The following is a 139,324-nucleotide window of genomic DNA, read 5'->3' on the forward strand; positions in this document are numbered from 1 at the left end:
AAAACCCTGCCTTGGCTAGGCCTACCAGATTCACCCCCAGCTATAAACAGACTACCTTCTGCTCAGACTAGAGGGGAATCATCAAAACAAACTTGAAACTAACTCTTCAATTATGGCTTAACAGTCCTGAATTATTGAAGTTGGAAAAGTTGACCATAGCTATAATTGCCTCTTTTGGGGGGGATGGCTATAGTTGAAATAAAAGAGAGAGAGCGAGCCTGAAGAACATCATAGACAAGTGAAATGAACACTTCTCCACCCCATGCTTTCTTCTTTCCTGCCTGCCAAGAATATGTCTGAGCATGGTTATACACACTTGTAACCCCAGTATGCAGGAGGCCAAAGTAGGAGAATTGCTGCAAGTTAAAGACCAACCTAAGTTGTTTCAAGAAAAAAATTAAATAAATGTAACTTAGGTCCTCTGAGTAAAGATCCCCAGACATAGCATTTTCCCAACAGGGGACATGTTTTCCAACACAAGATTAGGCTAAAGTCTGAAGTCCACAACACATCCTGTGCACAGGAATTCAGAGGCACCTAGGATTTCCAGGAAATGAGCCTAACTTCAGCAACCTGAAATGTGAGTTGTAAAACAGCCTAGCAGCACTGAGAGTGCCTGCAACCAAACCCCCTGCCCCAGGGGTTTGTTTCTGTATGAGGGTCTCAAGAGCATTCTGACTATATCAGCTCAGTAGTTTTTCCTTTCAAGGACACCTAGGGCTCTACTGGGTTTTATCCTACTCTGCTGAAAACAGATATAATGGGCCTGGGCATCTATCTACTTTATGTCATGCGAAGGAATTCTGGGACAGTAAATTAGGTGTTAAGTTCGAAGGGCCTGGCTGTGGATGTGGCTGGGGAACTAAATGCTCTAGACCTGGAGAGCTGGTCCCAGGGTTAAGTGCCTTAAGCTTGTCAGGCCTAAGCCCAGTTCTGCTGTCAAAGGAAAAAGCCTTTACCCTGTACTAGTGCACAGGTGCTGTAAGTGCCTTTGGACTTACATGGTTAGATACCATGCAGAGCCTCCAGGGTGAAGGAGGTCCTGCAGATTCCACACTCTTCATCCAGCTGGTCATTCTAGTCGCCAGCTTATCAGTCCCTTTTCTGACTTGAAACACAGGATTCACTGGAACTCTGGCTGCTTTGGGGGTCTGTGTTCTTAGAGCTTCATTTCCTATTTCCTGGTCCAGTTAGTGAACCTAGAAAAATGAGGACCCAGCACCTAAAAATGTGCCTCTATTCCCACTTCGTGAAAAAGGAAGGAATAGAAGATCACAGCATTCAGTATAGGCCTTTTATGTGTTTTTGTGATCCTCAGGAAGTCTGCTTCAGATAGGAGACTGATGTAAACTCCTCTAAACCTGTTTTCCAGAAGCACTTTGCTTACCAGGTGTGTATGAAACGTTTTCTAGCCAAGAAAGCATTCTTGATTCTTAGCTAATTTACCCTGAAGCTCCAAACTTGTGCTTACATGAAGAGTGGCCATTCTGAGCTGGCCTGTTGGAGCTGATGTGATGTTTCTCCAGGCATCCCTGAAATGCCTCTCGGGGCTGCGCCCTCAGCCTTACAGCTTAGCTGCATTGCTCTGCTGTTTTCTTTTGGGGTCCATGATTGTACTGCTCAGTTTATTTGGCAGACTGCTTCTAGAAGTCTGTTAGCCTGTTTCAAAACTCACAGACTATCAGAACTGCCCCATGTTGTGGCACAGTAGAAGCAGTGTGCCGTAGGCAGGACTTACAACAAACTGCTTCAGAATCAACACTCCTCTGAGGAAATACGATCTTGGCTGTCTTTTTTTGATGGGGGGAGGTGGGGGTAAGAGAGGTGGGGCCAGGTAGGATGGCACATGGCTGTAATTACAACATGTGGACGGAGATGAAAGGTTTGCCATCTTGCCAGGCATAGTGGCACATACCATTAATCGCAGCGCTTGGGAGGCAGAGGCAGGAAGGTCTCTGAGTTTGAGGCCACTTTGAGCTACATAGACCTTGTATCAAACAAAAAGTCTCATTTCTACTCTCTATGGGATATTTTTTCCCTTAGTTCTTAACTAGAATTAAGCTTGTACTTCACAGTTTTATAATTCCTGGGCCAGTGTTTATATCATGAGAGTGAGAGACTGAGAGGGGGAGGGAGAGCACACTGGTTTTGCAAGGGGCTTGTGCTATGCAATTGTAAGGGATAAAGCTGGAGTTGTGGCCCATTGACAACATGAAAGTCTTTGAAGAGTGTAGTGCACGAAGGGAAGAGAGAGAAGTGTACCTGATGAGAGTAGTGTATGTACTGGCTGCAGTCTAGCCAGCCAGTGGTGGGTCTAGTAGGAATGTGAAAGAACATTCCATTTCTGGTCATCTGGATGCACTGTCAACTAGAGATCAACCCAGATCGAACCCCTTTGGGGTGGTAAGTATTCCAATCTGCAGTGTGTTTGACAAGGTCTGTGAATGGCAGGTAGTGCTTCCTAGATAATTCAAATGAGACCTTTGTAAGGACAGATGACTTTCCTAACTGAGCCTTTTGGGAAAATCTCATGGAATGTTGACAGTTATTTGAAACCCAAGCTAACTCCTTTGGATTCCTAGCCTATCTCTGACAGCCCTAGGCATCCAGCCCAAATTTCCATAGGAGTTGGAGTGAAAACCTTCCTGGTCTCTTCCCAGAGCCAACAGAACAAGAGGCTGGGAATGGCGAACAGTTCAAGAGACTGAGACAGGAGGAGCACTGTCCATTCAAGAGCAGCCTAAATTAGATAGCAACACCTTATCTCAAAAAGTATCAGTGTACTGGCTATGTCGTGGTGCTAAATGTAGAAAAAGCCGTACATTCTCATTCCCAGTGTTTATGTATAAATAAAATGAATTATGCAAATTGTTTGAAAATCATGGAAGGTACTTTTTTAACCAATAAACTATTTTTACAGCACTGTTTTGTCCAGAGTTGCGAAATCACTTGTGTACTTGGGGAGGGAGGGTAAATACCTGCCCTAAAGTCACTCCACTACCGAATCAGCACTGGAAATCTCACCTCTTGCTGTGCTAACGATTTTAAGAGCTGTTCTGGTCAGAGTATAACAGTTAGATTCACGTAGCATAAAAGTTGAAACTTTTAAAGACTGCTGCCCCTTAGGCAGTTTCCTCCTTCAGGTGTCCATAAAGAACCTGATCTTCATCAGGACCTATGAGTAATTCTGTTTTAGGGATTATTCGAGCTGACATGTTAAACCTAAAAGTGCCTCCAGTGGTACAGCTCCAGAGTTTGGGTAACCTTAACACCATGTCAGAATAGTCTATTCTTGTGGACTCCTCCAAGATCCCCTGATGATGGGATAGAGACTCAAACCCAGCTTAATAGGATACAGTGAGTGTTAGAAGCCACAAAGCTAAATGCCATGGTCATATAGTCCTGTAACAACAGTACTGAGACAGAGGCAGGGTGATAATCAGAAGCTGGGCTTGGTAGAACATGCCTTTAATGCCGGCACTGGGGGCGGGGATATATGCAAAACTTGGGGGCTAGAGAAATGTCTCAGTGGTTAAAAGCACTTGCTGCTCTTCCAGAAGACAAGGGTTCAATTCTCAGAACACAGCTCCTGACCCCAGTCCCAGAAGATGCACGACAAGCTTGTGCACAGACTTACAGGCAAGCAAAACGCCATACATCAATGGGTGTTGGTGGCGCACGCCTTTAATCCCAGCACTCAGGAGGCAGAGGCAGGCGGATCTCTTGAGTTCAAAGCCAGCCTGGTCTTCAAAGAGTTCCAGGACAGTCTCTAAAAACTACAGAGAAATCCTGTCTCAAAAACAAAGTCCCAGCACTTGGGAGGCAGAGGCAGTCGGATCTCTCTTGAGTTCAAGACCAGCCTGGTCTACAGAGCTAGTTCCAGGACAGCCTCCAAAGCCACAGAGAAACCCTGTCTCGAAAAACCAAAAAAAAAGTAACGTCATACATATAAAGTAGTAAAATTAAATCTGTAATTCTTAAAGTTCACCAGCCAGATACAGGGAGTTCCAGCAGTGGGACTACATAGTCCCTACCTTAAGGGGAAGAAAAGAAGCTAATCAGGTGTGGTGCTACATACCTCCAATCCTAGCACTCTGGAGGCTAAAGCCAGAAAGACCATTAGTCAGACTAGTATGGATTACATAATAGGACACTAAGGGGGAGCAGCTTCCAATGATAGTTCTCGGTCCCATTTGAACATATAAGAAAAAGATGCCTGGTTAGGTTGGAATGTAGTGGGACAGGAAGATACTATATTTGTGCTACTCAGAGAAGCACCTTTGTCCCTACAGTCAGAAGCTGGGCGGGATTTTATACCCACCTCCACCCCTGTGAATTCAGCCAAACTAAGCTTGTCCAGTGATCATTGCATAGCCATATTTTTTGACCCTGTTTTCACTAAGTCCTGATGGGAAGAGGAAAAGGGACATCCAGTGGTTTCCTATACCATTTCTGTCCTCCATATGGATCCCCAAAAGGTTTCTCTTCTTGAAGCCCAATTCACAGCTTGTTCTGTTCTGTGTTCCTTCAGCACAGGGAACTTTGTCAAGCTAGTCTTGCTTTCACCAGTCTATCCCCCAGGGCTAGCAGTCCGGGATCATGCCCCCTTGGGATAATGAGCTGCCTAAGGGTGGTCTAATGAGGGCCCCCCGGCTGGGGCCGTCTTATAGGCAGAGACGGGCACGCCTGTGGTGGACGACCAGAAGTAACCATCCCCCTTCTATCATGAAAAGAATGTTGAGAGTACACTCTCAATTGAAGGGAGACTAAAGGATAATTTATTCCTACATAGTCCTGCTTCCTCTTCCCATATTCCACCCGAGTCCCTCACCTTCCCCTCTAGTTATAAGCATCTGGGGTGTGTTCATCATTACTAGCCCTAATTTAGAATGGACATCCTTTAATACCCTAATTTAAGTGTTGAGACGTTAGTCGGGAAACTTCTTGGACACGGTGACTTCTGGCCAGTACTCTGTGTTCTTGTATGTCCCTAAAATAAAAATAAAAGCAGCCCTCTTCCAGAGTTTGCTAATGGGGCTGGCCGGAGGGTAGGGGGTGGGGTGGGCAAAACCAAAACCAGCGTGCTTTGGGTTTCCTAAGCCAGGTCCAGGATTGGTGCTTGTCTTCTCATCCACCTGCCTCATGCCTGTCAAGACAGTGGCAGGCTTGGGGCACCTCACTGGAGTAGGGGAGAGCCTCCCCAAAGCCTTAATAGTCCACCGAGGCAGTGGAGGAAGGTTTCTTCCAGCCACGTGCATGATGACAGCCACAAGCAACAGTCACGGGCGGAGCTGCAGGGCTAGCCAGCCCGCACTCCAACCGCAGGAATGACAAACGCAACTGCCCTCTAGATCTCGGTGTCAGAGGTGTCCGGGCCATCGCCCCGGGCGCCCAGGTCCCCTGGACTTGGGGCACCGCCCACGTTTTCCCCGTGACATTGCCGCGGGGGCTCGGGAGTTGTAGTCTCGGGCGGGGCGCAGGCACCGGGGCCGGGGCTTCGCGAACTCCACGTCCCGGCGGGCGGCGCGGCGGGCCTGGGGCCGCCAGGGGCGGGGCCGCTCGGCCCTTTAAACCTTTCAGGGCTGCTCCGAGGGCCGAAGCTGGAGACGCAGCCACGAGGGGGCTGAGCTGGGAGCCGCGGCGGCGGGGCGCTCCGGGGAGGTGCGTACTGGACTTCTTTTCTCTCTTGGCTTCCAAGGGATCGCCTTGGGGAGCCGCACTCTGGAGGGAGGGGGAGTTGTCTTTGGCTGCGGACTCCTACCCAAGCTGGGGGTCCCTGTGCCCATGCGAGCGGGACCCGGTCGGGCTTCCCTCGAGAACCCGCCCCTTTGCCGGGGCGCGGTGGTCAGGTGGTTTGCCCGCACGCCAACGCCTCGCAGCCGCTCTCTCGGTCGGCTCACCCTCCCAGGCTTTCCTTGGCATGATCCCCTTGATTGTCCTAGCTCCAGCCTTCACCAAGCCGGGGTCCCTCAGGCCGGGGAGCGTGGCTCTCTTTCCAGATGTTACAGCCCTGCCTGAAGCTCTCAGCGCGCCGGTGGCATTTGAATAGATCGCAGAGGCCCCAGATGGATAGCCAGAGGGTGCCACGTTCCGGCTGGGGCTCAGCCCAAAGTCTGGACTCTCGAACGCCCAGGGGTAGCTCTGGATGAAGTGTTGCCCACCCTTCCCCCCCCACCCCCCACCCCCGCCCTGGCCAGTCACCAGACCCTGGACCTTGATCTCTCTCCCCAACCAGGCCAGGGCAGCTGATGATTGTGGTCGAAATATCTCAAGGTAGCTGGGCCTGCCCCCTCCTCCCTACCTACCTGTTGTCCTTACCCCCAAACTACCACCACCCTGGCTCCACTCCCTCATGACCGCCTGGATCCTCCTTCCTGTCAGCCTGTCAGCATTCTCCATCACGGGCATATGGACAGTGTGAGTAAGAGGGGTGTGGGTTGAGGGGGGCCTAACAGGAGCTTGGTGGCACACACAAAGTCTGTTGACCTGTTTGTAGGCTCCAGAATGGTAGGTACCCAGGGTCATTCTGCCTGCCTGTCTCCAAAGCTTGGCCTGATTCCTGGGCACACAGCCTCTTGAGACAAGCTGGCACTACTGCAGTCCAGCAAGACAGGTTCTGACAGGGCAACTTGCCGAGGGGCTTTGGTAGGAGGCAATTCTGCAAGGTCTACTATAGCATCGATACCTACCTCCTCACCCCACCTCGTGACATGGACAGTGAGGCTGAATTAGGCCAAAAGTCAAAGAGCCAGTAGGGGGTGGCTGGGCCTGAAGAGACATGGGGATGAAATGACAGTCTGCTTTCACAGGTATGCCATGGCCGTGATGAACCGCCACGTGTGTCCAGTGGAGAACTGGTATGGAGCTCTCTGCAGATGGCCTCGCTCTAAAGCTCCCTTCATCTCTGTCCCTCTCTGAGCCCACAAGCTACATGGAGACCATAGGCTTCACTGCTGTTATCTGACATTGGTCTCCAGCATGATGTCCTGTCCAACCACCCACTTCCCATCACCCCTTCATCCTCTTTGCTCCTGCTTCATGAAGGCCCTGGGGAGGTCTGAAAGATTTCTCTTTGAAGCCTAAGGCTACAGGCCAAGGTTTTGAGATCCTCCTTCCCCCAATCTACCCCATGTCCTACCTGCCAGGTCCTACAATGAGTCCTGCTCTCCTGACCCTGCTGAACAAGGGGGCCCCAAGACCTGCTGTACCCTCGATGATGTTCCTCTCATCAGGTAGGTCCTGGAAACTGGGTGGACCAGGTCCCTCCAGATTCCCAGAAACCCTCTCAAAGCAAAAGACTGTCCCTGAACCTCAAGAAGAAACATACTGAGCCAATTCATACTGCCAAGGCCAGTGGCAAAGGGCTATGATCCTAGCACTCGGGAAATAGAAGTAGGAAGATGAATTTAAGGTCTGCCTGCCTGAGGCCCTGTCTCAATGAAGAAAAGACGGGCACCTGGGCATTGGGCATGTAGCTCAGTTGGCAGAACACCTGCATGGTGCACACAAAACCCAGCAACACGTAAAACTAGATGTAGCACATGCTTGCAATCCCAGCACTCTGGAGATAGAGGAAAGAGGATCGGAAGTTCAAGGTCATCCCCAGCTAGTTCTGGCCGGCCTGAGCAATGTAAGACCTTGTTTCAAAGAAATAAAAATGCACTACTTGCTATTTCTAGGAGCTGGGCATCTTGCTGAGTTTTATATGCCAGTAGTGCCTTCAAATCCTTCCTTCAGGTTAACTTCTGTTCTTTTCACCACTTTTGATGTGGAAACAGGCTTGGAGATACTCAGGCCACACAGCTAGCCAGTGAAAGTACCCTGATTTAAAGTCAGCACTTCTGAGTGCCCAACACAAATTCAAGGAAATCCAGACCAGCTGCAGGCCTCTGCAAGGCGTCTCAGATCTGCCAGGCACTGTAGGGCACCTCTTTATCTCTCTTATACATGAGCTCTCTTTAAATCAGAGGCCTGCCTGCTGAAGGATCAAGCACAGATAAAGCCCCCCTTCCTGGGGAGAGGGGGCTGGAGGGGTTTGGAGGGTTACAGGTACTTCTGCCTCACTGTCCTCGCCCTTCCCCTCAGCAAGTGTGGAACATATCCCCCAGAGAGCTGCCTCTTCAGCCTCATTGGCAACATGGGTGCTTTTATGGGTGAGTGATACTCTCAGATCCTACCCTCATCTCCAGAAAAGCCCAGAAACGTTTGCCCTGCACAGCCTGCCCCTCACCAAGGGCTGGTGAGAGGGGCAGCTTCTCTCCAGTTCACTCAAGTGCAGATGCTAACTAATCTTCACACTGCTGCCCTGGGTTAACAGCCTGGGATTTCGGGAATGAGACAAAAAACAGTCCTGCCTGCTGTCCACAACCTTGTAGCTCTCAGCTCTCAGCAAGAGGCTGGAGTGCCTGAGCACGCAGGAAGCTGGAGGGCAGGCTGGGAAGGCAGAGAACTGGCCCCAGTGGGACTGTCTTCCCCTTAGTGGCCCTGATCTGCATTCTTCGGTATGGGCAACTCCTGGAGCAGAGCCGGCACTCCTGGATCAACACCACAGCACTCATCACAGGCTGCATCAATTCTGCCGGCCTTGTGGTGGTCGGCAACTTTCAGGTGCCTCCCGCCCACCCCCCCCCTTAACAGGGTCTGGCTGCCTGGAGGGGCAATACCTGGAGGCTGATCAAGGAAGGGAGGGCTGAGGGGGGGAGAGAGAAGTGATGGCTGGGGCAGAAAGGTGGAGCTACTTGATGCAATAGCCCCCGTCTGGGCCAGGTGGACCATGCCAAGTCTCTACACTACATCGGAGCTGGTGTGGCCTTCCCCGCTGGGCTGCTCTTTGTGTGCCTGCAGTGTGTTCTCTTCTACCACGGGGCCACCACAACCCTGGACCTGGCCATGGCCTACCTGCGGAGTGTGCTAGCTGTCATCGCCTTCATCACCCTGGTCCTTAGTATCCTTCTCTAACACGGTAGCCAGGAACTCATCCCCTAGCTCAGCCCTTCCCCCACCCCGGGTCGGGGTTAGGGGTGGGATCTTGAGCCCAGTGACCATTGCCCTCGTAGTCTTCTCCTTAGGGAGTCTGCTCCTTTACCTCAGCCTACTTAAATAGCTGGGATGGCCAAACAGCTGTTGCGGGTCCACACATCCTACTGAACCTTTCTTTAACCCTACTCCAGGTGGAGTCTTCTTCCTCCATGAGAGTTCTCAGCTACAGCACGGGGCTGCCCTGTGTGAATGGGTGTTTGTCCTCGATATCCTCATTTTCTACGGCACCTTCAGCTATGAGTTTGGGGCAGTCTCCTCAAACACACTGGTGGCTGCATTGCAGCCTGCCCCTGGTAGGGCCTGCAAGTCCTCTGGGAGCAGCAGCGCCTCGGCCCACCTCAACTGTGCTCCTGAGAGTATCGCCATGATCTGAGTCTGGAGGGTGGCTGGCCCAGCCTCCACAGCGCCCACACCCTCTACCTTCTTTGCATTTATTTTGTACCAAAAACAGTTTTTAAAGAGTATTGTTGGGATCTAGTAGTGGCCATCCAACAGCCACCTGTGCCATAGAGGAGGACGGTCTGGCCAGCTGCCTCTGCTCCGTGTCCTGTTCCCCATACCAGAGTAGTATTTTGTGTGTAAGGTCACCTGTCCTCACTTGCCTGCCAGCCCTTCAGGTGCCTTCTATTCCCAGTCAGAGCCAGACCACTGGGGTTTCCTGCTGCAGGAATTGGGGGCTGGGGCAGCAGGGACCCTTAAGTCTGGGTGATGGGAGGAGCATGCCTTAGCCTAAGGGGAGGCCCACCCAGCTGCATTTGGGTTCTTCACTCTGCCCCTCACTTCCTTTAGGGCAAATAACACAGCAGAACCACATGAGTATTTTAGTACTTTTTTATATCTATTAAAAGAATTCTAATTTGCATGTTTGCGTCTGTTCTGAAGAATCAGGGAGGGTCTGATCCAGTAGGTAGGGATGAAAAGAAGCCCTTTTGTCCAGGGAAGATTCTTGAGGGTTGACAGGTGCCATCAAAATACATCAAAAGGGTCTGGAAATGATGGTACATACCAGTAATCCCAGCACTGGGGAGGTACAGGCAGGGGGGGTTCTTAGTTTTGTAGTCTATTCAGCAAGTTCCAAGCCAGCCAGGGTCACATAGTGAAACCCACTCTCAAAACCCCCCACCAAGGCTTGGCTCCCTTTATGAGTCTAAAAAGGCTAATGAACTGGCTTGGCTTTGTAGTCTTATTTCTTTCCCCTACCCAGTCTGGCTTGAACTTTGATTCCTTGATATGGGGGCCGACAGAGACAGGACACAGAGAGCAACTTTGACAATGTTAAAAGTTTTCTCAGTGGAACTAAACACCCCCAGGATTCCAATGTTAACTAAAGGTTCCAAGGTTAACTAGAGCCTTCCGGAAGGGGGTGGTGCAAGTTAGTTTATCAGTTTTAAACAGCTACAAAGGGCCAGGCCAACACAGTCTCGTTTCTAACCGGGAATACTCTGACCCAAACCCTGGCTGCTCCCAGGGCCCCACCACGCAGAGTCTAGAGGCTGGCAGAGACACAGGCAGCCCGGCACCTTCTGCCATCTGACACCCTTGCCATCTTTCCACCAGCAGCAGGGTGGAGGGTGCAGAGCCCCTGCTCCAGTGTGTGCGCAGTGCAGCTGCAGGGCGGGTAAAGAAACCTTTAATGAAGAGCAAAGTGCAAATGGGAAGACGCCACAGAGGCTGAGCTCTCAGCCCTGACCGCTGCCTCACGTGTACATGGCTCCGTGGAGATTCTCCAGGCGGTGCTGCTGTTGCTGCTTCCGAGCCTAGAAGAAAGACAACAGGCTAGGCAGGGCCAGACCTGAATTCTCATGGATAGGGCCACTGAGAAGCTGCCATGGGGCCTGTTTTCAGGCTCTTAGCATCAACAATGCTAAGGCCTTTGCCCCTCACCAAACTAATCTGGAAGGGAGCCGAAGCCAGGAGGTCAAGAGACCTGTCCAAGTCTGCTGAAGTGGAGGGATGGGGTGTCCAGGCCCATCGTACCCACTCCACACAATCCCCAGCCCCTACCTTGTCTTTCTTGTGCTCTTCATAGCTGTCATCATCAGTGGGCAGCTCATGGCGGCACAGGGGGCACGAATTTGTCTAGGGAAATCAGAGCAGTATCCAGCCCTTTCCTGCTCCTGATTCCCACCCTACTCTCACCCTTTCTGGATTCCCATCTCAGTCCGCACCAAAACCGAAACAAACAAAACCAGACAGGAACTGGTGTGAAGGCAGGGTCAAGGCCGGAAAAAGTACCTTGCTTAGCCAGGGCAGAATACAGTTGGAATGGAAGAGGTGATGGCAGGGCATCTCAATGACAGTCTCCTCCTCCTCAAATTCCAAAAGGCACACGGGGCACTTGAGCTCTTGAAGAGGAAGTGCTGATCAGGAGAACTGTTAAGGCCCCACCCCAACCTCCCACTCAGACCCACACTTGGCCTAGAAAACTAACAGGCCAGATTGCGGTGGCTTGGGGGAGATGGCAGATCTGCTTATCTGCCCTAAACAGAAAAAAGGGACGTGTGTTCTCACCAGCCTTGGAGCTACCGATGACTGTTCTGGGGAGGCTCTCCACCACAGCCTTGGAAGCTGGTGGAGGCAGGTGGTGTTCCCAGTCTACCAATCCCAAGTCCTCAAAGTCCATCCTATTAAAGAGTGATCTGAGGAAGAGGGTGCAAAATCAGAACTAAGGAAACCACACATTCTTGGCCCCCAAAGTCTACTGGACACTTAACAGACAAAAACACCTGCCCTGGCTAATGGTAATAATGACTAGTACATAATAGCTACTCCGGGGGGGGGGTGGAGGCGGGACGAAGTGTCCCTCGCCCTTTTACTCACAATACTTGGGAGGCTGTGGGGTCGAGGCCAGCCTTGTCTACGTATTAAGTTCCAAGGCCAGTCAGGAATACATAATGAGACTGTCTCAAAACACAACACAAGAAAAACACTAGCACAGCGATGTGATCAGACAACCCTAGTTCGCTGTCCATTTCCATTTTGCATGAAGCAGCAGTCCTCAAGGAAGTCGCTCAGGAATGACTCTGCAAGCCAAGTTGATTCTAGGGCGGCAGTGAGCTTCTGTGCTAGTTTTTTGCTAGCAAAATACTATCCAATTTGCGCGCAAGAGCACAGGCCGAGTCTGCCCCCATGACAGTCGTCTCCGGTGCCTCCCTCTGCGACTCCCCCTCCCCTTTCCGGCTCAGTCCTTCCCACGATCCTCTGGCGGGCCTTGCTCATTAAATGGCTCAAATTAACGACTCCGAATAATCGCGTCGCTCAGAGTAACATTCCACATTATTCATCTCATCCCCTAGGTTACCCGCCCTCTCCGCCAAGCCCCAGCCCAGAAACCTGCTGCCCGGGGCCCAGCTCCAAGCCCCGCGCACTCTCCTCGCCAGCTCCAGCAACATATTGTTGCGGGCCTCGCGCTCAGGATTCAACGGCTCGCAGTCGTGCTCATCAAAATAGGACGCCATGGCTGCCGGGTTGCTAGGCTTGTCTGACACTGTTCTAGGTTGCCGCTGGGTAAGCCGGGTCTGCCCTGGCCAATAAACGAGCGAATGCCGAGGAGACGACCAATCAGAGGACTCGTGGGGTGGGCACAGTGGCTCGCTGACCTCACATAGAGGCGGAAGTACTGATTCAGCCGCCTCTGGTTGGTCGGATGAGTCAGGTGACCAAAGGCTACAGCCAATAGAGTTGGAGACCGAGGAAATTCCGGGGACTTTCCTGCATCACGCTCCGGGGTCCCTCGCAGTGCTTCAGAAGTGGAAGTGCAACCGGAAGTCCTTGTATTGAGTCTTGGTGGTTGAATTTACCTTCACGCCCCGCCTACTCTTCGGGAGGAAAATTCCCACGCATCTGTTTTATTTTAGGCATAAAAATAAGGGGTGGAGGGACTGGAAAGATAGCTTAGCTGACCCAAATTCTAGTCCCAGCACCCACCCACAGGGCGGCGCTCAACCGTCTGTAGCACAAGGTCCAAGGGATCCGACTCTCTTTGCGGTGGTACCAAGGTACCAGGCACACAAGCGACGACAGACACGCCGCGAAACACGCACATAGATGATAGATAGGTAGGTAGGTAGATAGATAGGTAGATAGATAGATAGATAGATAGATAGATAGATAGATAGATAGATAGATAGATAGATAGATAGATAGATAGATAGATAGTGTTTCATGCCTTTAATCCAAGAACTCAAGGAGGCAGGCAGGCAAATTTCTGTGAGCGGTAGGGCAACCAAGGCTACAAAGTGTGACCCTGTCTCAATCAATCAATGTAATAAAATATAAACAGGAGCTCAAGTCTGGCAGTTTATAACCTCCTTTAACTCCGTCTCCCCTTTCTCCCCACTACCTACATTCTACTGACAGAAACACAACATACACATAGCTATAAAAATAAGTCCTACCGGGCTTTGGTGGCTCACGCCTTTAATCTCAGCACTCGGGAGGCTGAGGCAGTCGGATCTCTGTGAGTTGGGGACCAGTCTGGTCTACAGAGCCAGAGCAAGTTCCAGGACAGCCTCCAACACAATACAGAGAAACCCTGTCTCGAAAGACAAAACAAAAGCAAAAAAGTAAAATAAAAAGGTGACAGTCAGAGGATTGCAAGTGTAAGGCCAGCATGGACTACATAGTAAGAGCCTGTCTTAAACAGGATAAAAAGAGACATGGAGAAAATGAAAAGCCTGCCAGGCCTTGGTTGTGCATGACTTTAATCCCAGCATTCAAGAGGCAGAGGCAGGCGGGTCTCTGTGAGTTTGAGGCCAGCGTGGTCTACAGAGCCAATGCCAGCTACACAGAGAAACCCTGTCTCGAAATGCAAAAAAGAAGAAAAAAAGAAAAGGCCCATATCTGATTGCTGTAACTGTGTCATACTGTAGGGAGGTACTTTTCTGCTTTTCTCTCTTCTCATGGGGCTTAGCCAGAGAGCCTTGAGTCCGTGCTAAGCACTGTTCTGCCTCTGAGCTGCACCCCTATTACTTCGGCGCCCTATTATATATGAAACCTGGGTCCCAGAAGTTTCTTGTCCAAAGTGAGTGTTGTTGACATACTTAACAGGGCAAAGTGCTATGCTCCATCTTTCTTTTTAAGATTTATTTATTTACTATGTACGTAGTGTTCTGCCTGCATGCATCCCTGCATGACAGAAGAGGGCACCAGATCTCATTACAGATGGTTGTGAGCCACCATGTGGTTGCTGGGAATTGAACTCAGGACCTCTGAAAGACCAGCCAGTGCTCTTAACCTCTGAGCCATCTCTCCAACCTTCCATCTTTCTCAGAAGAGAAAGGTGATAAGTCCGGAGAAGGAAACAAATTCCTAGAGCAGGCATGTTGGTCTACACCTGTAATCTAAGAATTTCAGGGGTCAGCTTGGGGGGGTTTTAGGGAGACACTGCCTCTGACAATGAGTAATAAGCCTGCATGACTCTTACTTGACATAAGCTAGGGTCATCTGGGAAGAAAGACCCTCAACTGAGAAAATTCCTCCATCACAGGAGCCTGTAGGCAAAGTGGTTTTCTTTTTTTTTTTTTTTTTTTTTCCGAGACAGGGTTTCTCTGTGGCTTTGGAGGCTGTCCTGGAACTAGCTCTTGTAGACCAGGCTGGCCTCGAACTCACAGAGATCCGCCTGCCTCTGCCTCCCGAGTGCTGGGATTAAAGGCGTGCGCCACCAACGCCCGGCCCAAAGTGGTTTTCTTGATTACTGATTGATGTGGATGGGCCCAGCCCACCACAGGCAGTGACAACTCAGCACTCTGTAAGAAATCCTGCTGAGAAAGGCAGTCAGCAGGGCTCCTCCATGGCCTCTGCCTCAGTTTCTCCCCCGATTTCCTTCCCTGACTTCCCCTCATAACGGACTACAATTATACGTTGAAATAAACCCTTTCCCCAACCAGTTGCTTTTGGTCATGGTGTTCCATCACAATAGAAAGCAAACAATGCCAGACAGTGGTGGCGCATGCCTTTAATCCTGGCACTCCGGAAGAAGCAGAGGCAGGTGGATCTCTTTGAGTTCCGGGACCAGCCTGGTCTACAGAGCCAGTTCCAGGACAGCCAGGGCTACTCAGAGAAACTGTGTCTAGAAAAACAAAAAAATAAAAATAAATAAAGCAAACAAGACAGAAGTTGGTGCTAGGCCTTGGGTATTTCTGTGACAGATCTGAACATATTATTCTGGGGGAGATTGGTAAGGATGTTGGAACACTGGGCTGGAAAAGTTATTAAAGTCTTAGAACTTAATGAACTTGTGGGAATTTGGAGGATAATGCTGTCAGCCATGCAGATGATGAAGGCCTGGCTTAATGGAGTTTCAGAGGGAATTTTGAGAATCTGTTAAAGACTCTGTTGGGGCTGTTTGTGAGACATATTTGAATTAAGAATCTGTAGCTTAGCCTGCTGGCAGTGGCGGTGGCAGCGGAGGGTGTCACTGCACACCTTTAATCCCAGCACTCCAGAGGCAGAGGCAACAGAGCAAGTTCCCAGACAGCCAGGAACAGAAAAAATAAAATAAAATAATAAAACAAAACAAAATGAGAATCTGTGGTTCTGGTCAGCTGGGGCTGCAGATTCAGCAGTGATTAACAAGAGACCAGAACCACTGTAGTGAAAGCTTAGCTCTGCTAGGACAATCCATGCTGGTTAGCTGGAGCCGAGAAACTAACAGTTACTAAGAAGAGACCAGCATTGCTATTATCATGCTTTGGTTTTTCAGGACAGGGTTTCTCTGTTTAACCCTGGCTGTCCTGGAACTGGCTCTGTAAACCAGGCTGGCCTTGAACTCACAGAGATCCACTTGCCTCTGCCTCTCGAGTGCTGGGATTCAAGACGTGTACCAGCATACCAGCCCAGCCCCAACTCCACACTCTTCTTTTTAAATATTTATTTATTTTTATGTGCATTGGTGTTTTGTCTGCATGTGTGTCTATGTGAAGGTATCAGATCTGAGAGTTACAAGACAGTTGTGAGCTGCCATGTGGGTGCTGGGAATTGTACCCCAGGTCCTCTGAAAGAACAACCAGTGCTCTTAACTGCTGAGCCATTTCTCCAGCCCCCAACTCCACAGTCTTTACTCACCAGTTTACATTGTTTTTTGAAACAGCATCTCTTATTGGCCTGGAGCTCACCAATTAGGCTAGGCTGATGACTAGTGATCCCCAGGGATCTGCCTATCTCTACTTTCCCAGCTCTGGATGTACAAGAAAGCTGGTTTTTGTTTATGTGTTTTATTGAGAGAGGGTCTCACAATGTAAACCAGGCTAACCTCAGTCTCACAGAGATTTGCCTGTCCCTACTTCCCCAGTGCTTAGATTAAGAGTAATGCTACCACATTGAACTGTACACCTGGCTCTTTAAAATAGGTCTTGGGAATGTAACTCAGGTCCCTGTGTTTTCAAGGCAGACAATTTGTGGAGTTATCTTTCTTCGTGTTTCTTGTTTGTTCATTTATTTTTTGAGATGGGTTTTTTTGTTTGTTTTAGTTTTTCCAGGCAGGATTTTTCTGTGTAACCCCGACTACCCTGGAACTCACTCTATAAACCAGGCTGGCCTTAAACTCATAAAGATCTGCCTGTCTCTGCCTCCCCAATACTGGGATTAAAGGCACCACCACCACCGCCCGACTTTTCTGTATGTTCTTGTTTTTCTTAAATGTTTTATAAAGTGTGTGTGTGTCCGCCCACAGAGGATGATCTCCCTGAAGATGGACTTATAGGTGGTTATTAAGTGCCTGACTTGAGAGATGGGGACTGAACTTGCAAATTTGGGTCCTCTGCAAGAGCAGTATGCCTTCTTAGCCACTGAGGCATCTCTCCAGACAACTTTTTGCTTTTGAGACCAGGTCTCATATAGCCCAGACTGGCTTCAAACTAACTGTAGCCAAGAATGATCTTGACCTCGTAATCCTCCTGCCTCTACCTCTTGAATGCTGGGACTAAAGATGTTATGTGCCACCATTAAACCCAGGACTTTGTTCAAACTGGGCAAGCACTCTGAAAACAGAGCTGGACTCCCAGCAAGCCCTTTCTTCTAGAGTCCCATTGGTCCTCTAGGAACCCTCAAAATGTCAGACATGATGAATTTCATTTTAATGGGAATAGGTGCAAAGGTCTGTTTTGTGGGCTGCTGCCCATGTTACATTAAGGTCTGTCTGTGCAGGACAAGATCAAGGAGGAAAAGGAAAGGAAGGGGCCATGTGCTGGAATATAGTCTTTTGGGCAACAAGTTTTCTTTTCTTTTTTAAATTACATTGATTTAGTGTATATAGTATGTAACATCTTTCTGTGTCTATGGGATGTGTGTGGTGTTTCTGTGTCTGACGTGTGTGTGTGTATGATATTTCTGTGTCTAGAGAGAGAGAGTGTGTGTGTGTGTGTGTGTATGGTATTTCTGTGTCTAGAGAGAGTGTGTGTGTGTGTGTGTGTGTGTGTATTTCCGTGTCTGGAGTGTGTGTGCACACATCTGTGTCTGTGGTGTGTGTGTGTGTCTAGTATATGTCTCTGTGGTGTGTGTGCGTGCATGCATGCATGTGTGCATGAGAGAGAGAGAGATAGAACGCACTTTTAACAAACATCAGCTTTTACTGAGCTCCAGCGGTGTCATCTAATAGGGCCAGTGCAGCAGGCTGCCCTCAAGGGCCAGTCTATGGCATGATGGGAGATGCAGACGTGCACATATCCAGGATGCCCTTTAGTGCTCACTCGGGTGGCCTAGGCAGAAGCAAACGCCAGGATTCTCTGGCAACAACAGGCCAGTGCAGTCATTCAGCCTCTCCTCCAGGCCTGGCTGGTTCAGTCCCCAGTCCCTAAGGCAGTGCTTGCTTCCTAGGCCTATGGTTTACCACTGTCCCCATCGCTCGTTGGAAGAAAGATGACCAGCAGCACAATCAGGATGATGAGCAGGCTACCAGCCACTGCCAGCCCCAAGTAGATGCGGCACCGAATATTCTCCCAGCGCTTCTTCTGGGCCAGAGTCTTGGTTGTCTTGCTGAAGGCTAAACTCTGTGGACACCCAGAGATACCGAGAGAAAGAGTTAATGGTCCCACAGCCAGCTCTCCATCCCTATCCTGTCTGCTGCCTCTCCGCTCACTGTACTCTCCGACCCTTCCAGCCTGGCTCCTGACCTCAAACACTACTGTAACACTTGACTCTCAACACCCACTTAGCCCATGACCGCTGGGGATGCACAGAGCTCCAAAGACTTCTTAGGTTTATTTGTTTGTTTTGTTTGTGAGATGGGGTCTCATAGAGCTCCTGCCGGGACTTACTGTGCGACCAAGAATGAGCTTCTGATGCTCTGGATTCCCTGAGTGCTAGCACTGCAGGTGGACCATCGATGTTTCCTGCTGTGGTGGGGCGTGAACCCAGGGCCATGCGCACTAGGTAAGCATTCTATCAGCTGAGCTACAGCCCCAACCCTAGTGTATCTTTGTGAAATCTACCAGTAGGAAACCAGAAGTCCCACACTGGTAAGCAGGCAGGCCCCAGGCCCCACCTTCAACCTCTCCACCAAAGCCTGAGAGCTCCCTCTAAGGTTAAACTTGTCCAGTCCCTCCACGTCCCCGGTGGCCACGCACCATGTTCAGGAGCTGGTCTGAGCGCTGCTCCAGCTCAAGCAGCTTGCCGTCACGCTCCAAGACCTTGTCGAAATTGTTGCGCATGATTTCCGTCACTTCGTCCGCCTGCTGCTGGCATAGTTCCAATTCTTGCCCTGCCTGAGCACCAAGCCCAAGGTCAAGGATGCAAGAGTCCCCCACCCAGCCTTCCTATACTCCCTGCTCCCCTACCATGTCTGGGTATGGCAGATGAGTCAGAGCATCCTTTGTGTGTAAACCCATGAGCTATTCGGGTTGAAGGGCTGCCTTCTGAGCAGCTGACCTCCAGGCTCCTTGTCCATCGGCTCTGGATTTCAGCATCTCAGCTTCTTCTGTGTTACCTCAAACTGGGAGCTTCCTGGATCTCCACCCTCCCACAAATCATACGCTTTGCTCACCTGCTCCAAGATGGCGTCTATCCAGTGTCCTATGGCTTCCCACTGACTCCAAAAAAGTGGCAAAGAGCAGGGAGCCAGGCAAGAAAAAAAAATCCACTCTGCAGGACTAGAAAGGTCATTTAAGACTAGGTCACATCAGCATCTCTGCCTAGAACCCCACCCCTCCCAAACTGAGCAGCTCATTTCTTCCTCTTTGGACCTCTGACCAGTCAGGCCAGTTCTGCCTCTGAGCTAACCTGCTCTCCACCTCAGTGACTACCTTCTATTTCCTCTCCTTCTGGGAACCTGAGACCCTCTGGCCTTTGGCCTCCAGCCTTTTGGTCAGCCAGGGCTTCACTGAGTTCCACAGTTTTCAATGGGTTACAGTCTTTGACTTCTGAGCCTGGGCAGCACAGCTTCACCTAACCAAGAAACCCATTTTGTTTTGGAGGATTGGGATGAGAAGGACACAAGTTTCAATCTGGGGGGATACGAAAGGGAAAGGGGGAGGGTAAGAGAGCGGGGGATAAAAGCCTTGCTGTCTCTAGACGCCATGTGCTGAGATCATGGGCAGGTCTCTTCAGGAAGGCAAATGCCAGAGGATTAGCAAACCACCAATTCCCTCCCCTCAGCCTCGTCCTTCCCAGCCCATCCCTATTCCATCTCCTTTTCACAGTGTCAGCCTCTTCCGGCCAGCCCATGCCTCCCATTGTTCACTGCAGACATTTTGGCACTTGACTGAATTCCACTTAGAAGCAGAGAATGAGTGTTGGGAGAGACCTGGGAGTCACAGAGGAAAACCTCCTCCACAGGCAAGAATCCTCATCCAGGATCATCACGGTCGCCCGAACAGAGCCTCAGGGCGTTCCCAGGGCATGAGTCTTCTCTCCACAGCTAGATCACAAGCTCCCAGAGGGAGGGCAGGGGACAGCACCCTCCTCCAGCATCCAGAAGCCTGGGAGGCCAGGCGAGGCTGATCAGGGCAAGGACCCAGTAAAGGGGTCGGTTGCTTGATTGCCTATCCAAAAGGAACTCAATCTCAAGAGAGGTTCTCCTGGTTTGCTTATCTAGCCCAGCAGGAGTTTCGGGGGACAGGCATCTGAAACCCAAACAGGTCAATATTTACCCAAGAGCTAGAAAAACAGCTTGTTTTTTTAGAGTGGGGCCGGTAAACCAAGGAGGTAGTAGGTGCTCAGAGGCGGGGATACAGGGCCTCGGTGAAGAGAACAGGGAACTCATGCTTCCTCCCATTCCTGAGTCACTTGTCATGTTGGGCAAGGCTCCATTGTTTGAACTTCCCCACATCCCAGCACTCCAAAACACAGATTTGGGCACAGACAAAGATAAATGAGAATCACCACTGGAGGTTGGTGGAATGCTGGGGTATTTTTGTTTTTATTATTGTAGGGGGACACCGATGTGGGGGTCAGAAGACAACTTGCCCACTTTCCCGTGGATTCTGGGGATTGGAGTCATGTCAGCAGGCTTGTGTGGAAAGTGATTTACCCGCTAAGCCATCTCAGGGCATCTGTCCGTCCGTCTGTCCGTCCGTCCGTCCGTCTGTCTTTCCGTCCCTTCCCCACTGTGCAGCGTATGAGTGTGCTGTGAGTGATTTTGCTAATGCACCCAGGGGCCAGAGGCTGATGCCAGGGTCCTGTTCTATCTGCTCCCTTGAGAGTTGGTCTCTCACTGAACCTGGAAGAGTCTGGCAGCCAGAAAGTCCTACCAATTCTCAGGCTTCAGTGACAAATGTTGGTAGCCACTGAGCCACTGCCCGAGCATCTTCCCCCAGGATTTATCTCTTCTTGTAGCTCTTCCTTTTCTTTTTGACAAGGTCTTGCATAGCCCAGGTTGGCCTCCAGCACACTGTACAGCCAAAAACGACCTTGTGCTTCTGCTCCTGTTAGCCTTACTTCCCAGCACTTAGTAGTATGGGTGTGCTCTACCATGCCCAGTCTATGTGGTGCCGGTGATGAAAGCCCAGGGCTTCGTTCGTGCCCACTCATTCACTCCACCTACTGAACTACGAATCCAGCTCTGCTCTTCCGTCCTGGATGCTACAGCTGCTGTTACCTTATTCCCACACAGGGGTAACACGGCTCATATTCTATGGAGAGCTGGCTGTGCCTCCAGCTACAGTCTGGAGCCTTTCCCCGCTACAGCGAAGTCAGGCCTATTGCCTATTGGGAGCCAAGATGGGCTCCAGGCTTAAAAGAACATATGTTCCAGGGAACACGACCACCAAGTCCCTACCCACTTTGGCCTCTAACTATGTGCACAGGTCTCTGCTGGCCGCACGAAAGATAAATTGCTAGGGAAAGTGTCAGGGAAGAACTGAGAAAACAGAGGGCAAGGGCCATGCTACCCTGTGCCACCTGGAACTCAGCCAAGGGCCGGGAAGCTGGCAGACACATGACAGATACTTTCTGAATGAACTGTACCTGCTTTCAGGGAGCTCCCCCTCCAGCTCCGGCTGAGGAAAAGAAACATGTGATACCATCAAGGGATAGACAAGCCTTTTGCACACTAAGACATAAGGTGCCCCAGCCTCCCATGGAATGAGTAGATTACATAGTCAGAATTGTAACCAAAAGGGCAGGTGTTGGGATGGAGCTGGGCTATTCCGGCGGAGATGGGGACACAGCCCTTTAGTGAAGGGACCTGGCAGAGGGTGGAGAGGCTGGGTGGGGCTAGAGAAAGCCGCAGAAGGGGTGGAAACTAGTGTGCAGGAAGTGATAGAGCACAACCAAGTCAGGTGTGGTGGCATGCGTAACTGGGGAAGTCTCCAGTCCCAGGTCAGCCTAGGCTACATAGTGAGATCTGTCTCAAAAGCAAGACAGAAGCATCACTTGTAATCCCAACATTCCAGAGGCAGAGGCAAGAGAACTGGAAGTTCAAGGCCACCCTTGTCCTGGACTACATGAGATCTCTTGAGGTGGAGGCTGGGGGAGCCTACACACACAGGCTGGGGAGGTGGTAAGAGTGCTTGCTGTGCATATATAGGCTCCTGAGTTTGTGCATATATAGGCTCCTGAGTTCGGATCCCAATCACCCATGTAAAAAAAACAGTTATGGCTGCACACCCCCAACACCCAGCTCTGCTAGAGAGCAGGGAGAGAAACATTGGTTTTACTGGCTGCCATTCTAGCTTCAGGTTTGGTGTGAGACCTTGTCTCAAGGGAATGTGACAGAGAGTGATAGAGCAGGATCTCCCTCTCTCTCTCTCTCTCTCTCTCTCTCTCTCTCTCTCTCTCTCTCTCTCACGCACGAGCACACACAGCCACACCAAGAACTTCAGACTTTCAGTCTCTCATGGATCTATTGGTGAGAACGCCCTACTTCCCCCGTTTTGTTTTACAGACCTGTGGCTGGCATGGAATTCAATATATATACCAACTAGGCTGTAAACTCACAGCTATCTGCCTGCCTCTGTCTGAGACCATGCCTCTTAAAAACGAGAAGAGGGGTGTGGTCAGGCATGTACCATAACCCCAGCACATGGGGGAGGGCAGAGCATGTGACGTGGTAGAGAAAGATTCCCAGAACATAGTAGCTCACAGCCATGTAAAAACGGTGTGTTCTGGTGAGCACCCACCTCATTGCTCAGGGCATGGGAGACAGAAGGACCCTATCTCAAAAGCAAGGCGTGCTGCCTCCTTTGCCTCAAATTCCATGTGCCTCTGCCACTCACCAGCTGATGGACCAACACTGAGGATACAACCTTTCTGATCAACCTCTTCCTCTTTTGTAAAGTGGTAATAACCATGTTTACCTCATAAACCTCATATTAACTCAGATTATGTGACATAAACACAAGCCTAAACAATACCTTACCAATACTAAATGCCAAATAAATAACATCAACTAGTATTAATGGAGACTAAATTTTCATCTTTTTCTTTTTATTAAAGACTTCTTTTTTTTTTTTTTTTTTTTTGGTTTTTCGAGACAGGGTTTCCCTGTGGCTTTGGAGGCTGTCCTGGAACTCGCTCGGTAGACCAGGCTGGTCTCGAACTCACAGTGATCCGCCTGCCTCTGCCTCCCGAGTGCTGGGATTAAAGGCGTGCGCCACCAACGCCCGGCTTATTAAAGACTTCTTTATTTTTATTTTTCAGTTTTTTAGTTTTTCGAGACAGGGTTTCTCTGTGGCTTTGGAACTAACTCTTGTAGACCAGGCTGGTCTCGAACTCACAGAGATCTGCCTGCCTCTGCCTCAGAAGTGCTGGGATTAAAGCTGTGCACCACCACCGCCCAGCACAATAAAATCTTTTAAAAATTGATTTATGGTGCTAGAGAGAGGGTTCCATACATCAAGCTCCTACTGCACTAGAATGAGAACCAGAGCTTGAATCCCGAGCACCCACACAAGATCCAAGCAGTTCCTTTGCTATCCTAGTGCTCAGGATGCAAAAACAGGGGCTCCCAAGGCCAAGCTGGTTAGCTAGACTAGACAAGCTGGTGAGCTCCAGGTTCAGCCGGAGACCCTGCCTCTGCAAATAAATCGGAGCGCTATTAAATAAGACACCTGACATCAACCTCGGACTTCCATGTGCTCCTGAACACGTATGTGCCCACACGCGTGAACAAGCATGCACAGAACACGTGTACACGTGCAGAAAATGATCGCTCACTTTCCATCTTCCCTGTCCCTGCTTTGTCCTGTGCTAGTGGCACGAAAGGACTACTGTGTCCTTTTTCACCCAATGAGTCACAGAGAAGGGGAGGGAGGGGAAAGGGGCGGGAGTAATTAGGTAGCCAGAGGGCTGGGTGTCAAGGGCTCTGAACCCCCTTTACCTGGAACGCACCTGTGAGCATCCCAAGGTTCTGTACAGTCAGGTAACTAACCCAGCTCACCTTCATTGCAGAACTTCTCCCCAGGAGCTGAGGGCCAGCTGGAAGCCCACCCCTACCTCCTCCCATCTCTTACCCTGCACTCTCGGAAGTGGGGAAGTGGGCTCTTAGCTCCAGCCCATTCTCAGAGCCTCCCTCAGTTTCCTGGTGTGGCCTCAAAGCTCAGGGCTACCTTCCTGTCCCACTTCCCTTTCCTGCCTCCAGTTCCCTAGAGATGAAGCCATCCATCCAGGCATTGCCATCTCCAGCCAGACCACATCCATGCAGCCTGGTCTGGTCTGTCTCCCCAGGAGCCCCAGGGGAGGGGGATCCTGGCATCAGAGGTCTCTGACACCTTTGCCTTGGAAATGACAGGTCTGTAGCTCAACCCAGGATCATGTCATCAGGTAGAGGTTAGGAAGGAGTCAGCCTGTGTCACACTGATAATTTCATGGAACTTTCATAGTAAACAACTTATTTTCTCTTTTCCCGGGGAAAGTGTTTATCTTTCAGCACCCAGCCTAGAGAGGCCTCCACCAGGCATCTACTCAGGTTTCCAACCCTGGGGCCAGCTCTGGCTCCTCTCAGCCCTCGGGGAAGAGCCCCTTCCCCCGCAGAGGTCACCTACTACTTCTTAGCAAAGGGTTCTGAGTGCCTGGCAGCAGCAACCATAAACATCTCCTTTAACCTCTCAAGGACCCACTAAGGCAGGTATTGCTGCCCCTACTTTATGGCACGGAAAAGGAAGCTCAAGGAGGTTAAGTGACTTGCCCGGGATTGCCTGGAGCTGGTAACTGCCATAGGAGCGTGGGAAGCGCAGCTCCGCTCTCTCTGCCCCGACGGGCGCATACTGAGTCTCCTTCCCCCGCTGCCTACAAAGTAGGGGTCTGGCCCATGCGACCAGCGGCGTGACCCGCACCCCTGGGGTTCGGGCTCCTACCTCACACCCCTGCACAATCGCCCTCTGCCCCTGCCCGTCTCACCATCGCCTCCGCGGCCACCGCCACCTCCTGCTCGCCGGCTCCGGCTCCTCTGCCCGGCGTGGCCTCAGTGCCCGCCGCCCTGGAGGAAGCCGAGGGGCGGGGCGGGCCACAGACCAAGGGGCGGAGGGGGGGGCGCCTTCTCTGAGAGGTGCCCGACCCGGGCAAACCGAAAGCAGCAACAGGGTCCGTGGGGCGCCTCCTGCCGGGCCACCAGCGTCTGATTTCCAATGACACCCCAGCCTGGTAAACTGGGGACCGATGTCTCTTGGATCTGGGACTGCAACAGGAGTTAGCGAGGGAGGCGTTATTCTGGCATGCATTCTGTCATGCGACAAACATCTGTGAGTGCTAAGTGCTCCAGATACCATGAACATGCCAGGATGGGTGCTTGACACCTTGGTGAGTGCATGTCACCCGAAATTGAAAACACATCAACCAAAGTTCTGATTGTTTTCAGACGGAGCAGGCAGCATTCTAAATACATTACATGTCACCAAGTTGTACACTTAAAGACAAATTGAGGTCTGGCGAGATGGCTCAGTGGATAAGGGCACTTGCTGCCAAATGTAATGATCAGAGTTCCATTCCTGGGACTCACAACTCCTGGGAGTTGTCCTTCTGACCTCCATACACTGGGAAGTGGGGATTTTTTTGTTTTTTTGATTTATTTATTAAGCATACAGTGTTCTGGCAGGCATGTCAGAAGAGGGTATGAGATCTGATTACAGGTGGTTGTAAGCCACCATGTGGTTGCTGGGAATTGAACTCAGGACCTCTGGAAGACTAGCCAGTGCTCTTAACCCCCAGAGCCATCTCTCCAACCCCCGGAGTGGGGAATTTTTTGTTTTGTTTTTCGAGACAGGGTTTCTCTGTATTGTTTTGGAGACTGTCCTGGAGCTCGCTCTGTAGACCAGGCTGGCCTCGAACTCAGAGATCCGACTGCCTCTGCCTCCTGAGTGCTGGGATTAAAGGCATGTGCCACCAACACCCGGCAGGGATTTTTTTAAATGCTAAAATTCTGCAGACATTCCTGTGGGCTAAAAGTCCCAGTGGTGTGTGGACGGATGAACCTCTAACGTTGCTGGGATGGACCCCAGCCTGAAATAAAAGGTGACAACAGCGGCCAGACCAAGTGTTGAACCGGCAAGAGGTAGAAGAGCCCGTCTCCAGAGCAGTACTCAAGCAGAGACCAACCTTCTCTTTCCTACAAGAATAAAATACAGACAAATGACACGGAATGGCCTGAAGGTCCCCACAGTGTGAGTTTAGGAGCCAGGGAAAAGAAACAGGGGTCGGCCAGCCCAAGAACACACAACTTCCGCTTAGATTCCTGATGCCAGCCACGTGGGACTTCTCCTGGGTGAGAAAGATTTTGAAGGAGAGTGAGGATGAGGATATTGCAACTTTTCTTGCATAACTGGGAAAAATTAAAGAAGAGCCAACGAGTAACCCTCTTCCTTAATCTCACTGGCCCACCCTGGCCTCAGGTGGAATTCAAGGTTAAAATGAGCTGTTTTTTAAGGACTGTGCAAAAGGTATGACCAAAAAGTCAAAAGATTTGTAAGTGATACACTGTACTCTGAATTACACACACACACACACACACACACACACACACACAAAACCCATGGACAAATATAGTAAGTATCACTGTTTTATGTGCTTAATCAAAGGCTAGAATGTGGGGCCAGAGAGCTAGCTGAGTAGTTAAAAGCACTGGCTCCTCCTCCAGAGGACCCAGATTGAATTCTCAGCACCCTCATTTCAGCTCACTACTGTCTATAACTCCAGTTCCAGGGGATCTAAAGCCTATTCTAGCCTCCAAGGGCACCAGTCACGAATGCGGTACATAGTCACACATTCAAGTGGTGCATCTCTCCATACAAAAGAAAAAATAATTTAAAGAAAAAGTAATTTTAAAAAAAATTCCTTATTTTACATCCTGACCTCAGTTTCCCCTCTTCTCTGTCCCCTCACCCCTCCCCCTCAATCCATTCCTCTTCTGTTTCTATTCAGAAAAGGGCAGGCCTCCCATAGATATCAACAAAGCATGGCATACCAAGTTGTAAGACTAAGCATCTCACCTTGTATTAAAGCTGGGCAAGGCAACCCATGATGTGGAATAGGATCCCAAAATCCAGTAAAGGAGTCAGAGACAGCCCTTGCTCCCACTTTTAGGAATCCCACAAGAAGATTAAGCTACCAAACTGTCACATATATGCAGAGGGCCTATGTCAGTCCCATGCAGACTCCCTGGTTGTTAGCTTAGTCGTTACGAACTATGAACCCAGGTTAGTTGTTTCTGTGAGGTTTTTTGTGATGTCCTTTGACCCCTCTGGCTTCTTCCTCCCTCCCTTCAGCAGGATTCCCAGAACTTGGCCTAATGTTTGGCTGTGGTTCTCTGCATCTGTTTCCATCAGTTGCCGGGTAAAGGCTGCCTGATGACAGTTGAGCTGGGCACCAATCTGAGGTTCAGGATGCTGGCCTGGCCTCTCGAAAAAGTAATTTTTTAAAAGACTGAAGTGTTAAGGAAAAAATTAAATTGTTAATTGTGACTGGGCATGTGCTTGCCTATCACGCTGCAAGCTTTGGGTTTGATCTCCCGCATTATGTAAACCAGATTTAGTGGAAGATGCCTGAAATCCCAGCACTGGGGAGCCAGTGACAGAAGGATCAAAAGTTCAAAGTCCTGGTCTGATATAGAGTGATTTTTTTATGTTGTTTTTGTTTGTTTTGGCTTTTTGAGACAGGGCTTCTCTGTGTAGCCCTGTCTGTCCTGGAACTCGCCCTGTAGACCAAGCTGGTCTCAGATTCAGAGATCTGCTCTGCCTCTGCCTCCTGAATGCTGAGGTTAAAGGTGTGCGCCACCACTGTCCAGCTACTTACTATATAGTGAATTTAAGACATAAGACCCTGTCTAAAAACAAAACAGGCAAACTGAGCTGGCACTGTGGCTTATGGCTGTGATCCTAATACTTAAGAGGATGAGGCAGTAGGATTGACTGACTTTGATATAAACCTGGGCTACATAGTAAATTCCAGAACAACCTACTCTAGACTACAAAGTGAGACTTGGTCTCCAAAAAAACAGTGTCCAGAATTGGTGGTGCACGCCTTTAATCCCAGCACTCCAGAGGCAGAGGCAGGCAGATCTCTGTGAGTTCGAGGCCAGCCTGGTCTGCAGAGCGAGTTCCAGCCTCCAAAACAATACAGAGAAACCCTGTCTCAAAAAACAAAAACAAAAGAAAAAACAAAAAAGTTTGCCATATGAATTTCACTCCAGTATAAAAAGAAGAAAGCAGCTACTCATGGGAAAGGCTCTCTGGCTTTTCTCTGCTCTAAACTCATCATGAGAACTTGTGGGCCTGTTCCTGTGTTGCAGGTGCTGGTGTAGTCTCCTGAGCGTCTGTGGAGAAATTACAAAACCCATCTTCCACCTTCCAGACTGCCCTTGACATCCCAAATGAAGCCCCTTAACCAAAGAGTCAGGGACTTTCTTTCCTGGGCTTGAACCGCTGTGAAGACAGAAGACTGGTCTGGACACAGCACCTCAGAACAGGCTCAGAGTCTGGACACAGCACCTCAGAACAGGCTCAGAGTCTGGACACAGCACCTCAGAACAGGCTCGGTGAGAGAGGGCAGGAGCAGTCATGGCAAAGCAGACCAAGAGGGGCTATCTGGTACTTTCCCTGCCCTGCCCGGAATCAGGAGCACGGTTCCAGAATCTGGCCTCTGGTTAGTCTCAAACATTTGTCTCTTAACCCTGCCCTTACCTCACATCCTCCCAGCAACAGGTTGTTTCTAATTCTGGAAAGGCTGTGGAGGAAACAGGGGCAGAGGTAGCCAAGAACCCTCCCCACAAACCGATGCAGGCAGGGCCCTGGAAAGAACAGTGGTGACAAAGAACCTGGTGGGGAGGAAGGCTCCAGAAGACAGAAAGCTCATTGTGCTTCAGGCCCTGTCCTGTGACATTGACTGTGACTAGCATGGGACTCTGGGGAAGGATGCCTGCCCCCACCCACTCAGAACACCAACAGCTGAGATCCAGGGCCTATAAAGACCCAGAAGAACAGGGGTGGACAAAAGACAAATAGAACACACAGAACGACCAACAAAGGGAAAGCTGACCATTACCAACAAAGGGAAAGCTGACCAGTTCCTTCTCCTTCTGGCTCTGAGTTATACCAAGGCCACAGAAGAGACATGGCAGAAGAGGCTCTTGAACCAGGTCCTAAATGACACAGCATATCTGCAAACACATCCAGGAGGATAGTTAAAGGACATGACAGGATCCAAGGGAGACACCGAATCCTGCATCCTACCCTAAAGTGCCATGGAGGTTTTAATTCTCCCTGTGGTAGGATTCCTAGGAAATCCTTCTTCCTGTGGCCTGCGACAAAGAACACAGTGCTCTGAAGGAAAACAGGAGGGACTGGGAGATAGCTCAGTAGGGAAAGTGCTTGCTGTGCAAGCACAGGGGCCTGAGTCAGGATTCCTGTACCCATGTAAAAGTTTGACACGTGATTCTGTAACCTCAGTACTGTGGAGACAGGTAGATCCCTGGAGCTCATTGGCCAGCCATCCTAGCCAAATTGATGAGCTCCAGGTTCCGTGAGTGATCCCGTCTCGAGATGTAACTCAGTGGTAGAGTGCTTATCTCGCACACATGATACCATAGGCTCAATCTCCAGTATGGTCAGGAAGAAAAACAGGCCACTAGACAGCAAGGTGGGAAGCAATGAAGACATCTGACATTGACCTTTGGCCTCCACACACATAGATACACTTGCATTCACCCATACAGATGTGCACATACACATGTATACAGGATGGAAGGGATGGAGGAAGATGGAGAGATGACTCTTTGGTTAAGAGTGCAAAGTGGCTGGGTGGTGGCGCACACCTTTAATCCCATCACTCGGGAGGCAGAGGCAGCCGGATCTCTGTGAGGTTAAGGTCAGCCTGGTCTACAGAGCGAGTTCCAGGACAGGCTCCAATGCTACACAGAGAAACCCTGTCTCAAAAAAACTAATAACAATAATAATAATAATAATAATAATTTTTTGCCTAAGGAGAAGGAAAAAAAGAGTGCTAACTGTTCTTGTAGATGACCCAAGTTTGGTTCCAAGCACTCATGTTGGGCAGCTCATAGCTGCCTGCAACTCCAATTCTAGGGGGATCAACATCCTCTTCTGACCTCTGGAAGCACCTGCATTCACATACCCACACTTTTTTTTTTTTTTTTTGGTTTTTCCAGACAGAGTTTCTCTGTGGCTTCAAGGCTGGTCTTGAACTCACAGAGATCCGCCTGCCTCTGCCTCCCGAGTGCTGGGATTAAAGGCGTGTGCCACCAATGCCCGGCCACATACCCACACTTTTTAAAAACAAAAGTCCATATAATAATACACACACACACACACACACACACACACACACACACAAAGAGTGATAGTGACAGATAGAACTATTGATTCCACCTGGGTATAGTGACTCACATCTGTAATCCAGATGTGCAAAGCCTCTGAGCTGCCATCTTTCTTCTATAAAGCTGTGCTCTCTATCTTTGCACCATCGTGGTTCTAGATTGGGAGAAACCAATCCAGAGGGGAGGACCCCAGGAAGAGAAACAGAAGGGCACAGGGCGAAAGGGAAAGGAGGAATGTGCGCATACACTTAGGGACAGTGAAGGGTCTTTATTGCCCACCAGCCACCGGCAGGGTCCTCTGGGTCTCTCTAACCCACTCTCAGGACCCATGAGACGCAGCCACAGTCCAGCTCTCTCCTCCCAGGGGATCGAGGTGCTTCTGGAGCGTATGATGTAGCAGAGGGCCCTCACGGGGACCGAGCAGCATTTCTGTGGAGGAGGACGGGAGAGGGCCCTGCTCGGCACACATGGGGGGGGGATGAACGGGGGCCTTAAGTGGGGATGGTGCCGGTGGCAAAGAGCACAATGAGGAGGATGATGACAAAAACAATCACACAGATGAGGACAATCATCTTCACATTCTTCCACCAGAACTTCCGGGCCACCTTCTGCGATGTTGTCTTGAAGTGTTCAGACTGTTAGGACAAGATAAAGTAGTGAGCCAATGACTCTTTCCCGCAGAACAAGAGTACAAACGGAGGCCCTCACGTCATAGTGTAGATGTTTACATGATAAATCAAAATAAGAGCCTGAAACAAAGATGCTGGAGCTAGGCATAGCTACCTCAAAACTAGTTAACGAATCAATCAATTAATCTTTCCTGTTACAATGGGAATGGAAAGGTTTTTTGTTTGTTTTGAAACAGGGTTTCTCTGTGTAACAGCCCTGGCTGTCCTGGAACTCACTATATAGACCAGGCTGGCCTCAAACTCAGAGATCTGATTGATTCTGCCTTCTGAGTGCTGGGATTAAAGGTGTATGCCACCACGCCCAGCTATGGGAATGGGAAAGCTTTTAAAAATATTTTTATAACATTTACTTGTGTCTGTGTGTGTTGTCATATGCACCACGCTACTCATGTGGTAGACAGAGGACAACTTGCAGGAGCTGGTTCTCTTTTTCCACTATGTGAATCCCCGGGGATTGAACTCTGTAATCAGCCATGGAGACAAGAATCTTTACCCCTTGAGCTATCTCTCTGGGTTTTGTTTGTTTGTTTTTAACTTTTGAGACAGGGACTCCCTGACTGGCTGGAACTTCAGAAATCTGTCTATCTCTGCCTGCAGGGTGCTACAATGCATTACCCTCCTACCTTGATAACTCCCTTTCCACAACAATCTGTAAGCCAAGTTCAGGGTTAGAATTCTTGAGCTCACGCAGTTTCCCTCTGAACATGGCAGGGGCCAGGACTTCCCTGCCTTTCCGTTTTCTTTCTTTCTAGTCAGGATCTCATATAGCAAAGACTGGCCTCCATTCCTATGTAGAGAAGGATGACCTTGAACTTTTAAAAATTGTGTTGATGTATGTTTGTGTGTGTAGTGTGAACACACCGGAGTGAAGGTCAGAGGTTATTCTGTAGGGACCGAGTCTGTCCTTCCACCAAACATGTGCATCTCAGGTACGGTACTCCAGTCCTTGGGCAGCAAGTGCCTTTACCCTTGAGCCCATCTTGATGGCCTGGTTTTGAACTTCTGACCCTCTTGTTGCTACCTTCCAAGAGCTGGGGTTACAGGCATGCACCACAGCGCTCGATTTATATGGTGTCAGGGACTGAACCCAGGGTTTCATGGATTCTAGTCAAGAACTCTAACCACCCGAGCAGTATCTCCAACCTCCCTTCTTTTTCTTGCCCCCGTCCCCCAACTGACCTGCACACTGAGGGGTCTTTTACCTGTGCTCACAATCTAAGCTTGTTTGATTGACAGAGCAATCTGGCCTTTGGAGAGCAGACTCACAGGCGGTGTGTGTGTGTGTGTGTGTGTGTTACAGGAATGTGCTTCAGATGGGCACATCTCCTGGCTCTGTGACACTTTATCTTTAGGGACTGTGGAAGCTGGAGGAAGCAGTATGCCACAGAAAGTTGGAAGAGTAAGAAAATGCCTCCTGCTCCCCCAAGTTAGCTTACAGACACTAAGTGTCCCTGTATCCAGCTTACACTTGGGGTCACAGTATGTGGAAACCGAGGCTCCAGCCTTGGCTGAGCAGATGTGTAGGAGATATTATTTATTCTGGACTTTGGCAGGCAGAGGGTTCCTGGGATCAAAGAATTTCACTGCTCTTCCCAGTTGTGTTTTAAAGCAGACTCAGCGGAACTCTATTTTTACAGTCCCAGCCTAATCACTTGTGGGAAATGCTAAAAGCCAAAGACCTCTTTCCCTGAGCTCATAACTCTGCTTTGGGGACGTCAACCCCAAATGGTTGTCCAGGGCTTCAAAGGAAGAATCAGCTTCATGCCCCCAAAGAAGTCTCAGAAATGGCCCTGTGGGTGGACCCCCACCCAAGCCCAAATGGACGCACTCACTGGGCTCTGTACTAACCAGTCAAGGGGCAAGGAGCCAGAAGTGGGGGCTCGACAGCCCCCTCAATAGGCAAGAGGCCAGTACACATGGCAGTCTGCCATCCCCTCTGCTGGTTTTGCCTCCACCCCGCAGCCCCCCCCCAGATCTCTCCTTCTAACCCCAGTTCGCTCCCCATCTCACCGTGGCTTCCAAGTCCTCTGTCTTGTTTCGGAGATGGTCCAAGTTTTCCCCTCGGGCCAAGATTCTTTCCACATTCTGGGTCATGATATTCTTGACTCCCTCCACCTCACTCTGCAGGTTCCTAACTCGGTCATTTCCGGCACCCCCACTGGCCTCCTCCTGGGTGTCAATACAGGGGTTAATTAGGCCAAGCAGCAGAGGATCCAAGAGGCCAGAGGAAGTTGGAAGAACTGAAGTAGATTTTTAGCTATTTCCAATACTTTGTTTACAAAGAGAATGACATTTGTCTATGATCGCACGGGTGCACGCACACGTGTGTATCGAGGCATGAGAGGCCAGAGATCAGCTGTGGATGGTCAGGTGTCACTCCACAGGTGCCTTCCACCTCAGAGGCTGGGTCTCCCATTGGCCTGGGGCTCTCGTTTTGGGCTGGCCAGCAAGCCCCAGGGATCAGCCTATCTCTCCCATCCTAACACTAGGAGCCATCACACCCAGAGCTTGCGCCGCAGCCACACCTGACTTTTTTTTTTCCAAACATGGGTCTGAGGATCCAACTCAAATCTCCATTCTCATGTGATGAGCACTTCACCCACGGAGCCAGCTCCCCAGCTTTATTATTTACTCATTATTCATCTGAGACGGGGGCTCATACAGCCTAGGAAGGCCTCGAGCTTCCTAAGCAGGGTGACCGCCTGTCTCTACCCGCCCTTTGCTGAGATTACAGGTGTGCACCGCCATCCCTGGTTTATGAGATGCTGGGAATCAAACCCAGAGCTTCAACATTCCAGGCAAGCACTCCCCCAGCTGAGCCACATTCTCAGCCCTGCAATATATATGCTATCTATCAGTGGGGGATGGCCCGGGGAATATGCACGCACGCCACAGCACTCATGTGGAGGGCAGAGGAGAGCGTTCATGAGTGGGTCATCTTCTTTTGGATGGACAGAAGCGGGAGGGATGTTGAACTCAGGCTGGCAGGCTTGCACACAAGTGCATTCAAAGTCCCAGAAGATGAGAAAAATCCCACTTTCTTTGTGGGATTTTCAGGATCCCTGACAAGGAAAAACAGCACACTCCTCTCTCTATTTCCACCCTCCACAAAGAGGGTCAGAGGATGACACGCTGGCCGTTCAGTTTTCCTCAGCAGTGCACAGCCAAGCCAGCCTCTTCCCAATCCTAGCGAGGTCTTACTACAAGTGTGAGTGCCTCTCCAGACAGCTGTTGGAGAGTTGTTCTGGTTCCGGCCTGCTGGGCAGGGTAACTGCGGTTCAGTGGCTGTGGCCCCCAGAAAGTATCCTGTGCCGTTGGACCACACACTTCTGCTTTCCCCAGAGTTGAACGCCTGGTGTAGGCCACACACCACTGCCTGCTTATGCAGATATCAAACGCCCTCCCTGCTGCGGTCTCTATCCAGGAGGCCTCAAGATAAGGCTTTTGAACTAGGAGGGAAAAGGCATGGACTCCTCCCTTAGTGACCTAGGGGCCTCAGGTACCAGTCACGGGTGTGAGCTGAAGCTATATTGTCAGGGAGAACCGATGTCGGGCTGCTTTACAAACCCGGGCGCTCTTGCTAATGTCTCTAAGAGAAGCGTCTGCTTTTGTGGCCAGGCAGGTCCTTTGGGTGTCTGCCTACATACAGTGGCTTTGGTGGCCAGGCAGGTCCTTTGGGTGTCTGCCTATATACAGTGCGAGGCTAGGAGGGGACGAACTCCAGCCTGCTGGGCTGGAATCTGAGCCCCTAAGAGCAGGGGCGCTTGTGGCCCGGCAATGTCACAACCCCGGGCTCAGGCCCAGCTGGAGAAGGCGGAGGAGGGGGAGGGCGCCGGCGCAGCAGCTTGGCTTGGAATTCGGGTCCCCCAGCCCCCACCAAAACTCTGATCCGACCCAGCACCGAGGTCACCGGAGGAAGGCAGTGGAGAAGTGGCAGGAACCCCGGGCCTGCTGTTTGTGGACGAGTTGTCAAAAGTCAGGAGACAGAGGCAGCAGTAGGGCCAGCCCTCTCCTCTGACCGCCGCCAACTTACCTATCTCGACACAGCCAACCCCCAGCCCCGATCCCCCTCTACCGTCCTCCTAAATCTCTCTTTTCCCAGTCCCCACGCCACTCACCATGTCTCGGAGCTCTTGGGCCTCTCAAAGCAGTACTCCCCTAGTCTGTTTCCACTCTAGGCAGCCACAGCTTCACTTCCTGCTTACTCCAACTTTCTGCCCGCCTCCGGCCCATCCCGCGACTCCAGCCTCTCCAGCTCCTGCCACACCTAACTGCAGGTTTCTCCAGGTAGGCGGCCGCCCTCTGCGGCCCTCCCAGTCTCCTCCCAAACAAAAGCTTAGGCTTAAAGCAACGAGGCACTCCGGACTGGGGCGGGGTGGGGGCGGGGGAGCATCTAAGTTATCCAGAGGGAGAATGAAAGGATCAACCAACCCTCCTCAGTTCTCAGAAACCCGTGGCCTCTCCTTTTTAAGCTTCAAAGAAGTAATTCTAGTTTTCAGGGACGTAAATTAGCCTTGTTCGGATAGAAACGAATGTACTGGTGAAAACATCTCGCTGAGCAACCTTTGTCCCCCAGGGCCATCCTGAGTGAGAAGAAAGCACTAAAATCCCCCAGAAAACAGGGCCAGAGAGATGGGTCAGCAGTTAAGAGCACCTGCTGCTCTTGCAGAGAACCAGAGGACGGAAGTTCAGTGCCCTGCGCCCACATCTGGCTGCTCATACACGCCTGTGACTGCAGCTGTGGGGAGGGGGCCGTGGGGGGGTCTGGATGCCCTCTTCTGGTCTCTGTGGGTATGTGAACACTCATGTGCCTACACAGACACACACACACACACACACACACACACACACACACACACACACACACGAAATCTTTAAAGTCTCTTGGAAAATTCCAAGTTGGCCCTGAGGGCATCTCTGTGGCCCTCAGGGTTTTTCGGGTGCTAGGGCTGACCTTAGGCAGTGGGGAGTGCAAACAGCAAGGGCAGGGCGCCTTCCGCAGTGTCCAGGGGCAGAAGACAGTCGGGAAATGGTGGCTCTCCCATCAGCCCCTCCTTCCCTTCTAGAGTTCAGCAGTCCTGCATTTCCCTCCAAAGGTCACCATGCGGGTTGGTGACCCTGGTCAGTTGTCAGAGGATTGTCCAGTGGATTAGGAGGGGGCCTGGGGTAAAGGGTTTTTCCACCGCATGTGGCTCGCAGCCAGAGAAAAATCTGCTCTTCTCCGGATGGAGTTTGTCAAGACAGAACAATAACAGGGCACCAAGAGAACAGACCTTCTTTCCCACCCCAGAAGAAATAACAGCGCCAAGGAGGAAATCTTAGCTCCTCTGACAAATAAGAGCCTAAAAAAAAAAAAAAAAAAAAGGCTTTAATAAACTTAGAATCACTGTATCATTCTGAGACACTTTAGTGTTTTCCCTTGTGAGTTCTCAGGGATTCATGGGTGGCCTGCATCCCAAACACTGCACACTTAGTTTTATAGAAGTAAATCAAAGCAACTAGTAACACTTTAAAAAATTAGACTGTTTTTTAAAGGATTGTTATTATTGTTTGTGTGTGTGTGTGTGTGTGTGTGTGTGTCTATGCCTGAGGGCAGAGGAGCCAGGTTCCCTGGTGAGTTAGAGGCAGCTGTGAGCTGCCTGATGTGGGTGCTGGGAACTGAACCATCTCGGAAAGAGTATGCTGTGGGATATTTGTACACTGTGTGAAGATGCTTCAATTGTTGTAATAAAAAGCTGAAGACCAATAGTTAGGCAGGAGGTATAGGCGGGATTTGGGGAGCAGGGATCTGGGTAAGAAGGAGAAGCCAGGAGACACAGAGAAGCAACAGGGGGTGCAGGATGGAAGAGAGGTAGCCCCGCACAATAGAACGTATATTAACATAAATGGGCTAATTTAAGTTATAAGAGCTACATATGAGCAAGCCTAAGTATATGTTGAACTTTCATAAATAATAGTAAGTCTCGGGCCGGGCGTTGGTGGCACACACCTTTAATCCCAGCACTCGGGAGGCAGAGGCAGGCGGATCTCTGTGAGTTCGAGACCAGCCTGGATGACCAAGCAAGTTCCAGGACAGCCTCCAAAGCCTCCAAAGCCACAGAGAAACCCTGTCTCGAAAAACCAAAAAAAAAAAAAAAAAAAAAAAAAAAGTAAGTCTCCATGTCATCGTTTGGGAGCTGTCATGTAGGACAGAGAAAGAGTAATACCTGTTGCCTCCTAGTAACTTCTTAAAACTGCACAACCCCTTCCTTTCCCAGTAAAGCGAAAGAAACATCTAGAATAAACAGGAATGAGATTACAACAGAGGATGTCAGTTTTACACCTGACCTTAGCTGTAAGGCCCCTGATGTGATGAGAATGTCAGCTCTAAACAAGGTCTTTAGGTTCTGCTGGTTCTCTCATCAAGTGGCAGGACTCAAGCATGCACCGTGCTTCCCGAGGACTCAGATTTGATTCCCAGCACCCACATCAGGCAGCTTGTTACCTGTAACTCTAGCTCCAAGGGCTTCGATGCCCTCTTCTGACCCCAGCAGACCCTGTACTCATGTGCACAAACACACACACACAAACACCATAGTAATAGGTGGGTGGATCTCTGTGAGTCTGATGCCAGCCTGGTTTTCTTAACCAGTTCCAGGTCAGCTAGGGCTGTGATGAGGCTGTCAAAAATTAATAAAAATTAAATAAAATACTTTTAAAAGAAAGAAATGTATTTTAAAAGTCACCTCAAACTGCAAAGAGGTCTATAAGACCTAACCCACCTAGGCTGGGTGTGGTTGCAACTGTCTTTAATCCCATCACTTAGGAAGCAGAGGCAGGAGGATCTCTGTGAGTTTGAGGCTGATTGGTCTACATAGTGAGTTCCAGAACAGCCAGGACTGGTTAGAGAGACCCTGTCTCAAAAAACAAAAACAAAACAAAGAAAACATGGGGATGACTCTCTCAGCAGCAGAGATTCTCCTAGAATGTTTGGAATTCTAGGTTCTGTCCTAAAACCTCCCACCCTCTCTGGCGTTGGTGGCTCACGCCTTTAATCCCAGCACTCAGGAGGCAGAGGCAGGTGGACCTTGTGAGTTCGAGGACAGCCTGGTCTACACAGCGAGTTCCAGGACAGCCTCCGAAACAATATAGAGAAACCCTGTCTCGGGGGAAAAAAAAAAGACCTCACACCCTGTTCCCTACGTGTATTGTCCAATACAACACTGACTACATGTGATCGTGGAGCATTGACAGTATGACTAGTGAGAATGGAGGCTATAAAATGCATGTCAGATTTCAAAAACTTAATATAAAAATACTACTTTCAAATTTTCATTAGTATTTTATAGCCTGGTGTGGTGTTCTATACCTGTAATCCCAGAACTCAGCAATCTGTGGCTGGGACAATCACATTCAAGGCTACCTTGGGCTACATAGTCAGACCTTCAATCAGTCAGTCCATCAGTCAATCCCTCAGTCAATCCATCAATCAATCCATCAGTCAGTCCATCAGTCAATCCATCAATAAACCAACCAACCGATGGAATGTTGAAATGACGATTTGGATGGGTTTGGTTAACAGAAAGATACACCTATACCGCCATGCTTGCTCTCATGCGGTGCTGGCTTTGACTCTAATGCTTCCTACAATGCCAGGTAAGGAACTACCACCTGAGCTACACCTCCAGCCTCTTTTACAGTTTTGTTTGACAAGTAGAAAAAATTGAACTGCACAACTAACAAAAGCTTTATTCTATTTTCTTTGGAGATGGGTGCTGGGGATTGAACCCAGGGTCAGTCATGTGCTTGTTAGGCAAGAATCTACCGTCCAGTCACAGCTTCCGTCCCATTTCATTATTTCTAAAGACTTAGAGGGCGTTGGAATCCCTGGAAGTGTTGTGAGCTACCTGATGTGGGTGTGGCCAACTGAATTTAGGGCAGTTTGTACTGAGCAGCCTCTCCATTTCTCTTTTGGATTTATTATTTTTTATTTTATTTTATATTTTGAGACATACTCTCATAATGTAGCTCAGGTGGCCTGAAACAGGATATGTAGTTCAGGCTGGCCTGAAACTCCCTGTGATCTTCCCTCCTCAGATTTCTACATTTGGGGATTATAGGTATGAGCCAAACGTCCAGGCTTTCCTTTTCCTGTCTCCCTCCCCCTTGCCTTCCTCCCCTTTTGCCTCCCCCCTCCATTCTTCCATCCCTCCCCACTTGCCTCCCTTCCCCTTGCCGCCCACTGAACGGAGAACTCCCCAGACTCTGGTTTTGGTGTGGCCTCTTGAGATTGTTTTCCACGGGCTTTTTGTTCCTAGAAAGAAGAGGGTGCTCTGCTTCAGAAGAAATGAAAATCTCAGTAACTTTTCTGTGCCTCCTGTTTTAACTTTAGTGTGATGTTTTCCCCCCTTGAGATATAAGATCTTGTGTAGCGGGGACTGATGACCTGGAGCTCACTATGCAGCTGAGAATGATCCTGCTGTGTGTGAGCCACTAGTGCTGGGATTACCAGCTCACAACCCAGGGATGGGAACTCAGCCACTTTGTGAGGAACCAGGGCAGTAGGTCATAGGTCGAAGCTAGAGAGGCCCAGGCAGTGTTTTAAGGGTGCTCTCAGTCTCTAGTGAGCAGAAGAATGGGACCATCCGCTGTGCTGTGGACTCAGCTAGGTGACCTCGGGCAAGTCATTTCCCTCTGGAGCTTTCTGGCTCTGCAGATAGGAATGAGAATGAAGGCAACTTGCAAAAATCATTTTTTATGCTGGGCAAGTGGCTCACTCCTGTAATCCCAGCATGTGAAGGCCAAGCAGGAGGATGGATTACTGTGAGTCTGAGGCTAGCCTGGGCTACACAAAGAGCTTGAGGTCAGCCCAGGCTGACAGAGTCTCAAAAAGAACAACAAAACAGAAAAAATCGTCAGGCATGGTAGCACATTCCTGTACTTAGTACTTGAGAGGCAGAGGCAAAAGGATCAGGAGTTCAAGACTAGCCTCGGGTACATAGCTATAGCCAGAATCCACCTAAAAAACAAAGCAGAGAAAGGAGAGAAATGAATGAGAAAATAGGGAAGAGGAATATTACAGCCTCAAAAGGCAACTAGTTTTAGGCTGGTGGAGTTACACATCAAGTCCTCATCTCATAAACAAACAAACAAAAGGTGGGCATGATGGTTCATGCATGTAATTCTAGCACTCAAGCAATAGGGAGTGAGAGAGTCTCAAAAACAAACAAATTCAACCAAACAATCGTACTTCAGTCTAGAAGCCGGGTCTGGAGAGAGTCAGGGAGCTTAGTCTCCTTTGGATGACAAGCTAAATTCCCCATGTGATGTATTTTTGGTGCAGGAAGGCCTTTTGTTCAGGAGAAATGTGTGGTGGGTCTGTCATATCTAGAGCCATTTTCCTGTTTTACATGCTTCCTCTGTAGAGGTGTTTTGTGGGATAGCCTTGTTTTTTTGTTTTTTTGTTCTATATTTAAAAATAAAACTATCTTGGGAAAAAATTCAACAAAATGAAAACAAAGGCTGGTGCCAGGCATAGTGACACAGGCCTGTAAAGCCCGTATTGGAGGATGGGGTGGTAAGGCAGAAGATCTAGCCTGGGCTACAGTGTGAGCCAACACGCCACAAAATGAAGCAAGCATAAAAGCAAGAGCTTGGTCGTAGCTCTGCGACTATTTTTCTAGCCCAGGGCAAGTCCTGGGTTTGATCCCAGCATCACACCTGGGGTTGCTCCATATTTTCATTCCTTCCTTGTCATTTTATATGTTCACCTGCTTCTTTCCACCAATCCCAGGAGCCCAACATGGCCTCCGCTCTAGACAACTCCATCCGTTTCCAGACCTACCTTTCCAGCCCTACCCATTCATTTAGAGACTGCTGTCTGTGTTCCCCAGACAGAAAAGTCACCTTGCGCCCTGGCTAAAGGCAGATTTCTGGGTAGGCATTCCTGGTGTTCAACCACTCTCCAAAGCTTTTGGAAGCCCAGCTTCTCAGCCTTACCCATGTCTATCCTCAAACACCCATTTTTGCTGTTCTTCACTCCTTGGGTCTGTGGGAATTTTCCCTCATATTTCTTTATTTCTGGAATTCCCCATAAAATTGAATTTGCCTCTTCTGCCCTCATCTCTATCAATTTCCTTTTTCACATGCATGCTTGTAGCTGCATACACATTGTCTCCAAGACTTACAATTTTTATTTATTGTAAAGACTGTATTTTGCTATATAATCTTAGTTAGCCTTGAATTTATGATAATCTACCTGCCTCAACCTTGCTAGTCTTGGGTTTACCAGCGTGGGATACCACCCCCAGTTTATATTTAAATTCTGAAACACAGCACTACATTATAAAAAATTATTTATATTTTTATTTTATGCTCATTGGTGTTTTGCCTGCTTGTATGTCTGTGTGAGGGTGTTGGGTTCCCTGGCACTGGAGCTACAGACAGTTGTGAGCTGCTTTGTGGGCACTGGAAATTGAACCCAGGTCTTCTGGAAGAAAAGTCTGTGCTCTTAATCTCTGAGCCATCTTCCCAGCTCCAACACAGCACTACTTTAAAATGTTTTTTAAATGTATCTCTGACTTTGAGGCCAGCTTGGTCTGCACAGTAAGCTCCTGGCTAGCCAAAGCCACATACTGAGAGCATTTCAAAAACCAAAACAAAATGGACAAACACTGAACCTCACAAAACACCGAAGCAGTGGTCCGTAGTGGCACATGCCTTTAATCCCAACACTCAGTAGGCAGAAGCAGGTGGATCTCTGTGCGTTCAAGGCCAGCCTGGTCCACAGAGCGAGTTCCAGGACAGCCTCCAAAGCAATACAGAGAAACCCTGACTCGAAAAACCAAAACCAAACCAAACCAAAACACTGAAGCCAGGAAGGATTTATCTAAAAGCTGTTTGGACATACTGAACCCCAGTACCCTGAAACAGAGGCAAAGACAGGGGCTTCTTTTGTTTTGCTTTTTATTGGGGATTTCCAGAATAGCTTTTGGAGGCAGTCATTGCTTGGGCAGACATCCTAAATTGTAAACCTTCCTGTTAATTATTGAGGGTACTCCTGCTGAGAAATGTTGAAGGCCAGCAGATACTGACTTCAATTGTTTACCCAAGCCTATTGGAACATTCTGTGGTTTAACCTTTAGCAGGTCTGAGTGCAGGCCTCTTGCAACCTCCCAACTCCACTTAAAAAAAATCTTAATTGCTTGAAGTGGGTAGTGGCATGGCATTTGTCTCCAGCCACTTGGGAAGCTGAAGTCAGCCTGGGCAACATAGAAAGAAGACCACATCTCAAACTTAAATGAGAAAAGTGCCTAGCACAAGAGTTGGGGGCACACACGCGTGGTCTCAGCTCTCAGGAGCCTCAAGTAGAAAGATAAGTAAGTGCCAGGCTAGCCTGGGCTGCATAATGAGGTGCTGTCTGAAAAAATTATTAGTCTTAATGATTTAATTTTCCTTGGCAGAGGGTAGGAGCTGTGTCCTCAGTCTATATCATATGACATAGCCTCCCCTTAAGGCAACGTATTCAAAGTTTTGGAATTTAAAGTTAGAGCTAAATAAGGTGTTGTTGTTGTTTTTCTTCACAATGCAGACAGAGTGACATTTTTATTAGAAAAGATCCTTGGAGAGATTTATTATGCAATCTTTGGACTATGTCATGAGACAGGATGCTGAAGGCTTTGTATAAGAAACTAACAATTCCCTGAGCCAAAGCAGGTCACTAGGCAAAGGTCACTGAATTAGTACAACCAGTTAATTGTTTGTTTGGGGGGGGATATTTTGTTTGTTTTTTAATGTAATTTTTTAATTTTATGTGGATGCTGGGAGTTAAACCTGGGTCCTCTGGAAGAATAGCTGGTGCTCTTAACTGCTGACTGCTCTCTCCAGCCGTGGGTATTTTGCTTAATAAGACAGGTATAAGCTGAGCAGTGAGCCAGGCGTTGATGGCACACACCTTTTATCCCAGTACTCAGGAGGCAGAGGCAGGAAGATCTCTGTGATTTCGAGACCAGTCTGGTCTACAGAGCAAGTTCCAGAACAGCCTTCAAAACAATACAGAGAAACCCTGACTCCAAAAACAAAAACAAAAACAAACAAACAAACAAAAAGCTGGACGGCCACGACACACACCTTTACTCCCAGCACTCTGGAGGCAGAGGCAGGCAGATCTCTGTGAGTTTGAGGCCAGCCTGGTCTACAAAGCTAAACAGAGAAGCTAAAATAACCAAAAAGAAAAGATAGGTGTATTTCTTGTATCCAGAAAGTTCTAGGTGAATGTCGCCACCCTACCTAGCTCACCGAGAACTTTTGATTTCTCAAAGGATGTTGTACTTAACTTTAAAATCATTTTCCCCTTTTACTTTATTTGGTGTTTTGCATGCTTGTATGCCTGTGCACCCTGTGGTGGTAGTCAGAGGCCAAAGAGGTATCAATCACCTAGGACTAGAGCTATTGCCAGCTGTGAGCTGCCAGGTGGGTGCTGGGACTTGAACTCAGATCCTTTGGAAGAGCATCCAGTGCTCATAACTGAAGAACCATCTCTCTAACTCAAATTGTACTTATATTTTAAAGCAAGTTCAAATGCTACTGCTGTGTGTGTGCATGGGTGTGCAGGTATATTTGGGAGTCAAAGTCCGAGGACACTCTGGGTATGATTCCTCTCAAACAATGTCCACTTTTTGTTTTTTTTTTGAAGACATGGTCTATCATAGGCCTAGCATTCACCAAATAGACTACATTGGCTGTTCAACAAGCCCAAGGGAATGGCTTGTCTCCATCTCCCCACCCCTGAGATTACAAGTGCATTGCAAATCTTTGTTTGGCTGCGGTCAGGGTTAGGGCCTTGTGCATGTTATGGAAGCTCTCTAGCCACTGAGCTGCACCACCAGCCCAAACACAGAACAAACAAATAAAACTGCCTGGATTTTTCTACATTTCCTCCAGTGCTCCCATAGAATTTATTTAATATTTATGACTTTCTATGTCATAATAGCAGTAGCACTAGAGTTCTTAGGGTCAAACCCTGGACTCAAAATCCCCAACTGGCCACCAATTCCCAACACACCCATCGAAGAGACAAGCAATAGAAACAGAAAAAGGAGATTGGTCCAATGTGTCCACATTGGAGAGAGGGACAGATAAAGAGGTCAAGTGGCCCCAAGTCCACCTTTAGGGTGCTGTCATGAGGTTTAGATTCAAATGGGGGGCAAGAGGCAGGCATAACTGAGCAGTCTTGGTCAGTACTCACTCCCCTCATCATGGTCCCCTCATTGCCTCTCCTCGAGTCTGGCCTGTAGTGTAGTGTGACAAGGACTCAGAATTCTGTGAAATCTCTCCTGGGAGGCAACTTCTTCACTAGTCTGATAGCTTAGGGAGGGGCACAAGTGTCTCGTCTCTCTTTAGCAAATCTCCTATTAGACAGATGCTTACAGAAGTTGCCTATTGTTTCGGTATCATTATTTACGTGTGTGTGTGTGTGTGTGTGTGTGTGTGTGTTCAAGTGGAGGTCAGAGGACAATTTGCAGGAGTTTATTATCACCTCCACCAAGGATTAAACTCAGGTCATCAGGCTTGATAGCAGTCACTGAGTCATCCTGCCAGCCTGAGTTATTGTCTTACTCAGTGTTCTGTTGCTATGAAGAGACACCATGACCATGGCAATTGTTATAAAGGAAAGCACTTAGTTGGGGAATTGCTACAGCTTCAGAGGTAGTTCATTGTCATCGTGGTAGGAAGTCCTCATGGTGGCAGGCAGGCTTGGTGCTGGAGCAGTAGTGAGAGCTTTATGTACTGATTCTCAAGTTGCAGGCAGAGACACTGGGCCTGGCATGGGCTTTTGAACTCACCTCCTCCAACAAGGACATACCTCTTAATCCTTCCCAACTGTGGGAACACCAGACCTTGAGCAGAGACCCACTTCCCCTTCTGCCTGGGAGTAGGCAGCTGTAAGACAATGTTTAGTAAAAACATGTTTACTAAAAACGATACAATAAGTTCCTGGGAAAGGCCTTCCCACGAAAACCACCCTGACCTCGACCTTGTCAAAAGACTAACCGCACCTTCAAAAACCCACACACATCCACCTCTGGTGTCAGAGCAGAACCAGCCAGGGGAGAGGAGAGAGCAGAAGCTTCTCTGGTGGGAGCTTTTCTTAGGAAGTTTTTCTTGAACCTTTTTGGAGCCTGTTTAAAGTTCTCTTTATATCATTGAACGAGTCTCTGTGTTTTCAATACCCGACACCCTCCGCACGTTCTCGGACACAGGCCGCGCAGCAGACGTGACACCAACAGTCCACCAACTGGGGGACCACACATCCAAATATATGAGTCTATGGGGTCATTCTATTTTTTTGTTTTTTTGAGGCAGGGTTTCTCTGTGGCTTTGGAGCTGTCCTGGAACTAACTCTTTTTTTTTTTTTAAGATTTATTTATTTATTATCAATACAACATCCTGCCTCCATGTCTGTCTGCATGCCAGAAGAGAACACCAGATTTCATTACAGATGGCTGTGAGCCACCATGTGGTTGCTGGGAATTGAACTCAGGGCCTCTGGAAGAGTAGTCAGTGCTCTTAACCTCTGAGCCATCTCTCCAGCCCCTGGAACTAACTCTTATAGACCAGGCTGGTCTCAGACTCACAGAGATCCTCCTGCCTCTGCCTCCTGAGTGCTGGGATTAAAGGCATGCACCACCACCGCCTAGCTGGGGGGTCATTCTTTTATTTATTTATTTATTTATTTTGGTTTTATGAGACAGGGTTTCTCTGTATTGTTTTGGAGGCTGTCTGTCCAGCCCCAGTCTCGAACTCACATCGATCTGCCTGCCTCTGCCTCCCAAATGCTGGGATTAAAGGCGTGCCCCAGGGGTCATTCTTAATCAAACCACCACAGTTATTGTTATTATTATTAGTCTTGTGGATTGAACTGAGGACTGCATGCTTGCTAAGTACAACTCCCCGCTCCATCCCTCCATTCTATAGACATTGCTACTGTCTTTGTGTTTTAGACAGAGTCTCATAATGTCCAGTCTAGTCTCCAATTCAATATGTAGCCAAGGACAGCCTTGAACTCCTTACCCTCCTGCTGTTACTTGCCAAGTGCGGGGTTTACAAGAGTGAGCCACTTGTATATATCTTGATGGAATTAACTTGGGCAGTTAGATAAGTCTGAGGATCAAACTCAGAGCCTCATGCATGTCAGGCAAGTACTTTACCACTGAGCTACATAGCCCAAAACCATCATTGTGCATGGTCCTAGGAGACTCAACACAAACTTTCTGAGTGGCACTGAGTCCCTTTGGACCACAGGTTTTAAAATTTTATTTATTTATTCATTGTGTATGGATGTTTTGCCTGCTGGGCCACATTTGATAGTGATTGAGAGATCCACCTCTTATAGGTCTGTAGCTCCCAAAGTGATGTGACCTGCCTTGCCTAGCAGTGGACATGTCCTCAACAGCAGGAACAGTGCTGGCCTAGTGATTCCAGCTGCCAAACACATCTGGCTCCAATAACCCCTGCTTTTATGTCAACATCTGCCAGCAGTGGTGCTCAGTGTGGCTCAGAGCTCCTGGGGACTTCAAGGACCGCAGCTACAATAACACTGCCGTGTTGACATTTGCACTGTGCTTCTGGCAGGACAACAAGAAGACAGACAGAGGCAGCAAATTGGAGTAAAATCCATTCATTTTCCTTCCTGTCACATAGTCCCAATAGTTAGCTATTGACTTATCTGTTCATTTATTCATTTTATGGGTTTTTTTTTTTTGGTTTGGTTGGTTTTTTGGAGATAGTGTCACAAGTAGCCTAGGTTGGCCCCAAACTTTCTGTTCAGCTAAGAATGGCCTTGAGTTCTTCATCCTCCTGCTTCTGCCTCCCTCCCAAGTACTGGGATTACAGGCATGCTACAACACGCCTAGTTTGAAATTTTTTGTTTGTTTTGTTTATTTTACATTTATTTATTAAAAGTTTTAAATGATTTCTTTTAAAGCTAAGACTGATGGCACTTAAATCCCAGTACTTGAGAGGCAGATTAGGTGGGCCACTGTGAATTCAAGGCCAGCCTGGACCATGTAGTTAGTGTATTCCAAGCAGGTCAGAGCCACATAGTGAGATTTTGTTCGCATGCCTGTGTGGTACTCTTAGAGACCAGAAGGGGGCACCAAATCCCTTAGAGCTGAAGAAGCTCTTAACTACTAAATTATATTTCCCGGCCTTTCTTTCTTCTCTGTCTCTCTCTCTTCTTCCTCCCTCCCTCCACTCTTCCCTCCCTTTCTTCCTTCTAAATTATGTGTACCTATGTGTGTCTCTGATACCCACAGAGGCCAGACACATTGGATCACCTTAGAACCACAGTAACAATGGTTATGAAACAACTCAATGTGGGTGATAGGAATCAGATTTGGGACCTCTGAAAGAGAAGCAAGTACTCTTAACTGATGAGACATAACTCCAGTCACCCTATTGATTTTTTTCCAAGACAGGGTTTCTCTTAGCTAACCTGGAACTTGCTGTAGACCAGGCTGGCTTCAAACTCTTAGAGATCCACCTGCTTCTGCCTCCCCAGTGCTGGGACTACAGGCGAGTGCTGTCACCACCGCTTGGCCATATTGAATTTTTAAAAAATACTTTATTGTATTTTCATTTACTTTACATTTTTAAATGTGCGCATTTTGTCTGAATGTTTGTCTGTGCAACATGTGTAGCCTAGTGTCCATAGAGGCCAGAAGTGGGTCTTGGGTCCTCTAGAACTGGAGTTACAGATGGTTGTGAGCTTCCAAGTGGGTACTAGGAATTGAACCCGGATCCTCTGAAAGAGTAGTCAGTGCTCTTAACTGCTGAACCATCTCTGTAGTTCTCTTTATTTTATGTTTTTTGTATTTTTGAGACAGGTTTTCTCTGAATAACAGCCCTGGTTGTCCTGGAACTTGCTCTGTTTATTTTTAATTAGTTTGTGTGTGTGTTTGTGTGTGTAATGTGTTTGTGTGTGGATATGTGCACATGTGTACATGAGTGCAGGTGTCCAAGGAGACCAGAAGCATCAGAGTTGTTGCAGGCAATAACTCAGCCCAATTTGGGTGCTGGGAATTGAACTTTGGGTCTCTGAAAGAGCAGTATGTGCTCTTTAACTCCTGAGCCATTTTCTATGCCCTTATTTATTCTTGAAATGGCGCTAAGTACCCCAGGTTGTTTCACTAAGTACCCCAGATATGATTGTGAACTTTTAATTCGTCTGCCTCCACCTCCTGGGATTAGAAATGTGTACCACCACACCTTATTTTAAGTAGTGCTGGGGACTGAACCCACGGTTTCACGCATGTTGAGCAAGCTTTCTGTCAACTGGGCTACATCCCCAGCTCTCCAGATTGCAACTTGGGTGCGTAGTTGAATCTGTTCATGTGTGTGAGGGTGTGCACACTCCGTGGTGTGCGTGTGGAGGTCAAAGGACAACCTCAGACATTGGTGCTTATTATCCATCTTATTTGGCAGGGTCCCTCGCTGTTCACTGCTGTCTAGGCAGATTAATTAGCTGGCCCTGCAAGTTCCCAGGAGTTCTCTGGTTTGTGTTTCCCATTTCTTCTTAAAGCCATTGGGATTACAGACGCATGCATCTTCTGGATACCACACGGGTTTAGGGCCACTAAATTCAGGTCTTCAGGCTTCCCACTGAGCCATCTCCCCAGGCTCAGCAGGCAGCTTCTTTTTTTTTTGTTTGTTTGTTTGAGCCTCACGAGGTAGCCTTGGTTGCCTGCAACATGCTACGTAGACCATATTGTCCTCAAACTCACAGAGATCTGTCTGCCTCTGCTTCCCAAGTGCTGGGATTAAAGGCAGGTGGCACCGTGCCCAGCCCTCAGTTTGGAATTTTCAAAAAGCACGATTTTAATTTCCTTGGTTTTGGACTTTTGAGACAGAGTTTCATGATGCAGCCTCGCTATCTAGAAGTTCCATAAGTAGACTTGGCTTTGGTGGAACTTGCAACTTACCCCTGGCCTCAGTCTCACATGTGTAAGGATTATCATCATATGCAACCATGTCTGATTTTCTAAAAATACCATTTTTGCCAGTCATGATGGCACATGCTTTTAATCCCAGCACTCAGCAGACAGAGGCTGGTAGATCTCTTTGAATTTAAGGCTATCCTAGTCTACAAAGCAAGTTTTAGGACAGCCAGGGCTACACAGAGACTCTGCTTCAAAAATAATAAAAGTACCATTTTCAATTATGAATGCGTTTGATGAGCTGGGATATGACTCACCAGTAAAGCATTTGTCTATTATTGCAATGCCCTAGGTTGAATCTTCCAGTACCAAAGACAATGTACTTTGCTGAATGTAGTGGTGTATGCCTCGAAGCACTTGGAAGACTAAGGCTGGCGGATCACAAGTTCGGTGCCTGCCTGGGATACAGAATGAATTCAAGGCCAGCCCAGGAAATTTATGGGAGCCCTGTCTTAGAATAACAAACTTAAAAAGGTCGAGGATATAGCTCAGTGGTAGAGCACTTGCCGAGCAAGCGGAAAGCTGTAGTTCTAATCTCCAGTGCTATTAAAAACAAATAAGGGGGGGGGTCTGGTGGGCAAAATCACTTGTTGTACAAGCCTGATGACCTGAGCCGGGCTCTACAGAATCAACATAAAAACTGAATGAAAAGAAGCCAGCCTCTGTAATCCTAGCACATTTAGGAGGAGATAGAAAACAGAGTTACAACTTTGTCCTTGGAATCAGAACCAGTGAAAGAAATGCACCCTGGCCCTAAACTAGAGCCAAAAGGCTAAAAAGGACCAGAGAAAGAAACACACGTGGGCCCTGAAACCAGGGCCAAATCTGACCCTAACCCTGTGCAGAAAACTAACCAATCCCTGAGCAGAAGATCTAAGCTCAGGGATTGACATCTGACCAATCCCCACCCTGGAAACCCTCCCTCCACCTGCCCCCTTCCCACAAGAAGCCCTAGGAAACCCTGTGTCTGTTCAGCTTGTGGCTGTTTGTGTTACCCGGCTGTACTCTGCCACTCTGGTAGAGGGCAGTCACTCTCCTGGATTCTTCCCTCCCAATAAATCTCTTGAATGAGGTTTGGGTGAGACTTTCTTTCTCCAGAGCAGAGACGACCCTGGGTAGAGCAGAGCAGGGCTCTAACACTTTTCGCTGGGGTAAACCTTCCTCTGGCGAACTGAAGTTGTTACATTCTCTGGGGAAATGGAGCTGGAGCTGAACTGTAACAAATTCTCCAGGGAAAGTCCTCCCCTGCTGGAGCAGAGCTGATACACTGGGGAAGCCTTTCCCTGGAGCAAGGCTGTAAGCTACCGTGCTTACTGTGACCCATGTTATTCTTTGGCTCCCGAGTGCCAGATACCTTTCCATCGGGGCTGTAACACTTACTATTCTGTGGCTCCCAAGTGCCAGAATCCCTGTCCATCTGACCCATCCTAATGCTCACTATGTGCATGCACATGATTGCAGGTGCCTTCAGAGGCCAGAGGCCTAGAATCCCCCAGGAACTGGAGTTAGAGACAGTCCTGAGCTGCCTAATGGGGATACTGGGAACCAAATTCAGTTTCTCCACAAGAGCAAGACCATACATGCTCTGAACTGCTGCCGTCTCTCCATACCCAGATACTTATTTAAAAATCTTCTCAATGTAAAGCTCTTCGAAACAGGAGCTGGAAAGACGCTCAGCTGCTGGGACAGTTTGCTACTCAGCAGAGGACACAGGTCTATTTCCCACACCACATACACACATTTAAAAAAAAGCAGAACTCATAGTACTTGTCTGTAATACTAAGACTCAGGAGGTGGAAGCAATAGGATAAATAGTTCATGGTAAACCCTCACCTACGGTGTTTGAGCCAAGCCGGGCTACATGAGACCCTATCTTAAAACAAAAGTAAACCTTAAAGAGCAGTTTCCTCCATTTCCAACAGTGTAAAAGTGTCCTGAGACCATAATGCTGGTGAATCGTTCTGTTCTGGGATTTTTTCCTTGTGCTGTGGGCCACCTGCAGTAGGGAGTTGGATATTTCAACTCTGATCAAGACCCTCCGACTGATGGCTGGACTCACAGCTTGCTCCTGATCTCCCCTTTGTTTACCTTCCTGCTCTTTTCAAGTCTAGTTCTTTTAGGTACAGAAAGGATCGACACACTAGCCTTAAGTAGGGGCAGTTCTTCCAAGCGCGTCTTTAACTCTAAGTCCACATCTGTGGAAAAATCTACCCTTTCGCTCCACTCAACCTTTTTTTTTTTTTTTTTTTTTAATTCCAGGAAGCACTTTAGGGGCATTCAAACTCAAGAGGCACCCGACAAACTCGGGAAGGACATAAGGAGGTTAGGAAAGTATTGCAATAGTCTCTCGCAATCCAAACATTTGGAAGACAGAAGCAGGAGGATCGCCTCGAGTTCCAGGCTAGTCTGTCTCAGAAGGAGGCTTGCTGGGCATGGTGGTGAATGCCTTTAGTCCCAGAACTCTGGAGGTAGAGGCAGATGGATCTCTGCAAGTTTGAGGCCAGTTTGGTCGACACGAGTGAGCTCCAGAACTTCCAGAGCTACAAAGAAAGATCCTGTCTCAAAACAATAAAGCAGAGGCGTCGGCGGTTGAAGTTCAAGAATGTGATGGGTAGCTAGCATAGAGACACTTGTTCTGGAATGGTCACTCTTTCCTCACAATGCAAAGGTTAGACTTATACAAGCCCCTTAGCCCCTGCGCGCTGCCCATCCTGCAAACCCCTTGCCCTGCCCCCTTCCTCGGGCTCTGCACGCTTTCTGGGCTCAACCCTCTGCTCAGGATCTCTCCGCCCCGCCCATCTCCCCGCCCCTCGCCCCGTCCCCCCCACAGCCCTGCCCCATGCTTGAATCCGGGACTACGGGTTCCGGCCTTCACGACAGTGCGGGCGCCTTCCGGCCTGCCGTGCGAGTGTTGACGTGTCGAGGAGGCGGAGCCCAAGACTGCAAAGGCTTGGGGTTCCACTTGCTCGGTTCGAGCTGCAGAGGCGCTTCTCTTTTTGCAGTCATGGGTGTGCACCGTGGCTCTGCACGGGCCGCTACCGCCTCAGGTAGGCTGGCGAGAGGGATGGTGGTCTTAGTGAGGAAGGGACTTATTGAGAGAGTTGGAGGGCCTGCAACCCAGAAGCTTGCAGTGGTCCGATCAATGGGAGAAGCCAGTGGGTGGAGCCCCTAAGCTGTGGGGACTTTGGCTTTCTTACGCACACATTTCCCCCATTTCTTGGATGTAGATAAAGTACAGAAAAACAAGTCTGCACGGACATCAGGGCTCAGCCAAGGCAGCCGCATGGAGAAACTTCTGGGGTTTGAATGGACAGATTTATCTAGTTGGCAGAGTTTCGTGACCTTGCTTAACCGACCAACAGACCCCGCAAACCTGGCCGTCTTTCGTTTTCTCTTTGGTAAGTCCATTTTCTGGATGGGGGCATTTTGGTTGGGGTTGGGAAAATGACATCCTAATTTCTCTTTAAGATTTATTATTATTTTATTTATGTGCGTGTGTTAGTTTCCTTTTTATTACCGTGATAAAACACCATGACAAAAAGCAACATGGAAAAGAAAGGGTTTGTTGAACGCTGATAGTCGTAGTTCGTGGTGAAGGGATGTCAGGGCGTGCGTCTGGAGGGCAGAACTGAAGAAGGGGCGTGGAAGAACGTTGCTGTTGGCCTCCTCATGGCTTGCCCAGCCTGCTCTCCTTTACCACCCAGGATCACCTGTCCACACAGCAGGATGCGCCCTCCCACATCAGTGCTCACAGGCCAATCTGATCGAGGCATTTTCTCCATTGAGGTTCCTCCAGATTGTTTGAAATGGACAAAGGTTAACCAGTGCAGTCTCTGGGTCAATGCTTGCTCGTAGAAGCCAGAAGAGGCTGTTGGATCTCCTGGAACTAGAGTTAACGGCAGTTGTGAGCCAGTGCTTGATATATGGGTGCTGGGAACTGAACTGTGGTCCTTTGCAAGATCAGTGCATACTCTTAAGTGCTGAGCCATTCTCTCCAGCCCAGTCACCTGTTTCTTGGTTCCTTCTTAGATGGTCTCTTTTCCTTAGAACTGAAGGTATTAGATAATGGAAGTATTCCTTGGGATTTTAGAATCATACCTGGCCTTGTCATCTCTAGTTAGGGTTTAGTATTCAGAAATGCTTTGATCTGAGGCTATATAGGATACATAGATTAGAGGGATGGGTTGGAGCAGGGGCACACTCTGTGTGTGTGCATGCATTCGCGTGTGCACTTGTAGACCAGAGGGCAATGTCAGGTGTCTTCCTTAATTATTTCTCCACCTTATTTTTTGAGACAGGGTCTGCACTGGACCTGGAGTTCACCAGTTGAGTCAGACTGGCTGGCCAGCAAACCCCAGGGGCCATCCTGTCTCCCTGTCTCACAGCACAGATACTGTGCCAGGTGTTTTGCGTGAGCACTAGTGATCTGAACTCAGGCCCTCATGCTTGCAGCAAGCGCTTTTGTCTTTACTGACTGAGCAATCTCCCCAGCTCTCTTTGTGCCTTGAAATGGTCTTATTCTGTAGATCAGGCTTGTCTGGTTTCTTCAGTGCTCTTCTTGCTTTTGTTTGAGACAGGGTTTCTCTGTAGCTTTGGAGTTTGTTGTTCTCGAACTCACAGAAATTCACCTGCCTCTGCTTCCTAAGTGCTGGGATTAAAGGTGTGTACCATCAATGCCCATCCTCTTCTTGTTTCTTGAGTGCTGGTAGTATAAACACCTTCACCCCTGGCAAGGAACCCATTTTGTTCATGTCAGGAAGCTGCTTAGGAGCTGTGTTAAACACTCAGAGAAACAATCAGAACAGCTCATAGAGTTAAGACGTGCGAAAGATATTACTCCTTTAAGTCCAGTAATTTCCAGATGGAGACCATTTTGCTCCCTGAAGACATATTTTTAGTTGTTAGGACTTTTGGAGAAAAGGAATAGGTAACTGTTGCTGGCATTGGTGCTGGTACCAGGATGCACTAGATGTCTTGCAATGAGTGGGTAAATCTCTCTCTCTACAGATAATTAACTAGACTGGCTAATGCAACTGCTTCTGGGATTGAGAAACCGTGCCTGAACCCAAACTGGCCTCCAGATTTGAGTGTCCCTTATTTATCTTAGTGTGTTCACCAAATACCACTTCTTTCCTGGGTGTGTCAGGGGCAAAAAATGTTCAGAAGGTCCCCCAGACCACTTTTTATGGCTCAGTAGGTTGTATCTTTGTAGATGTAAGTACTTGAACCCTAACAATTTCTATAGTGTTTTGTACATGACTCTTATTTAATCTTGCCTATAACCCTGTGATATTTTTGCTGTTGTTTGTCTTGTTTGTTGCTTGTTTTTATTTCTTGAGACAGGGTCTCACTGTCCTGGGTATATAGTCCAGGATGGCTGCAACTTGCTATGTAAGTCAGGCTGGCCTAGAACTCACAGAGATCTGCTTGTCTCTGCTTTCCCAGTGCTGGGATTAAAGGAGTGTTCTGGGGGCTGGAAAGATGGCTCAGAGGTTAAGAGCACTGACTGCTCTTCCAGAGGTCCTGAGTTCAATTCCCAGCAACCACATGATGGCTCACAACCATCTATAATGAGACCTGGTACCCTCTTCTGACATGCAGGCAGAACAGTGTACATATAATAAATAAATCTTTAAAAAAAGGAGTGTTCTGGGAACACTGGCTTGTGAAGTGTTTTTTTAGAGATTTATTTTGTTGATGTGTGTATCTGTGTGAGTGTATGCACATGCTCCCACATGTGTGCTCAGGCGAGAGCTCCTGTGCGTGACCACAGAGGCTAGAAGATGATCTCTGCCACACTCCTCTCACTAATTCTTTCGAGGCAGAATCTCTCCCTGAGCCTCTGGGGCTTTCAGCTTCTCAGCATCTGGGAGCCGGCAAGCCAGCGAGCCTCCTGTTTCTGCCCCTTTCACAGCTGGAATTACAGATGCTCGTAGAGTCCCAGCTGGTTATGTGAGTGCTGGGATGTGAGTTCCAGCCCTTATGATTGTTCAGTTGGGCCGTCTCGCCAGCCTCTCAACTCCTGTACAAAGTATGAGCGTGGTTGTTAGAGGTGGGAGTCAGCTCACAGAGCTTGAGGGCTTGTCAGCCACACAACTAGCATAATTCCTGCGTAGAGTACGTTCAGCACTAATAGGAGTGACTATTGTTTTGTTTTGTTTTTTTTGAGACAGGATTTTTCTGTCTTATCTCAGGCTGGGATTGAACTCACTGTGTAGCCCAGGCCGGGCATGCTTAGAGCTATGTCTTGCCTCCTTAGTGGCTGCCTAACAGCTGTCTTCCCCTACTTGCCTTTATAGCGTTCTTGATGCTACTGGACATTCCGCAGGAACGGGGCCTTAGCTCCCTGGACCGAAAATACTTGGACGGGCTGGATGTGTGCCGCTTCCCCTTGCTGGACGCCTTGCGCCCACTGCCACTTGACTGGATGTATCTTGTCTACACCATCATGTTTCTGGGTGAGGGGAACTGGGTGCTGGGGATCTGAACCAGGGAGAATTGACTGGCCTGTCAGAAACTCACCAGAAGCATGCTGGTGAACCAAGTCGTTGGATGTCTGTGTCGCCTCTGTGATTCAGCTTCCTGTTGCTCCTCTGTTGTCATGTGAGCCGTCATGACCCCAGAATTATTCTTTCATTTGGTTCTCTGCCTCGTTATAAAATGCCTGCTGACTTTTCTTAATTTCAGTCCCAGGGAAGCTGGGCCTGTGGTGACACTTTGACCTTGAATCCTCTCCTCACAAACCCCCAGGGGCACTGGGCATGATGCTGGGCCTGTGCTACCGGCTGAGCTGTGTGTTATTCCTGCTACCGTACTGGTACGTGTTTCTCCTTGACAAGACATCGTGGAACAACCATTCCTATCTGTATGGTTTGTTGGCCTTTCAGCTGACATTCATGGATGCAAACCACTACTGGTATGTGCCTTGGGAAATGATAGGGGTAAGGTGTGTCTGGGTCAGGATGCTTACAAGAGAGGTAGGGGCCCAGTGAAGTCCTAGAAATTGTTGCATAGGCACAATTTTTATTGGTGTTTTGGTGTTTTGGGAGGCGGGGGGTGGGGGGGGGGGGGCTTGCTGTGAGATTTGTATTGCTGTATGTCAGGCTGGCCTGGAACTCACTATGTAATCTAGGCTGGCCTTGAACTAGCCGTTCTCCTGTCCTAGCCTGAGTGCTGGAATTACAGGTGTGAGCCACCATGCTGGCTCAAAGACATTTTTTTTAACCAAGTTTTGCAGAGTGTGGTCTGAGATCATACTTGGATGGATTGGGGTAGCCCATTCTCTCCTTCTTCCATGTGGGGTCTGGGGATCCAGCTGAGGTAGGCTTGATGGTGAGTGCCCTTATTTGCTCAGCTGTATTGTTTGACTTGGATGAATTTGGGAAGGGGAAGGACCAGCAAATTGGGTGATTGTGGTGACAGGAAAACAACTCCATCCCACCCCTTTACTTTTTCCATATCTCTCCAGGTACCCTGATATATCCATTCCTGTATCCCTCTTAGAAGAGGAGAAGACTAAAGCCAGACATAGCTGTTTTCAGATACTCCAGGGGTGCAGACTTTACTTTCTGTGTGTGAGCCCAGAGAGGCAGAGTTATAGCCAAACGTAGAAGTTGCTGTGAGGTGGAAATGATAGCAGATACCGAGAGGAGAGGGACCACCAGGGCTGCCCAGCAGTGCTGTCCTAGGAGAAAATAACCCACTCCGTCTCTGGCCTAGGTGACCATCTATCAGGGGAGGTGGGGAAGCCCTGGAGCCAGGGTGGTGGGGCAGGAGACCTTGAGGAGACTTTTCCTATTGTAGAGTGAGGAGTAGCTGTAGAACCTCTGTGAGCCAGCCGGAGATGGCGCACCACTGATGCAGGAGTATGTATCTCTCTCCCGTAAAGCTTCGTGTATGTGCACGTGTGCTGGGGATTGCCCCGGCCTCCTGCGTGCTATGAATGACTACCACCAGGTTACGTCCCCAGTTTCCACCTTTGTCCAACTTGAAACCAATTCAGGATGTCCAGCTTTTATCATAGAGAATTCAGAGATCATTTTGATAGATAGCTCCCACTTCCAAGTTGTATTTTTGTTATTTTTAGACATTTTGAAAAAAGTACCTGTCGGGGCTGGAGAGATGGCTCAGAGGTTAAGAGCACTGACTGCTCTTCCAGGGGTCCTGAGTTCAATTCCCAGCAACCACATGGTGGCTCACAACCGTCTACAATTCAATCTGGTGTCCTCTTCTGGCATGTAGGCAGAACACTGTATATGTAATAAATAAATAAATCTTTAAAAAAAAAAAAAGAAAAAAGTACCTGTCACATACTCAGGGCTTTCTATGTGGTGGGCATATTTAAATATTTTTCCTCATTAAAACCCTGTGAAGAGTCAGGTTTAGTTGCTCATCTCCAGCACTTTGGGATGCCAAGGCAAGAGGATTGCTTTGAATTAGAGGCCAGCTTGGGCTATATATACAGTAAGACCTTGTCTCAAAACAAACAAATATGAGGTCCCTAGAGTTGGACTAATTTTTTAGATGAAGAAGTAAGTCTTGGGAAAATAAAGAATCTGCCTAAGTTTACACAACAGGGAAAAAAATAAATGAGACTTCATTGTCCTTGACTAGTGCTTTTGACTACAGAGTAAGCTATGTTCTTCCTAACTTCTTCAAAACCTGCTTGACTTCTGCCTCGGAGTAAATCTGGTGTTGATATCCTAGCTTTTTCAGTTCTCTTGGGATGAAATTTAAAACCAGGAGTCGGTCCTCTGGCACTGGATCCTGGCATCCAGTTTTATAAATGCTAATTTATGCTCTGCATTATTTTGCTGGGGAGTATTTTGAATTTATTTTTCTTTATTTACCCCTATGGAGGTAGGGGGTCAGACTCAGGGCCTTGTACATGCTAGGCAAGTGCTTAGTCTCTGGACTACTTTCCCAGCCCCCCCATAAAATAATATACTGTATAGCAGAATGTGGTGGCGCACACCTTTATTCCCAGCATTGAAGAGGCAGAGGCGTGAGGATTATAGCTTGGGCTACATGGTGGCTTCAAGGCCATCCTGGGCTACAAAGTAAGACCTTGTCTCAAACACCAAAACAAAACAAAATAGATGCACTGTGTGTGTATATTTATGTGTGTGCATGTGTTTTAATGCACCTTCGTGTCTGTGTTTTGATTTTATTTCATGTATATATATATTTAGCCTACATGTATGTATGTGCACCATGTGTGTTCCTGGTGCCTGTGGAGGCAGAATATGGCATTGGATTCCTTGAAATTGGAGTTACAGGCAGTTGCGAGTACCACATGGGTGCTGGGAGTTGAACCCAGGTCCTCTAGAAGAACAGTTAGTACTTTTAACCATCTCCCCAGTCCTCCATTTTGTGATTTTATTGTTTATTTACTTACTTTCTTTTCTGAGACATAGTCTCACTGTGTAATCCTAGATCTTGCTGTATAGATCAGGCTGGCCTCAAACTCATGGTTATCTGTTGGCCTCTGCCTCCTGAGTGCTGGGATTAAAGGTGTGTGCCACTATGCCCAGCCAGTTTTTATTCTTATGATTTACTATAGACAGTCTCTGACTTATGGTTCAACTTCAGTGTTTTTAGACATGGTGGCAGAGTAAGCTGACACAATGTTCAATAAAATATTCAACCCTGTATTATAAAATAGACTTTGTTTTTACCCTACTGTAGGTTATTGCAAGTGTTCTGAGCACATTTAACACAGTGTATAGGCCATGCTGTGATATCCAGTAGGTTATGTATATCAAATACATTTTCAAATTAAGGCTATTTTCAGCTTATAGGGGGTTTATTGGGATATTACTTTATGTTCTTAATAGTAATTACCATCACGTTATACTCATATTGCCAAGCATGGTGGTACACTTCAGCAATTCTAGCACTTGGGAAGTGGAATCAGGAAGATTAGGAGTTCAAGACCAGTTTCAGTTACCTAGTGAGTTTGAGGCCAGTCTGTGAACTGAGACTCCTTCTCAACATTATGTCCCAAGAAGATTTACTCATATGTTTCATAAGGGCCTCAGGATAGCCCAAAGAATCAGGGAAGGCATGAGAGCTTGCTTTCTTTTTCTTTCTTTCCCTTTTCTTTTTGGTTTCTGGATTTTTGTTTGTTTGTTTTGTTTTGAGACAGGGTTTCTCTGTGTAGCCCTGGCTGTCCTGGAACTGACTCTGTAGACCAAGCCGGCCGCAAACTCAAAAGAGTTCCTCCTGCCTCTGCCTCCCAAGTACGGGGATTAAAGGTGTGTGCCACGACTGCCCAGATTGAGAGCTGTTTCTGAGGTAGATAGGATTGGCTTAATTGGAGGGTAGGAATGTAGCTGGACTAAGAGGCCTTCCTTTATAGTTTCACTTCCTTCCTGTAGGTCTGTGGATGGCCTGCTGAATGCCCGAAAGAAAAATGCCCACGTGCCTCTTTGGAATTACACAGTCCTGAGAGGCCAGGTATGGAATTGTCTACGTGGATCGAGCCCAGAGTCTTTATTTCTTTGTTGTTTGGTGCTGCCTCTGCCAGGCTAGCTGGCCTGTGACTGTCCAGGGATTCCCCTGTCTCCATCTCCTGTCTTAATGTAGGAGTGCTGTAAATACAGATTCACAATACTATGCCTTACTTTACGTGGGTTCTGGGGATTCAAACTTGAACCCTCACGTGTTTGTGGAGAATGCTGTACTCATCATGCACCTCCCAGCCAAGGTTTAGGGTTTCAAGATGGCGAAGGGGCTCCTTGTGAGCTGTTGATAGTCGGCAGTGGTCAGAGGCCCTCTCTTCTGCCTCCCTAGATTATTTCTTGTTTTTAAAAATATCTATTTATATGGCCAGGCATGGTTGTACATACTCCTGACCCCAGCACTCAAGAGGCAAAGGCAGAGACAGAGGATATCTGTGAGTTTAAGGCCAGTCTGGTCTACATACTGAGTTCCAGGTCAGCCAGGACTATACAATGAGACCTGATCTCAAAAAAATAAAAAAGTATTAATTTAGGGTGTGTGTGCACTCACATGCAGGCATGTTCATTTGGTACATGAGATCAAAGGCTAACTCTTGGGGTTGGGTCTCTCCTTCCACTGAATTGAGGCATGATGTCTCCTGATGTTTCTGCCCTGCTGCATACTCCAGGCTTGCTGACCCATCAGCTTCCACGTGATTCTCCTATGTGTAGCAGCGATTATAGACTAAACCCTAATGTATCCTTTTTACATGGGGAATAGAACTCAAGTTGTCAGCCCTGTACCACCAGCACTTTTACCCGCTGAGCCATGCTGTTGGCCCTGGTGTTTCTTTATTCATTTTGCTACAAAGCTAGCTGGGCCCTTCTTTCTTTTTCAGTCCCCAATCCCTGAGTCTCACCACATCATGAAATGAGTAGTGCTTTGTCTATTGGATTAGAATCCTCATGAGATAATCACTTCTGTGCTTTTATTACGTTTTCCTTTGTACCTAGTGTTCCTGGCATGGGTAGACTTTTTTGTTTGTGGTGTGGTGTGGTGTGGTGTGTGTGTGTGTGTGTATTTTTTGTTTGTTTGTTTGTTGGTTTTTTTTTTTTTTTTTGGTTTTTCAAGACAGGGTTTCTCTGTGGCTTTGGAGGCTGTCCTGGAACTAGCTCTTGTAGACCAGGCTGGCCTCGAACTCACAGAGATCCGCCTGCCTCTGCCTCCCAAGTGCTGGGATTAAAGGCGTGGGCCACCAACGCCCGGCTGTTTGTTTGTTTTTTGGGACAGAGTTTCTCTGTATTGCTTTGGAAGTTGTCCTGGAACTTGTGCTGTAGATCAGGCTGGCCTTGAACTCAGAGGTCTGCCTGCCTCTGCCTTCCAAGTGCTGGGATTAAAGGCGTGAGCCACCAACACCCCGCATTTGTTTGTATTTTTAGAGCTTGTTGGATGAATGATTATGAAATGAAAGGTTAGAGTAGTGGATATGTTCTTTCTTGGGTACTGGTTAAGATGAGGACTTTTATTCTTTACATTAAAAAAAATGATTTAACTGTATTATATGTGCATTGGTGTGAAGGTGTCAGTTCCCTAGAACGGGAGTTACAGACAGTTGTGAGATGCCATGTGAGTGCTGGGAATTGATCCCTGGTCCTCTGGAAGAGCAGCTGGTGCTCTTAACCACTGAGCCATCTCTCCAGTCCTCCTTTACATTTTAAGTTTCATTTAGCTTTATTATGTATGACTGTGTGCCTGCTCACCTGTGTGGACACCCTGTGCATGCCCACAGAGACTAGAAGATGCCCTGCGACCAGAGTTACAGGTGCCTGTGAGCCGCTCCACCTGGGTGCATGCTGTGTTCTGCCTGCATGTATGTCTGTGTGAGGGTGTTGGGTCCCTTGAAAGGGAAGTTACTGGCAGTTATTGGCTGCCATGTGGAAGCTGGGAATTGAACCCAGGTCCTCTGGAAGAGCAGCGGGTGCTCTTAACCTCTGAGCCATCTCTCCAGCCATCACCACCCCCCTTTTTTTTTTTTTTTTTTTTTTGCTTTTTGAGACAGGGTTTCTCTGTAGCTTTGGAGCCTGGCTTTGTAGATCAGACTGGCCTTGAACTCACAGAGATTCACTTGTCCCTGCCTCCCAAGTGCTGGGATAAAAGGTGTGCACCACCACCTCCTCACTTGAGCAGCAAGTCCTTAACTGCAGAGCTTTCAGCAGGAAAACAAGGGTTCTTTGTAAGCATTCATGCAGCATTTTGTGTTTACAGATCTTCATTGTGTATTTCATTGCGGGTGTGAAAAAGCTGGATGCAGACTGGGTTGAGGGCTACTCCATGGAACATTTGTCCCGGCATTGGCTCTTTAGTCCCTTCAAGTGAGTAGAGTCAAAGTAGAGACTTTTCGGGTTACAGGTACTGAGTGGGTGATTCAAGTCTGCGTAACAGGTGTCTGACATTTGCCCTGGCTCCCTATCCAGCCAAAAGCAGAGTCAATGATATTCAGAGATGGGGCCTAGCTGCATCTGGGAGACTCTAGGCCACAGACGGTTGAAACAAGAGTCAGAATTAGGTACCACAGTGTCTCACGTTGCTTTTGGTTGCTGTGCTAAGAGCGTGACCAAAACAGCCTGGGGAGAAAAAGGTTTATTTGGTTCATACACCCAGTCCATCCTCATCATCAGCCGTCATTGATGGAAGCCAAGGCAGGAGCTGAGAAGAGCAGGAACCCGGAAGCAGGAGCAGAAGCCGAGACCGTTGAGGAACGCTGCACACGGGCGCGTTTCTCGTGGCTTGCTCACTTTTTCTCCTTTAGAAGAAAAGTTGAATTTTGTTTATGTGCTTATCCGGTTTGCCTGCACACATGTGGGTGTACCACACGGGTGCTGGTGTTGATGGACTCTAGAAGAGGACTCCCCCGGGGCTGGAGTTACAGCTTTGAGCCACCGTGTGGGTATGGGACTCAAGCCTGGGCCGTCTAGAAGAGCAGCCAGTATTAATCATTCACTCACCTCTCCAGGCCTGTTAGCTTGCTTTCTTACCCAGGGCCAGAAGTGCCACTGTCCATAGTTGACTGGGCCCTCCCACATCAATCATTAATCAAGAAAATGCCCCGAAAGACTTTCCTCTAGGCAGGCTGATGGAGGCAATCCCTCAGTTAAGGTGTCCTCTTCCCAGGTGGCTCCAGCTTGTGCAAGTTGACGCTAAGCCAAGCGGTACACTTGGCAGATGAGCCAGGACCCAGCGGTTACCTTGGGTGGCAGCGGGAGTTGCTCGCATCCTTGTCTTGTGAATCCCAGTTTCTTTTTAAATTTTTTATTACGCTTTGGTGGTGGCTGAGATTGAATTTATGGTCTCATGCATATAAGACAAGCACCCCAGCCCTGACCCCACTCTTCTTATTGTATTTTGTTTTTTAAAATATTTTGGAGACAGGTCTTACTGTGTAGACCAGGCTGGCCTTGAGCTCAGAACTCCCGTGCCTCTGCCCCTGAGTCTGGGTTGAGGCGATGTGACCGAATCTTCTGTAGGAGCTCCCCAGACAGTTTGGTGAAGTCAGGCAGTGCTGCTCCTGTCTGAGAGCAGTTCTGCCAATGACAGCTTCATCTGAGAGTTTTTCCTTTCCTTCTGGGCCCCCCCTTTCGTTTTACTGCTCCCCCCCTTTTCTCTATTTTCCACATTCTGGAGTTTGACCTGTTAAGTCAAGCAGTTACTCTTTTTTACATTTCACTTTTACACGTATCTATTTGCATGCGTATATAGGTATGTTTGCATACATGTGCCATGGCATTTATGTGGAGGTCAGAGGACAATTTGTAGAAGTTGCTTCTTGGGTCAAACTCAGGTGTCCAGGCTAAGTAGCAAACACCTTTGTCTACTGAACAATCTCACCAGCCCAAAGCAATCAACGTTTTAAAACAAGTTTGCTCTTTTTCTTTCTTTTTTTTAAAAAAAGATTATTTATTCATTTACCACTGTTTATGTACGCCTGCAGGCCAGAAGAGGGCACCAGATCTCATTATAGATGATTGTGAGCCACCATGAGGTTCCGGGACCTCTGGAAGAGCAGCCAGAGCTCTTAACCGCTGAGCCATCTCTACAGCCCCTAGTTTGTTCGTTTTCTTTTGAGAAGATACCACCTATCTGGTGGCTTCCAGCTCCCTGAGGATGGCCTTGAACTTCTGAGCTTCCTGCTTCTGCCTCCCAAGTGTTAGGATTACAGGTGTGCACGGCCACATCTGGTTTTATGAGTGCTGGGGACCAGCCCCGGCACTCACCTTTTTCTTTCCTTCTCAGTTTAACTTTTTTATTGATCCTTTGTGGGTTTCACTTCGTACATCTCAGTCCCGCTCATCCCCCTGTCTCTTCCCATCCACCTTCTACCCTTGCAACCTCCTATCCATGATAAAACAAACTAAAATTTAAAGGAAAAGAGAAAAAGAAAAAGTCTCATCGAGGAAGCTGCAGTGTGACCCAGTGATTCACACATCATTAAACCTTTTAGTCCACACATCGTTACCTGCAAGTGTCAATTGCAGTGAGTCATCGGTTTGAGGCTTCTGGTTTTTGCTGCACTGTAGATACTGGGCTCTCACGGGGGTCTTCTTGGATATGTTGTTTCCTTGTGTCATGGTGACCCTGTCACTTTGGGCCTGCAGGGCCGGCCCCTTCACGTCTAGAACTCACCTTTTAGTACTTCTCATTTATGATTTCCACAAGGAACTGGCTCCCTGCAGTATACTTTTCCATCAAATTTTATCCTAGGAGACTGGGCTTTACTCATCACGCAGGGGATATTTAAAAAAAGAACACCTGAAAATGTCAGGGGTCGGTAAGCTCCAGTGTAGAACAGTTCAGGCTTAGCTGTGTACCCCACAGGTGGGTAGGTCCTTCATCAGGGACAGGTTGCTGGGGCACCTAGAGCTTCAGCTGTGTTGTGGCTGCTGGCTGACCCAGCTGACTGGGCCTGGACTCTTGTTCTGTGTCTGCAGGCTGGTGTTGTCTGAGGAGCTAACAAGCCTGCTGGTGGTACACTGGTGTGGTCTTCTCCTTGACCTCTCAGCTGGCTTCCTGCTCTTTTTTGATGCCTCAAGACCCATTGGCCTCGTCTTCGTGTCTTACTTTCACTGCATGAATTCGCAGCTCTTCAGCATAGGTCAGTGCCTGCCGCCTGGTGGGGAGCCGTGACTGGGGCTGTGGGGAGCTCCTAGAGGAAGGCGCTGTCTGTAGGTGGGTGGTGGTGGTGGGTCCAAGCAGGAGCTAAGTCGAACCCTGGGTAGTCACTGAAATAAGGATGAGAGGATTGGCACCTCTGGGCACAACACTTCGCACAGGGAGGGTCTGTGGGAAGAACAAGTCAGACGTTTCCCTCGCTCAGGATGCAGCTCAGCCGCTCCAGGGCTTCCCGAATATGAACAGAGTCCTGGGTTCCATCCCAAGCACAACACAAAGCCAGCTGTGATGGTGTGCACCTCTTTGTCCCAGCACCTGGGAAATGCAGTGAGAAGGGCTAGGTCAAGGTCATCCTCAGCTACACATTGAGTTCTAGGCCAATGTAGGCTATATGAGACAGAACTTCATTAAAGTAAAATACTTTGGAGGATCTTCGTAAGGGAAGGTGGTACCGGGAGCCTGACCATATTGACGTTTCTCCCTGCTTTCCTAGGTATGTTTCCCTATGTCATGCTGGCCAGCAGCCCCCTCTTCTGCTCAACTGACTGGCCTCGGAAGCTGGTAGCCCGGTGCCCCAAAAGGCTGCGAGAGCTGCTGCTGCCCACCAAAGATGCTCCCCGGCCCAGTGCTTCCTGTGTCTATAAGAGGGCCCGGGCCAGGGCTGGTCAAAAGCTGGGGCTGCGCCACCAGCTGGGAGCCGTCTTCACCCTGCTCTACCTTCTGGAGCAGCTCTTCCTGCCGTATTCCCATTTCCTCACCCAGGTTTGTTGGATCCTTGTCCATGCCAGAGGCTGGGCTTGGACTGTGGTGGATGTGGCATGTGAGGAAGCAAGGGTTTGGCTCTTTAGCTCTTCTTCCTGGAGGATGAGGTTGGGTTGAGAGGCATTAAGCTGATGCTGTCTGCTCTGCCTTCCCAGGGTTACAACAACTGGACAAACGGGCTGTACGGCTATTCCTGGGACATGATGGTACACTCCCGCTCCCACCAGCATGTAAAGATCACCTACCGTGATGGCCTCACTGGCGAGCTTGGCTACCTTAACCCTGGGGTGAGCCACCTGATACTGCCAGATCTTCAGAGCCCCTTGGGCTTAGGGCTTTGTTTAGTTGGTCCTATACATATTATAAAGTAAAACAAGTTTGGGTTCTTGCCCTCTCTCCAAAACCAAACAGAACCTTCTGTTTTCCTTTCTTCCTTTTTTTTTTTTTTGTGTGCTGGACCCAGAGCCTGGCACATGTTAAGTGTATACTCTGCCATTGTGCTACATCCTCATCCTTGAACCTTTTGTAGTCTTAAAAAATTCAGTGTGTGTGTGTGCGCGCGTGCGTGCGTGCGTATGTACACGAGAGACAGACACGTGTGTGTGGAGACAACTTTGTGGACTCAGTTATTTCTACCACTTTGTGATTTCTGGTAACTTAAGTCATCAGGGTTTTGTGGTAAATGTTTTTAACATGCTGAACCATCTCACTAGACCATATTTTTAATTAATTAAGCAAGGGTCTTTCAGTGTAGCGCAGGCTTTTCTCTTTTCAGCCACTGTGTCTGGTGCTGTGCTTTTTTAAAATGTGGATAGATGTGAGACTGTCACTGTTTCGAATTAAGATTATGTTTTGGAAAGGTGAGTAAATACCTAGCAATGAAAAATTCACACCCGAAGACAAGTTCCTTTTTTTCCCCTCCTGCTCAAATTAGGCAGCAGGTAGAGAGATGGTTGTGTTATTGGCAGTGCATGTCTTGGAGGTTGACAGTGACAAAGTGGGACTAATATGGGGGTTTGGGGCAGGTATTCACACAGAGCCGGCGATGGAAGGATCATGCAGACATGCTGAAGCAATATGCCACTTGCCTGAGCCTCCTGCTTCCCAAGTACAATGTCACTGAGCCCCAGATCTACTTTGATATTTGGGTCTCCATCAATGACCGCTTCCAGCAGAGGTGGGCAAGGGGAGCAGAGGCAGGGAAAGATGCAGCACAGCTCTTTTTGTCAGGATGAAAAACTGATGTCTCCTCATGGTGTCTTGCTTTTACAAGGCTGTCTCTCTTTCAGTCTAGTGCATGTCGGGGTTGATCTGGTTGTGGGCATCGCTGGTTGCGTCCAGCAGGGGGCACCATCATCCAGGAGAAAAGTGAACTGACTGTTCTTTCTGACACTGTTAACATGATGCCTTCTCCTCAGGTGGCCACTAACTCACATTCTTTCCCCTCCTCTCTGCCACGGACTGGCAATAACATGCTGACAGTAGGCATTTCTCCTGTTGGGAAATCCTATTCCCTCTCCGTGGGTCCAGTGATGCAAGGAACAGAACCAGAGAACTGGTGGGTGGGTGCCACTGCCTCGTCAGAGTGTGGTTTCCTTTTTTAAGGCTTTTTGACCCTCGTGTGGACATCGTGCAGGCTGTCTGGTCCCCCTTCCAGCGCACGCCTTGGGTGCAGCCACTCTTGATGGACTTATCTCCTTGGAGGACCAAGTTACAGGACATTAAGAGCAGTTTGGACAACCACACTGAGGTGGTCTTCATTGCAGATTTCCCCGGTATGGAGGAGAGCGAAGGGAGATTCCGCTGTCTTTCCTTGGCTTCCTTGACCAGAGACATTGCATGTGATGGGGTAGGGAGGGCACTCTGGAGGTGATGGTGGGATGGTGAACTCTCTTGCCCCTGGCAGGGCTTCACCTAGAGAATTTTGTGAGTGAAGACTTGGGCAACACTAGCATCCAGCTGCTGCAGGGAGAAGTCACCGTGGAATTGGTGGCAGAACAGAAAAACCAGACTCTTCGGGAGGGAGAAAAAATGCAGGTATTTGCTGGGGTTGACAGTGACAGGCTGGGGATTTCATGCTACAAAACAAAGCTCTAGAAGTGGTGTGAAGTTTAGGGAAGCAGGGTTCATTTATTACAGACAAAAAAATCTTCACCAGTGCAGTAATATAGTGGACACTCAGAAAGCAAGGGCTTCGTGGGGGCACGGCAGCACGTGCCTGTCAACTTCAGGGCCTGGGAGGCTGAGGCAGGAAGGCTGAGAATTCCAGTGCAGCCTGGACTACAGTGAGATGGAACTCAAAACAACACTGGGAGGGGAAAAAAAAACAAGGACCCTTGAGGCTGTGAACAACTTTATCCAGATTCTAGAAACTATTACTTCAGACTCCAAGATACAGGGAAAGAAAGGGCCAGCAGGGTTAGAGTAGGGAGGCCATGGGCTTGCTAGGGAAGTTAGAATTGAATGTTTCTTTTGTTCCCCTATCAGTTGCCTACTGGAGAGTACCATAAAGTCTACACGGTGTCATCTAGTCCCTCCTGCTATATGTACGTCTATGTGAACACTACAGAGGTGGCATTGGAGCAAGACCTGGCCCATCTGCAGGAGTTAAAGGAGAAGGTAGAGAACGGAAGTGGTGAGTGCATGATGGTCCGGCAGAGTGCCTGGTTTCAGGAAGTCAGGGTTATGGGCTGTAACCACTAGAGAGTGCTTGAAGCCTCTCACTGATGGGAATCTCATCGGTTCCTCTTTCCTGTCTTCTGGACAGAAACAGGGCCCCTGCCTCCAGAACTTCAGCCTCTTTTGGAAGGGGAGGTAAAAGGGGGCCCTGAGCCAACACCTCTGGTCCAGACCTTTCTAAGACGGCAGCGGAAACTCCAAGAGATTGAACGCCGGCGAAATAGCCCTTTCCATGAGCGAGTCCTCCGCTTCTTGCTGCGAAAGCTGTATGTCTTTCGACGCAGGTAAGTGTCACTCACAGAGGCATTTGTCATTGCCATCAGGTGTTTGCAAGTTTGGTCACTTGCCCCTAGTGAGGGTAACAGTAGACACTCCTAGGGATTTTTCCCCTCCTCACCCTGCTCTGTTGTTTTCATCTCTAGCTTTTCCATCTTTCTGTGATTATTCCTATTCTACCCTAGAATATTGTCAGGCTTTGGAGGGACTGGGGCTCTTGCATTGGAATGTGGAAGGTCAGTGAGGTAGATATGTGTCCTCAGGTGAATGGGTCTGAAACCAAGTGTTTCCTCAGGGCTTTGGTTGGAGTTATATAGAAACATACATTTGGACTGTTTTTTTTTTTTTCAGCTTCCTGATGACTCGAATTTCACTCCGAAATCTGCTATTAGGCCGTCCTTCCCTAGAGCAGCTAGCCCAAGAGGTGACATATGCAAACTTGCGACCATTTGAACCAGTTGATGAGTCAAGTGCTTCCAACATCGATTCTTCAAACTCTAACCCTTCAGAGCCAGATTCTGAGCATGTTCACTCTGAGTTCTGAGGGAAGTCCAGATGTTCTGTGCAGATGTGGGAGCAGCATGTTACAGAGTTACTGTCTATGCAAAGGATATTATCTATTTTGAGACAAGCTTTCACAGTACAGCCCAGGCTGGCCTCAAACTCCTCTACTTCAACCTGAGTGTTTTGTGGTTATATGTGTATCACCAAACCTAGTTTTTTTCCTTTTGTTTTTCCCCCTTTATAAGCTCTTTATGATAGCTTACAGAATTCAAGACAACAGAGAAGAATTTGAATGCCATGACTGAGGTTTTTTGTTTTTGTTTTTTTTTAAGAAGCACATGATCTTACAGTAAAGGAATAATTTTTTTCCCCTCTCAAGACAGGGTATCTCTGTGTAGCTCCGGCTTTGGAGGCTGTTCTGGAACTAGCACTTGTACACCAGGCTGGTCTTGAACTCAGAGATACGCCTGCCTTTGCCTCCCAAGTGCTGGGATTAAAGGGATGTGCCACCAATGCCCGGATTGCCCTGGCTGTCTTGGAACTCTGTAGACCAGGCTGGGCTCGAACTCAAGAGATTCACCTGCCTCTGCTTCCCAAGTGCTGGGATTAAAGGTGTGCACCACCACCGCCTGGTTTATAAAAGTCACTTTTAAGCTGGTTCTTTAGGAAAAGGAATTTACCACAATGAAAATACCTGAACCTATGTGCTTGGTACCGTTTGAAACAGTGTACCTGAATTATTATACTTAGTACTTTAAGAAGCACTGGCCATATTTTGCCTTTGAAAAAAGAAAGCAGGTAAAATTTACCCAGAGGCATCCTGGAGTTGGTTGACAATTTGAACTGAAATCTTAAGAGCTAAGGTTTTATATGCTGCTGCTTAATTTTCAGAACCAGACAGCTAAAGCAGTATAGCTTAAAACTTGTGTTAATTTCAAGTGATTGGGATGGTCAGGGACAGCAAGTTTTTCAGTAGCAATGATATCAGAATAGCACTACTAAATAGGGAAGCCAGATGGCTTGCTTTAGTATAAATCAGCTTAGTGAATGGCAGCTCTCTAAGCCATGACTGAGTCATAAGACTTGAGGCTTTCCTCTTCCTTACATTTGCCAAGTCCCATCAAATCTATTGTCTATTTATTCTATTTTTATCTCTATTGGCCTATTCCCTCACCCTTTGTAGCAGAAGGCAGGCCCACCACCTAAAAGTTCCTCTTAATGCATACAAATCATGGTATATAGGCTTCTAAAGGCCATGCACAGGAAAAACACTAGTTTGCATTCCTTTTTATCATCTTTTACAGTAATAATACAGATACACATTGGCAGTGTCCTTTCTAAATTAAGCTGTTTCTTCACTCCCTCAGCCTATCACTCTCGACTAGTGAGGAAAAAAATGGTTATTAGGGAGTAATGTCTTTCAAACATGTGCTGGGAAATGAACCCAGGTTTTATGCAAAGTAGTTAAATTTGTACAAAGATTCTGCTCCCATGTTTGTTTACTTACCTAATTTTCCCCAAGTGTTGGGATGAGGGCATTACTAGTTAAGTTGTTTGGGGCTAAAGATGGAGCTCAGATGACAGAGGCTTAGGCTACCATGCAGGAAACCCTGGGTTTGATCCTCAGCACTGTGTAAATGGGGCTCTATGGTACACATCTGTAATCGCAGTAGAGGCATGGGATAGATGAGACCCTCTGGTTAAAAACTGCTACATTTGTTTTGGGAATGGATTGTTCTTTTTAAAAGCAACTAAAATGACATCTAACGACTGAGATGAGAACTTGAAGTTCATTCTTCCTCAAAATTCTGGGATTCCAAGAGCTACACAGGGTTTCTAACTCTTTGAAATCACTAAACCTTCACCAGACAATACAGTGAGTTTTTTGCTTGCCATAAAATATTACTTTTGGAAAATTAGTAGTTCTAATTTTTTCTTTGCCAAAACAGGCTGTGGCTTTGGGTACTGTCCTGGAACTAGCTCTTATAGACCAGGCTAGTCTCAAACTCACAGTGATCCCCCTGCCTCCAAAGTACTGGGATTTAAAGGCATGTGTCACCACCACCCAGCCTTAGTCCCATCATTTTAATAAATTCCAAGTGATGCGTGTTTCAGATTCCCAAGAATCTTTCCTGTTGACCAAGATAGCAGGGGCATACTGGTTGATTTCTGCCCAGGGCTTATCAAGGAGGAAAACACCTAACTGCCAGAGTGGTTGATGCCCAGCCTTTACATGACAACTGTGAATAAAGTTACTCCTATATGTTGCACTCATCTCCACATGCATCATGCTGTGTGTATGCAGTATTATGTCAGGCTTTCTAAATGATTCCAAGTTTAATCATGATCTTATGCACGGTTGAAAATTTCCTATCTTTGGCAATGGGGTGGCAGATGCAGTAAGAGGATGCATGTAGATTTTAACTTAGAAAGGAACAAGTAGACACAATATGGGTAGAACCTAGCATTTTATTTAGATCTTCATTTAACTGTTGGAATTGAGAACCAGACATACGTAATAAACCTCCAAAAATAGATCCTGAAAGGCACTTTCTTGCTTAGGGCAAGCAGTCATGGAATAAGCATGTAAACAAGCTGGCTTCTCTGTACCACACCAGCCAAGTCAGCTTTCTCCATGGCCAGCTGCACCAGCTCTGCCCTCTCTTCTGTTAACACCAGCCAGACCCCCTGTAGGTCTAACCCAAGGTTTTTCTGTAGGACACCTTGGCCTACCTGGGAATGCTGGAAACATGTTAAAGGAATCATGGTGTTGAGGAAAAAAAATTTTTTAAAAGCTGCCATCTGAGGTGATGGCTTCTCTGTACTTACGCCATACCCCAGAATACAATAAATAAGCAATTAGAAAATGTTCAAGTATGAAGGGATTTCCTCCTCCCCGCCAAAAGCACTGCTCTCTGAAGGAAGCTGGTTTCTCTGTAGCTACACCAGCTGTTCAGAAAGCTCATTGGACCTGGTTTTGAAAATAAAACAAAGTTAAAACCCTGGGAGGAACGATTGTGCAGTGTGGAGTACTGTCTTTCTTATAAAGAAAAAAAAAGATACCTGGTACCAAAGTGTGCAACCTACAGACCCTCGGGTACTGCCCTGTGACTTCTCTGTATGACATCACAAGGGTGCCAAGTGCCTGTTTTTCTAGACTAGAAGTTGGTGAGGTTTGGCTAGTGCTGAAACCATGCATAGGATTGGTTTACTAAATAAAACCTTATTACGTACGTCCTCCAAAGACAGCTGAAAAGTGGAGAGATTTTGATTTGGTGCTGTTTAAGAGGTGGCAATTAATAGCATAAGCACCAGGGAGATGGTATAATTGTAACTGCCTTTTTTTAAGTCAGGCTAGAGCTCCAACTGAAACTTGCGTTTCATGCAAGATTGATTGGATAGGGAACACTCCCTGACAAAGAACTACATAATTAGAAATGACTGAGTTACAGGGAGGATGAGGGAAGGGGCTTCACATTCAATAAATAGAGCTCAAGACATCACAAATTCATGCTGACAGGGCTATGGCATTGCCAAAGTCTATAGTCAAACTACAAGTACTTTACGTGCACATTACAAGGACATTTTCAGCATCTGGTGGGAAAATAATTGCAATTAGGACTTTGGAGGATTAGGTGATAGGGCACAAAGGTTGATTTCAAAGCATTATTCACTACAGTGTTTGTTTCTAGGCAGTTACATGGATCACCTATGCTCACTATATCCATTATAATGGTAAACAAAACACCTAGGGACAGAATAGCAAGCCCAACTTACAGTCCCCCACAAAAGCTAAAATTCATGTCATTGATTAGTGACTGCAACTGATCAGGAGCTGAAAGAGGACAGAAAAATTTAGCAAGAAGGGCCCTTTCCCTCAGAGCTTGAAGGCTTCTCTGTAGCCTACGCCATCAAGTCTGGGGAAAAAAGGCTAACACTTTCAATATTTAAGCTTTTTGGGCACTTCCCATGGGAAGCTGTCCCTACCAAAGTGGCCATAGGCTGCAGTCCTCTGATAAATTGGCTTCTTCAGATCCAGATCCCTGGAATATACAAGTCCATAACTTAATATGTAGCATAAAATTAAAACAAAGCAAAACAATCAGCAAGACTCATTTCAAGAGCTCTGGCAAATGAGTTCAGTTCTCCCTGGGGTTTGCTAGGAAAAAAGTTCATGGCAAAAATGTTACTTCCCTGGTGTCCAAAGTCCTTGCACAGTTCTTTATCAGTAACTATTGTTCTTGTTTTCCAGCCCAAATATAAAAACTTATCATTCTCAGGAATTCCAATTAAATACTTACCAAGGTCCAATCACTGCCCACTACGGTTATTTTCTTTGTAACTTTGAACATCCCACCTTATTAATTCTTAAGGTAGCACCCTTAGTTAAGATAAGCACAAAGCTCAGTATCAAAGATGGAGAACTTTTAGGATGTTACTGAGTCACAGAACACTTTATCAGTTAGGTCCTCTCCAGGCATATTCTAGGAATTAAAATTTATTTCCCTACATGAGGAGTCTACCTTCATCTCCTCAGATTTATATGCCCACCTCACCCCACTCCCCATTTCTCACTAGCAATAGGCTTTACCGTCTTTACCTGACAATGACCCCAGGGCGAAGATCAAAATTCTTCTTTACAATTTCCAATAGCTCTCTCTCACTCTTCTGAGAAGTACCATAATGGAAAATGGAGATCGACAATGGATGAGAAACTCCAATAGCATAAGAGACCTAAAAGTCAGTAATATATTGTTATAAAATAGGGAAGTATAGAAACAGCTTTACTAAATACCGTTCTCCCATTTACCTGTTCATTACATACCTGAACAAGAACCCTCCTGCACAGACCTCCTTTAACAAGGGATTTTGCCACCCAACGAGCAGCATAAGCAGCTGAGCGGTCCACTTTGGTATAATCCTTTCCTGAAAAGGCCCCTCCTCCATGAGCTCCCCAACCTCCATAAGTGTCCACAATGATTTTTCGGCCAGTCAAACCAGCATCACCCTGAAATTACAGGATTTAACTCATGTAATCTTTTTTAATGAGTGGTTCTTGACAAGGATATTAGGAATCATCCAAGATCCATATGTAGTTCACATGTATAATCCCAGTGCTTGGAAGGCTAAGGCAGGACAAGGTGTTGAAGGCTAGCTGTACACAGTCATATAACATCAAGTATACAGTGAGAATTTGGTGGTAGCCTGGGCTACACAAGATTAATGGTGTGTGTGTGGGTGGTTAGGGCAGCTAGAAAAATGGTGGTAGTCAAAATGTTCAAGTAACCAACAACCAAAACATTCAATACATTCATTACCTGAGGCCCGCCAATAACAAATCTGCCACTTGGCTGTAGGTGGTAAATTGTATCCTCATCAAGGTATTTTGCAGGCACAACAGCTTTGATCACTTTCTCCTTTAGAGCATCCCTCATCTCATCAAGACAAACTTCTTCATCATGTTGCACCGATATAACAATTGTATGGACTCTGATAGGGAGCACAGCACCTCGATCTTGCATATACTGCACAGTCACCTTGAATGCAAAACAAAACAGAATTACTTGTCTATTGTAAGTTTAAATACAGCAAGAAGACAAGTATTATTCTCCCCAGCCAGCTATGATTAAGTAACTTGTTAAGTTTAAAATCACCACTTACTTGAGTTTTAGAATCTGGGCGTAACCAAGGCAATGTGCCATTGCGGCGTAGTTCAGCCAGTTTGGCATTTAGCTTGTGTGCCAACACAATGGTTAAAGGCATACACTCTTCAGTTTCATCAGTGGCATAACCAAACATCAAACCCTAAGATATGGGAAAAGTGAAGTGGGAAGTGAAATCTAAGTTTCAGAATTTAAGTTTAAAGAGATGCCAATAAACGATAACAATACCTGGTCTCCTGCACCAATGTCTTCTTCATTCCGGTCAAGATGAACACCTTGGGCAATATCTGGTGACTGTTGTTCCAAGGCAACCAACACATTACAAGTCTTGTAGTCAAACCCTAACAAACAAAACAAGGTGTTCTAATATAATAACCCTCTTTTTAAAGTGATAACTTGCTAAAGTCAAGTGGTCAAGTATTTCTACTTCTTTAAAGAAAAGGGGTAGCCAGGCAGTGGTGGCCCACATACGCCATTAATCCCAGCACTTGGGAGGCAGAGTTAAGGCAGGTGTGAATTCCTGGGCTACAGAGAAACCATGTCTTGGAGGGAGGGAAAACAAAACAAATAACTGAGTAAGGGTTACAAGGCAAAATATTGATGTTAGCAAACTCTACATTTGAAACAAGGTCTATAACTTGGTTGGTCTCAAACTAAGCAACTAACTTCTGCCTGACCTCCAAAAGTTGAATTTACAGGTGTATCATCATGTCTGGCAACTCAATTGATGTGAATCTGTACTTTGTAGAACAGATAACTGCTTTTGCATGAAATGTCAAACATCACATTCTATGTCTGCAAAAATGAGTTTTCAGAAAATTAAACAAACCTTTGGAAGAATCATCATATCCAATGTGCTTAATAGCTTCACGAACCACTTTCTGGTAATCAATGGCAGCTCTGGATGTAATTTCCCCAGCAAGAAGGATCATTCCAGTCTTAGCAACAGTTTCTAATAAAACAGAATTTTATACCTAAATCATTAGTTGGGGGTGGGTGCTAATTGGGGAATTCAATCCTCACTGTACATGCTATATCCCTGGGCTTCATTTTCTACTTCTGAAACTGCCCATTTAACCTCCAGCCTCAACCTCCCAAGTAGGTAGTATCACAGACCAGACTTTGCTTCAAATACCCCCCTTTCCATTCATAAACAAGTGTGTACCCACCACAAGCCACTTTGGCATCAGGGTCCTGCTGAAGGTGAGCATCCAAAACAGCATCACTGATTTGGTCACAGATCTTATCTGGAAAAATAAAAAATTCCTAATTCAATGTAACTGCTGTTAACCATACCTATCATACAGCTAGCAGTTGGTGTCCAACCCGAGGGTCAAGTAGAGCTGTGAATTTGTAATGACAAAAACCTTGACATGCTGCCAAAAGATTATATAGACTTATCTGCAGCAGGAAAATCTCTGTAGCATGCGTCATCCATCATTCTAGGCATGGAACCTTTTATGGTAAAACCAAACTAATAAACAGCATTATTTGTGGACACATGGGCCATGGTGTTCATGGAAAGATCAGAAGACAACATTAAGAGGAGTTGCTTCTCCATTATGTTACCTCAGGTCCCAGGGATTGAACACTGATCACAACAGGCTTGGCAACAAGTACTCTTAACCCAGTGAACCTTCTCACTGGCCCCACCCACAGAACTCTTTAGTGAACAATTCTACTTAACTGGGGATGTATGCTACTTGAAAACTTGATGTTTCAGTCTTAATGTAGTTACATAAGCTCATCAAAACCCAGAACCCATCTCAGCTCATTGTATAGTTTACACCTTGCAATGAATTCAGTTCTACCTCAAAGAATTTCTCAATTATTTTGAAAGTCGAAGACTCCAGCCAAATCTGTTAAATAAACAGAATGGCCACATAAACTCACATTTATCAAGAAATGTTGATTATCTTGAAATCCTAAAGCCTACCCCAGTAAATAACTTCATAGCATATTTTAAAGACCAATTGTTACCCCCATTTAAAATTTCTTACAAATTTAACCCACTAAAAGAGCCGACTGTCAGGGTACTATTTTCTTAAAACAGTGCATTTCCCCCTATTATTAGAAACATTCAGTTCCAAGTTGTAACTAGTACCAAACCTGTCTGAATCTGGGGTTCTGAATAATTCAAGGCCGTATGTAGACTAACCACTCTAACCTCAAGGCTAACCAAGGAAATCACAGAAACTAGACTTAAAAAACACTGAATAGGTCTAACAGCAAGGGGAAAATGATGCAGGAAACTGTGCAAATGTGTTCTATATGGCGTATTCAATTTCTCCTGGCTCTATCATCAGTTTAGAAAAGGACAGTATACTGGATTGGAATGTGTGTTGTTGAGAAAGTGTTAACGTGTAGCCCATGCTGACCCCCAAACTCAAATCTCCTGCCTCTATACTCTTAAATGTCGGGATTATGGAAGTGTGCCACCATGCTTGGCTCCTGGATTGTGTTATCCTCCCTCCCAAGTGTGTATTGCAGCCATACAGTTTTTGGTTTTTCGCAACAGGGTTTCTCTGTGGCTTTGGAGGCTGTTCTGGAACTAGCTCTTTGTAGACCAGGTTGGTCTCGAACTCAGATATCCTCCTGGGTTTGTTCACTAATTAGGCCACCAACTAAAGTCGGATCCTTCCATCCAACCAAGAAAAAAAAAAGGCATAGTTTGCTAGATGCTTATGTTCAGGTCTTGAGACCCAAAATTCCTGAAAATAGCTTCATTGTAACCCACCTCATCATGGCGGTTCGGTGGACAAAGCCAAATGCAACGTTTAGCTTGCACTAATCAGGCTCCTCATCCTTTTCGCGCAGCCTCCAAATAAGGGAGGCCCTCTCTAACTCGAGTTATATTTAGTCGGCGGCAGTCTGTCACCTTGGGCCAAAGGACATGTCCACCATAGTCTTAATCATTTTCAGTGGCCGGAAGCCATGGGTAATGTAGATGGGAGGTTTGGAGACACCAGCCCCCACTTCGAGCTCGGGAGGTTTGGAGACACCAGCCCCCCACTTCGAGCCGGGGGGGGGGCGTGGGGGGTTTGGAGACACCAGCCCCCCACTTGGAGCCGGGGGTTGGGGGTTTGGAGACACCAGCCCCCACTTGGAGCCGGGGGTTGGGGGTTTGGAGACACCAGCCCCCCACTTCGAGCCGGGGGGTGGGGGTTTGGAGACACCAGCCCCCACTTCGAGCCGGGGGTTGGGGGGTTTGGAGACACCAGCCCCCACTTCGAGCCGGGGGTTGGGGGGTTTGGAGACACCAGCCCCCCACTTCGAGCCCCGGAAGCTAGAGGCCCCCGGCTCCGCTTCGACCCGAGGCCACACGCGGTGAACACGTGGTCGCCGCTGCAATGCGGGGCGCGCGCTCGCGACGGCCGGACGCGAGCACGCGGGGCGGGGTCGCCCACTGGAGGCTTTTCCAGACGTCGGGACCAGAGAGGAGGAAACGTGCCCTCCCCGCGCGGATCGCAGGCTGCCGAGGGCGGGCGGGCCCCCGCCCTTCTCGCTTTCTGGAACCTTCCGCATGCCGGGGCGCGCCGCCGGATGGGGATGGGAGACAGGGGGAGGGGAGCGGCGGCCACACACCGCGAACGCGCGGCGCCACGAGGGGGACACGCGCGGCCGCCGCCGGGCTCCCCGAGCCGGACGGCCTCGACCCCCCGCGCCACCGCCCTCCGCTTCTCCCGAGTTCCCGGCGGCTCACCTGGGTGACCTTCCCCCACAGACTCCGAGGTGAAGAGGAACGTCCCCTCCTCAATGAACGCCTCGTGGAAGCCGTTGAGCTGACCGTTCATGGCGGCGGCGGAGTGAGAAGGCGACTCTGAGGAGACCGGGCGGCGGCGAGGCAGGGACTGCGGAGCGCTTGCACAAACGCGGGCTTGCCTCGGCTCTGGACGGGCTGGAGACTCGGAGAGAACGAAGCGGCGGGCGACGCGGGCTCAGTATTTATAGAGCAGCGTGCGCGCGCGCCCGGCTCGGGCCCCGCCCCTCGGCGTCGCGCGCCAATGCGCCACGGGCGGACGGATGGGGCGGGTGGCGGGGTGTGCGCCCAGCCGAGCGCGGGCTGGACCATTCTGCCCACGGGGGGGGAGAGGGCGGAGTTAGCCGCGCCCCGTGCCAGCAGTTAGTCGTCTTGGGGGCGTGAGGCAAATGGAGATGCGAGTACGCGAGGAGACTGGGGCTTTATGCCCCTTCCCCGCGTTGGAAGCCGGAGGAGAGGCGACTTGGATTTGGGGGACGGTCTCCCCTCTGCGCGGACATGGCACATCCCTTCCGACCGTTGCCCGCGGGGGTCCGCTGGCGCGCGCCCCCCCAGTGGCGGCTGCGGGCATGGCGGCCGTTTTGTGCTGTGCCTCTGGCTGAGGGTCTCTCCTGCCACCCGTGCAGTTCCCAGCCTCGTGCACTGGCGCCGGGCGGCCCCTCTGTCGTGTGAAGGTGGCCATGTTGGCTGGCGGCGGAGGCGGCTGCGCGCGGCCCTTGTGCAGCCTAAGTGGCTCCCCGAGGGGGACGAGAGATTCCGAGGGGCTCAGGCCCAGCTGTTAGTCATTGCTCCAGTAACTGCTCTGGTGAAAACGGCTGTAAAACCAACTAACGGGAATGCTGCATTGTTTTTTTTTTTTTAAACAATTGCCACTTGCCAGTCTCCCCGCCCCCCCCCCCCCCCTTAGCCGGGCTTCGTGAACCCTTGGAGTCTGAGGCCTGGCTAGAGCCTCTTCTGTCTGACCTTGCACGGCTTGGTTTTTCATGCTTCCGAGGGAGAAATGGATGCGGAACCAATCTTTTCGGGAGAATATCGAACAAGAATGTGTGTGTGTGCGTGTGCATGTGTGTGTTGGGGAAGGCGCTATCCAAGCCTTCGAATATGCTTCAGATCGCTCGTCAAGGTCAAATGGCCTCGGTTTCATGATGACCTGTTCTCTTTACAAACCTTTGCAATTGTCTCGGTTTTGCCCATGAAAGGAATTAAGAGGAAAAAAACGCAATAAACACGTGCCAACAAAGAACGGGGAGTAGGGAGCTGCGTGCAGAGAGCCACTGTGAGGCCAGTGTCGCAGGTCTGCTCCCACCAGCCTTAGGGCAAGCCTGGAGCTGGTACCCTTGGTGGCTTCTGAGATCTCTCATTTGTGAAGCACGGACGGTTTTTATGATGTTAGGGAACAGCGAGCTCCTACCATAGGATGCACTTGATGCTGTGAGGACAGCAGCCTGTCAGCCTCCAGCTGCGGGCGCCTCAGAAGATCAGGTACTTCCCCTGTAGGGTGTGTGTGCCTGTGGAAAGGTGGGGGTTTGAGAAAGGCACCGTGGGAAACAAAGGAAGCTCTTGGGCTGTGCTAGGAACCTCAACAAAGACGAGAGGAGAAACAGGCTCATCTCCATGTCCAAGACCACATCCCTGCAGGCAGCCTGGGTTAAGTCATAAAAGAGACAGTATTTTGTCCTTTTATTTTTCAAGCTAGCCCTTCACGGGAAAGTAGGCAAGACTTTCATAGTTTTTACTTGTTTTAGGGACTAGGGAGATGACTTAGCCGTTAAGAGTAACTCACAATGAGTAATAGAATTGCCAAAATGCCTATGTAGACTGGTCAGTGCATTATCTTCCCACAGAAGAATCTATCTGGAAGCCAGAATATAATTAAAAACTTTATTACTAGGGAGGCAGAGGAAGGGGATTAAATTCAATAATTAGCTCATTAAATTGTTATACGCCTTTGCTCCCAGGTCCACAGCTAGCTCATCCTGCCAAAGGGTTAGACTCAGTCGTACATTATTGACGTCTCTCTTGCTCAGAGATCAATATAGGAGCCTTCCAGTTGTGGCTTTGGGTCATGCGTCTGCTGTTTACTAACAGAATAAGCAACATCATCCTTGGCCTGTAAAGTTGGGATAACAGTGGGAAATTTTTTCCAAGAAATTCTTAGCATAGTGTCTAACATATAACAGGATTTTGTTGTTTGGTTGTCTTTTAGTTTGTTTGTTTTGTATTTTTTGAGACAGGGTTTCTCTTTGTAACAGCCCTGGAACTCTCTGTAGACCAGGCTGGCCTGGAGGTCTGTCTGGCTCAGCTCCCTGGATGCCAGAAGTAAAAGCATGTGCCATCCCTGCCCGGCTTATAACAGGACATTTTAAAGCAGGGAATGACCTTTTACAGGTATCCATTTGCTGGCCGGCCAAAAACTAAAATTCTCAACATATTCTGCTTTGTTTGTTTTTTGAGACAGGGTCTCACTCTGTAGCCCATGTTGGCCTGGAACTCATTGAGTAGCCTAGACTGGCCTAGAATTCATGTCAAACCTCTAGAGAGCTAAGATTTCAGGTATGTTCCGCCATGCCTGACTGAGCCGTGCATAATCTCTGTAAAGGATGGAATACAGTGTTACTGCTACTACTACCCACCTTACCGTGTACAACATTCCCCTCCGTCTTCTACTTTGAGTCTCTCTTGCTAACAGGTCAAGTCATTGATTGATTCACATCAAAACAAGGACACATTTCCCTTCATTTTGTGTTATTCCCATCGTCCATTCCTGTCTTCTGTAAATATTCATGAGGACAGCTGTTGAGACTGGCAGGTACTGATGTGACAATGTTCTCTCCCTACAGCAGATGCTAAAAGTGGTGGTCCTCCCCACACTGCCCCTTCCTCCCAGCTCAGCTGCTGCTTCCTGGATGAAGCCTTCACCTCCAGAGATTTCTCAGTGTTCAATCATTTTCTTTTCTTGCACTGCTAAGTGCTATTTGAAATTGCATATTTGATGATTAGTTGATGATGTCTCCAATTCTCAGTTTGGTACATAACCTCCATGTAATAAGGTGGTCTGTTTTGCTGAAGCTTTGTTCTGAATGCACTTAACAAAGTGCTGGAGAGTGTCTAAGAGGGAGGAAGGAACATCATGAAGGATTCAAGAAACAAGTGGGGAAATAAACCTTGGAGATCCAACAAGACCAATGAAGAGAGGTCCTGCCTTGTCTTTGTGACCAGTTATGCAATTAATAAAATCAAGAGCTCTTTACTAACAGAGAGGTACATGGCCATCCTGTTCTGGAGGGAGGATGAGATTTCTGATTTCATAATTAGTGCCCTGAGGGCAAAAAAGCCAGAAGTTACTGGCTTAAGTTATATTTAGCATTAATGAGATGTGTTGAATTTGAGTTGTTATAAAGCACACAGGGAAAATTTGAACAACTGCCTGAAGGCTCCAGATTTCTCAACCCAGAGACTCTTAATGTATCAGTGAGATCTATGAACACTCTCAAAGACAGTTCTGGAAAAGCTGAGGTTGGTTACCCAGTCAGCAAATAAAACACTCCAGGTCTCATGAATCTTATCAGAGCTTCTGGGAGAGAGTTCTACAAGGGAAAGAAGACATTTACATGACATATGTATGCCTTTGAGCTGGGCACTGTGGAACAGGCCTGTAGCCTGTCGTCCCAGTACTGTAGGGCTGAATAAAGCAGGAAGATTGCTTCATGTTAAGGCTAACCAGTGCCACAGAAAAAGATGCTGTCAGTATTTGGGTCCTATAGAGAAAAGAACAGACAGAATGAATATATATTATATATATGGAATTTATTGTGGTTCACAGCCATGGCTGTCTACTGAGGGAAAGTCCAAGAATGCAATAGTTGTTTGGTCCATGAGGCTGAATGTCTCAGCTGGTGTTCAGTATGTGTTGGGATCCCAAAGAAGTAGGCTCTAAAGCCAGTGAGAGTGAGGGCAAGGAGCAAGAAGAGCTCCTTCTTCCGTGTCCCTTATATGGCTGCCACCAGAAGAGGTGGCCCAGCAAGCAAGCAGTAAGACCTTCCTTCTTCTGTGTCCCTTATATAGGCTGCCACCAGAAGAGGTGGCCAAGATTTAACATTAATCTTCCCACCTCAAATGGTTGAATCAAAAAAAGAACGCTTCACAGGTGTACCTAGAAGCTTGAGTTTTAGTTCATTGCAGATGTAGTCAAATTGACAATTAAGAATCGCACTGTCTGACCTTAAAGGGGGAGAGGGGAAGCGAATCAAGGGGCACATACCTGTAATTCTAGCACTTGTGATGAAGGCAGAAGCAGAATAATCAAGAGTTCAAGGCCAGCCTTCAGCTACATAGTGAGTTTGAGATAAGCCTGGCCGGCAAGAGACTTTGTTTCAAACAAACAAAACCGAGCTTCGGCTGTGACTCAGCACAAGAGAAGAGGGTGCCTACTCACAAGAAGGCACGAATAATAGTATATGGTGATCACCAGGAGATAGACCAGGGCAGCTGAAGCTAAGACAGAGGAAAGTCTGAGGCTATGAGCCTCATATCAGGGAGAAAGAAATATATGCCAGATATCTTCAAAAGTGTGCCAGCCTTTTAGTCAGGCAGCTTCAGAAGCGAGCTAGCTCTAATACGATCAGAAACAGGAACTACATAAATTCCCTCCCGCTTTTAAAACTCTTTCGTGTGTGTGTGTGTGTGTGTGTGTGTGTGTGTGTGTGTGTGTGTGTGTGTGTGTGTGTGTGTGTGTGTGTACACTGTGGGTGTGTGTGTGAAGTCAGGACAACTTTTGGGAGTCGTATCTCTACCAGGGATCCAATGCAGATCGTAAGACTTGGCAACAAGCACCTTTACCTACTGAGTCTTCTCACTGGACCAGTCTCCTTACTGCCAAAGTCACTGTGTGTTCCCTGTTTTGGCCTTGATTCTTAGTGTGAAGGCTAGAGAAGACGGAAGGAGACAATGGGGCAGCTTCTACAGTTGGCTTGGGCAAGCCCTGCTCTAATGTCTGTACCCTACAACACTTCTAATGAGCAGTGGCTAGTTATTTCTCTTCCTGTTTCTTTTGTTTGTTTATTTTTGTTTTTTGAGACAGGGTTTCTCTGTGGCTTTGGAGGCTGTCCTGGAACTAGCTCTTGTAGACCAGGCTGGTCTTTTCCTGTTTTATAGATTTAAAAAAATTGGCATGTAATTCATCCAAGTCATATATCAACTCAGTGGTAGATCGCAAACTTGAGCCTGGATCAAAGATCTGATATCTAGATTGATGAGATTTCCTTTATAGCCAAACAATAAATATGTCATATTCTCTATTTGTAATATTTCATCCTCCCATAACTTTTCCATGAACTTTACTGTTGAAAGAAATGTGCCATGGTTTCCCTCCCTTCCTCTTAAACACTAGAGGATTGAAATTCCAGGCTAACGCTCTCCCACTGAGTTGTAGCCCCAGTTCTTTTGGAGAAGTTTCTGTCTGTGTTCTAGTCCAGCACTGAACCTGCTCTGTAGCCCTGGGAGGCCTTGGACTTTCTGTCCCCCTGACCCCTCCCGACTCCTGAGTAGCTGAGATGCCAGGCTTGAGCTATTGCCTGGCTGTTTTCTCCTGGCAATTTTTTAGTGACTTTTTCTCTAGATAAAACCCAGAGATACTCATTCTCTCCCCCCATCTCTTTCTCCCCACCTCCACCTTCTAATCTGTCTGTGTATGTCTTTGTGCTTAGACAGGCTTCTCGTGTAACCCAGGCTTGCCTCAAATTCCTAATCCTCGTGTTCCCACCTCCCAAGTGCTGAGATCACAGGTGTGTGCCACCCTGCCTAGTTCCCCATTTTCTTTTAGAAAAATATACCAGTTACTTTTTTCATGGGGAGAAGTCCACTCCCTCTCGAATGTACTCTGAAATCAGCTTCCTCTCCCCCTCTTGCTTGGTTCCATCTCTGAATTCTTTCTTTGACAAGAACCTGGGAGCACCAGGTATGGTCTCAATCTGCTCTTTGTCTCTTAGGTTTCTCCCTAACCCTGCAGCACAGTAATGCAGCGAGGCAGGGACTAGGTAATAGACAAGAAAACTGAAGCCAAAAGATGGTGGTGGGAGTTGGGCAGTTGGGATGACTCCCAATACTTACAGGAGGATGAGCTGTTTGGCTATAGAGAACTTGATTTAAAAAAAAATCAGATTTTTAAAACATTTTGCTCCTTACCCACTAATAACTGTTAAGAGCTAAAAATGGATGCCCTTGAAATCCATATGTTCAAGCCCTAACCTAACCCCTAGTGCCTCAGAATACACTTTTATTATTATTATTATTATTATTGAGATAGGGTCTTAATATGCAGCTCAGCCTGGCTGTGAATGCATGATCTTCTTGTTAGCCTTCCGAAGTGCTGGGATTACAGGCTTGTATCATCATACCCAACTTAGAATCAAGCAATCTCTCTCCCATCCCTTCTCACCCCGCCTCTCTCTTATTATTTATTTATTTTATTCTAGGAATGAATCCTGGGTTTGAAGAATGCTAAGCAAACATTCTAGTACTTGTATCTATCTACTCCTTCAGATATATAGATAGATAGACAGACAGACAGATAGACAGGGAAGAGGCAGCAGTGGCAGTGTCAAGAAGCTCTGGTTTGAGTGGCTTTTGCTGTGACCAAAGACTACTTTTCACCACCCACAGGTACCATGACACTCAGGTTCAGTTTAACTGGATTTATATTGAGGTCTTTGATCCATTTGGACTTTGTGCATTGGGATAGATATAGATCTGTTTGCACTCTTCTATATTACACACTGGAGTATTACTCATCTGTACAAACTATGATATCTTGAAATTTGCAGGCAAATGGATGGAACTAGAAAAAGAACATCCTGAATGAGGTAACCCAGACCAAGAAAGACAAGCATGGTATGTACCCACTCATAAGTGAATATTAGACATAAAGCAAAGGATAACCATGCTACAATCCACAACCCCAGAGAAGCTAGGTAAAAAGGAGGACCCTAAGAGGCACACACATAGAGGGTCCTAGGAAGGGAAAATAGTTAAGATCTCCTGGGTAAACTGGGAGGGGGGATAGAATGGAGATGAGGGATGGGAACATGAGGGATCAAAATGGCTGAGTTGGGGGAGGGATGGAGGTTAGGGAGAAATCTGGTGTTAGGGAAATTCCCAGGAATCCACAAGGATGACCCCCAGATAAGACTCTTAGCAGTAGTGGAGAGGGTGTATGAACAGGCTTTCCACTTTAATCAGATTAGTGACTACCCTAATTGTCATCATAGAACCTATATCTAGTAACTGATGGAAGCAGATGCAGTGACCCACAGCTAAGCACTGGGCTGAGCTCCTGGAGTTCAGTTGAAGACAGGGAGGAAGGATCATATGAGCAAGGGGGGGGGTCAAGATCCTGATGGGAAAACACAGTGATAGCTGACCTGATCTAATGGGAGCTCATGGACTCTAGACTGAAAGCTGGGGGGCCTGCATGGGACCGAACTAGGCCTTCTGAATGTGGGTCACAGTTGTGTGACTTGATCTGTTGGGAGGTGTCCTGGCAGAGATCCCCTGCTGCTGTTAGCTTAGTTTTTGAGGGTTTTTATTCCCTAGTTAATCTAAAAGATCAGGACAGCTGAAGTTGTTGTCTGGCTTCCATTCTCTCTGTGATCAGTCTTCCTCCTAAAGAGGCCCAGGGGTGGATGCCTGAGACCTTACCAAGTCCTTACTCTGTCTACATGCTTGGAACCCAGCTAGCTCTAACAACCCTCCAGGAGACCTCCCAGACCTGGGTTGTCCTGTTTGTATTGCTGTCCCATGTATCCTGAATTTTCCTATTGTGGCATTTATAAGGTCATATCACTGCCTCCTTCAGTAAGCTTGATGTTATACATGTTTTCTTTCCTTTTATTTTTTTTAATTTTTGGGGTGAGGGCAGGTGGGTATACTTGCACAAGCAGGCTACTATATGCCTTAGGAGGTCATGGGCAGCTTTCAGGAGTGGATTCTTTCCTTCCACTATGTGGGTCCCATGGATTGAATTCAGGTCATCAGGCTTGGCAGCAAGCACCTTTGCCAATAAGCCATGTCGCTGGCCTTTATATTTTGAAACAAGGGTCTCTGTGGAACTCATGTTGGCTTGAAACACTCAGCAATCTTATTCATCCTCCCAAGTGCTGGGAATACAGACTTATGCTTCTGTACCTAGTTCTGGCTGGCTTTCAAATTAATGTGATGGTTGCTAGATTCACCTGTATTGTTGCATGCAATCGTGAATAGTTAATTCCCATTTCTCTATCCCATTGTATGAACAGACCACAATTTGCTCACCCATTCATACATGATGGTAAAAATTTGGATATTTCCCCCTGAGAACTATTGTAATGTGAGACAGTAGAAATCTCCAAACATGTCTGTTACAGAGACAGAGCAAAGGGATGTGGAGAGCAGATATGGAGCAGGTTGCTTCTGGAGGTGCCATGTTTCATTAGTCTCTGCATCTTCAACCTTTCACGAAGGCCCAGCATAATGTATTTGTACGAAAATATAGAGATCAAAGAATAATTTATCACTGTTTTTGTTTGTTTGTTTTGTTTTTCGAGACAGGGTTTCTCTGTGTAGCCTTGGCTGTCCTGGAACTCACTCTGTAGAGTAGGCTGTCCTCAAACTCACAGATCTGCCTGCCTCTGCCTCTGCCTTCCGAGTGCTGCGATTGAAGACATGGGCCACCACCATCTGGCTATCACTGTATTTTTGAGTAGTAAGATAATTGCCAAAAATTTACATTTGTTCCTGGATACCATGTTTACAATATTTTGTAGGGACCCTGGAAACTGTGCAATGACATAGACAATGGAAGGGAAAAGTTTCTGCACCCCGATAAGCCTCTCTGCTGACACAGCAATCCAAATCAGGCCAAACCCAAATGAATTAGAAAAAGCCACATTTAATGGATATAATGCTCCTGGATGATTTTCTAATCTCCCAAAGAGGAGGTGGAAAAGAGACCAGAAAACTACAAGTTTGTTTTCTGGGGGACAGTTTAAATATCCTGTGGGAGTGATCTTGAGCATCTCTGAGGGAGAGGTCATTATTTGGCAGGCTTTCTAAGATACGGCAGGGTTTGGAGAGAGAAAGGGCAGGGGGCTTGGGATGGAACTTCTACCGGAACAGGAAGAACTAAAGACGCTTGTCTTGCAAATGAGAGCAAAACTGGATCAGGTGTGGAGCAGGCTGCTTTTGATGACAACACTGAGCAGGTCGTTAAGTGAGGGGGGAAGGCAGCTTTCTGCTCAATCGGTATGCCAGCTTTTATAGAGTTTTACCATACACCAGGCCCGGCATGTGCTTTTGTTTCATTTTTGAGATAGGGTCTCACGATGAATCCCAGACTGGCCTGGAGCTCACTATTTAGACCAGACTGACCTTGGCTCTAGCTAATCCTCACACCTCAGCTTCATTTGAATATTTGAACCAGAGCTTCCTGAGGAAACCAACCATAAGACAACAGCCTCCCAGATTCCGCTCTCTTCCCATCTTGACACTCACCCAATAAAACTGGCTTCTTTCTAGAATCTGACTTCTTCCAGGCTGCTATGGGCCTGTCACAACGAATTTCCGTCAGGAATTACTTCAGTCCTCTCTCTCCACTGCTGGAGTCTGTCATTTACCCTGTTGCTCTGTGTGCTGCTCTCTAAGTCCAGTGACTTGGAACAAGAAAAAGGAAGGGAAGCTAGATGGTGTGGTGGGGTTGTGGCGTAGTGGATATAGCCAAGAGCCCTTTGGGTTTATCCTGAAGTTTTTGGTCTGTCTGTCTGTTTTCGTGTGTTCGGGTGCACTTGTGAGTGCAGGTGCCCATGCCTGCAGGGGTGACTTCATATGGAGGGTGTTGTTCCTCAGGACACTGTCTACTTTTCTGAGACGGAGTCTCTCACTGCTCTCTGAAGCACATGCTGGGGATGTCTTAGTCTTTTAATAGACCCCATGTAGCCTAGGTTGACCTCGAACTCTGTGTAGATGATCTTGAACTCCTGATCTCCTGCCTCCACCTCTCATGTGCTGAGATCCCAGACATATAGCACCACACCTGGTCTTAGGTTTACTCGAGCATGAGGCAGGAGCAGTGGGAAGTGCCCAATGCAAGAAAATAAAGAAGACATCCTTCTCTAGATTTATCTGTCCAATTTGTTACTTCAGGCCTTACAAAAAGAAACACACAGACAAATCTGGGTTACTGTATGAAAAAAAAGTGTTTGTTAGGGAAAGCAAAATGCTTGTCTTGCAGGGCTCACTGTCCCTCTGGTGCAGGGATAAGATCCTTTATCTTCCCATTGGCGCCTGAGACCTAAGCTGGGTGGCACGATCACAAAAAGAAGCGGTGGCCAGAGCCAGACAGGCTGTCTGTGCAGAGCTGGGCTGCTGCCTCCTGCCGTGTCTGCCCACTCATTCCAGAACCATGGTTTCCCTCCCTCTTCTCTCTTCTGAGTCCTCTAATTGTATTTTTAATTTCTGGGCAGGGACACGAGGGAATCTAAGGTTTCCAGAGCATGGTGGTATATGAGCAGATCCAAGCCTCACTCTCCCCTCCCCGGTAGCTGCGGCTCGTGTCTTTGATTTCTTTTCTTCTGCCCGTCCGATCCAGACACACTAACATTGTTAACCCGATAAATATCACTAGGCCTGACCTTTTTCTTGGGGCCCTCCAGTCCCCCTGACTCCCCAGCTCTGCCTCGCTTGTGCTTAAACTGGATTAGCACTTACTGCTGTAGGCAGCGGGGCCCTGCACTTGGTCTTGCTGAGAATCAAAATAGAGATTACCTTATTTGACTTGGAGCATTTTCCACTTGAGGGATAAGATCCCCCAGGGAAATCCACTGGAGCTTATACATATATGACTTTAAATTGGATTTTAAAAATAGCTTGCCAGCTGTTTGCTAGGCCATGCTTTGGCTTCTTGTCCTTGATTGATGCTGTGTCCATTTGGGGAACAGGGGCTGCCAAGACTGTAGGACTCTAGATGCCTGGGGACTTTCCCAGGAGGCCTGGCAGTTGTTGCCATGAAACCCTCAGATCCCTGGCACCAAGGTCTAAATCTCACCCAGAAAAAATAAGCACATCATTCAAACCACCTCTCCCAGAGTGCACCTCATCCCTTGGCTGCCTCTGCTGAGACCAAATCTGAAAGAAAAGAAATAGAATGGAGGACTGTTCTCAGCAAGAGGGATCTTCACACTATTTGAGGGTTTTTATTTTCTCCAAGTTTTTAGTTAGCATATATCGGTTTACTTAGTAGTCACCACATTATGACATTTCCACATGCGAATAAAATGTATTTTGCTCATTTGTGCCCCTTATTTCCCTCTCTCGTTCTCTTGCCACTGACCTCCTTCATCTTCCCAGCTTGTCTCCTACTCTCACAGTACTCTCAAAGTTTTTGTGATGTGTGTGTGTGTGTATGTGTGTTTGTGTGTGAGCGCATGCGCGTTTGTGTCCTAGTGAGTTTCATTAGGGTTACTCATAGGGGCATGGGTGAGTGGTTGTTTTAGGAAGGAACATGGGCAACTTACCAGTTGCTACACCACTGGGGGAAAATGTCTCTCGGGGGCTGGAGAGATGGCTCAGAGGTTAAGAGCGCTGACTGCTCTTTTAGAGGTTCAATTCCCAGCACCCACATGACAGCTCACACCTGTCTGTAACTCCTACCAGATGGAGGGGAAGCAGCATGGGCAGTACAGAGTAAAGGTAACCTAACAATGTAAAAGAACGTAGATTAAAAGAGACGGGTTAATTTAAGTTACAAGAACTATTTGAAACAAGCCTAAGCTATCAGCCAAGTTTTCTCCATGTCATTGTTTTGGAGCTGGCTGGCAGGACAGAAAAAGACTCATTACATATGGTGTCCAACATCTGGCCATGTATATCCACACAAGGCCTAAAAAAGCTTTGCAAAAAAGTTTGAACCCATTGAGTCAAACATGGGTTCCTGGTGACTGCTGTCACTTGGGTAGGCTTGGGTACAGAGATTGCCTGCAGGTTGGAGCCAGCTGCCAGTGCCATGCACTAAGCTGAGCCGCGCGGGAGGCTGACATAGCAGGTTGATATTTGTCTTGCATGATCAGAGAATGCAGCAGATGCTCAGTAAAGACAGATCCAGACGGACAAAAATTCTAAACAGGTTACAGTGTGTTAAAAAAAAATAATGTGCTTAGGCTTAAAAAAGGAAAGAAAATGGGTATAGATAGTCATAGAAAAACACTTTGCATCATAACAAGTTCTAGGGCAACCTGAGCTACAAGAGACCCTGTTTAAAACCAAAACCAAAACAAACACCCAACAACACCAGCAAAAAATATATAGTATGCACAATATATAGCTAACCCTGGTGGTACAGGTAACCCCAGCCAATGGGAGGCTGAGGCAAAAAGGTCTCAAGTTCAACTCCCGTTTGAGCTACAGAACCAAACCTGAGACTTCATCTCAATAAATAAGTAAACAATTGGACGTCTAGGGGTAGAGATCAGTGGTAGAGCACTTCCCTAGCGTGTGTAATCCCCAGGAAAGAGAACGTAGGGGATAGGGGAAGAAATGCAGTTGGTGTTTGATGTACAATGTACACGTGTATAAAAATGTCTTTATAGAGTACAGCACCATGCACCATGAATAGGCACAATGGAAAATTTAAATAAATCATTGTAAAAACAAGAACAGAGAAGCACACTGTGACAAGGGTTGAGTTCTGTCTTAACACAGGTGACCTTGGCCTAGTTACTCCTCCCTGTGCCTCTTAGTTTCATCTTCTGCAACTTGGGATAGTGATGGTACCCGCTTCATTAAGGCTGTTGTGAGCTGAGGATCCAATGAGTTAATATGGACTGCACAGAATACTGTGAAGTGTTCAGCGGTTGTGCATCTACTCATATCACTGTCCTGCCCCTGTCCAGGCTTGGCTGCTTGTAGCTGCTGTGTGCTCCTCTAGATCTGTCTTTGTTCTCCTTTATAGCTTAATGATTGCCTCCTCCATTGGACCAGGAACTGCCCAGTCTTTACAACTGAAACCGTTCCTGCCTCTCAAACACCCAAGACGTATGTTGACTACAATAAGAAATGAACTATCTGAAAGAAGAAACGCTAGACGGCAGATGGGATCCTGAAAACAGACTCTCAGGCTCACAGATCATTTCTTTTCTTCATCTGTGTTTGCTCAGTCTATAAACCTGGCCTTTTCATTTTGTTGGCCTGACTGTTAAACAAAGAGAATGATGAGTTTGGAGTTCCGGGATCATGAGGACAAAGCTTTATAATCAAGTCTTTCGCAAGGGACTTCTGTCCCTATCAAGTTTTTCAAAATTGTAATTAAATATTAAATGTATGCTAAAGGGGCTATGAGATGGCTCAGATGGTAGAGGCACTTGCAGCCAAGCCTGGCAGTCTGAGTTTGATCCCTGGGACTCACATCGTGGAAGGAGAGAACTGAGTCCTGCAAGTTGTCCTCTGACCTTCACAACAGAACGTGACACTGCCCACAGACAGTGTGTATACAAGCAGTGACAAAATCCCATATAGGAAACCTATTTTTTTCATGTTACCTCTCTTTCACTCCACTCTCAAACTGATCCATAGAATAAAATACAAACCTACCTGCCAAAGCATGCAAGGCTTTCCCAATCCATTTGACCCTTTAGGGCCACCTGCAGAAGCCTGTACAAACACTCGGCACAGAAGCATTTTCCCAGTACAAGACCCTCAGAGTCAGCCACCGAGTGGGCTTGGAATCCCTGCTCAGAGGCAAGGCTCTTCTTCAGCCTAGCAAGATGGCTTAGTAGATAGAGGTACTAGCCACCAGGCCCGACAGCCTGCATTTTATTCCCAGGATCCCCATGATAAAAGGAGATAACCAATTCTTGTAAGCTGTCCTTTGACTTTTGTGTACTGTGAACGTGAGCGCATGTACAAACACCTGTAGATACACAGACAATAAATAAATACAATAAAAAAAACGTAAGTCCCTATCTTCATCACCATCTTCTGTCTGCACCCACGATCCTGTTTTATCCAATAAACTCCTAACACTAATGTTCTCAGACGTATCTGGCCTAATTCAGACCCAGCAACTTTGATTTGGGCCTCCCTCTGCCTGGAACTCCCCACTCAGCTTCCTATATCCAAGCACCAGCCACTCATTTTCTGAGTTCTACCTCCTCTAACCCTTCCTGACCACCCTAGCCTTTGACTGTCTCTTCCCCTCAACTTCTCTTCTGACCCAGAGCATAAAGTTAGTTCTGCACAGGCTGCTGAGTGGCCTCTAGACCTTACAGGAATAATGGCATGGGTTTTCGACACACAGGGCCCTCCATACACTCTGTCAAATAACTGCTGTGTTTTGGGACACAATGACAAACGGGATCATGCTGTGGAGAAACGAAAGAATAAGTCTCTCGTTCTCAATCTCATATTAGGTATTCCTTCCTGCCCCTTCTCTAACAACAACAACAACAACAAAAATATCTGCAAAAAACAAACCAGTACAATTTCTTTGTCTTGTCAAGCAAGGAAACAGAAGTCTAGAGAACATAGAAGCTGAAAAACAAACTAATACATTCTTTTAATGGCTCAGATAGCCTAGGAAAGACAAACAAGCAACTGGAACGAAGACAAAAGGTCAGTGGCTGTTGAGGGAAGCAGGCCAGGTGCCTCTGAGGCTAGGCAGGTCAAAGCGTGGGCTGGGGTGAATTGTGAAAGGGGTGAACTGTGAAAGGAAAGTTGATCATGTGTCAAGTCAAATTCCCAGGCCCATTTCTGAAATACCAGTACATCAATACTATGTAGGAGCAAATACAGGCATATTCGAAGTCAGACATGGTGACACATATTCATAACCCCGGTAGTCTGGATGCCAAGGCAGGAGGTTTGTCTCAGGTTTGAGATCAGCCTGGGCTACACAGTCATTTCAAGGCAAGCCCCAGCTACAATGTGAGATCCTGTCTCAATAAAATCCACTGAGAGTTGGACATAATGGTGTGCACTTGTACTTCCAGCCTTTAAAAAGTGGAGGCAGGGGAATCAGGAGTTCAAGACCAGCCTTGACTGTATGAGACAGTGTGTCAAAACAGCAAAAGTTCCAAAAAGCTGGAAATGGTGGCACAGAAATCTGTCTGTCTCTGCCTTCTGAGTATTGGGATTAAAGACATGATCCATGGAAGATGTTTTTTGTTTGTTTGTTTTATTGTTGCTTGCTTTGTGGTGTTGGTGACTGAATCCAGAGTCCCATGTATATCAGGCAAGAGCTCTTCCGCCCAGCCACAGTCCTTACTTACCCTTTGACTATTTTCTTTTTTAAGACAGGTTTTCAGTCTTATGTTGGCCTCAATATGTAGCCTAAGTTGGCTCTGAACTTGGTTTTGTACTTGGGGAAGTTTTTTTTCCTCCTACAGCGAATATATTTACTAAGGAAATGTGAACAAGGATGCCTGAGGTTGATAGGGGCTCCAGGGTAAGAATACGGTGTTGTTAATGCGGTTGCTTTGCGTTTTAGAGAGGTTTATTAGATAGTTATAGGTGGGAGCTTAGGAGGGGGGAGAGCCATGCTGTTTGAGGCTTGAGGTCAGTCACCTGCTGGGAAGAGGAGGAAAAAGTGAAAAAGCCCATAGAACTGGGAAAAGCATACTTGGGCTCAGGCCACCATCAGGAAGGAAGGCAGAAAGGCTCGCTTCTCTGGGGGTTTCGTTTTTGTTGCTATTTTATTTTGGTTTTGAGACAGAGGCTCACTATATTGTTCTGGCTGGCCTGGAACTCACTATGTATCAATAGATTAGGTGAAGACATTGGCCTGCCTGTCTCCCAAGTGCTGAGGGAACAGGCCTGTGACACCACACCAGACTAATCCTGGGCTTTTTTTTTTTTTTTTTTTTTGGCTGTCCTGGAACTCACTCTGTAGACCAGCCTGGCCTCGAACTCACAGAGATCCGCCTGCCTCTGCCTCCCGAGTGTTGGGATTAAAGGCGTGCACCACCAACGCCTGGCTGCATCCTGGTGAGACAGGGTTTCAGTATATCTCCCTGGCTGGCCAGTAGCTCAGTCTGTACATGACTCTGGTCTTGGACTTGTAAATGCCCCTCTTTCCTCTGCCTCCCGAATTTAGAGACCGCAGGGCATGTACTATTGTGCCTAGCTCACAGAAGTGTTTGGAAGGATAAATAAAGCTCATTAGAGAGAAGACAGAGCTAGTAATTGTGTATCGTGCTTATCTGGTGTGCATACAGATCTGGGTTTGGTTCCCAGCACTTTATAACCCAGGAATGGATGTAACCCCAAAACTGTGAAGTGGAGCTGGAAGATCAGAAGTTCAAGATCATCTCCTTTACATAGCAAGTCGGATGCAGCCCAGGCTACGTGAGGCACTCTCAACAGGCAAAAGAGCAAGCACTCTCCTAAGAAGGACGTCTCTGTGAATTAACACTCGTCTTAGCTCATGACTTACATGGACTAATGGCTATAAAAGAGTTTCCATCCTCCTGTTCTCCTTCCTCTCCCCACCTTCTCCCCATCACCTTCCCACTTCTCTCCTCCCCCAGCCCACACCCCGTGCTCCCAATTTGCTCAGGGGTTCTTGTCCCCCTCCCATTCTTTGGGGGACCATGCGTTCTTCTCTTGGGGTTCTCCTTATTTCCTAGTTTCTCTGGTGGTGTGGATTGTAGGCTGGTAATCCTTTACTCTATGTCTAATATCCATATATGAGTGAGTACATACCATCCTTGTCTTTCTGTGACTGGGTTACCTCACTTAGGATGGTTTCTTCCAGTTCCATCCATTTGCCTGCAAATTTCAAGATTTCATTTTTTTTCTCCATTGTGTAAATGTACCACATTTTCTCTATCCATTCTTCAGTTGAGGGACATCTAGGTTGCTTCCAGGTTCTGGCTATTACAAACAACGCTGCTGTGAACATAGTTGAACATATGTTCTTGTTGTATGAATATGCATTCTTTGGGTACATGCCCAAGAGAGGAATTGCTGGATCTTGAGGTAGACTGATTCCCATTTTCCCGAGAAACTGCCATACTGATTTCCAAAGTGGTCATGCAAGTTTGCACTCCCACCAGCAATGGAGGAATGTTCCTCTTTTTCCACATCCTCTCCAGCATATACTGTCATTGGTGTTTTTGATTTAGCCATTCTGGCTGGCATAAGATGGTATCTCAGAGTTGTTTTGAGTTGCATTTCCCTGATGGCTAAGGATGTTGAGCACTTTAAGTGTCTTTCAGCCATTTTAGATTCCACTATTGAGAATTCTCTATTTAGTTGTGCACCCCACTTTTTAATTGGATTGTTTGGTGCTTTGGTGGCTAGCTTCTTAAGATCATTGTATATTTTGGAAATCAACCCTCTGTCAGATGTGGGGTTGGTGAAAATCTTTTCCTTTTCTGTGGGCTACCGTTTTGTCTTACTGACTGTGTCCTTTGCCTTACAGAAGCTTCTCAGTTTCAGGAGGTCCCATGTATTAATTGTTGATCTCACTGTCTGTGCTACTGGTGTTATGTTCAGGAAGTGGCCTCCTGTACCAATGCGGTAAGAAAGGCGATGCCTTGATAGTGGGAGCCAGTATAGGTTTGGAAAGAGGTCTGGCACAGGGGAAAAGTTAGGGGATCCACAGGGATGATCCCAACTAAGAATCTAGGCAGTGGTGGAGAGGCTGCCTTTGATGCCCTTCCCCTATAATGAGACTGATGACTGCCTCGGTTGTCACTCCTAGACCCTTCATCCAGTAGCTGACTGAAGCAGAAACAGGTACCCACAGCTAAACACTGAGCCATACTCCTGGAATCCAGTTGCTGAGAGGGAGGAGGGATGAACAAAGGAGCCAAGACGGTGCTGGAAAAACCTGCAGAAACAGTTGACCTGACCTCGTGAGAGCATGGAGACCCTAGTCGTAAAGCTGGGGAACCAGCTTTGGACCAAACCAAGCCCTCTGAATGTGGGTGCCAGCTAGGAGGCCTGGGCAGCCTATCGCAACTGTAACAGTGAAGCCAGTGTTTATCCCTACTGCACAAATGAACTTTGGAAGCCCATTCCCTACAGAGGGGTACTATTGCAGGCCAGATACAAGAAAGAGGGCCTAGGCCCTCCCCCAAATGATGTGATGGACTTTGATGATCTCCCCCCAGGGCCTCGCTATCCTTGGGGAGTGGGTGGGGGATGAGTCTGGGGGTCGGTAGGGAGCATGGGAGGTTGGGAGGGTGAGGGAACGGGGAGACTGATATGTAAGTGAGAGTGCTTCTAAAATAAAAACAACAACAAAAAACAAACAAACAAACAAAAGAGTTTTCGAGTTTCCTTGTATTTCCTTATTTCATTCCATCTTTCTAAAACTCCCCTTTCACCTCAGGGTTGTCACTCAAAGATGTTTAGTGGCTTTCATTTCCTCGAACACTGAATGTAAACTTCATTGAGCCTGGTTTCACCCAGACCTTGGCAACCTGACCAGCTTCTGCCTTCATAGGAGCCTTTGTTCCCCCCACACAGCCAGTCCCCTCTCTACTGGAGGTACCAGATGCCATGTCCTGCCCTGTCTCCAGCTCTGCTTGGGCTCAGCTCTGCTTTGCTGCCTGTAGCAGATACTCTGCATGAAAAGCTCTGTGTGAGCCTATTTGGCATATGTGTTTATGTGTGTGTGGGCACATGCATGTCATGGTGGGAGTAGAGGTCAAAGGACAACTTGTGGGAGTTTGTTCCCTCCCTCCACCATGTGGGTCCAGGGACTGAACTTAGGTTTGGCGACAGGTCTCTTTGCATGCTGAGCTCATCTTCAAAGTGGAGATTTAAAATGCCACTGAGTCTTCAGGCTATAGTGCCTATAGGACATGACAAGGGTCCCCTGACTCAGTAAGTGACAATAGAGTCAAGAAACAGAAGATACACTAAGATACAAATTAGATATCTAATTTGATAATTAAGAATACTGGTGTATGGGGCTGGAGAGATGGCTCAGCAGTTGGGAGCACTGGCTTCTCTTCCAGAGGACCCGGGTTCAATTCCCAGCACCCACATGGAGTTCACAACTGTCTGTAACTTCAGTTCCAGGAAATCTGGCAGAATGCACATAAGATAAATTAATTATTTTTTAAAAAAGAATACCAATGTAAGGTCAGAGTGTGGCAAGTTTAGGGCTAGTTTGTGAGGTGCTACAAAGTCTGCATGGGAGACAGGGAAGCTGTTGAAGATTCTAGAAACCTGAGAACTGCAGTGGTCAGTGTGGACAGCCTTCAGACACCATCCAGGTTCAGAGAATGGAGATGAACTGATGTCCAAATCCTCTTGCCTTTCCCCCACTGGCTCTGGAGAGATCCTCTTTGGCCTCTTTGGATGTCAAATGTTAAAGGGGTGTGTTGAAGTCCATATATGGGTCAGCTTCCTGGGGCACAAAGCAAGGGACAGAAAAAGTGGCTTGGAGGTGGGGTCAGCAAACAGAAGTACTATGTACAGAGGTATATCCATGCTTAAACCTTCAAGTTCTTAACGGCAAAATAATAGTAAACATATGAAACAATGGTTATATGCATTAAATTCATTCCACAATAATGACATTAACTATTAAAAACAAAGCCCTCCTTGACAACCTCAGGTTTCTGACCTCCCCTTGCTATGGGCTTAGACATAGTCTAAGCATAGCATTCTAGAGGAAGTTCCTTGACAGATTACCCATAGGCCCACGGCATCCCTCAGCATTATATTTTAAGTTAGCTTCCTAAAAAATGTTAGTGTGGGCATTAGTTTCTACAAATGAACAGGCAAGCAATCCCATGGGAACTGCAATCAGAACGAGTCCAGGCAGCTGGACTGTGGACTGGGCCAAGATGGTGGGGACAGGAGGCCAAGAAAGCTTTCTCTGCAGACATTGCTGTACACAGCTATCATGTTTGTCAAAGGAGCCTGCAGCCTCAAGGGCAGCTACCATGGGCATTAGCCACTGGCTGTCCGAGCTCGAGAAAGAAAAAGCAATCCTTTTACTTCCGATTGCACCTGCCAGTTAAAGGACCCCAAGGGGAGCTGCCTCACCGCACTGGCTCATAAAACGGTGCAATTGACCCTTGGCTGCACTGCCTTTGTCTGTAAGGCTCCTGGCATGAGACTCTGGACTTTATGAGAGGAAACATCTTGAGGACAGAACTTTCTACCTTGGATGAGGTTTTTATTCACCTTTATCGGAGGTTCTCTGGGAGCAACAATCATAAAAGAGTTTCATGACAGTGACCTCCTCCAGACCCAGGGGCTTAGAGGGCAGTGTAATGAGAACTACAGGAACCCAGTGTTCTCAGACAGCATGCATCCAGTCATGGAGAAAGAATTCTCAGTTCCTGCCCTGGCAGAATTGTTTCCAGAGAAATGAAGTGATAGTCACATGCAGCTCTCAGGGGCTGGGTGCCCTTATTCCCCAAAGAAATGTCACTAGAGTCTATAAACAGTAGCCTAACTAAAAAAAAAAGACTGACTTATTTTATGTGTATGAATGTTTTGCCTGGATGGATGGATGGATGGATGAATACCACTTGTGGGCCTGGTGCTTGCAGAGGTCTGAGGAGGACGTTGGCTCCCCTGGAGCTGGGGCTTCAGATGCTTGTGTGCCTGAGTGTGTGCGTGTGTACAACTTACAAGAAGAGTCAGGACTCTCCTTCCACCGTGTGGGTCCTGGGGATCGAACTCAGGTCATCAGGCTTAGCAGCAGGTACCTTTACCTGCCGAACCATCTCACTGGTCTTTGTTTATTTACTTGTTTCATGTATATACATGGATGCCTGAGTATATGTATGTGTGCCATGTGTGCAGGAACCTACAGAATTCAGAAGAGGCATGGGATCCCTTGGAATTGGAGTTACAGACAGTCATGAGCTGCCCCGAAGGTGTGGGAACCAACCCTTTGCAAGAGCAGTAAACGCTCTAACCACTGAGCAATCTCTTTAGTTCCCCTGTTTGTGCTTTTAAAAAATTTTTTAGATATATTTATTTTATTTTATGTGTATGAGCGTTTTGCCTGTATGTGTATCTGCGCACCATGTGTATGCCTGGTACCCAAAGAGGCCGGAACAGACTGTCAGATCCCCCGGAACTGGAGTTACAGATGTTTGTGAGTCACCACGTGGGTTTGAGGAATTGAATCAGGGCCCTCTGCAAGAGCAATTGCGGAGCCATCTCGCCAATCTCCCCAGCTCCGTGTTTTGGTTTTTTCACACAGGGTTTCATGTGTACCCACCTGGCCTTGAATTCCTGATCCTTGCTCTGGCTTCCAGGGTGCTGGGGTTATAAGCATACACTCGGCTTTGCTGTTGTCTTCCGTTTCGTTCTGGGGTTGAGCCCAGGGCCTTGTGTACGCTAGGCAAGCGGTCCATCACCCAGCGGTGCCCCCCAGCCCTCTTCTTATTTACTGCTTATTCCTGATGTTGCCTTAGCCCCCAGTACTGGGACTTGAGGAGTGAGCCATTCCCACTGACTATTTTATTATAGCATACATTACCACTGTCTCTTTCTTCTTCCCTCTTGTGTGGTTGATCTGACTTCCAGCCCTGATCAAACCCCAGGCCTCTTGCATGCTAGGCAGGCCTACAAACCACCGCCAAGCAGCCTTCGTAGCTCCATTTCAACCGTTTGGAGTGTTCCGCTCCATTGCATTAAGTGCATGCGCACACCAGCATAGCTCCTACCAGCACCTTCTCCAGAGTTTTTTCATCTTCTCCACTGAACCTCTGTGCCTTTTAAACTCTTTTAAAGCCACCCCTCCCGGTCCCTTCAGTCCCCATACTACTGTCTGCTTCTGTTAACTCTTTTTCTAGTTCTGGAAATTAAATCTTAGGTTCTCAGCCATGATAAGCAAGTTCTCTACTACTGAGCCATGCTCCAGTTCCTTTAAAAACAAACAGACTTATTTTTTTTTTTAATTTTGAGCCGGGTCTCCCTAGCTCAAGGGCTAGCCTTGAATTTATTCTGTAACTCAGACAGGCCTTGAACTGTCAGTCCCCTAACATCTGGACTGGATGCAGATCTGTGCAGTCAGGCTCAGCCTGTCTCTACACTCTGCACTGTGCTAGGGACCTCAAGTGACTGGAACCATGCAGCATTTGTATTCTAGAGTCTGGTTTGCTTCACTTAGCGTAAGGTCTTCAAAAGACTGTGCTCACCTGTCTCAAAAAAAAAAAAAGTTAGGGTTGGAGAGATGACTCAGCAGTTAAGAGCACTTGTTGCTCTTGTAGAAGGCCTGACTTCAATTCTCAGCACCCACATGGTGTCTCACAACCATCTGTAACTTCAGTTCAGGGAATCTGATACCTTTTTCTGGCCTCCTTGGGCACCAGGCACATACATCCCCACACATAAATACATTTTAACGAATAAAAGTAAATGGTTGCTGGGTATTCTCAGGCTGGTGGACACCTCCTGGAAGGGGGAAGATTTATTGCAGTGTCTTTGCATAGTGGGTAAACCTGCTGTCCTATGACTGGTCACAAGAGCCTTTTCAGTTTGCAAACCTGAAGAACAAAGATTATTATTTCTTCGAGCTATTCTTGCCATCGATTGTTTCCTCACTTCCAGTTTCTGAGTTCCTGGCATGTTATGTAATGGGTTATCTAACTGGGACAGCCTCCTTGAAGCCCACTTGCTGACTGTCAGACTCATGTTAATAAAAGAAAACATCCTGAAAACGCATGGCTTCCCTGCCACTGAGCCCTGTTTTCATTCCTAAAAACTGCCATCCTACTTTTTATTTACATCTATGTGTATGTCTCCATGTTTGCATGCAGACTGTTTGTTTACAGGTGCCTTGGAGGCCAGAAAAGATTTCCTGGAACCAGAGTTACTAGGAACTGGGAACCGCCGATAATGGTGCTGGGAACTAAACCTGAACCCTCTTTAAGAGCGACAAGTGTTCCTAACTCCTGAGCCATCTCTCTCGTCATCTCAAGTGGTAATTCTCATGTTCAGTTTTTGGGAGACTGCCATGCTGTGGCTGCATCATTTTGCAATCCCGCATGAACCTATCTGACCTACTTTTGCTTCTATATCTTATTTAGTGATTTCCCTGACCCCACTTGGGTGTCAGCCCCACGAGGGTGGGGATTTACTCGTGAATACTTAGATGCGTGCACATGGTAACCAGATCAGAACGGATTTGTTAAGTAGATGAGCTGGCTCCGGCTTCTGACCTCAGTTTTGCATCATCCTGAACCTTCACGCCCCGCCCACTTAATACCACACAGCTTTCCTCGGTCCCTGTCGTGAGCAGGGTCTTGCAATGGCTCCTCCTTTATGCTTTGCACTCTTGTTGTCTCCGGGCTTGAAAGCATCTCTGTTTGATTACTAACTTCCTTAACACTGAAAGCTTTTGAATTGAGAAAGAGAGAGAGAGAGAGTGTGTGTGTGTGTGTTGTAGCACACTATGTGCGGAGGTCAAAGAACAACTCTGGAGAATCTTTTCTCCTCTTCCACCTTCTTGAAACATGGTCTGTCTTGTTTCTTTGATGTTCTTTGTATTTATTTTTAACTGTGTGTATATGTGCTGAGGGGATCAGGCCCTCACCCATACCCCTGCTTTGGCAGCCATGACAGGCTGCAGAAAAGACTCAGCAGCATGTGCTTGCCTGACCTTGCCCCTCCTCCCAGTCACTAGGGTGTTTTACAACGCTTTATGGTAAAGTGTCATAACATGCAGAGCATAGCACCCGCCCTGGGAGGGCCTATAGGCCATAGCAACCAGTTCACCAATCAACACAGGACAGGTTTCCCGAGCCCGGAAGCACACCAATCCTGAGACTGTTGCGTACCCCTGGACCCTCCCCTTACGCTACTCAATAAATCCCCTGCCTCCCGGTTCCCCCAGGTCCTCCTCACCCCCAAACGCTTTGGTATGGATGGAGGGCCCGAGTTAATGCAGTTAACTCGTCAATAATGAAAGACTCTTTGCTTTTTCATCAGAATGGTTCTCTTGGTGATTTGGGGGTTCAGAATTTGGGTACAACAGTGCACGTGTCTACTTGTAGGCATGTGCATATCTGAATACAGGTGCCAGCCTGGAGCTGGAGTTACAGGCAGTTGCGAGCTACCTGACATGGGTGCTGGGGGCCAAACGGGTTTGCCAGAAGTGCAGTATGTGTTCTTAAACACGGGGTTCTCTCCCCAGCCTCTCCCCCCCTTATTGTTTCTGCTGCTGCACTGCATACTCAAAGCCAGTTGTCCTAAATCATGTGACTTTCTTGCCTCAACCTCCCACGGGAGTGATGGGATTAGATGTATGCCTTATCTGCTTTAAAAAAAAATAAAAAGGTTCCAAGGGTGGAGTCAAGTCGTCAGGCTTAGACTTTTACCCACTGAGCTATCTTTCAGGTCTTCGTTGGTCTTTCACCACCGTTTTCTTTTCTTGCTGTCTTTCCGGCCCAGGAGATGTACATAGGCTCAGTGCACACAGTAAAGGGGTGGCCCAATGCGTAGTGGTTAAGCAGTGGCTGTTTTGAGTAGTCCAGAGCCTTCCAAAGCTGATCACATGAAGAATCCTAGGACATCCGGTCTTGGCAGGAGCCTGGATCTTCTGTTCCCATGAGACTATGGGACATGAGGCCTGCTAGCTTTCTCTTAGTATGTATGCTGCGGGGTCAACGGCTCGAGAGCTCACAGTGTGACAGAGGTGACATAAAGACATAAAGAGTTGGGGAGGGCCTAGGTCCTGCTCTGAACGAAATGACAGACTCTGGAGATCCCCCATGGAGAGCCTCGCCCTCCTTGGGGAATGGAGTGGGGATTGGACGGTGGGGGGGGCAGGGGAGGAGAGGAGGGAGAGGGAGCTGGGATTAACATGCAAAGCAAGCTTGTTTTTAATGTAAATTAAAAAAATAGTTTAAAAAAAAGACATGAAGAGAAGTTAAGGTCCGGTGTGTGGTGTACTCCTGTAGTCCTGGCACTTGTGGGGTAGAGGTCGATGGATCAAGAAGCTGAATGCCAGGCTTCTTAGCAAATTCAAGGTTAACCTGGGCTACATGAGGCCCTGTTTCAAAAAGCTAAAAGGAAGCCTTGGAATATAACTCAGTAAAGTGCTTGCCTAACATGGAGGAAACCCTGGGTTTAATTCCCAACAGCAAATAAATCAGACATGAGAGAGTATATTTGCAGACCCACAATCCTAACACTCAGAAGGGAGGCAGAGAATTCAAGGTCACACTCCATGGCTTCATAATGAGTCTTTGTTAGCCTGAGCTACATGAGACTCTATCAAACAACAAACAAACAAACTCAGACAAGAAACACACAGGGCTGGGAGATAGGTCAGTGAAGTGTCTGTTTACCTCTGCGAGCATGAAGACCTGAATTCAGATGTCCCATACCCACATAAACACTGAGAATCTGTAACCCCAGGGCTGGGGGCAGAGAGTCAGACACAGACAGGTCTCTAGAGCTCACTGTCCAGACAGACCCGACAAATCACCAAGTTTCAGATTCACTGAGGAACCTTATCTCAAAAAATAAGGAGGGGGCTTGAGAGATGGTTCATCCATTATCACCTATTAGCAGCTCTTTGCTGCTCTCCAGAGGACCTAGGTTCAGTTCCCAGCACCCATTTGGTGGCTCATAACTGCCTGCAACTCTAGCTTCAGGGTATCCAAGGCCTCTCAACTCATACATGGATATAAAAACATAATTTTTTAAAAAAAAATCTTAAAACAAAAATGAGAAGGAACAGGTGTGGTGGTACACACATTTAATCCCAGCACCCAAGAGGCAGAGGCAGACATATTTCTGTGAGTTTGGTCTGCAGGGAGAGTTTCAGATCAGCCACGACTATATAGAGAGAACCTGTCTTCAAAGAAGGAGAGGAGGATGGGCCTGGATAGATGGCTCAGCACTTGTTACTCTTGCAGAGGACCTGGGTTCAATTCCCAGCCCCCACATGGTGGTTCACAACCATCTGTAACTCTGGTTCCAGGGGATCTGATGTCCTCTTCTGAACTATACAGGCACCAGGCACACTTGCAGTGCACAGACATACATGCAGACAACACACCTCTATACATAAAATTCAACGAAGGGATAAAAACAGAGGAAAGAGATCTAGGAAGGTACCTGATGTCAACCTCTAACCACATATGTGTGCACGTACTCACAAAACATGAAAACATGTACACACACACACACACACACACACACACACACACACACACACACGCAAACACACACACGCACGCGCACACGCACGCGCGCGCCACAGGTTGAGGAATGGGAAAGAACTCATGACCAAGCAGTCCTTGCCTGGTAGACGTGTATAACTCGTCTGCCCTCATCCAGACTATCGCCCACTCTGTAGCTTCAGAGCACAAAACACTGGGAAGCACCAGAGCTGTTCCTGTTGACGAGGACCGGAAATTCCTACAGCTCACACAGTTCTGCTGGGCTATTTCACACCTTTCTGTCTCTTTGCCCAGGAAATTCACATTTGTAAGTAGGGAGGGGGCTTTGGGTTCTTTTCCTCATCACTCAGCTCTTTGTACATAAACATGGCTTCAGTGGAGTCTCTAAAAGTTGTCAGACCCAGAGCTCAGCTGAAGAGGTCTTGCCTCGCATGAGTAAGTTGGGATGGTAGGACTAAGACGGGGTGTGGGTGGGGGCTGAGAGATGGAGGCCAGATTTGGAGTGGAATTTCAGAACTGGGTGCTCTGGGATGCCCGAGGGGGCTCCGGTGAAATCAGTTATGTCCACTGGCACAGCAGGGATGCATGACTGCCGAGAAGGTCAGGCAAGCTCAAATCTGGTTTTATAGAACGTCTGCACCAAGTTAGCACTCCCCTAGTCCTGCTCCAGCCCCCAGAGTCACCACTGAAACACATGGGCTTGCTTTTCTCAGTGCAAACCGTGGCCATTTAGGGACAAGTCAGGCCAGGAGACCATGTGAATCTCAAGAGCTAGCAACCCCCAGCTTCGCTGAGGCCTGTAAAGATTGGCACAGGGCGATGACTTGAGATCCCAATTAGTCATCCTGGCAGCTGCTTCCTGCCTCCCGTCCCTTCCCCTCTCGCCTTCTTCTCGGGCCTCTCTGCGGTGGTAAGTGGATATGGCCTGGACTCATCAATTATTACTGCTGGAAAGCAGCTTACACAGAAGCTCGTGTGCCTGCGTTATTGGACAAGTCAGGGACAGAAGGGACCCCAAACCACGCGGCTGCCTAGCGTCAGCCATAGGAAAAGCTCTGTCAGCTCACTGATCTACCACACCCATTCATGGGATTGACAGATCTCACAGACAGCATGCTGTATCATGTATTGTAACTGGGCACAACTGAGAATATGTAGGCAAATCCACTTAGGGCAGTTTTGGGGAGACCAACTGTAAATAAGAGATGATGAGGAGTGTCAAGGGAGTGGGGAAATGAGGGGGCCTTGCAGTTGTGGAGAACACACCTAAGAAAGACCTTAGGGGAGAAATGACTTAGATGCAAAGGGAAGCAGGAACTAGGAAAAGGGGCGTGAGGCAATCTGGGTGAAGAGCTGTACAAAGGCCACAAGGCAGGATTAAGCCTGGTATGTTGTAGAACCATACAAGCTAAGCATGGTGAGCTAAGTTTGGAAATAAACTGGCGAGCAACTTGAGGTGGAGGCGTAAGAGTCCATGGGAAGGTCTTTAGACGTCTGTCCAAGTATCTAGTTCATGCATTTGCTTTTTCTCTTGACTCTCAAGCACACAATCACCTCTGTGAGCAAAGGGCAGGGTGGGGTGGCCAACAGGTTTCCAGAAAATGTTTAGCAATAGTGTGGGCAGCCTAGGTTACCTGGAGCCCAATTGGGCACCTGCCCCAGAAGTCCCCCAAGAAGGTAGGACACATGGTGGCCTCCCATCTCAGGATAAAGAGAAAGGACCTGTATGCCAAGCCAATACCAAACTAATTGAATATGTAGAGTCTGCAGATCTGAAAACAAACAAACAAACAAAAATTCCTGCATATACATAATCTACCAATGGGCATACAACACTGATTTACTAGGGTTGGAGAGATGGTTTAGTAGGTAAATGTCCTGCCTAGCAAACATGAGGACCTGAGATTGATCCCTAGAAAATGCATAAAAATGTTAGTCATAATGCCACATTGTTGCAAGAACTAACTCATCAGCCAGTAGCCTATGGGGTACCAGCCCATTGAGGTGTGGTCTCAGGTGTGAACAGATACGGGGAACAGAAGCATGTCCCTGCCCTCTTGGGTGGTGGTCATGGATCAGATCTCAGCCTCCAGCGCCCCAGAGCAGAAGGCCCCGAAGCTCTCTACCACTATGGTGTGAGTGTCCCCAAGTAAATATTTGTCACCCTTTTATTTGGGCTTTAGTGGACTTCCTTACTCACACCCACAGCACATGCTAGTAACCCCAGTTCTGAGGGTCCCCGGGGCTCTCTGGCAGGCAAATCTAGCCTACTGTTCTGGTTTTTTGTTGTTGCTATTGTTTTGTTTGATTTTTCGAGACAGGGTTTCTCTGTGTAGATTTGGAGCCTGTCCTGGAACCAGCTCTATAGACCAGGCTGGCCTTGAGCTCCCAGAGATCCGCTTGCCTCTGCCTCCCAAGTGCTGGGATTAAAGGTGTGCACCACCACCCCTGTTCTGGTCTTAAAGAAGGTAAAGGGCATTCCTGAGATTGATACCCAAGGATATACACACACGCACACACACACACACACACACACACACACACACACACCAAGCAGGAGTAAATTCCCAGTTAAAGCTAGTGAAAAGAGCCACATTGGAGGCCAGCACTGCACAGGTCTTGGTTAAGTGAAAAGTAGAGATAATTTTGTAGAAGTGTTTAGCACCAGTGGTGGCAGTTTTATTATCCCCAGCTTCTAATGTCTAACATCCTGTGCCTCCTGCCAGCGTTCCATGACCACTCAAGTGAAGGCCTCAGAAGACTGAAGTGCCAGGGGCAAGTGAGAGTGGCATCCAGGCCTTGAGTAGGCAACTGAGGCAGTGGGTGGATTAGCGCTATAGTTTTGGAGCAAGCTCCTACATGCCAAAGGACCTGTCTTCTAGGAGAAGGTATGACATGCCCTAGGACGTTCTCCGCACGTTCTCGGACACAGGCCGTGCAGCAGACGCGACAAAACTGGGTGGACAAGCCTCTTTCCATGGGCAGTGCAGCCTCTCCTGGTGACCAGGATCCCTGCTCTGGGACGGGTCTAGCTAAAGTAGGAACCAGGACCACGGATTCATCAGGATTCAGGAAAGCTGGACTTGGACTCTGGCTCTGACTGCTGCTCTGTGCTCCCTCTTCCTTCTCCAAGGCAGTCCAGTTTGGGGCCAACTGAATTCCACAGTTATTTATTGCATTAGCTCACACATGCCTGTGGGAAGCAGCCTCAGGCATTAGTTGGACAAGTCCCAAGACAGATTGAGACAGCCTCATCTGGAATCCTGGCTACAGGATCTATAAACAACAAACAAACAAGACACAGGACTGGTTGACTATCACGTCGAATGTGCATTGTCTAAATCCTAAACTCCAACTCTGAGAAAGCTGCCTCTTTCTCTTTCCCGGGTCATGACCACCATGATCATCAGTGATAGACAATACTGCACCTATTCTGAGGATGAACCATAGGGTACAGAAAGACCTTGTACCCAACGTTTTACAGTCACTATCTCACTTAGTGTCAACCTTAACTTCGTGACGTGGCTATTGTCTCTGCTTTACAGAAATACTAAATATCATTCATTATTAAAATGCTCACTAAGGCTCAGGGGTAAGAGTGCTTGCTTAGTATGTACAAGGTTTGATCCCTAGCACTGAACAACAACAATAGCAACCACAAATCACCCAACTTAACCAGACATGGTTGACCTGTTCTAGTGGTCACAGCAGTTGGACATGGAGGAAAGAAGATTGCTGAGAGTTCAAAGCCAGCTTGGGCTACAAACTGAATTCTAGGCCAGGCTGAGACCCTGCTTCAGACAAAACAATAACAGGTAACATGGCTCAGTGATAGAGTGCTGGGCTACCATGTGTGAGGCTATGAGTTCAATCCTCAGTGTTGCAGAAGAAACAAAACAACAACAAAACTGCCTGACCATGTTGGTGCACACTTATATACCCAGAACTGAGAACACACACACACACACACACACACACACACACACACACAGAGAGAGAGAGAGAGAGAGAGAGAGAGAGAGAGAGAGAGAGAGAGAGAGAGAGAGAGAGAGAGAAAGCAAGCTAGGTTCCTGGTATTTAACACATACTAACATATTTAATCCTCAAAATAGCCCTATAATGTAGCCATTACTATTTGAACCCACCTTTGGAAGGAAACTAAGTCTGGCTGAGTCATTTCTGTAGGCCGCACTACTAGCACCAGGTTGTGGGCACTGCCTTTAGTTGTTGCTGTGTTGAACCTGGAGTCTGTTTTCCTGCTAAGCACACACTGTGTTCCCGAGCTACACCTTCAGGCCCTGGCTGCCTTTTTTCTCAGATCAATTCTCTGGTTTTGTGTTTGTTAATCCTGAGTTTAGGAAAGCTCTTTCCCAGTAAGAATGAAAATAGAAACCCAACAAATGATAAATCCCACATGCTTCCAACACATACAACAGTTGAAAATGCTTGACGTGGAAAACATCAAAGCCAGCTTTGTTAGGGATCTCAGAACATGAAGAAGGAAACTGGCATTCAGTTTCTTAGATGCTCTTCTCTTCTCTTCTCTTTTCCTCTCCTCTCCTCCCCTCCCCTCCCCTCCTCTCTCTCTCTGTCTGCCTGTCTGTCTTTGTCTCTGTTTCTCTGTCTCTCTCTGTGTCTCTGTCTCTGTCTCTCTCTCTCTCTAAAAGACACGATTTCTGTGTGTAGCCCTGGAGCCCTCCCAAGTGCTGGGATTAAAGGCGTGTGTCACCACCGACCACCATTGGCTCATCTTGTTTCTTGAGTGGGAGAAACTGCATCTCTGGCCCTTCACACACCTCAAGACATAGTCATTTCCCAAGGGTGGTGAGGATCCCACCTGGTCCCTCATGGGTGGTTTCCTGCGAGACTAAAGCTGAAAAAGGAGATGAGTTGGAGTCAAGTGCATTCAGAAAAGGAAGAGATTGGGGGCAGCAGTTCTGTGCTATTTTTAAAGACAGTTACCTATTTGGCCAGCTTCCCCTACTCATGCTTCAGGGAGGGCCTGAAGGCTGGAATAACAGAAGTTGTGAGTAACTGAGACGTCGGCATCAGCCACCAGGCATGGAGTGTGAGGTCTGTGTATCTAAGGAGACATGACCAGAGTGACAGGCTAGCCAAACACAGCCTGGCTTCCTTTTGTAGGTATACATTTTACCAATTAAGTTGGTTTGCATGTGTGGGTGTTTAGACAAGCACACGTTGCCCTGTGGGGGTGTGTGGAGGTTGGAGGACAACTTGTAAAAGCTGGTTCTCTCCCTCCACCCATGTGGTTTATGGGGATCAAACTCAGGCCAGCATTCTTGGTAGCTCAGTCTTCAGTATTTGCCTAGCATGCATAAAGTCCTGGATTCAGCCACGAGCACCGTGTAAACCGAACATGGCGGTGCACATCTGTAATCCCAGCACGTGGAAGGTAGAAGCTGAGGGAGTTTGAATTATCCTTGGCCTCATAATGAGTTTAAGACCAGTTTGAACTATGAGGTAAGACCCTTCTCTGTGTAAGAGAGAGAGAGAGAGAGAGAGAGAGAGAGAGAGAGAGAGAGAGAGAGAGAGAGAGGAGAGAGAGAGAGAGGAGAGAGCACAAAGGCCAAAGGTAGATAATAACTAATGTGCTATGTGACCCATGAATCTTGGTTTAAGAATTACTCTGCATGGGGCTGGGAGATGGCTATCAATAAAACACCTGCAAAAATATGCACTTGCAAATACACTACACACACACACACAAAAAAAAAAAAAGGAAGGAAAATGTATTTATAAACCTCGGGATGCAGCTCAATTGGTAGGCTGCTTGCCTAGCATGCACCAAGTGCTGGGTTTAATCTGTGGTAGCCCATGCCTGTGATCCTAGTATTCAGGAAGCAGAGGCAGTAGAATCAGAAGTTTGAGGTCATTTTCATCTTCACAGTGAGGTCAAAGCCAGAACAGAATATATAAAACCCTGTCTCAAAGAGGAAAAAAAAGTCAGGATACTCTCCTTCATAAGTAAGCACCACATTACATCTAAGAAAATTAACCTAACACAACCTATGAAAATTTTATCATGAAATTTTACAAATGTATAAAATGCAAAGTTCTTCATGGGCCAGAAAATGTTCTGTTGCTATTTTTTTTTATTTGTGGGTTTTTGTTTAAAAATTATTCTGCCTCTTCAAAAAGTAGTAGATAATTGACTGGAAGAAGGAGAAAGGCCAAACACCATGACTCAGCAATAGGCGGAGGCTGTTGTATGAAATGACAAGGTGTAGACATGAAGCAATCATTTTATGCCTATGTAGTTACTAACACTAGAGAATTCACATGACTTTCCCTCTCCTACCTTCCTTATCTCCCTCCCTCCAGCCCTTCCTTCTCTCTCCACCCGTCCCCCCTTAGTCTCAGTGTGTAGCCCAGGCTGGCCTGGAGCTCACTGTTGTCCTGCTTCTGCTCTCCAAGAGCTGGTATTCTAGGCAAATGTCTGGTTGGGAGTTCAAGTTCTGAATCTCTGCACCTAGATAGTTACTGAGAAGAGGGAATGCGAAGGTGGGCTGGTTTCTCAATGTTCCTCTTACGCTCAATGTGGAAAGAAGCAAGGCTGCGAGTGTGTGTGTGTGTGTGTGTGTGTGTGTGTGTGTGTGTGTGTACTCATGAAGATCAGAAAAGGGCCCCACATCCCCTGAAGCTGAATTATAGACAGTTGGGAGTGGCCTGATATGGTGCCTTCTTCTGACCTCCAAGAGCACTAGGCATGCGTGTGCTGCACATACATACACGCAGGCAAAATGCCCGCACACATGCAATGAAATAAATAAATCAGAAAGAAGGGAAGGAAGGAAGGAAGGAAGGAAGAAAGGGAAGGAAGAAGGGAGGGCAGGAGGGATCGAGGAAGGAAAGTTGTGTCAGGCAGCCTATACAAACTGGAGCCCACTACCAGCAGATTTCCTTTGAGAAGGAAAACCTGTGAAACCAAATGATCTCTAGTTTGAGCAAAGCATTTCTTACAGACAGGATGCCTAAGATGTCATAGCTGGGACAATCCTGAGAATACTTCCTCCAAAGCCAGGAGTGAGTTTTTCATGCACTTTCTCCCTGAAACCTAGCAAGTTAAATGCAGCTGTGCCTGCCGCTTGGCCCTGAATCCTGTCCCGTGTTCTTAAAACACTTCAAAACAAAGTAGTATCTTTTCAAAGGCGGCCATTACTCCTCAACAGCTGACTGATTAGTAGCTAGGGATTGACCAAGTTATGTTATCCTAGACTATGTGGGTGCCAGTAAGAAGATGAAATCCAAACTGATGTTTGGATTAACTGGTAACCTAATAGTTGGTAAACTGGCTATTTAACATATCTAAACCTTTATGGGCTCACTTTGTGTGCAGAATTTACTCAACAAATACATTTTAAGCAGTATCCTAGGCATGCAGAACGTGGGGTAAACAAAACAGATATGCTCCCTACTCAGCAAATAATTCATGAGCAAGATGGCTCAGCAGTTAAGAGTGAATGCTGCTCTTCAAAGGACACGAGTTGAGTTCCCAGCACCCATGTGAAGCAATGCTTAACTGCCTACAACACCACCATACTGGGATCTGACATCCTCTTCTGGCCTCCCTGGACATTCTCATGCACATGGTGTGCACACACCACACACACACACACACACACACACACACACACACACACACACACACACACCAAATATATATAAGAATGAAATGGTTCAAGATCTATGAAATGTACTCTGTACTGCCTATATAATTAAGTAGCTCATCACAATTGCAATAAAAGCTCTTGCCTCAGCAGATATGAAAATTAAATGACTCAGTGTGCAGTCAGGAAATTCAAAACTGGTATTATAATACTGCATTAAAGTTAAATGGGCCAGGCATGGTGGTACATGTCTGTAATCACAGCACATAGGAGACTGAGGTGGAGGTCATGAGTTCAAAGCCAGTTTGAGCTACATAGTGAGTCTGAGACCAGCATTGGACACATAAGAAGACCCTGTCTTATAAAAAAAGGAGGGTGGTGGTGGTAGGAAGTTGGCTCAGCAGTTAAGAGAGTTGTTTGCTCTTCCAGAGGACCTGGGTTCAATTCTCAGCACCCACATGGCAGCTCACAACTGTCTGTAGCTCCAGTTCCAGGGGATCTCATACAGACACACATGCAGGCAAAACATCAATGCATAGCCGGGCAGTGGTGGCGCACACCTTTAATCCTAACACTTGGGAGGCAGAGGCAGGCGGATCTCTGTGAGTTCGAGGCCGGGCTGGACTGACAGCCTCAAAAATAATACAGAGAAACCCTGTCTCGTAAAAACCAAAAACAAAAAATCAATGCATATAAAATAGAAAGGAAGGAAGGACGGAAGGAAGGAAGGAAGGAAGGAAGGAGGGAGTAGTGAGCAGGTGAAGCTTTTGAATCGTATGCATGGTGACCTGGGTTTAGTCTTTAGTCCCTGGAACTCACAATGGGAAGGGACAACCTTCTCCCTAAAGTTATCCTCTGACCTCCACACACGCCAGCACACCTTCACACACATTACAGATGTGTGGACACATGAAAATGGCTCAGAGGATAAAATACATGCTTCATTCGTCTAAGAGCTGAGTGTGCTAGCCAGTCTAGCCAAGTGGTGAATCCCAGGATCAGTGAGAGAGACCTTGAGGTACATATTGACAAAGGAAGCTGACCTATATTGAATTCCAGTCATACACATGAACCTGTACATATACAGACAAGTACACATGTCAAACATACACACAAATCAACCAAGCAAAATGGGCAGTGATAGGCTTGCTAGTATTCCTAAATGATGCTGGGGCTGCAGGCATTTGCCACTATGCCTGGACTGTTTTGACAACACTTAAAAACTCAGAAGCAGGGATTGGAGAGACAGTTCAGCAGTTATGAGCACTTGATGCTCTTGCCGAGAGTTAAGGTTTGATTCCCAGCACTCACATGGTGGTTCCCAACTCTGACCTCTGTGAGCACTGCACATATGAGATATGCATACATGCATGCATGGAAAACATTCAAACACAAAAAATGAATACTTTTTTTTTTTTTGTTTTTCAAGACAGGGTTTCTCTGTGGCTTTGGAGGCTGTCCTGGAACTAGCTCTTGTAGACCAGGCTGGTGTCGAACTCACAGAGATCTGCCTGCCTCTGCCTCCTGAGCACTGGGATTAAAAGTGTGTGCCACCACCGCCCGTCGAATAAATATTTTTAAGTTATTAGAAGCAATAATCATTATGTCTTCTGTGTCCCCAACACTACTTGGGGGACATAGGCTTACTAACCTAAGGAGAAAAGAAAAACTTATTGCTATGCTGTTAGGAAGTACAAGTTAGTTCAGAGCTCAATGGGAGAACACTTGCCTGACATGCACAAGACCCTAGCATGAAAGATAAAAAAAAAAAAAAAAGATAAAAGGGGAGAGGAGAGAGAAGGAGCAATTACTAATGCTAATTAGAACCATCAGGCCTAAGCTGGATGTCTGGAGGGCTGGAGGAGCGGGAGACCCCAGCATAGAGTTTTTGCCAAGTGTTTTCAAGCCTGTGCGAGCCCTGAGTGCAGTCGGAGAATGAAAATGTGTTTTACCCATGTGTGGACAGAGCTAGAATTTGTATAGATGCTGTTGTGATCAAACCAGGATAGATTCTAACGTAGTCAAGGTTTGTTCTGGGATTTGTGGCTGTCCTCCATCCTCATTCTTCCAGCTACCAGTCTTTTTCTTTTCTTCATATAGTTTCTTGTTCAAATATTATCCTGTAGGACCTGGGCTGCAGGGAGTTCCAGGCCAACCTAAGCTACAGAGGTCAAACCTGGCCTCAAAAAAAAAAAAAAAAAGAAAGAAAGAAAGAAAGAAAGAAAGAAAGAAAGAAAGAAAGAAAGAAAAAAAATCAAATCAAATCTTGGGCCTGGGGAGATAGCTTAGGTGGTAAGATGTTTGTCATTCAAGCACAAGGACCAGCATTCAGAAAAATAGCCCAGAATAACAGCAAGCACCTATAATCCCAGTGTTGGGGAAGCAGAGAGGAGAGAATGCCAAGGGCTTGCTGATCAGCAAGTCTAGCTGAATTGGTCAGCTCCAGGCTCAGAGATCCTGTCTCAAAAACTAAGATGGAGACCAATGGAGAGGACATCTGACAGGCACACCTAGCCTTCATACAGACACAGACACACACACACACACTCAGAAACACACACAGAGAGACACGCACACATGCACATGTGCATGCAGGCACGTGTGCATGCGCACACACACAATGTTGTCCTACTTGGATCTGTGGTTAAAGCTTGGGGGTAGAATGCTTTTCCAGGAAGTGTACATCACTGAGTCCTATCCATGCACAAAGCAAAACACAACAAAAGCTTTATCCTGCCTCCTCTGAGCTCTTCATTGCCGTCAGAGCAAAGTACAAATTAGCAGGCACAGTGAGATTCTTGGCCTCACCTTTATTCTTGTCTACTCCATCGTAAAACGGTAAGACTCTTTTAGGCCACAGATTAGAGACACTCACCCACATGCTCCAAGCCCAACTCAGTAATACCTGGCCAACAACAGAGCCAAAGTTCCTGAATGGGGAAAAGTATCTACCCTTCCAGCAGGTCCCATGACACTAGATGCTCTCTGCCAAGATCCCATTTCTACCCTGTCTCTGAGATTCCTCCAGGCTGTGGCAGAGGTGAACTTGGGCTATGTCCCAAATGTCTACCTCCTGACACCTGTGTATCAATCACTCCGTTTCACCGACGACCCGAAAGAAAAACAACTTCACCTTTTACAGCTGTTTTTTAAATTGCAGTTGGTTTTGTTCTTTTGTGTGTTTTAGGAGAGGGGACACACCACTGGGCACAAGGAGGTCAGAGGACAACTCTGGGAGTCAGTTCCTTCCTTTTACTGCGTGGGTCCCAGGAATCAAACTCAGGCCTTCAGGGTTGGTTGGCAAGTGCCTTTACTGGCTGAGCCGTCACACTGTTCCAATGGTTACCTTTTTAAAGATGGGGTAAGTGGCACATGTCTTTCATCTCAGGAGCCAGAGGCAGGTGGATATCTATGAGTTTGAAGCCAGCCTGGTCTACATAGAGAGTTCCAGGCCAGCCAGAGCTTCGCAGTGAGACTCTGTCTCGATAGATAGACAGACAGACAGACAGACAGACAGACAGACAGACAGACAGATGATAGATAGGTAGACAGACAGATGAAATCTTTTTAAAGGATGTGTGTGTCAATAGCATTTCTGAGCTGAGACTCCTGAGACTGACCTCTGGCCTCTGTCAACAACACCACACATGTGCACCCACACACACAGCTGCACATATATGTGCGGTGTAAAATCAAAAGTGAAGTGTGCACCTATTATCTAGCTTTAAAGGAACTAAATTTAGTTGGAGTCTTAGGAGCTCCCCTCCTTGGACTTCCAGAGTCAATCATCTGATTCTACCCTTTTTTTTTTTTCCAGATTTTACTTTTTCCTGTGTATTTTCTCACACCATATTACTCTTTGGAGGGTGGAGGGCATTTGGCTTTATTTTTTGTTTGTTTGTTGTTTCTTAGGGTCTTTTGTTTTTGTTTTTGAGACATGGTTTCATGTAGTCCAGGATGACCTTGAATCTGTTATATAAATTGGGCTAGCCTTGAATTTCTGATCTTTCTGCCTCTGCCTGCCAAATACTAGGGTTATAGACACAGTGCGATGAGTTCTTGCATCTTTTATAAATGAAATTACCAGGTTTATATTTTTCTGTGACTTAACATTCAATTGATTTTTGTGTTTTTCCTTTTGTTGTTTGGTTTTATGCATATATTCTTTTCTCTTTCTCTCTCTCTGTTGTTATGTGTGTGAGTGTTGTTATGTGAGTGTTATTATGTGTGTATGTGTTGTTATGTGTGTGTTATGTGTGTGTGTGTGTGTTAGGTGTGTGTGCATGTGTTAGGTGTGTGTGCATACAGGGTATTTTCCTCAATCACTTCTAGATCTTATTTTTTGAGACAGATTGTCTCACTGTTCCTGGAACTCACAAAGTTCAAGGCCAGCCCAGTCTATATAGTGAGTTCTGGGCCAGCCAAGGCTACACAGAGAGACTCTGACTCAGAGAAGAAAGGGGTGGGGTTAAAAGATAAAGGCACTGTTTGGAATGACCAGTTTAATGGGTCCATTGTCAGCCACACGTAAAGCAGCTGGAATGCCTGCAGAGATGCCAGCTCCTCCCTAAGTCGCTGGGCGGGCGAGACTTAGGGGGAAGCAGAAACATGCAAATGCCACCTTAACTATCTAGGTTCCAGCCTCCAGGCTGAAGAACTTGCTTCAGATGAATGACCTAAGAGAAAGGGAATGAAGGACCAGCAATGATCACAAGTGTTGTCCTAGGGGTTGTGGCCACAACGTCATGAAAACTGAGGGACGGGTGTGGTACAGCCCCGGATAGGAGAAAACAGATTTTAAATCAAATAGTAGATTTAAAAGTGTGCTATGGGCTGGTGAGATTGTTCTGTTGGTAAGAGTACATACATGATGCCAAGCCTGATGACCTGAGTTCAATTCCTAGGACCCACATGGTAGAAGGTAAATTGTCCTCTGACCTCCACACACATGTACACACACAAGAGCACATACACATGCAAATAAACAAATGTAAATAAATAGAAAATTGTGCTCTATAGTGAGAGATCACTGACTCAGGTCTGACAAATGGGGAGCCTGCATAAGACCTTATATAGGTGACAATGGTGTGACTGGGACAATATATAAGGCCACTGGCAGTGGGTCCAAGGAACACTAATGCACAAACTGACTTAGTGGAGCCCATTCTATATGGAGAGATACCTTGCTTAGTCTAGACACAGGGGTGTGGGGGTGGAGAGGTGCCGTGCTCCTGCCTCAACGAGATGATGGGACAGACTTAGTAGACTTCCTAGGGAAGGCCTTATCCTCTCTGAGGAGCAGATGGGAGTGGGGGGTGGGGGGAGCAGGAGGAGAGAGAGGGAACTGAGATTGGAATATAAAAAAATAAATTAATAAAAAATAAATTGTGCTCTAGCCATGTGTGTTGACCTGGACCTATAATTCTAGCACTTGGGAGGCTGAGGCAGGTGGATTATATGTCTGTTTCCTTTGCATGTGTTTGTAAGAGCACTCCAGTTTTCAGGTTGTCTAATAGGAGTCTCATTACATAAGATGGGTATACACTTAATACCATAGCTTATGTGATCAAAAGGAAAAATATGGATTTGCTTATCAAGAAATCATGTCAGTACAGAACATGACAAGACAGGGAGAAACAAAACATCTTGAAACCTCTCATGCCACCCACCAGCCACTGTCCAATGGTTTACCAGGAACGTGTTTCCATTTCCTTTCCATTAGACCATCTCGAAAGTGCTGCTCTCCCAAATCTTCCCCCATTAACTAAGGAAAGTCTACGGTGCCGTTCATAGAGAGATAAATATTAGGTTAGATGATGCTCCAACATATCTACCTCTCTCTCTCTCTCTCTCTCTCTCTCTCTCTCTCTCTCTCTCTCTCACACACACACACACACACACACACATACACACACAGTAGTTAAACACATAAATAAATAAACCTATTGTTATTTGGCTTTCTGTTTGGATTTACATCCTAAATAATATACAGACTAAGGTACATACTGGTAAAGTTGTTGAATGTCAGAGAGAGAGAATTGTACTGTATCCATGTAAAAAGAATAGATCATACACATGGGAGTAAATCTTGCCTTATGTGGGTGGTGTCTGCTTGGAACTCACAGAGCTCCCTCGGTCTCGGCCTCGCAAGACCACCGCCCAGCTGCTTTTGCTTTGTTTTGAAGCTGGTTTCACCACGCCGCTCAGACTGACTTCACACTCTGGTCTAAACGTGTGCTGCCTGCCACACAGTGTGTGCTTCTGTGCCAGGCTTTTATTGCTTGGGAGAGATTTCTACAACTGAGGTGTCAAAGGGATGTGCATTTCTCAGGCGTATTTGACATATTGACAAGTTCCCTCTAGAAAGGCCCACTTGTCCCCACATTCTGACCAGTGGTTCTTGAACGTTCTCCACATCCTTGCAGTCACGGGATGCTGTCCTGGGTCACATGAACTTTGAACTCTCAACTCGGATGCCTGAACAAATGTTCTCACAATGACTTGGAATGTGTGTGGCCTGCAGTTGTTACCTGCTGGTGCAGGTTCATGGGCTTATCTTTAATATTTATTTTTATTTTGTTTGTCTGCATGTGTGTTTGTGCACTTGGCCATGGCTTCCATTTGAAAAGAGCAAAAGGGCCTTCATCTAAGATGACAGCCCATCATGCCTTGAGCTTCAGGGGGACAGGAAGCATAGCTCTCTTGCATATCACTGAATCATCACTGTACTGGTGGGGCTGGCTTTGTTTTGTTTTGTTTTTCCGCTTGGTTTTGTTTTGAGCCAAGGCTTCCAATCTAGCTACACTGTGTAAACCAGGTTGTTCTGGAGCTCACAGCAAGTTTCCTGGCTCAGCCTCCTGTGTGCTGGGATTGCAAGTGAGGGCTATGGAACCCCCATGATGCCACAGTCTTCTTAAACTGTCCCCTGTGTCTCTAGACAGATTCAAGGCTACCTTGTTTTGTCCTACAATTCACAACTTTTCAAGCTATGTGTGTGTGTGTGTGTGTGTGTGTGTGTTATGTGTGCTCGTGTATCATGGCACATGTGTGGTCAGAAGACAGCTTGAGGGTGTTGTGTGATAATCTTTTTGTACACTGTGAAGACTTGCCTCTGCCAAGGCTCCTTCTGATTGGTTCAATAAAGAGCCTAATGGCCAATAGTTAAGCAGGAGAGACTAGGTGGGACTTCTGGGCAGAGATAGGAACTCTGGGAAGAAGAGAGGCAGGATTAGTCAGTGAGACACGGAGGGAGTCGGACATACAATATTCAGGAGAAGTAATGAGCCATGTGGCAGAACACAGATTAGTATAAATAGGTTAAGTTTTAAAAGCTAGTTGGAAATAAGCCTAAGCTAAGGCAAAGATTTCATAATTAATAAAAAGTCTCCATGTCATTATTTGGGACCTGGTGGTCCAAAGAAAGTCCAACTACATGAGGGAGCAATTTCTATCATTTTATCTATTATCTGAATTCTAGCAACTAAACTCAGGTTATCAAGCTTTATCTATTATCTGAATTCTAGCAACTAAACTCAGGTTATCAAGCTTGGTGGCCAGTGCCTTTACTTACTGAGTCATCTCACCAGCCCAATGGAGACATATTTTTAATGATACCATATTCTGTTAATGATTTATTGCTTGCCTAGGAAATTGTAACTACCTAGTTAGAAAGGCTACAGTCAAGTAAATAAGTGACAACAAATGCTGACGAGGATCTAGAGAAAGAGGAATCCTTAATCACTGGTAGGAATGTAAACTAGGGCAGCCACTGTGGATGTTAGTATGGTGTGTCCTTAAAAATTAAAAGTAATTGCCAGGCCTGGTGGTTCACAGTCGGATTTCTGAGTTTGAGTGCACCCTGATCTACAGATGGAGTTCCAAGATATCCAGAGAAACTCTGTTTAAAAACCCAAAACCAAAACAAACTAGATAGCTATAGTTTTCCTTGTTACCAAATTCAGAAAAAAAAACCTTACATAAGAGATGTAAAGTTTATAAGTTGAGAAACATAAAAGCTTAAGTTGTTTATTTAAAAAAAGATATTTTAAGGTCTAAAAAGATATTTTAGAATGATAACACAAGTTATTATAGAAAATGGTTTAAGTGTAAAACTTTGGACTCACTAATTTGCCAAATGCATGTGAACTAAACATTGTGAATGTAATCCTGACCTAATAATTGTTCTTACTGTATATAATTTCACTGTATTAGAGTTAAAACCTTTCCTTTTATTTAGACAAACAGAGGGAAATGTTGTGGGATCTTGTACACCGTGGGAAGATGCATTGCTGTGAGTACTGTAATAATAAGCTGAAGGGTAAATATCTAGGCAGGAGGGATACACAGGACTTCTGGGCAGAGAGAACTCTGGGAAAAAGAAAGATAGAGCTGCCAACCAGCACAGAGGAAGCAGGATGTTTGAGAGGTAACAGCCATATGCCACGTGGCAGAACATAGATTAATATAAATGGGTTATAGTTAGAAGCAAGTGTAAGCTCTATGGCCGAGATTTCATAATTAACAATAAGTCTCTGAGTCATTAGTTGCAGGCTGGCGGTCCTACTACAGTGTCCTATGGTCGCCTTTGGGACATTAAAATGAAAGTGGGACCTTCTCGACTTACCCTTAAGAGAGAAGGGAAGTTGCCTCCTCACTTTTGATCTTTTCTATCTGCCTGAGATGCAGATGTGACAGCAGTAGCCCGAGATGCAGATGTGATAGCAGTGGCCTGAGATGCAGATGTGACAGCAGTGGCCTGAGATGCAGATGTGACAGCAGTAGCCTGAGGTGCAGATGTGACAGCAGTAGCCCGAGATGCAGATGTGACAGCAGTGGCCTGAGATGCAGATGTGACAGCAGTGGCCCGAGGTGCAGATGTGACAGCAGTGGCCCGAGGTGCAGATGTGACAGCAGTAGCCTGAGGTGCAGATGTGACAGCAGTAGCCCGAGATGCAGATGTGACAGCAGTGGCCTGAGATGCAGATGTGACAGCAGTGGCCTGAGATGCAGATGTGACAGCAGTAGCCTGAGGTGCAGATGTGACAGCAGTAGCCTGAGGTGCAGATGTGACAGCAGTAGCCTGAGATGTAGATGTGACAGCAGTGGCCTGAGGTGCAGATGTGACAGCAGTAGCCCGAGATGCAGATGTGACAGCAGTGGCCTGAGATGCAGATGTGACAGCAGTGGCCTGAGGTGCAGATGTGACAGCAGTGGCCTGAGGTGCAGATGTGACAGCAGTAGCCCGAGATGCAGATGTGACAGCAGTGGCCTGAGATGCAGATGTGACAGCAGTGGCCCGAGGTGCAGATGTGACAGCAGTGGCCCGAGGTGCAGATGTGACAGCAGTAGCCTGAGGTGCAGATGTGACAGCAGTAGCCCGAGATGCAGATGTGACAGCAGTGGCCTGAGATGCAGATGTGACAGCAGTGGCCTGAGATGCAGATGTGACAGCAGTAGCCTGAGGTGCAGATGTGACAGCAGTAGCCTGAGGTGCAGATGTGACAGCAGTAGCCTGAGATGTAGATGTGACAGCAGTGGCCTGAGGTGCAGATGTGACAGCAGTAGCCTGAGGTGCAGATGTGACAGCAGTGGCCCGAGGTGCAGATGTGACAGCAGTGGCCTGAGATGCAGATGTGACAGTAGTAGCCTGAGGTGCAGATGTGACAGCAGTAGCCCGAGGTGCAGATGTGACAGCAGTAGCCTGAGGTGCAGATGTGACAGCAGTGGCCCGAGGTGCAGATGTGACAGCAGTGGCCTGAGGTGCAGATGTGACAGCAGTGGCCTGAGATGCAGATGTGACAGCAGTAGCTTGGAAAGATGCCTTGAGCTTTGGGACTCCTCCTACCACATACACATCACACCACAGCACACGGCCACCAATAAACTTAAAAATCACCAGTCCCAGGGCCCCTGGCAGTAGGACCAAGATCCCTGGTGCACCAGCTAGCTTGCTGGAGCCCATTCCCTATGCGGGGATGCCATGCTCAGCCTTAACACAGGGAGGAGGGGCTTAGTCCTTCCCCAACTTAATGTGTGAGACCTTCTCAATTCCCCGTGGGAGCCCTTACCTGTTGGGGGGAGTGTATGGGGGAAGTGAGGTGGTGGGAAGGCAAGGGGGCAGGAGGAGGGGTGGGAAAGAGAACTTTGGTTGGAATGTAAAATGAAATTTAAATAAATAAATAAATATTTTTTTCAAAATCGCCTGCCCCCAAATAGAACATTTTAGCCTCTTCTCTTTTAGATGTGGCCCACCATAATCTTGATGGTTTCAGTACTCAGTCAGCATATTAGTTACTTTTCTGTTGCTGTAATTAACCATGGCCAAGTCACCTAAAAGAAGAAAGGGTTTATTTGGGCTTATGGTTCCAGAGAGTTGGAGTCCACAATGGTGGAGCAGAGTCAACAGGCGGTGGTCATGGTTTGAGAGCAGCCTCTGAGGGCTCACATCTTCAAGTAGAAAAAATTCAGCCAGGCTCCAGTCTTTTAGCTCCCAAAGCCCACCTCGAGCTATCAAAAAGACCACGCCTCCTAAGTCTCCCACACCTCCCAAAGAGCACCTTAACCAGGGACCAAGTGTTCAAAGGTCTAAGGCCATAGGGGGCATTTCTCCTTCAAACCATCATAATTGTCTTTCTTGTGGGGTAACTCCTCAATCCTGAGATTCCTAGCTTAGCGCCAGGCAGAGAATGAAGAGAATGAAGGAGAGAAGAAAATGAGAGGACCGGAAAAGGCCCTTCACCCAAGCAAGGATCTGGTTATCTTTTCCTTGTGACTCTGGAGTCGGGAAACTTCACACACCACTGAAAGAGCCAGTTACCCACACAGGTGGGGGCGTCCTAAAATCATCCGAGCCAGGGCCCATGAGTTGGCTCACCAAGGAAAGGCGCTTGCTGCCAAATCTAATGATCCCAGTTCGTCCCCACAAGATGGATAGAGAGAACTGAATCCCACACGCTGTCTCCTGACTTTCACACACGTGCCATGCATGTACATGAACACACATACACACAATCAATCAATTCATCCGCCAATATTAGAAAATAAAGATACTGAAACAAAGAAACAAAGAGGTCAAAGGCAATACATAAGCTGTGTGTGAAAATGATCTGTGACCCTGGGTTTCAACACTCTCATCTTACCACTAAGACTGGATAATACCCTTGGTAAATTCACCTTACCGCTTTGTTTACAAAAGGAGGTTTTTTAGCCTTTAATTACACCTCTGAGGATGTAACTCAGACACCACAGGACGATACTCCAAGCCACTGTAAGAAGAACAGGGTGCAACTCTCCTCTGGGGAACCCATGCCCACATTTGGGTTTGTCTTCCCTTTTCTGAGCCTCTTCCTATAAATTTCACACTTAAAATATACTATTAATAAACTCAAATTCTACTTTATATGGGCTTGTTCTGAAATTCTTTTCTACAGCCAAGTTAAGACCCCTGCTCTTATCTGAGTGGAGGTCCATCCCTAAAGGAGAAGAGAATTCCCTGGGTTATTCTGGCAACAGTGTGGAATGCATCTCTGCCCCATCACTGTGGATAATCTTACTCTCCAATGACCCTGCAACAATATCAGCATTTGTGACATCACTTTACCACAGATCCCCTTAAACCCTCATTTCTCTGTCTCATTTGCATTCACTTTGGTTTGGTTTTATTTTCTAATTACTATTACTTTTATCTTATTGGTTGTGTGAAGTTCATGCAAATTAATCTATGGGGAAGGTATAGATATGGGTATAACCCATAAATTACAAATAAATTATAAATAAAATAAATCAATTTGCAATCCAGCTATGGTGGCACACACCTGTAACTCCAGCGCTTGGGAGACCAAAGTAGGAGGTTCTCAAGTTCAAGATCAGCCTGGCTATAATAAGGACCTCTTGTGACCCCAATTAAGTCAATTTGCAACTGAGAGTGTAGACCACTAAAACTGTAAAGCTAAGCAGGTCTGAGAATATAGCTCATTGGTAGAGAGCCTGTCTGGTGTACGCACAGCTCTAGGCTCAGTTGGGAGGAAATGCCAAGCAGGAAAATGGCATCTTAATGTCTCCTGGGCCTGGAGATGTATCTCAGGGAGTGGAGTTCTTACCCAGCATGCATGAGGTCCTGGGTTTGATACCTAGTACCGAATAAAGTCCTGGGTGGTATGTGGACCACAAGAAAAGCTGTCTCAAAACAAAGAGGAGGAAGAAAGGAAGGGAAGGAGGAAGAAAATAAAGGAAAATGAAATTATAAGTAAAAATTGGCAAGGCGTGGACTGTATCTAAAGACTAGAAATCCAGGGCCCTTCCCTCACGGACTGCCTAGGCAGGTACCTCAGTTTGGAGGTTTTCAGTATCTTCCTGGTGATATAATTCAGGCCATGATACAACGCCACCCACACATTCCAAGGAAATCAGGCTTTGGTAAATGGGTATGATGGATACTGGAAGGAGGATGGGGTCAGGTGAGGAGAGAAAAAAGGGATGACTAGCTATTGAGGCTATAAGGACTTGTGACCTGGGTGAGAAGCCTTTTACTCAGAGGCCCATGTAGCTACCCTTCTTTCTGTTTCAAATATCTGAGGACGACTCTGGGGAGTTCAACGGAGAAGAAGGAAGATGCTAGGAAGACAGGGCTTGAGTAGAGAGCTTGCTTAGAATGTACAAAGCCAAAGCTGTGGGTTCAATCCCCAGCACCCCATAAACTGAGAATGGTGGTTTCAGGGTCTAGCCCGGGGGATGTGAGACCCTGTTGTTCTTGGTATCAATGGGGGAGCTTACTTTTGTATAGTCTTTGGGAGGGATGCGCGTGTACCACGGCACAGGTGTGGAGGCTGGTGCACCCTTCATTTCAGGGAGAACTTAGATCATCACCCTTGGCAGCAAGTACCTTTACCACTGAGATATGTGGAAAGCTTTGGGTGGTATACATCCGACTCTGGTTTTTTGCTTTCTTTCTTTCTTTCTTTCTTTCTTTCTTTCTTTCTTTCTTTCTTTCTTTCTTTCTTTCTTTCTTTCCCTTTCTTTCTATCCATCTTTCTTTCTTTCTATTCCCCAAACCCCAGGCCTCTCGGAGGTTCTATGAAGCACGGGTGAGTTGCTTCTCCATTTTCTCACAGCTGACAGGATTTGGTTTTCTTCTTGTGTCTTTGATTCAGTCGCCACTGACTGACAACTTTTTTCAGTGTTAGGAATTGAACCCAGGCCTGACACTGCTAAACACATAATCTGCCTCTGAGTTGTACCCACACAGTCCACGATTGTTTTATTGGTGATGTCCCCTCCAAGGCTTTCTTTGTTCTTGGTCATTTAAAATTTAAAAGTTAATTCCTCTGCTGTGGTTTTTGTTAGTGATGGTTTAAATCTTGTGTAAAGAAATACTTTTTCGTCTAGGACACGGCTCAATTGGTATAACGCTTATCTAGCAAGAAGCCCTGGGTTTGATTCCCAGAAACACATATTCCAGGTATGACAGCATATGTCTATAATATCAGCACTTAGGAGGTAAAGGAAGGAGGATCAGAAGTTCAAGACCATCCTCTGCATAGAGCATTTGAGGCTAGCCTGGGCTACATGACATTCTATCTCAAGAAGAAGGAATGAAGCAGGGAGGGAGGAGATGGCTAGAGATACGGCCCAGGGGTTAAGAGCCCTTGATTCGTTACTCTTCTAGAGGTCTCAGGTTCGGTTCCCAGCACCCATATGGTGGCTCACAACTATCTACAACTCCAATTCTAGAAGATCCAGCACCCTTTTCTGGCTTCTGCCAGTACAGGCTGGAAAGTGGTACACAAACATACATGCAGGTACATAAAAATATTTTTAAGTATTTAGAAATATCATTAAGAATATAACTTTTACAAATAAAGCTGCTATGAACATAGTGGAACAGACATCTTTGTTATATGAATGGGCATCTTTTGGATATATGCCTAAGAGTGCAGTTGCTGGGTCTTGTGGTAGGTTTATTCCCATTTTTCTGAGGAATCTCCATACTGCTTTCCAAAGTGGCTGAACCAGTTGGCACTCCCACCAGCAATGGAGGAGTGTCCCCCTTTCGCCACACCCTCTCCAGCATAAATTGTCATTGGTGTTTTTGATTTTAGCCATTCTGACAGGAGTGAGATGGTATCTCAGAGTTGCTTTGATTTGCATTTCCCGGATGGCTAAGGATGTTGAGCACTTTCTCAAGTGCCTCTCAGCCATTTTAGACTCCTCTATTGAAAACTCTCTATTTAGTTCTGCAGCCCACTTTTTAATAGGGTCCTTTGCTGTTTTGGAGACTTGCTTCTTGAGTTCTTTGTAAATTTTGGAGATCAACCCTCTGTCCGATGTGGGATTAGTGAATATTTTTTCCCATTCTGTGGGCTGCCTTTTTGTCTTGCTGATTTGTAATAGCCAGAACTTGGAAGCAACCTAGATGTCCCTCACCCGAAGAGTGGATAGAGAAAATGTGGTACATCTACACAATGGAGTACTATTCAGCAGAAAAAAATAATGGAATCATGAGATTCGCAGGCAAATGGATGACACTAGAAGAAACCATCCTGAGTGAGGTAACCCAGTCACAAAAAGAGAAACATGGCATGTACTCTCTCATATATGGATTTTAGACATAGATCTGGGGAGTGCCAGCCTACAATCCTATGGCCAGACAGTCTGGGAAACAGAAACTACATTTAGTGGCTGGTTAAGTACTGAGCTGAACTCAAGAAAGCCAGTATCAGAGAGGGAGGACTGATGATCAAAGGGATTAAGACTGGGCTGGTTTAACCCCCCAGAAACAGCTGACCAGACAAAGGTTAACTCTAGAATCCCAGGCATCAGCCTGGGAATCCAGCATGGGACTGATCAAGACCCCCTGAATCTGGGTGTCAGTGAGGAGGCCTAGGTAATCTATTGAGCCTTGGGCAGCAGATCAGTACCGATACCAATTATACACACGGACTTTGGACTCCCATAGAACAATGTGAGGTGCACTCTCACCCTGAACTCTTGGGAAAGGGTCTAGGCCCTGCCCTATATGAAATGACAGACTATGGACACCCCCATGGAGGGCCTCACCCTCCCTGGGGGAATGAGGGGATAACGGGGGGGGATGCGGGGAGGGCACGGGAGGAGGGGAGGGAAAGGGAGAGGGACCTCGTACTGACTTGTGAAGCAACCTTGTTTCTTATCTAAATTTAAAATGGAAAATAAAAAATATTAATAAAAAAAAAGAATTGTAATATCCCCTTAAACACACCACTCAAAGATAACTGGTTTTTACACTTTTTGCTTTTATTTTTCAGAACATTCCCATCAGTATTATAATGTTAAAGCAGTGAAATGAATGACACTTAAAATGGTGAATATCTTCAGAATTAAGTTTTTTTACAAACTTTATTTCCTCATAATTTACCAGTAACATAACAGGGTTTAGAATTAATAAAAATGGGGGTGGTTGGGATGGGTGGTAAACCACACACACAACTATATACCATTTTTAAGCTTATTCTGTCCTGAATCAGAATATTGAACATACACAGATATATTCTACAATGACAATCCACTGACCACCATTGTAACTCTCAAAATTGTTCAGAGTTACATTTGTGCTTTTAGGCACATTTAAATCCTGAAAAAGCACTGTATGTGAGCTATGGTTGGGCATCTGGATATTAAGTGTTCAGCAGCATTTATTAATCGGCACTAATTGTCAACTTGGGATTTTGAAAGCAATGAGAAAAAATGAGACTTAATATGGAGAAAATGAACACTTAACACCATTGAGTTATGTAATATATCTCTCAGTCTAGTCAAAACCAGTTATATCTTATTTCGTCTAACATCAAATTACATCTCATGCATTTTGCATTTCACCACCCAAAAGCACCACCTTCAATACAAGTGAACATTCACACATGCACTTTAATTGAGAGAAGCTTTAAATAGGCAAAAAAGATGAGTGGGATTTACTATACACAAATACCAATTTCCAAGCCAGTTACCCCTTTGAATATTTTTCTGAGGGGGCATCCATGAATAAAAAACAGAACCTCATGCTTACATCCTATTCCTTGTTACTTTCCAAGCTGAGAGTTTCATCTTGCATTAGTCACCAAATTATCTCTATCATAATGGTGGGGATCAATGAGAACATTAGCTTTATGGGAATGTGTAGTTCTTCCATGCATCTATAATTTGGTTAAGTCTGGTAATCACTGACCTACTTTTTAAAATCTCCCCCACTCAAAGTAAAATCCACACAAATATAAATCTTAATTTTAATCTCAGCTCTTTAAAAAAGGTTTCCTAAGATTAAAGAACTACTCACAAAAATAAAATAAGCTGATGTAGGTTAACCTGTTGACCCCTAAATATAGTTTAACCTGAACTTGATGTCAATTTTGTAATCTATGAATTAAGTTGTCTTCTTATTTAAATGAGATGACTGGAAAATTGTAGTCAGTGATTGGAAAATATTAAGCAATGACTGCTTTGTAAATATGGTGCTAAACTTTTGTTTCTACCTCAGTAACAACTAAACCTAAAAGGCAATAAATGATACAGTAATGTAAAAAAAAAAAAAAAAAGAATATAACTTTAAAAAATGTCTGTTTTATGTGTGCATGTCATTTGCCTGGAGGAGTCCTTGGGGGCCAGAAGAAGGTTCAGATCCCCTGAACAGGTAGGCACAGGCAACTGTGTGCATGTGATGTGGGCTATAGGACCGAATCTGAGTCCTCTGCAACAGCAGCCACGCAAGAGCCTTAACCACTGAGCCAGCCCTCCAGCCCGAAGAATGTGTCTCAAATATTTTTTCTGAAGAATTATAAATAAAGAATCCAAGACATGTGTGCAAAGGCCCAGAGTTAATTGCATCCTGCCTGGTGCCCCTTGCCTGGTAGGACTAGAATCGATGATATTTGGGACCTGAGAGAGAACGAGTCTGTTTGAGAGCTTAGTCGAGGTGACTCCTGGGAACTTCTGGCTGCATGATGGATAAAGGTTGCACCCGAATGTCCAGATTCTTTGTTCTGCTCTTTTCTGTCTACACAACCTCAGCAATCACATCTATAGGAACATCCCTAAGCCCTCCAGGCATGCCTGACTTCCTGGTGATCCTCAGTCCCCCTTCTGGAGGGAGAGTTCTACTCTGCTGACCCACAAGTGTTGGTTCCCAAAGCTCCACAATCCAGACTGACCTCGTCAATCTCTGCCTCTGAGGTTTGAAATCAGAATTTTCAATTCTTCTGTCTTCACTGGCACGGGGACCCAGTTAGTCACCGTGACTTAGTCACCTAATGGCCTAATGGCTGCTAATGGCCTTCATACTCAATGTCTGTGGCTGTTTTAGACCGTAAACCAGACACACAGGTCAGGTAGAACAGAGCCCCACCTGGAATAGCCTGGTGTCAGGACAAGTCTGACGTGGGCATTAAAAATGGTCCACGGTGTTTGTTTAGATGGTTCAGTGGGTAATGGGGTTTCCTATAAGCCTGGAAACCTGAGTCCCATCCTGAGACCACAATAGAAAAGGTAGAAGGGGCTGGAGAGATGAATCCACGGTTAAGAGCAGTTTTGACTCTTGCAGAAGACCTGGATTCAATTTCCAGCACCAACATGGCAGCTCACAACCATTTGTAGCTCCAGGCCCAGCAGATCCAATGTCCTTACCTTTATTTATAAAGCAAATATGTCTGTTTAAAAATGAAAACTGTAAAATGATCTGTGAAGCCAAACTCATGGTGGCTCTTGTCTTTAACTCCAGCACTCATGAAGCAGAGGCAGGGGGATCTTTTTGAGTGTGAAGCCCGTCTGACCTACATAGTCAGATCCAGGTCAGCGAGGGTTACATAGAGAAACACTGTCTCAAAAAAAAAAAACCCCAAAAATGTAAAAAGTCCATGAAAATCTTGCTGATTACATATTTGGAAGAGAAATAATATCTAGAATATACAAAGAACTCAAGAAACTGAGCGCATACACACAGAAAATGAAACAAATCAATAAATAGTCTAGAGCCAGGCAGCGGTGGTGGCGCACGCCTTTAATCCCAGCACTCGGGAGGCAGAGGCAGGTGGATCTCTGTGAGTTCCAGACCAGTCTGGTCTACAAGAGCTAGTTCCAGGACAGGCTCCAAAGCTACACAAAGAAATTCTGTCTCAGAAAAAACAAACAAACAAACAAACAAACAAACGTCTAATGAAATGACCAGGCAATTCTTAAAGATGAAATACAAGGGAGACTCACTGGGCCACACTATGGTTTTCACACCACGATGTTTCTAAGTTTCCTTTTGTTTGTTTTGTTCTTTGGTTTTTTTGGCTTTTGGTTTGGTTTGGTTTTAGTTTTGTCTGTTTTTTTATTTTTATTTTTTGGTGGGGCGGTTGCAAGGGCAGAGGGCAGAAACAAAGCAGGGTGTGGGGATGGAAGATGAGTAGAATCAGGATGCATGATGTAAAATCCACAAAGAATCAATAAAAAGTTTTTAAAAAACAGATTAAGTACAAAGCCAACGAATATTTTTTAAAAATGTTCAACTTCAATAGCCATCGCAGAAATGTAAATTAAAAGTGTATAAATATTCCCTTTCTCCCCAGTCAGAACAGTGGCAATCATGAAAATGCTGATTGCTCCCCAAGAGGACCCAGGTTCGATTCCCAGCTCACAACCCCCTGCAACTTGAGATCTAATGTGCTCTTCTGGCCTCCTCAGGCACCAAGCCTGCACTTACATTCATGCTGGCAAAATGTCCACACACATAAAGTAGTTATTTTAAAAACCGTCTAGGGAACAGAGGTGCTAGTGGGGGTGAGACAGGGAGGGTCATGGGCACGGAAGGCAATACGCTCGGCATGTATGCTCATTTCTATACTCGCATGACCTTGTGTAACCCAGTATAATAAAGTAAGCCCTGCACACACAAATTAGGGACATGTTGTGGAGCCCAAGGGACCAACAGGACAGGGTGGGGAAGTGTTCATTGTGTTGGAAGTCTTTTAAGCTTTATTTGTGTGTCTGTGTGGAGTTATGCACATGAAAGTATGGGTGCCCACAGAGACCAGAAGAGAACATCAGATCCCTTGGAGCTGAAGTCGTGGGCAGCTGTGAACTGCCCCCGTGTGGGTGCTGGGAACCAAACCTGGGCTCTCTGGGAGAACGGTGTTCTAGTTTGCTATTCTATTGCTGTGATAAACACTGACCAGAAAGACAACTTGGGAAAGAAAGGGTTTGTTTGGATTACAGGTTAATCCACCATCAAGGGAAACCGAGGCAGGAACCTGGAGGCAGGAACCGGAGTAGAGACCACAGGGGAACACTGCTTACTGGCTGCCTTCCTCTGACTAGCTCAGCTACCTTTCTTATACAGCCCAGGCCCGCCTGCCTGGGGATGGCTCCGCCCACAGTAGGCTAGGCTTTGCTAGATCAGTTCTCTGAGGATGGCCTTGAACTCCTGATCCTCCTGCTTCTGCCTCCCGAGTCAGCGTTTGTCTCTGCATCTTGACAGAGCTGCCACCTTCTACCTAGTCACTCAGCTGCTGACCTGGGGAGGGATCTCTGGTTCCCTCTTCCTTATGGCCTCCATGTTCTACTGCTTTTACCCTCCACTGTCTCTGAATTGCTCCTGGTCACGGTGCTCCTCCTCCATTTCCACCCTGCAGCTGGGGTCTGCACGGGCTCTCTTTGGCGAGCCCATATCCTGGAGCTCTTTCCAGGTCTCCCTCACGACAGCTTTCCATACAGTGTTACGGTTCGAATGCACAATCATACACACACACACACACACACACACACACACACACACACACACAGGCGCTCGCGCTTGCACACACATACACACCAGAATAAAATGACAACGTGATAGCCATCGCAGCCTATAGACTCTAGGTGATAGGCAATAGTGTTCTTTCTATTTTAAAACTATATTTTCCTGGCTGAGCATGAATCATGCTGTCATTACACAACGAGCATGAACTTTATCGTGCTTTTTTTATAGAATGGATTTGAGCTGTGAGAGGCTGATGAGCAGGTGCCATTAGGAAGACACAGTCAGACCAAACCAGTGGGGAGCAAGTGATCGCAAAGATGGCCCTGACAGGATGGAGAGATGGAAATTTCCACAAGCACACAGCACAGTTAAATCAGACCTAGGCTTGGAGTCCCAGATTCATCACACCCTGCGACCTTAGGAAAAAGATTAGTTCTCTGAATCTCTCTATTTGCTACTACCTTGTCCCAGGTAGCTCATTTAGCCCCCTTTATACATTCATACAGCAGCTTCAGTATTTGCTGAACTGTGAGCCAGGAAGTAGTCCCTCGCTGACTCTTACGGTAAACTATACAGACGAATTCTCCATCTTCGTAAGGCTTTCGTGTCTTAGGAGTGAGTGACAGGTAATAACCACAGAGATGTGTGATGCTTACTTTTACTTTTTAAAATCCTGTGTGTAGCCGGGCAGTGGTGGTGCACACCTTTAATCCCAGCACTTGGGAGGCAGAGGCAGGCGGATCTCTGTGAGTTCGAGGCCAGCCTGGTCTACAGAGTGAGTTCGAGGACAGCCAGGACTGTTTCACAGAGAAACTCTGTCCTGAAAGAAATTGTGTGTATGTGTGTACATTTTTGTGTGCACATGTGTGTAGGGGGGGTAAAGGTCAACACTAGATGTCTTCCTCAGTCACTCTTCACCTTTGGTTTTTGAGACAGGGCCTCTCACTGAAGCTGACACTGGTCAGTTTTCCAGGCTAGCTGGCTAATGTATTTTGCCTCCCTTGCACCAGGATTACAGCCACTATATAATTGCTGGCTTTTTAAAGTGGGTGCTGGGATTGAACCGGGGTCCTCACGTGTGCATGCCAAGTGCTTCACTGACTGAGCCAACTCCTACTATTGTTATTTTTTGAGAGTGGGTCATGAGTAGCCTAGGCTGGTCTCTGTCTCTGAGTTGAGTGCTAAGGATATAAGCATACCTACCACACCTAGCTAAATCTTATTTTACTTTTTGTTATTTTGAGATGGGGTTTCTCTATAGCCCAATCTGTCCTGGGACTTACTGTGTAGGCCAGGCTGGCCTTGAGCTCACAGAGATCTTGCCTCTGCTTCCTGAGTGATGAGATTAAAAGCACGCCCCTCTAGCGGGGCGGTGGTGGCCCACCTTTAGTTCTAGCACTTGGAAGGCAGAAGCAGGTGGATCTTCGAGTTCGAGCTCCAGGCCAGACAGGGTGAGTTTCAGGCCAGACAGGGATACACAAACACAAATAAAATGAAACAGAAAAACCTACCATGCTTATCTATTTTTTTTTCGGTTTTACGAGACAGGGTTTCTCTGTATTGTTTTGGAGGCTGTCGGTCCAGCCTAGCCTCGAACTCACAGAGATCCTCCTGCCTCTGCTTCCCGAGTGCTGGAATTAAAGGCGTGCGCTTATCTATTTATTTTTAACTAAAGCAGAATTATACATACTTATAGACTACAATGGAATCTTTCTATACATGCATGTAATATATAATGACCAAATCAGGATAGTTAGCACATGCATTATTCCCAAATGTTTATCACTTCTTATGTTAGAAACACTCAGACCAGTGCTGGAGAGATGGCTCAGAGGTTAAGAGCACTGACTGCTCTTCCAGAGGTCCTGAGTTCAATTCCCAGCACCCACATGGTGGCTCACAGCCTTCTATAATGAGATCTGGTGGCCTCTTCTGGTGTGTAGACAGACATGCAGGCAGGCTGTAGTATTCATAATAAATAAATCTTAAAAAAAAAAAAAAGAAACACTCAGACCAGGCTGGACCGACAGCCTCCAAAACAATGCAGAGAAACCCTGTCTCGTAAAAAGAAAAAGAAAAAGAAAAAGAAAAAAAAAGAAACATTCAAAATCCTTCCTTCTAGATATTTTGAAATACACAATAAGTTGTTGACTATAATCACCTAACTGTGCCAAGAGTACTAGAGTGTATTCTTCCTAATCATATTTTGTAGGATTTTGAGGGGAAAGGGTTAAGATGAGGTCATATAAGGCTCCAGTTGACCTTAAATGTAGTTGTTATATTCCTGACCCTTCTGCCCCACCTCCCAAGTGTCTGAGCTGCCATGTGTAGCTTCTGACTATGCATTTGTATCCAAGATATTGTATACATATTACACACACACACGTCAAGTGGTGACTGAGTGCTGTGAAAAACATGCAAAGAAGAAAAACCTAAGATCTGGCATGTTGGAAAATCTGACGTCTAAATTAGGGTGGCCTGTGGAGGTCTCACTGAGATGTGAGTGTCTACCAGAGACCAGCGGAAATAAACAGCCTGCTTTGCTCCAGGACAAGAGGACCACAGTGGTTAAAAAGCAGCAAGAAGGTCAGGGTAACAGAAGCCAAGTCAGGGGAGAATGGAAGAGGCCTGGCCATGGAGGTGGCAGTGGGCTGGGTCACTCATGTAAAGCCTGGAGGACGTGGCCAGGACAAGCGGCAAGGGGAGAACGGTTGGTTTTGGAGGTGGAGCTCAAAGGGTTTCCTGGCATACTGAGTGCAGATTGTGAGGAAATGGAATCCCTCCAGGGGCTGGGATGTAGCTCAGAAGGTAGACTGCTTACCTAGCATGTGGGAAGCCCGGGCTGCAGGCCTCTGCCGCCGCCTCCCATAAAACTGGTCATGGAAGTGGAGTGCAGAGGATCAGAAGTTCAAGGCCATGCTCTCGGCAGTTGCTGTAGAGGATTGTACAATGATGGTGGTGTTAAAGAAAGACCTAATGCTGTGACCCTGCAATGCTGTTCCTCATGTTGGGATGACCCTAACCATAAAATTAATTTGTTGCTACTTCATAACTCTAACTTTCCTAGCCTTACTAGTCATAACACAGATATCTAAGATGTGACCCCTGTGAAAGGGTCCTTCAACCCCCAAAGGGGTCCAGACCCACAGGTTGAGAACCGCTGCTCTAAGAGCCTATGAGTGCCCAGTAAGATAGTGACTTCTCAGGGTGGGGACTCTTGTAGAGAAGGAGGAAGTAAGAAGGGAAACAGTTTAGCCTTTGAACTCCTTTGCAAATTCACAGAGTTTCCGGTGGTGGTAGTAGGGAAACTCAAGTGGAACTTTCCACGTGACCTGTGACCCCTTGGGCTCACCAGTTCCTCCATCCTCAGGATTCCCTCTCTGATTCCAGCCCCTCTGACTTCCTCTCCTCAGCAACCCTCTGCTTCATAGATGGCCTCGATACTCCCCACCAAAACTAAGTCTGTATTTACAAACAAGCCATAGCAGCTGCTAGCAGCACTCTGAAGTAAGCCAAGTAAGCAATCCCCCTGCCCCCACTACCTCACTCACCAGGCTGAAGTAAACAAATTCCTCCCCACTTCCAAATCCCCACTGCCTAGCTGGCCAGACACAGCTCCTACCCTGTCCCCTCCCCCCAAAAAAACCATTGCCCCTTCTTCCTGCCTCCTGCTAACCTCCCTCTCTGGGCACTGTGACTTTTTTAGAGACCTTCCTCACTGAAGTTATCTTTCATACCCACCCAAGACAGAACAAGGGGACAGACAAGGGAAGGTTCAACCTAGACATGCCACCACCCCCCCTTGAGATGACAGATGTTGCGAGGGTATGGCCCTGGGCAAGTCATCCTTCGACTACAGAACTGTACTGTTTGCACTGCTTGGGGGACAGTCTTTTTGACCACTGAGTGATAATGTGTAGTTCTGTTGTTTGTGGGCAAGGAACAGGCTGCAGAGTCTCCCCTGAGGAGGCAGCCCTCGGCCTTGGCCTTGGGGCAGGGACATTAACTGAGCCAACTGTGTGGGAAAAGAAAATCTAGTGGCATGTGGGTCAGAGATTTCAGTGTTCCAGAGCCAGGGTCCAAGTGAAACTCCAGTGCCTGGGGGTGCCCTGGCAGAGTCACAAACCTTCTTTTTGTCCCCTTTAATTCAGCCGGTGTCGTTGGCCCCTCGGGGTCTCAGCTCAGAGTCCAGCTCACAGGGGCACAGAGGACTGCTTGACTCTGTCCTTGAGATGTCCATGGAGAAGGCATGGCGTTTTACCCAAGGACTTGCCGCCCTTCCCAGAGCAAAAAGGCTTTAGGGAGATGGGTGATGATGCCAGAACCCTGGGAGTATCTAGCATGTGACTGGAGTCTCATTAACATCTTAACTTCTCCAAGGAACGAGGCTGGTGCCAACTGCCATGTGTGGTTGTGCCTTGGACACCTAGGAGAGTGACACGGGCTAAGAAGGAGGAGACACTGGGACATGGGCCTACGGCGGAGTTTAACTCTGGTTGTTCTGCTAGTAGTTCTCCAAGGGTGCTCAGAGCCGAGAAGTTTGTCATCCTGCTTCGAGCATAAAAGTTAGGTGTCACCGAACTTGTGGGTGAGTTTAGGGCTTCTGGAAAGATACACAATGGCAGGTGACACCACTGGCCTCGGAGTAAGGGACAGCTGAGGAACAGGTGCTGGAGAGAGACTTGTTTTTCTGTTATATATTTTTAAAAGATTTAAACCTTTTTTGTTTGTTTTTGTTTTGTTTTTTGAGACAGGGTTTCTCTGTGTGGTTTTGGAGCCTGTCTTGGCACTTTCTCTGTAGACCAGGCTGGCCTTGAACTCACAGAGATTCACCAGCCTCTGCTTTCCAAGTGCTGGGATTAAAGGTGTGCACCATCGCCACCTGACTAAATGGTTTTTTCCTTTAATTATGTGTTTGTGTGAGGGTGTGTGGAGATGCTCTCACAGGCCAGAAGAGGCACCCGAAGCTGCGGGTTCAGGCAGTTGTGAGCTGCCTGATGAGACTGCTGCAAACTAAATTGGAGTCCTCAGCAAGGGCAGCTGCGCACTTAACTGTTCATCCATCTCTGCAGCCCGTCCCCTATTCTGTTTTGAGATAGGATCTCATGTAGCCCCGGTTGGCTTTGAACACACTATGTGGCAGAGGATAACACTGAACTAACTTCTGATCACCCTGCCTCCATACTCGAGTGTGGGGAACACAGCATGGATGTTTTCAATGTAATACCACAGGATTGCAACATCTAATAACAAACATTAAGGTTCCTGTAGTTTTAGGAGTTGGCTCAAGGTTGGGGAAGAGACAGTTGAGCTTTGTTTGCTTGTTTTTCAAGACAAGGCTTCTCTGTGTAGCCCCGGCTATCCTGGAACTAGCACTGTAGACCAGGCTGGCCTCAGACTGGGAGATCTGCCTCTCTGCCTTGTACATGCTTTCTTTCCTTCTTTCTTTCTTTCTTTCTTTTCTTTTTCAAGACAGGGTTTCTCTGTATTGTTTTGGAGCCTGTCCTGGAATTCGCTCTGTAGACCAGGCTGGCCTCGAACTCAGAGAGATACACCTACCTCTGCCTCCTGAGTGCTGGGATTAAAGGTATGTGCCACCAACGCCCGGCTTAGCTGGGCTTTCTTTAGATGCCCTTTTAATGGACCTCTAATTCACCAAGGCCAAGAAGGGTGGTAGTGGTTGGCACAGGTTGTACTCTTCAGAACAGGGCATTCATAATCAACTACCCACAGGTCTGGACAGCCATGGACACTGGGAGAGGGCAAAAAAAGTAGAGTGTATGGCCACTCAGAGAAGCTGGGGAGAAAGGGTAGATTCCTGATAGGAAGACCTGATCCCAGCCTGGTGTTACAAGGAAGTTGGCTTGGCCACTGACTACTTGGTTGTAGGCTAGAACTGGAACCAGATAGCCCTGTGACTCCCCAGTTGCAGCAGTAGTAAACCCCATCAGAAGTCTCCCTGACTAGTTTTCTGCCTGTGTTGGTAGTACTGGCCACTGTTGTTTGAGGTTTTGTTACTGTTGTTGGGTTTGGGTTTTTTTGTTTGGTTTTGGTTTTTATTTTTATTTTTAGTGTTGGGTATTGAAACCCAGGGCCTTGAGAGAGCGCTTTATCACCAAGCTGCACACTCAGTTCTTAGTATCTCTATCAAACAACAAAATAAACTTAGGGTGTCATAAGCTAGGGAGGAACCAGTCCCAACGTTCCCAGCTCAGCCTGAGAGGCATCCCCAACTTTAGGAAGGCTTCTAGCATGGAGACCTCAGCCAGTGTGATCACACAGACTGTTGGCTACCTAGGTCCCTGAGAGCTAGGCAGGGAGTGACTTGGGAATGGAGTGCCTAAAGAGCCCATGACTTGTCTGCTCCTTTCTGCTACCTCTCACTGAGAGCAAGAAGAGGTGCTGGGAGCTCCTGGGAGATTTCTGCCTTAATTTCCAAGGCCTGGCAGGCATCCCTGCAGCTGATGCAAGGCATGGGCCGGGTGAGCTCAGCCTGTTCCTAGCACTTGAAAGCACATCCACTCACTGTTTGCTTTTAGATCTCTTCCTCCCTGAAGTGGAACAAGACCACCTGAGGATCTGGAAGTAGGCTCTGCTTGGGCACTGAGCATTTCCCATCAATCCCCTAGGGGACACACCTGATGGAAATAGAGGGCCTACGAAGCCCTCAGGCTCTGACCCAATTCAGTCCACAGCATTCTGTCCTCTTACCTGAGGCTTCTCTCCACTTGCCCTCCCTACCCTTCGAAAAGAAGTAGTTCCCTGCAAGAACTACTTCACCTAGTAGTTCTCTTTTCAATAAATAAATAAATCTGTATTCATGGACATCTGTAGCTCCCATCTGGGAGGGGTACCAGGGAAGAAGTATCCAAGAGCAGAACCTGACATCTCCAAGACTCTCTTCGTCTCTGTCTGACTTATGCACACAGGCTGTGGCTACATAGTGGGGAAAGGTGGAGAACACGGTCATTTGCAGCCCAAACTCAGGTTTGGAAAGAGCAGCTCCTGTCTCTCAACATCAGCATCCATTTCAGAGAAGGGTCTAGTAGGATCAATTGGTCCTCCTGGCCAGTCTTGAGTTAACATGCCTGTCTGTTTTTGCCATGTCATTTAGATAGAGTCTCACCATAGAGTTCTGGCTGTTATAGAATTCACCATGTAGACCAGGGTTGTCTTGAGCTCTCTGTGATCTATCTACCTGCCTCTGACTCCCAAGTGCTGTGATTGTAAGCATGCACCATTGTGTGTGTGTGTGTGTGTGTCCATCCATGTACATGTGGAAGCCAGAGAGACAATGTCAAGTGTCTATCAGTTATTCCCCATTTTGTTTTTGTTTTTAGTAGGGGCTCTCATTGCACCCAGAGCTCTGTATTTTGGCTGCTGGCTTCTGTCTCTACTTCCCAAACACTAGGATGCATATAGATACTGTACCCAGATTTTATGTAGGTGCTGGGGCTCTGAACTCAAGTCTTCTTGCTTACCCAGCAGAGACTTTACAGACTGAGATATTTCCCAGCCCTCACACACCAGGTTCTATAATGGAGAAAGTAGATTGTGGCCAGATTTAGCAACAGGAGACCCTGTCTGGGGAAAGAAGGAAAAGGTAGTGATGGTTTGTATGTGTGTAAGTGTGGGGGTGTGTGCATGTGTGTATAGTTACCAAGA

General features: G+C 47.1%; 7 protein-coding genes across 16 annotated transcripts in view; 2 read left to right on the forward strand and 5 right to left on the reverse strand.

Moving 5' to 3' along the window:
- Positions 1-5,532: 5,532 nt before the first annotated feature.
- Positions 5,533-9,901, forward strand: Tmem150a (transmembrane protein 150A). Of its 2 annotated transcripts, none has more exons than XM_021230653.2 (8): positions 5,533-5,661; positions 6,236-6,417; positions 6,810-6,857; positions 7,146-7,232; positions 8,086-8,153; positions 8,480-8,607; positions 8,767-8,944; positions 9,171-9,901. In XM_021230653.2, exons 2-8 carry the CDS (start codon positions 6,353-6,355, stop codon positions 9,410-9,412), a joined length of 816 nt encoding a protein of 271 aa, XP_021086312.1. In that variant the 5' UTR covers positions 5,533-5,661; positions 6,236-6,352; the 3' UTR covers positions 9,413-9,901. The 2 variants fall into 2 exon arrangements, with proteins under 2 accessions (XP_021086312.1, XP_012973203.1); XM_013117749.3 differs by lacking the exon at positions 5,533-5,661 and adding an exon at positions 5,998-6,135.
- On the reverse strand, positions 9,857-12,602 carry Rnf181 (ring finger protein 181). 4 transcript variants are annotated; one of them, XM_021230654.2, is made up of 5 exons: positions 12,373-12,602; positions 11,551-11,678; positions 11,275-11,384; positions 11,028-11,118; positions 9,857-10,796 (listed from the first exon to the last, which is right to left on the reverse strand). In XM_021230654.2, exons 1-5 carry the CDS (start codon positions 12,495-12,497, stop codon positions 10,435-10,437), a joined length of 816 nt encoding a protein of 271 aa, XP_021086313.1. In that variant the 5' UTR covers positions 12,498-12,602; the 3' UTR covers positions 9,857-10,434. The 4 variants fall into 4 exon arrangements, with proteins under 4 accessions (XP_021086313.1, XP_012973204.1, XP_040593555.1 ...); XM_013117750.3 differs by having other exon boundaries at positions 10,654-10,796; positions 11,044-11,118; positions 12,373-12,590; XM_040737621.1 differs by lacking the exon at positions 12,373-12,602 and adding an exon at positions 11,995-12,344 and having other exon boundaries at positions 10,654-10,796; positions 11,044-11,118.
- A 4,984-nt stretch (positions 12,603-17,586) lies between these two features.
- Vamp5 (vesicle associated membrane protein 5) lies at positions 17,587-25,145 on the reverse strand. Of its 2 annotated transcripts, XM_013117766.2 has the most exons (4): positions 24,811-25,145; positions 19,019-19,124; positions 18,603-18,740; positions 17,587-18,026 (listed from the first exon to the last, which is right to left on the reverse strand). In XM_013117766.2, exons 1-4 carry the CDS (start codon positions 25,128-25,130, stop codon positions 17,856-17,858), a joined length of 735 nt encoding a protein of 244 aa, XP_012973220.2. In that variant the 5' UTR covers positions 25,131-25,145; the 3' UTR covers positions 17,587-17,855. The 2 variants fall into 2 exon arrangements, with proteins under 2 accessions (XP_012973220.2, XP_040594295.1); XM_040738361.1 differs by lacking the exon at positions 19,019-19,124 and having other exon boundaries at positions 24,811-24,939.
- Positions 25,146-30,488: 5,343 nt separating this feature from the next.
- Vamp8 (vesicle associated membrane protein 8) lies at positions 30,489-35,270 on the reverse strand. Its single transcript, XM_005076101.4, has 3 exons — positions 35,043-35,270; positions 32,935-33,093; positions 30,489-30,870 (listed from the first exon to the last, which is right to left on the reverse strand). The coding sequence occupies exons 1-3, from the start codon at positions 35,043-35,045 to the stop codon at positions 30,727-30,729; spliced, it is 306 nt and encodes a 101-aa protein (XP_005076158.1). The 5' UTR covers positions 35,046-35,270; the 3' UTR covers positions 30,489-30,726.
- A 16,522-nt stretch (positions 35,271-51,792) lies between these two features.
- On the forward strand, positions 51,793-69,027 carry Ggcx (gamma-glutamyl carboxylase). Of its 5 annotated transcripts, XM_040738269.1 has the most exons (15): positions 51,794-51,946; positions 52,127-52,297; positions 55,199-55,357; positions 55,650-55,815; positions 59,279-59,357; positions 61,608-61,714; positions 64,328-64,491; positions 65,002-65,270; positions 65,426-65,557; positions 66,296-66,447; positions 66,876-67,045; positions 67,177-67,307; positions 67,758-67,905; positions 68,038-68,233; positions 68,577-69,027. In XM_040738269.1, exons 1-15 carry the CDS (start codon positions 51,904-51,906, stop codon positions 68,767-68,769), a joined length of 2,280 nt encoding a protein of 759 aa, XP_040594203.1. In that variant the 5' UTR covers positions 51,794-51,903; the 3' UTR covers positions 68,770-69,027. The 5 variants fall into 5 exon arrangements, 4 of the variants coding, with proteins under 4 accessions (XP_040594205.1, XP_040594206.1, XP_040594203.1 ...); XM_040738270.1 differs by lacking the exons at positions 51,794-51,946; positions 52,127-52,297 and having other exon boundaries at positions 55,232-55,357; positions 55,587-55,815; XM_040738271.1 differs by lacking the exons at positions 66,296-66,447; positions 67,177-67,307; positions 67,758-67,905; positions 68,038-68,233; positions 68,577-69,027 and having other exon boundaries at positions 51,793-51,946; positions 66,876-67,018.
- Positions 69,028-71,180: 2,153 nt separating this feature from the next.
- On the reverse strand, positions 71,181-78,315 carry Mat2a (methionine adenosyltransferase 2A). Its single transcript, XM_005076102.4, has 9 exons — positions 78,096-78,315; positions 75,562-75,639; positions 75,222-75,344; positions 74,621-74,733; positions 74,391-74,534; positions 74,048-74,266; positions 73,555-73,737; positions 73,330-73,463; positions 71,181-72,772 (listed from the first exon to the last, which is right to left on the reverse strand). Exons 1-9 carry the CDS (start codon positions 78,184-78,186, stop codon positions 72,670-72,672), a joined length of 1,188 nt encoding a protein of 395 aa, XP_005076159.1. The 5' UTR covers positions 78,187-78,315; the 3' UTR covers positions 71,181-72,669.
- A 42,266-nt stretch (positions 78,316-120,581) lies between these two features.
- Positions 120,582-139,324, reverse strand: part of LOC121136548 (keratin-associated protein 5-5-like) — a 21,587-nt gene continuing 2,844 nt past the window's right edge. The window contains exon 2 of the mRNA XM_040737088.1: positions 120,582-121,669. Within this exon, the coding sequence (XP_040593022.1) occupies positions 120,582-121,669 (1,088 nt within the window). The remainder of the gene's footprint in view (positions 121,670-139,324) is intronic.

Source organism: Mesocricetus auratus, unplaced genomic scaffold (assembly GCF_017639785.1).
Source record: "Mesocricetus auratus isolate SY011 unplaced genomic scaffold, BCM_Maur_2.0 Super-Scaffold_100676, whole genome shotgun sequence".
Classification (NCBI taxonomy): domain Eukaryota; kingdom Metazoa; phylum Chordata; class Mammalia; order Rodentia; family Cricetidae; genus Mesocricetus; species Mesocricetus auratus.

What these genes read in the sequence shown, in the direction of transcription:
- Tmem150a (XM_021230653.2), top strand. Translation starts at nt 6,353, where the DNA reads ATGACCGCCTGGATCCTCCTTCCTGTCAGCCTGTCAGCATTCTCCATC. An exon ending in ATCACGGGCATATGGACAGT is followed by an intron (nt 6,418 to 6,809) that starts GTGAGTAAGAGG and finishes CTGCTTTCACAG; the next exon opens with GTATGCCATGGCCGTGATGA. An exon ending in CTTCATCACCCTGGTCCTTA is followed by an intron (nt 8,945 to 9,170) that starts GTATCCTTCTCT and finishes ACCCTACTCCAG; the next exon opens with GTGGAGTCTTCTTCCTCCAT.
- Rnf181 (XM_021230654.2), bottom strand. Translation starts at nt 12,497, where the DNA reads ATGGCGTCCTATTTTGATGAGCACGACTGCGAGCCGTTGAATCCTGAG. An exon ending in AGCTGGGCCCCGGGCAGCAG is followed by an intron (nt 11,679 to 12,372) that starts GTTTCTGGGCTG and finishes CCTCTTCCTCAG; the next exon opens with ATCACTCTTTAATAGGATGG. An exon ending in CAAGGTAGGGGCTGGGGATT is followed by an intron (nt 10,797 to 11,027) that starts GTGTGGAGTGGG and finishes TCTTTCTTCTAG; the next exon opens with GCTCGGAAGCAGCAACAGCA.
- Vamp5 (XM_013117766.2), bottom strand. Translation starts at nt 25,130, where the DNA reads ATGCATGCCAGAATAACGCCTCCCTCGCTAACTCCTGTTGCAGTCCCA. An exon ending in CGGTGGCCGCGGAGGCGATG is followed by an intron (nt 19,125 to 24,810) that starts GTGAGACGGGCA and finishes TGACCTTTCTAG; the next exon opens with TCCTGCAGAGTGGATTTTTT. An exon ending in CAGACCAGCTCCTGAACATG is followed by an intron (nt 18,027 to 18,602) that starts GTGCGTGGCCAC and finishes GGGTGTCCACAG; the next exon opens with AGTTTAGCCTTCAGCAAGAC.
- Vamp8 (XM_005076101.4), bottom strand. An exon ending in CAGAGGACTTGGAAGCCACG is followed by an intron (nt 30,871 to 32,934) that starts GTGAGATGGGGA and finishes TTGTCCTAACAG; the next exon opens with TCTGAACACTTCAAGACAAC.
- Ggcx (XM_040738269.1), top strand. Translation starts at nt 51,904, where the DNA reads ATGGGTGTGCACCGTGGCTCTGCACGGGCCGCTACCGCCTCAG. An exon ending in TTGGCTACCTTAACCCTGGG is followed by an intron (nt 65,558 to 66,295) that starts GTGAGCCACCTG and finishes GGTTTGGGGCAG; the next exon opens with GTATTCACACAGAGCCGGCG. An exon ending in CTTCATTGCAGATTTCCCCG is followed by an intron (nt 67,046 to 67,176) that starts GTATGGAGGAGA and finishes TGCCCCTGGCAG; the next exon opens with GGCTTCACCTAGAGAATTTT.
- Mat2a (XM_005076102.4), bottom strand. Translation starts at nt 78,186, where the DNA reads ATGAACGGTCAGCTCAACGGCTTCCACGAGGCGTTCATTGAGGAGGGG. An exon ending in TGTGGGGGAAGGTCACCCAG is followed by an intron (nt 75,640 to 78,095) that starts GTGAGCCGCCGG and finishes TTATTTTTCCAG; the next exon opens with ATAAGATCTGTGACCAAATC. An exon ending in TGATGCCAAAGTGGCTTGTG is followed by an intron (nt 75,345 to 75,561) that starts GTGGGTACACAC and finishes CTGTTTTATTAG; the next exon opens with AAACTGTTGCTAAGACTGGA.